We start from the raw sequence: 144,179 nt of genomic DNA, 5'->3' as shown, positions 1-144,179 counted from the left end.
AACATTGAAAGCTTTTTTGTTGTTGCCATGCAGAGAATATTTACATAACTAGATAACGTATAAGCCTTAGGTATTAAAATGCATATGACAAGCATTTGTAATAAAGGGCAGTATTGCAGTATTTTCAGAAGCTCGTTACATTTGTTGGAGACTTGGAATCATCTTTGCAGGCTTTACCTGTAAACTAAACAGAATGCCAATCTATCGTGTGGTCTATAACATGTGCAATAATCCTTTAAGCAATTTATCTTGAGCTTGTTTCTTGTTTGCTGTTCATTTTTTACTTTGATTATGTTTTCCCCATGAAACAAGTAGATAGTTGTCAGGCAGCAGGTATTTTTTGGATAAGAAACATTTTTACAAGTGGGGGTATCACAGAGATTGCTACTTTCAGCATGTTACTTGGTACTTTTATAAAGCTGAATATAAATTATAATTAGAACTGCAGTGCAAGGAGAAGTGGTTTGAGTTGAGTGCTGCTTGTTTTTTTTTATATACTTGATTTTGACTGGCATTCCAGTAATGTATTTAAAAAGTATTTTTTTTTCATGCCGCACAACCTTTTTGTTTCCATCTAGATATTAAGTAAGCTGTCACTGGCCTATAGCCAATGTGCTGAAATTTTTTTTTCTTTTACACTTCATTTTGTCTTGATTGGACTCTCATAATGAGGGATTGGCACCCAGGGCAACGTATTTAATTAAAGTTTCTGTTGTTGTGGTTTTGAACCTAGCCCCACCCCTTTCTAGTTGGTCACCCCCTTCCCATTGGCCCCACCCTTTCAGCTGTCTCCTGCAGCCTCCCTTTGATTTGAAGTCACCAGCCACCACTGCTTTTAACTGCATATTAAAACTTAAAAAGAGACCACAGTTCTGTCTCTTGTGAGTCAGGCAGAAATTTCTTTCCCCACCCGGTTACTGTTGTGTTGTTAAACACCACTGTCTTTCTAGTTGCCTGCCCCTTATGTTAATTTGACCATATATCTAATTTCCTCTCTGCTTTTACTGGCTTGTGTGAGTATGTGCAAAATTATCATTTTGTGAAATCACTCCCCTTCAACTATTTAAATTTATTGGCCATCCTACTGCATTCCATAGTACCAGAATGCAAAAGTGACCACCCCCTTTCAATCTATCCTGCTGTTTTAAAAATAGTGACTCTCCACTAAAACTTAACTTTTTAGATAGGTAAAACTTAAGCTACCTACTTTTACATCTAACTCCTCTAGTGCACACTACAGGGTTAAGGATAAACCATTTTATTCATCTTACATTTAAGCATCCCTGTGACTAGCACTTGCTCTAAAACCTGCTGGAAAGCACTAGGAAGCCTTAAACTGATACAAGCACTCAACTCTCCTTGTTAATAATGAGAAATTAATCTTAGGCACTAAACAGCCTATAATTGCAAAGTACTTTGCTAAGGTAAGGGAAAACAGCTCTTGTACTTTACAAAAAAAAGCACCAAAGCAGGCATGTCCAAGGGTCAGCTTCTGGTGATTTCTCCTGTCCACCTGGTGAATCTGGGCATACTGGGGCAATGCAGCAAATGCCTCATGTACACAGACAACCCTCTCCTCCTACCACCCAACACTACAACCTGCGAGAGATGCACTTACATAGCTAAACTAGAAGCAAAGTTCTCTCCACCCAAGATTGTGCTAGACAGTCAAGAGGAGAAGGTTAACACCTGCACTACACCTCAAGCAACACATAGCCCTTCTAAACCCACACCACCAACACCCTCACATAGCAACACTAAACCCTCATATGCAGAGGCCCTTAACAGTAACCTGCCCAAGCAACAAGGACTTCCGAAGCTGAAATACAAACACCAAATACAACCAAAGTGTCACATAGCTCACAACACCAGTGTGACACCCAACAACAGCCCCTAAGGCAATACAACATACCCAACACTTTAGTCATAGGTAACTCTATAGACAGGCACACTGATGTCCCACTCACCAGGCTGAACAAGGAGAAAATTACAGTCAGCTGCTTATCAGGTGCCAGGATCTGCCACATAAAGCATGCACTCAAGTCACTACACAACAAGTACAAATATGACTCTGTCATTGCCCATGTTGGAGTGAATGACATGAGACATACCTCCCTGGACTACATGAAAAGAGACATGGAAGAGTTCTTGGATCATGTGGCCCAGCCTCCAATATCCTAGACCTGGTTATTACCAACATGGACAATCGATGCTCCGCACCTGTGGTCACCCCCTCATTGGTCAGGTCTGACTATAAGCTAATCACCCTTGACATCTACATCCCTCCCCCACCCCCATAAGGAAACCTCTGTAAAAAACTTCTCCAAAGCCAACTTCATGGTACTCAAGTCAGAAGTGACAAACTTCATGACACCCATGCAGACGGGAACTGAAAGTTCGACAGCTGAATCCTACACTAAGGCACTGTATGAGCACATCCACTCGTGCATGAATCATGCCATCCCAAATAGAACCAAGATGCTCTCTTCCAAAAAAAGAAAGCCAATCTGGTGGTCCCCTGCCATAAACAAACTTTACAAGAAAAGGAAGAAACTGTTGCAGAAAAGAGGAAAATCCCAGGATGCAAAAAAAAAACCCTTACCAGCCTCAGTTAGAAGCTGAGCTCCCTCAGAAAATCCTCCAAAGCCAGTTACGAAAATAAAATTTCCAAAGAGTCCAAAGACAACCACAAGGCATTCTATAGCTATGTCAAGAATCTAAATGGCAATGCTCAAATCTGCTCTGAGCTACAACAGAATGGCATTAAATATACTTATCCCAAGGATATTGTCAATATCCTGGCAGATCAATTCAGTGCCAACATTAGCCCCCTCTCACCCCCTAAATGGCCCATCTCAATACCAAAAGATTGCCAAATTCAGGTAATCACGGCTACACAGATAAAAACTGCACTCTCCAAAGCTAAGAATACAGCATCCATCGGACCAGATGACATCCCAGGCTGTGTACTACATGAACTACAAAATGAACTGCCACCTCACCTAAGTGTTATGTTTAATCATAGCCTCACTTCAGGCTTTTTGCCCACTGAGTGGTGCACAGCTACAATTATCCCACTCCACAAGGGAGGATCCACCTTGGATCCTAGGAACTACCGCCCCATCAGTCTGACGAGCCTGATCTGCAAGGCCATGGAATGTAATATCATGGAACTTATAAACAAAGACATTGGCAACCTTCAAACACTGGACCCCACCCAGTTTGGGTTCGTGAAGGGCTGATCTTGTCTCCTGAACCTGATTGACGTCATCAAATTAGTCTCCAGAGCTGTGGACATGGGTAAGGTGGTCCACACAGCCTATCTGGACCTTGCCAAGGCCTTCAACAGCATCCTGCACTCTGGAATCATAGATAATCTTACTAAGCTGGGCATTAATCCCTACATCACTCGATGGGTTGCCAACTGGCTTACTGACAGAGCCCACATTGTAAAAGAAGCTGACTCCAAATCCAGCTGCAGACAAGTGACAAGTGGAGTACCTCAGGGTTCAGTCCTGGGACTGCTCTTGTTTGGCATCTACTTTTCTGAAGTACAGGCCACCACTAAGGGACTCTGGCTAAAAAAGTTTGCAGATGACTGTGGAATAGACTGCCGATACTTGTCAAGCAGAGTGCCTTTTTGGCCCTCTTCAAAAGGAACTTGACGATTGGATGGGAGATAGGACATTCAACCCTGGGATCACATCAGTTGCCCTGCTAGACAGGGGTCCAGGGAAGTAAATATTGTGGGAAGAAATAGCCAGGGGATTGTTATGGCTAGGCTTGTATAAGCCCTAGGGCCAATAGCCTAGTATCAACCTATGAACCTATGAACCTATATTGTAGATTTGAACTCTTTTATTTATGTTCTGTTCATTAATCATGTAGGTAGACTGTGCTGAATACCCTTTCTAGCTGTGACCCAAGTCCATATAAACAGTAAAACATAGAAAAGACAACAAATATATATGCATTTGTATCTCTGTCTATATGTCTATCTATAGACAGAGACATAAAAGATATAGATGCAGATATAGATATAGAAAGATATAGCTATCTATACAACAAAGTGTAAAGACTTCTCACCATCTTTTTGTGGATGATTTAAAACTGTATAGTTCATCAGACGAGGAACTGAAAGCACAACTGCAGGTGACCAAAACTTTTTCAGATGACAAAAGAATGTCATTTGGTCTTGAGAAATGTGCAAAAGCAACCTTTAAAGCAGGAAAACTGCAGCACCAAGAAAACATCAGCCTGGGACAGGAATGAGATATAACAGAACTTAAGCAAGAGGGATTGTATAAATATTTGGGAATTGATGAAGGATCAACAATAAAACATGAACAAATGCAAATAAAACTTAGTAAGGAATACTGTAAAATACTAAAATATACTGAAAACAGCACTGACATCTAGGAATAAAATCCAAGCTATAAAACAATTTGCACTTCCTGTCATAACCAAGTTTTTGAGTGACTAACTGACCCCAAAAGGTGTTGGATTGGTTGAGCAGGAAAACAAGAAGGATGCTTCATGCTTATCAAATGATTTTAAAAAATCAGTTTGTATACCAACACTATATATTCCCCATTCTGAAGGAGGTATGGATTTCCTCAAAATTGATTACATGTATAGATCTGCAGTCATAGGAATGCATAGATATCTGCTGACCTCACAAGACCAAAATGTACTGAAAGTTTTAAAACATGAGGAGAATAAGTCTAAGTTGATTTCCTTGCTTAGTTCAGCAGAAGTATATAGGTGGGAATGGAGGCCAAGCCAGAAGCAGATAAAAATCAGGTAGCAACTGAATGTGCCAAAAATCAAAAGAAAGAACATAAGATGAAGGATCAGATGAGAAGGCAAGAAATGTGGAAAATGCATAAATATAGTTGCAAGCATAGAAAACTCTGGGAACAACCTCATGTTGATCAGGATCAAATGCAGGAATGGTTAAAGACAGGTGAATTTAAACCAAAAGAGAAAAGGTTAATACTGGCAGCCCAAGGTAGTGGACTATGTACACATTGGTTTACAAACTCTGTTGAACATGTAGGAGAAACAGACACATGTAGGCTTTGTAAAACAGAATTGAAAACAGTCACACATCTTGCTGCTGGTTGTGATATACTAATGGCAGAAGGACTGCAAACTGAAAAGCATAATAATGTGGCAAGACTGTTGCTTTGGGATTGTGCAAACATTATAATACTTGGGTAGCTGAAAAACACCGGAAATATGAGCCAAAAAGCATCATAGAAAATGATGAAGTTTATATCACATGGGATCATCCATTACCAACTGTTCAAACAAAACATGGCTTGTGGCTCAAGGACAGAACCCACATGGTTAGAATTGCTGGAGCCATGTCAGACTCCAAACCAGTTACAAGTGGTGTCCCACAAGGCTCAGTCCTGGGACCTCTCTTGGTCGGTATATATTTCTCGGAGGTACAGGCCAACAAGGAAGGACTGTGGCTGACCAAGTTTGCAGATGACTGCAAACTGGGCGCCATAATCGACTCTCCAGCTGACACAAGCATCCTCCAAAAGGGCCTCATAGAAACAGATAACTGGTGCCAGAGCAATGGCCTCAAGCTAAATGCCAAAAAGTGTATAGTCATCCCCTTTGGCAAAAACAAAGTGCCCACAAATTACCACATAGGTGGTAATCCATTAAGTACAGAAGAAGTAATTAGGGACCTGGGAACCCAAGTTGATAGCAATCTCTCATTTGACAACCACGTGGCCAAAGTGGTTAGAAAAACATTTTATATAGCCCACCTAATCATGAAGGGATTCACATCTAGATCAGGGGAGGTCATCGTGCCTCTTTACTCATCCCTCATCAGGCCCATAATTGAGTACAATGCCCCTTTTGGGATGTACCTTACCAGACACCTGCAGCAACTGGAAAGACCCCAAAGGTACCTCACCAAGAGGATCAAAGGGCTCAAACAGATGCCATATGCTGCCCGGTTAAAGAAACTCCAGCTCTACTCAGTGGCATACCACCTGTTCAGAGGCGATCTGTGTCTGACATATAAAGCCATGTCCAACCCAGAATTAATGGACATGCTGCACCTCAGAAAATCCAAATCCCATCGAGCTACGTGCTCGAGAGACTTGAACCTCAGCACTGAAATAAATAGGACATGCTGGAGCGACAGATTCATAACCCAGAGGCTCCCTTCACTCTGGAATAAAATCTCAGTTCAGGTTAGGCAGAGTCCCTCGTTGACTCTCTTCAAGAGGAATCCTGATGAGTGGATGGGAGATCGTAGGTTTACCCTGGGTATCACTTCTGTGTCACTGTTAGACAGAGGCACAGTATACTATCCTCGAAAAAGGGCATAGCAAAATAAATTTAAAATGGGTGGCGGAAGCCAAACACATTCTGGCTAGGCTTATAAATACCCTAGGTCAGATAGCCTAGTATGAACCTATGAACCTATGAACATGTGACAAAACCGGATATACTAGTCCATGAAAAGAAAGCAAATGTAGCACTGATCATTGAAATTGGTACACCCGATGACTACAGTGTCTTACATACAGAGAGACACAAAGTTATAAAATATCAGGACTTGCAGGCAGAAGCAAGGGCAGTGTGGAAGAAGGACACCCAGATAGTTTCAATAGTAGTAGGAGCAACTGGTTTATAAAAAAGAATTTACAATCGTACTTAGAGATATTACCGATAAATGTAACTCTGTACAAATTGCAGAAGGAGTCATTACTGGGCACATTGTAGGTTCTGCAAAGAGCACTTCTGGCTAACATCAAACAATACTAATTTCATGACCTTTTATCATACTTTGAATTAGGAATGGGGTCTATCCCCGTCATGGTATTAGAAACCCAAGACTTGTAGAAATTAAAAAGTAAACAATATGCAGACAGTGTAGGTGTTAAACATAGTAAGACTTTACCTCAAGCAGTTAGACCAATTACCTGTTGCACTGCTGTATGCACACAATAATAAATGCAAGCAACAGAGGGAGTAAAATAGAAGAATTTCTAACCATTATCTATAAAGCATTTACATGTGGAATTGCTGTGTAGTTGTTCAGCATGAGGTTTGTTTTGAAGTCTGAGTGAGTTTCTTTGACTATCAAATCAGGTACAATATTGTTCTATAAGGGTTCACCGTGGATAATATTCTTTCACTTAGTGTCGTTTAAAAATGAAGTCTATGAGGGGAAATGCAGTCAAGCTAAGAATTTCTAAGGGTGTAGTTAGTTTCTTTGACAGGCAGTAGTCTTTTAAGTGGTGTGCAGTATCCTTCTTTTAAGATCTTAAATATTAGGGTGCTAAGTAGGTAGGGAGGTCTTTCAGTTACTGGGAGTCAGGTAACCTTCTGTAGAAGAATGCAGTGATGAGTGTAGTTGATCTACAAATTTTATTTACAATAGTCTTAATTTGTTTTTTAATGTGAAAAAAATGGAAGATCAGCAAATGAAGGCTATATTCTAGTTTTGGGAGGAGAATATTTTTGGCTATGGCCAGTCTTTCAACAGGACTATGATGGTATGGAATTCTATAATAAAACTTTAGTTGAGAGATGACTTCTGCACTTTATTATCTGTGTTGGTGTTAAACATATGGGAGCAATCAATGGTGAGACTTGGGTATTTATATACAGTAACTTTGGGAATGTAATTATTTTGTAAGTTTGTTATTGAGAATGTGGGTATTTCAGTGAGTTTGTACGGTGAGGAGAAGAGTATTATATTGTTTTTCTTTGGGGCTTATAGAAAGTTTATTGGTTGTAGCTCATTGTTAGATTTTGATAAAAGATTGCTATGACTGAGTTTGCAAGGTATGACAACATTTATTAGTTTGAAGTAAGAAAATTTCATCTGCATAGGGTATGATAGTCAAAGTGGGAGGGTCGTAAGGCACTCTGGTACTGAGAGTGCCAACTGTGGGCAACTGATTATTGGAGTAAACCTGAAATGTTTTATTTTCTAAGTACAGACTGGGAAAACGGCACACAAAACGAACAAAGTCAAAATTCAGAAGAAGGCAGTAAAAGTGTCCAGAAGCAGTAAACAGACTGCAACAAACCCAAACGCTTGAACGCGAATTTATTGTTGAGATAAAAAGTGTTTTCGCTGTTACATTAAAAATGCAGCTTCTTCAGAAAGAAACAGTAACAGTAAAAAAGCGCGAACAACTCATTTAAAATAACAAAACGGAAGTGTGTCAACAGACATCACTTCCTAATATCGCGCTATAAATATACTAGTCAAACAGTCAAATACAAGCCAAAATAAGATAATCTACATAAAAAACTACATAATAAACATATTTAAAACAATTATGTATAAAAATCACTGTATAAATCATGTACCCTAAAAATTCTATTATAGAAATAAGTGCAATATTACTAATCTAACTATTTCATATACCTTCTCATTTTTAAAATCATTGTCCCTATCAGAATATTACTAAGGACCAGAGAAGAGCCTTACATGACCTTAAATCACTACCCATTAGGATTGTAAAACCTGATAAGGGAGGTGGACTTGTTATGTTGGAAAATACTAGTTATAATGAGAAAATGCTAGCAGTTTTGGATTCTGCGGCTTATAGTCCATCCTCTCTTAATGAAATGAAAGTGATGTCCAAAAAAATTAGAGATTATCTTAGTGATATGTTCCTTGCAGGAAAAATTGACCATGATTTGTATAACTTTTTGGATATTTCTTTCCCTAAAGTTCCAGTGATGTTTGGGATTCCCAAGATCCACAAGGATCTTGTGAACCCACCTATGAGGGCACTTGTAGACGGTAGATTTTCTATGACTTATTCTTGTGCAAAACTAATTGATTTTATTTTAGTTAAATATATCAAGAATATTCCTACTATCTGCAAGGACTCTTGGACCTTTCTAAACAATATGAACAATGTCACATACGATGACAATAATAACTTCCTTACCATCGATGTGGTGGATTTATATACATCCATCCCACACCAGGAAGCAATTGAGTGGATTGAGTTGAAATTACGTGAACTTGAAGTAATCAATAATGAAATTGACATAGTAACAGAACTACTTGATATAGTTTTAACATCTAATTTTTTCATTTTTGATAAGAAAATATATCTACAAAAACAGGGAGTAGCAATGGGCTCCCCGTGTGGGGCGAGCGTAGCCAATATGTTTATGGCTTTTTGGGAAAACAAATTCATCTTACAAAACCCAATGTTTAAGGAACAACTTTGCTTGTACACACGTTATTTGGATGATATTTTCATCTTATTACATGGCGGTGTAGCCGAAGCAGAATCTTTAGTTTGTTTCATGAATCAGACTACAAGCTTTCTCAAGTTCACCTACCACTTTTCCACCGAAGAGATCGACTACTTAGATGTTAAACTGAAAAAGGAAAGTATAGCTAGATTGTATACATCTTGTGTTTTTCGGAAACCAACTTATTGTAATTCACTACTCCATTTTACTAGCTCGCATCCTTTTAAACAAAAATGAGCGATAGTAAAAGGACTATTAGTTAGAGCTGTCCGTATGTGTAGCTCAGTACATTCATTTAATCTAGAATGTACTTTTTTGAGAAGTCAATTTACCAATAGAGGCTACCCGGACACCCTTCTAGACGAAATCATTACTGAAATTGAATTCAAACATTCTACTGGTTTCTATCAACCTTTATTAAAAGAATTTAATAATTTAGGAACTATCAATCAAGGTATAAATGAGAGTCCTGAACATGACCTGATTCAGGATACACCAGTAATCAATTTGCCTTCATTAGGACATCATGAAGACACTAAAAGAAAATTTCCTACTAGTTTTATTACGACCTGTAACAATGATTCTAGAGAAATATGTAATATCATTTCTAAGAATTGGTTTTTTATCAGTAATGATACCTTCCTATCTGATAAACTAGGATTCCACCCAAGAGTGGTTTTTAGGAAAGGTAAGAATTTGAAAGAAATATTACAAAGTAAATCTACCACCAACCAATTCTATAGATGTAAAGGGTCAATAATATGTGGGGCCTGCAACTGGTGTAAACTCATCAAGTGTGGTCTGTCTTTTCATGTTAGAGACAAAAAATATGGGATTAACCACACAATCAATTGTGAGTCAAAATAGTTAAATGAAGGTAAGAGGTTTGTCAGTATAGTTTACAGCTTTGCTAAGAAATATGGGATAAATATTGGATTGTTCCAGGTAGTTTGTTTAAGACTAAGGATTAATTTCTTGATTTATTTTACTGTGGTTTGCCTAAAGTGGAAGGTAGCTGCAAATTAAACAAGAGAGTCTCGGGGAGACTGCTCAGGGTTGGCAGTTATTAGTTGGTCCAAATGAGCTGACAATCTCCTCTGTGGAAAACTGAAGAAAAGATTTAAATTCATTAAGCTTTGCATTGCTGATGCTACCATTGTTATAAGGATGGGGTTGAGCTTTGCTATGTATATGGCCAAAATTGCATTTTATTTCTTTCCAGAACTGATAAGAATTAAAGACAGCTGAGACTTGTTTCTTACACAGCTAGTTAGATTTTGCAATGTCAGTGGCTATTCTAGTTTGTTTTCTAAGATTAAGGTAGTTTTGGTGTAGATTATCATAATTTAAGATTTTGTTTCTGGGAAATTCAGGCAACAGCTGTTTGTTTCATAAGTTACTTAATTTCTTGAGTTAACCAGGTACATATATGCACCCTAAGATTCCTGTGTTCACATGGGAAAAGAATGTCTTCAATGGAGGAGAAAGTGCTTGTGAAAAATGAAAGAGCTTTATCAGGGTTATTGATATGGTATAGTGGAGTGCAGTCAGTAAGGTGTGAGTTTGATGTTCAGAGACTGGACACCCAATAACTGTGTGGTGGAGGTTTTAGAGTTTTGAAGGACAAATAAGAGAGAACTGGACTGTGGTCAGTCATAGAGTTTAATGTTCGATTTCTCTAACAGTCCTAGGCTGAATCCTATCAGACCCGCATTACCTTCATTTAGATTTTGAAATTCTTCTAAGCTCTTTTAGGATCTGTTTCTTCTTTTATTATTATGAAAGGATTTGAATCAGTCCCTTTTGCTGGGTATATCTATTAGCTATAGCTGGCATATTCTAGTTCTTTCATTTTATGAATGCTAAGAAGTGCTGAATTAGCCAATATATTCTTTACCGTCTTTCAATACTAACACCCATCCATCTTATTTTGCTTTGTTTTCCCTCCCATTGTCATTTCTTCTTCACCTTACACATCTTTAAAATATTTTATCCCCCTTCTCATCTGAATTTGGTATCTTTTCAAATATAAGATATTATTTATGGACTGCTTCATGCTTGCTTTATCTTTAGTCAATACCTTTGTCTCCATGGGATTCAGAAACATTAATCATACTGTGGTAGGCAATTTTCCACAATAAGCAAACATGTGTAGAATGTGTATGTGATTCAGAGACCTATGTTGCATGCTTTTTGAATATTGAGTAGCAGAACTGCCCATGGCATATTCTTAAGACCCTCTGGAGCTTTTCATGTTTGTTTATACGTCTAGTGAAATATGTTTCAAATGACATGTTATACTCTACAATGGGTCTAATCAGTGCTTAATAAACAGGGACCATTACCTTATGGATCTGGATAAAATGCATTTGGCTATTAGTTGTGCTATGTAGCTAGAGTTAAGTGCGCAGGTCCCTGACTGCCTTTTTGTTCTATACTGTATGTTGTAGGTGAGTAATTTCTGTTTTCTGAAAGAGATAGTACTATATATCTTAGCATTCAATTTAATTCCATTTTGTATGCATCATATATTAACTAGAGTAAGCTCTTCCTAAACTGCGCAGATATCCGGGGTGAGGTTGACAATCCATTCAGTCTACAGTCATCTGCAAATCTTGTTAACCAGATGTCCTAGTTAGTTAGCTTTTGTGAAGTCTCTAAACATAGAGGTATTTGCAGAGCATATATTACCAATATTAAAGTAAAATGACATTGATTTATTGTTTGATTTATTACGGAAGGATGATATATAGAGAGTTGTACAAGGAGTAGCTATATTTGTGATGACAAGATCAAGGGTATTTGGAATTCAAGTAGGATGGTTAACCATTTGTACAAGAGAGTTAGAATTTGTAATGTTGAAGAAACATTAGACATGTCCATCATTGGTGGTATAAGTCAGCCAATTTTTTGATGGATATTTGAGGTCCCCATTTAGAAAGATGTTGGGATTAATGAAGATTTCAGCTAGGGTGATAAGATAGCTATTATGCTCCGAAGGGGACATAATTCCAAGTGCAGTAACATTAATACAGTAACAAAAAAGCAACCAGAAAAACTAGCAAAAGGATCTCAAACATTGTAATCTAGCACTGACTGGATTACCACTGTAGAGCAGTAACTTTAAATGTCATAGCAGTACAGCTATCAGCAACTAGCAGAAATGCAACAACACCACTGGTCAAAACTGAAATCTTTTACTTAGATAATAAGATAATAAATTTAATTTTTATTTTTATCTACCTATTTTTAAGTAATTGCCAAATGTGCAAAACTACCTTAAACAGTACTAGCAATGATGCAATATTACCTAAGCTATTACCTGTAAAAAAACAAGAATACAACAGCAACAAGGTACAACAGTTAAACTTAACAACATTGCAGCCAGCAGAACAATGGTATAAATTTCAAAAATGCAAAGAAATGAAGTGTAGTCATTAGGGTTTTTAAGTTAATACATTTGAAAGGATACAATGATTTCACTTCAAGTAATAAGACAGTGGTGAAATCAGTCTCAGTAGTTCAAATAAGCTGAGACACAGAAGGTACAGAAATTTATATGATCTACAACATAGATATATAAGTTGTCTTATCAGTTGTGTTTTCGGCTGTTGTTCTGGTTACCTAATAGGATTAAAACTGCCTTACCAGTTGTGGATTAGGGTGCTGTACTGGTTACCTAAGAGAATTAAAACTGCATTCAGCAGCATGTCAAACTAAGTAAACCATCATCTATTTAAAGACTGTAAGGCTCTGCTCCTATAGATGTTGACTAGTCAAAATCCAGCCAACTATCCCACTGATGCTGGCCAATGAAAAAACAGGTTCTCAGATCCTTCGCTAGAACTCAAGCTCAGGTCACTGTCAAATGCAAACCTCTACTCTCACTAAAGGCTGGAATGCTGCAGACATGGTTATAGGAAGCCAATGAAGTCCTTGTAGTGCATCAAATCAGTAGGAACCCAGACAAAACATTTTTTTCTGTATTATCCTTCTTCTTTGTAGTTTCAAATTGTTTTTGTATTGTGCTTTTCAACACTGTCAACAGCTGAGCACTGAAGAGCACAACTTACATATTTCAGAAGGCTCTGCTTGTAAGTAAAATAAGTAGGATATGGACCAAAGGTATGTTTCTGGCTGCACTTTTGGATGATATTTGAATATGCTGACATGGTCTCTCATTAAAGAGCACGTGTGTGCTAGAGTCAGGATAAAAGGAGGAGAAGTGAACAGGGTTTCCCTCTTAATGCTATTTCATTTGCATGTATGACATAATAGGGCAAACTAAACAAAATGTTTCTAATTTCAGAGATTTCCCATAACTGATTTCTTATGCTAATAATTTGATCATGTTGAGGAGGTTCCTCATTCCTTTTCAATGATGTCTGTATTACAGATGCATATCTCTAAAAATAAAAGGCTATGATTTAATTGATGTCGATAAGGCATAGAACTTCCAGTTGTTAAATTGTCTGTGTTAAATATTAATCTTTTTTTACAAGAAACATCTATATTGAATTATCACTTATGACACAGGTAGTCATATATTTATATAAATGAAAACAAACCCTAATAGCATATTTTCAGTTAGAAAAATTATACATCACATATAATCTTCTATAAAGTCATTGTTAATCAAATATTACACAGCTCTTACAATTCCTTTCTTCTTTTAAACCTCGCTCCATCTCTAAAACATTATTCTACATATATTGTTCCCTCAAGTAGGGCAGTACAGTGGTGCAGCGGTTAATGTTGTCGCCTCACAGCAAGAGGCTCTCCGGTTCGATTCTCGGCTGGGGTACCTTCTGTGTGGAGTTTGCATGTTCTCCCTGTGTTCGCATGGGTTTCCTCCAGGTACTCCTGTTTCCTCCCACATTCCAAAGGCATGCATCTGGAGCATTTCTCCCCAGGCCTCTGCTGAAAACAGGCTCTGTGGAACCTAGTCGGACTTTCCCGGTCAACAAATGATAAATAAAAGTAATTTATTCCTAGCCTTTTCTAAAGATCGCACTCCCAGTTCTTTTATCTCTGTTACTATATCCACTGCTTCTTCTATGGTTGGCTTTGACTTTGAGTTCCATTTTCTAATAATTGCTTTTTAGCAGCCATTATAATTAAACTCAGCAAGGCCCAACTGTGTCTAGGCAATTCTAATTCTGTATCTCAGTTCAAGAAAAATTATTCCCCTAGTTACACCAATTTGCTCACCCAGTATTTCTGCAGAGTAGTCTGCAGGGAATTTTTAAAGTACGCTTACTCACTACACTTCCCTAAAATATACTCCCAATTACCCCTTTCTTCCCCATCACACCTCCAACATTTGCAATCTACCTGAGGAAACATTCTCTGGAGTCTACTTGGGGTATAAAAATAGCTATGCAAACACTTCCAAGCAAAAATAGTAAATATTCTAGACTTTGGTACATATTTGGAAGCCATAAATGTATCCCAATTGTTTCTTTGTGAATTGCTTATCCAGTCTCTATTCCCAATCCTTTATAACCTCTTGTGATTGATTCCTGAAGTTATCCTGCACTATTTTGTATGCCCTACTAATTCTCCCTTTTTAACAACAGCTTCTGTTCTAGATTCCACTAAAAACTATACCAGTGCTGGTCTTTCAGTTAAGATCTCTCTATTCCTTTCTCTTTGCCTGTACTCTGATATCAATCCTTGATAGAAAAGGCAATTTCTAGCCTGTAGTCCAATTGTATTCTTGGCCTCTTCCCATTGTATTGCTTTTCTATCTCTAAGTATTTGCTCCTAATATGTTGGTTCCTTTGCCAGTTTTCTTCAGTAAATTTCATCCCCCTCTTGCCTATTCTCTGTACCCCTAATTGCTGTAGTCCCTAGTGGCAGAATCTCCTTTCTCCATTCCTGTGTTGGCTTAGTTCATAGAATACATTCTGTTATTTTTTTGAATATAATATTCTGTATGGTTATTGTTATTTTCCTTAGGTATCTGCATATCCTTATTTCTTGAGCTCCCCCCGTTACATCATCATTATCATCCATTTCCACTTTGAAGTATAGCTTACTGCTTGCACTATGTATAGGAGCCTTAACTGTGTGACTCTGAAATATTCATTCAAATCAGGTAATCCAAAATCACCTTGTTGTATTGAAGGATCAGCTTATCTCACTTGACTCATGTCCACTTCCCCCCAGATAAGATCCTTCATCTTTTTATTAATTGCTATCCTCAACTTCTCAGGTTGATAAAACTATGTCTGACATGTGTATACAACTAAAGGGGCTAAAACATTTTCACTGCTTGTATCTTGCTAGCCATATCAATAAAACAGAGTTTCCAGTTTCTCAGTTTTTGTATTATTTGTTGTTCAGTCTCTTCCCACATATCCTTAATTGCCATAACATAATCATTTTAGCCCATAGCCCTAAGTTCTTCAGTTTATCTTGGCCCCGTAAATATGGGAATTGCTGAACCAATTCATGGGTGGGTACATGGTTTACAGCTCTGACCTTTGTTTTATCTTTATTCATTTTGTATATCCCCAAAAAAACCGAAACCATCTTGGAAGGTTCCACAACACTGAAATGTCCTTTTCTGGTTTTAATTCTAGGTATTACTTTTGCTGTTAATAATCAGATAGAGGTGCAATGGCAAAATGCAATCCAGTTTAAGTCTGTTATCAAATCAGTGAAATTGTTTAAATGTGTTAAGAAAAGAAAGTTTTTTTTATTCAAAACATTTATTTTTGGTTTGAGAATTTATATTACTGGAGTTTATGTTCCAACAGAGAAAAAAGAAACAGAAATGATAGCAGTATTTTTATCAGGCTCTGAAGAAACAAGCTTGACCCTATTAAAATGGGGAGCTATATCTGAAAAAATATAAGGGGCCTACAGATAATCTAGACAGTATAATTTTATGTCTCTGTTCTGGCTCAATTAAAGACTGTGTTCAAATCAGTTTTATAGGGAAGGTATTTCAGTTGTCACCTACAGAACCCACTTGTTAATCTAAAATGCACCAAACATAAATTTTCAATAATCACTGCAAAAACCTGTGATGCCATACTAGAACAAATAAAATCCACACATGAATTGTTACATGAAGTTGAAAAGTTACCTCTTCAAGAAAACCTAGTGTAAATGACTCCAAAGGTTCTCAATCATTTGTATAACACCCTGTATAAATTCATAACACCTTTCCATTTCAGTCACTAGTATCCATATTACATTCTTCTTCTCCTTTTAATTCCAAAGCTAACTCCTTTAGACAACTATTCATCCCTTACTCCAGCCCCTCCTCTCCTATTTTCTTACTGCCATACTTTTTGCTTCACATAAGCCCAAATAGGCAGCCATTCCAGGTAGTTCACTGAACACCACCACCATCTAACTACTACCTGACTTTATGTCTGAGAAACATAAATCGAATCACCAAGTGCATACTGTGCATATTTCAATAACATGCATATAGGTATGGCATATAGTTTGAAATGTTTTATTTCATATATTTGAAATATTCTATCATGCTTCTTGACTCCTGCCTTTAACCCAAGTCTCTTCCTGTTGACCACTTCAGTCATTTTCTGTATTACCAATTTTTAATACCTTGAAATAGGATTGTAAAATTGAAATGTTTTGTTTAGTTTGTGATCTTCTGTTTGCAAACCCTTGCCTGAGCCTAACAATTATCCAGTTGCATTAGAGCTGTATCCTTTTAAATGTCAAACAAACAAACAAACAAACAGGAAAACAAATAAATATGTCAATGTTTTTTCCTAAAAGGATGACTTTTGTTAAAAAATGTTGGGAGTTGTTGTTATAGAGCTTACACAATATAACTTGTCAACAAAGTGGACATTAGCATCAGAATTTGTGGAATCGGAATAAGAGAAATGGTTTCACTGAGCTCTGCAAAATTATTATAATGAACCTGCCTGGAAACTTTTAGATGATTCTCAGACAGACTGAATTAAATGTATGATGTTGATTGCATAAAATATCATTTTCTTTCAGATTTACTTGGTGGCTGGATCACCAAATTTTATCCATGAAGTGGCAGATCTTATATAGATTTTTGCATGACATACTACATTGTGAGAAGATGGAAATTGTGATTTTACTGATTGTCCCATTGGTTCAACTATTCAAGAAGTAGTTATCTTTATATAAATCACAGAAAATTGGGAAACATTAAATTCCAAAATTAAGTTTAAATTTCATGGTTATGAAGTTTTAAATGAAGGGTTTTATTCTACTAATATGTGACTTTATTGCTGTGTATATGTTGCCAAGTGAGATTCCCAGTGTGGTTTTGTCATAAAAGGGATTTTGTGATACTTCTAAGTATTTTCTCATTTTGTGATAAAGAATTTATGACCATATCAGATTAATCATTTTTATGTTTCAGTTTTTGTATTCTTGCATTTTTGATTAATTAAATAAAATAAACCATAAATTGTCCCTGGCTTCTGCAGGAGTATCAGAGAGCTTATGCAAGGGACAATGTTTCAGTTGAATAGTTTGTTTATTCTGGGAAGGATGATATAGGAAAGTTCTATATAATACTATCTGGGTTGACAGTGCTATGTTATCCTGGACAACGGTGTTGTAAATTAAAAAGTGATTGTATAGTTATATGTTATTTCATAAGACTGCCTGATATTGTTAGCTGCCCTTTTCAATAAGTGATATATTTTATACACACTTGATTTGCCATCCGATCAGGTAGATGGAACCTTGGTTTAATACGTCATCCAAAAAACAGCACCTCAGGAATATAACATCCCAGACCCTTTGTGTTCCACATTACAGTGTCAGCATTGGAAAAGGAATTCAGAAAGATGGAACCCACAGTCTTCTGGTTTTCCCAGCATGAAATGTGAATATGCTAACATGTCTTTAGCAATGAAAGTCAAATAATAATTATTAAAGGAAAAAATAGGATCTTGAAGTTAGTAGGGCACACATTTTACAGTAGCAAAATTTTCTATGAAGATCATGTCAACCAAAGTTAGAAGGATTATTTGACTAAATGATCTAAATAATGGAAAAATATGTTGTTTATTTATCTATTTATACATTTGTTATGCATTGATTAAATGCAGGGGTCAAAAGACCCTTTTCAGGCACAATCCAGATCAATTGACAGTACAGAAGAGAGCATTGTGCACAAAGAATAAGAATCAGTTAAACATCATATTTACAATTGTTACTGCATTGTGGAGAGCATTGTCAATAGATAATTTCAATGAAACCAGTTTTTAAACACAGTAGTAGTTAACTAATATATTTTGTTTACTTCCTTTGAATCTGTGTAATAAATAGACCTATGAAAGTTGCTTGACATAATAATATACAAATGATTAAAAATACATAATAAATCAACAAGTAACAGGAAGCTAGTTTATGAAACTAACTGCACCACTGACTCAAGTATAAGGTGCCAATCTATATCATTAATGGCATATGCCCAAATAGCATCTCAGACACTATAAGGCCAGATTGGGAGGTGAGGAAAAAAAGTCTTTGACCTATAAATCGTACAAACAGGATGATCATTTCCAAGGCTAATATGCAAGTGCCATTTGAACAAAGGCAATATTTCAAACTTGCATTCATATAGTAAATTTAACATATGCTTGCCATAGTTATGATAATTCTTATGCCCCACATAGGACTGCTAATGCTTCCTGCTCTACCAGCTTTAAAAAAAAAAACACGTCAAAGACTACTGCACTTTAAATTATTGGTCTCTCCAAGAAGGGATAAATGAGTTAAGTGTTCTCAAATGCTACCTAGTAATATTCTTTACTGGAGACCTCAGACCCTTAGAAGAGTAACTGACATTATGGTGGCAGGGCTTCTTGGTGGTAGTGCTGGTGGTAGGGTAAGTAATTCACAATGGCATGCTCACAATGTGGCCCTTGCAGGATGACCCATTGTAGTGCTGCTGGCTGTACAGACAGGGAATGATAAGTCCACACAAAATATCCATATCTTGGTAGATCCCTAAAAGTCATAATTTCACTCACAATAAGAGAGATCAGCTGGATGCATGGAGAAGGAAAAGAGGGACAGAAGATGCTAGATAAATGTGAACAAAAAGGACATAGTAACTTTTTTGTTATTTAAGAATTAAGGCATAGTCTTAATGGTGAACTGCATGGGTCACTAATGTTTCCTACCCTTTTATAATGTATAAATATGAATCAAACAAAACACACCCACAATCACTGACACTCCCCCAAGATTGCACCTTTAATTGGGTAGCACTTTCATTCATACACTTGTGAAAAACATTAACAGATAAAAATGTGATCAAAACTAGCCAATTTCATGTAAGTTTATTATAATGTTTCTTCAGGATGGCTGCTACGGAAATGTAGTTATTTAAACCTACTGCTGTATGACTATTCAGCAATACTTAGCCCCCCCCCCCAATCATTTGCCAATTTTTCTAAAACAAAAAAAAAACCTATTTAAAAATTTCACAAACCATGGAATGCTTGGAAAGGGCATTTCTTATATCTTTTGTTCTTATATTATAGCATTGTTTTTGTATCCTCTAAGATAATACCCACTTGGTTTTGCCTAGATAAAATACCAGGGCAGGGGTTGCTTATTGCTAAATAAACAACATTACAACAACTGCAATTCACTTTATCAGGACACTGAAATATCCTAGGAAAATTTTCAACCATAACATTAGGTCCTTCATGAATGTAATAACAAGATTGAGAAGAGCCACACTTAATCATGGCCCTGTTAGTCCATTTCACCAATGGTTTATGGTCTAATTGTGAGCCAAAATTGTTTCCAGACTTAAACGCAAAATTAAGATATTTCCTTCTTAGCTAACACAGCTTAAATTCCAGAAGTAAATTTCAGTTCCTGCCCATGATATGCTGCAAATCATAGGATTCATGGGAAGAGTGTAATGCCATCACCTCGGAGATAGAAGAGTACGCCCTTATGGTCAAAACATTCCTGGTAAAATCACAAAACCAAGCAAGCAAGTCCAACTCCCACAAAAGAATCCGAAATCCACGTATAAAAAAAACGCTGCCTCCCACAAGGTAAGAGCTCATCAGACAATGAATAAAAAAAAAAACGCCACAAAAATTTTTAAAAACACATTCATGATGTCATTTCCTTGACGACAATACCATAACAAAGTATACAAGTATACCTTATACACCAATTGGCACACAATACACAAAAATACATTCAACAGGTTCTATAATTCAACACCACACCAAGCAAAAGCAAAGCCAAAAACAAGTTTTTTACTTAAACAACTAATACTATACTAAAAAATAAATTTAATTTAATAATAATATATGCATATAATAATAAATATAATAATTAATTCAAATGTATATTATAACATAGGAGTATATAATCACCATAAGTTAGTCCTCCTACTAGCATGTTACACCCTCTATTTAACCAAGCTAGAGTAATTTTATCTAAAAAGACCTAACAAATATGCTGACTCATTTTTACTAAAAAAACAAAATTTTTTAAACCATATAGATTTCAGGACCGTATTGCAAAAAGATAGATATTTTCAAAGTATTTTAAATAGTTTCATATCCTATTTTACATTAATTTTTTTATTATAAAATAATATTAAAAAAACTAATATATTTATATCTGTGGGGAAATACTGTTTAATAAATTTTCAAAGATTTTAATTGCCATCTAAAATTCTTTAACTTTAAAAAGAGCGTGCTGTGGACCGCCAAGTGTCTATTCCACAGTGTCTATAACTACAAAGAGAAAGAAACTGTGTCCAATTCCTCTAATGCATTTTTGATAGAGCATTGTTTATTTTATTTTTTTGTTGGTAAATGGTATCTTTGAGGTGGTTGGTCCTTCTTCGGTCCGTTTAAAAACGGACAAACCCGGACAAAATTACAAAAAGTGATGTAGACTATTGATTTGAAGATACAGAAGATCTTATGTCTATTATGGTATTTTAATTTTATGAATTTATGAATTTTAAAAGTAAAAGTAGCAAGCAGTTGCAAAAGTTGTTAGCATTTAAGTTCATCTAGTTAGCAAAATGCATGCATCTTTTGTTTGTAAAAATTCTTTTAAATTTAGGTCCCTAAACACAAACAACAGGTCTGTACCTAAAATAAAATTTAAGTTAGTTGCAATTTGTCAAAATTTTAATTTTTTACTCACCATACTGTTTACATACATGTTTGATGTCGTTTGTTGTAGGTCAAAACTTTGAGAGTTTTTGATCAAGGAGATGGTTAGAGATCAATGTTTGAAATTCTTTGAAATTCCCAATTGGTGTTTTGGTTTTAGATGTTGGTGCATTTAAATTTAATATCATACATGTGGGTGTTTTAATGTTTTTACCAACCCCATGAAGGTCTTGAAGCAAATTAGCTCTAATTTCTTCAATTCTTTCAAGTCTGAGGTTAGATTTTCAAACATGTTTTCATGTTTACACATTCTTCTCATAATCAGTTACAAATCAAGTTTAACATACAGTATAATGAAAGTAGCACCTGACTAGTTGAACTTCTTTGTAAGTGAAGGATGATTGCTAGTAAAATGAAGGAATCGTTACAATGATTGAATTTATAATAATCTGTTTTTTTTCTTGAATCTTTTGTTTTAAAACATGTTTTTTACATCTTCAATCTCAAGTTTTTCTAGATAATCAATAACAGTCTCACTAAAAGAAGCGTCAAAACATTCCTAGATGTTCTCAAAATAAGGGCAAACTTGTCATCCTATTACTTGTAACATATGTTTCTTGTAATGTCCTACAGCAATGCATTAGGATAGCCCCTGTTAAGAAATATACCCATAAGAATCTAACACTCATTCATAGGTTCATAGGTGTTTACTAGGCTAAAGATCACAAGGGCCTTTTTAAGCCTTGCCATGCATCCCAATTCTCTGACAACTTCTGATACCCTTGCTAAGTGTAAGTAGAGGTTTGGGAGATGAAATATTTACAGGTCACCTGTGTCCATTAGAGACATAGATGCCAAACCAGGAATGAATTTCCATTTTCCCATCCAGTTGTCCAAGTTGCACTTGAATTGGGTTAGGGAGGACCTTGGCTTAACATGAATGGGCAGCCTGTTCCATTGACGGGCTAAGCTCTGGGATACATACCTATCTCTCCAGCAGGACTTATATATATCACAGGCAAGGTTTAAGTCTTTAGAATGGGAAATTCTGGTGCTGTTTGTTTTGTGAATATGCAGGAGGTCCATCAGAGTGGGGTCTGACCATGCCCTGTATGCCAGGCATAGATCTTCCCTCAAGAAAGTAGGTGACATAATACAGGGATAGGGCCTTGAGGCGGTCTGCATAGGGCATTTTACTTAGGCCCTGTATTCTTTTAGTGGGGAACCACTGTGGATGTTCCAATTGTTGGATATGCCTGATTAAATACATACCAAAGGGGGCATTCTACTCAATGATAAGTCTGATGAATGCCTAATACAGTGGAACAATGACTTCCTTGGACTTAGATGCCATATGTTTGTTTATAAGTTGCACAATATAGAATGATTTCCTCACCACTGTAGACACATGATGGTCAAAGGTTAGATTACTATCTATGTGTGTTCCTAAGTCCCTGATACTGGGTCAACTCTTAGGGGTGTGTTGTCAATATGATAGTTACTAGGGATGCTGACATCCCAAAGGATGCTATTATGCATTTCTTGGCATTTAGTTTTAGTCCATGGCTCTGACACCAGTTGTTTGTCTTTGTCAGCCCCTCCTGGAGAACATTTGTGTCAGTGTGAGATTCAATGACACCTCCTAATTTGCAATCGTCTGCAAATTTAGTCAGCCAGAGATCACTGGCATTGCCTTATTTATTTATTTAATTGTTTATTTACATTTGTTGACCGGGAAAGTCCGACTGGACACAGGTCCATGTTCAGTGGACGCCCGGGGAAAAAAGCTCCACATTAAGTATTACTTACATTATGCAGTTAAAAAACATAGCATTTAAAATATAGACATTAGTCCAGCTGAGGACGTAAGACAAGAATAAAACATAGATGTAAAACAGCTATAGAACATAGTACAATTTAAGCTATGGTGACATATACTAAACATGGTTACAAATGTAGTTGAGATTCATCAGTGAACAATTGATACAATCTGTTTTTGAGGTACATAACAGCCATTAGCAGTTGTTGCTACAAGAAGTTAGTACTATGTGGTAGGTAGCTGGGAACATGAGTAGCCAAGCATGCTAAGAGTAGGTTGTTGATAGGGGGTAGTGATTGGGTGGAGTGGATGGTATTAGAGGGGGGTTGCAAGGGTATATCTGGCAAGTATTTAAGTGTGATTTTAGTAAAGATTTGAAGTGGGTGCAAGAAGTTACAGAGGTAATTCAGGATTGTGGATATGAAAAGTAAATGCCAAAAAGGTGCGGTCCAAGGACTGATCCCTAAGAGACTCCACTTGTGATTGGCCTTTTATAAAAATGATCTCATTGGGTGTTAATTTGGAAACCTGTATAACATTTCCTTTCAAAATGTTACATTTCTGTCCACAACTGTGTGTGATCTTGAAAGCATAAACTGGTTGGAATATGTTGGTTCCTATAAATTCTAGAAGACATTCTGTCAATGCCCTTGGTCAATTCCACATCCAGAAATATGACGGAATGATGGTCACATTTAAAACAGAATTCCAAGAAAGTAGTAGTGTCCTTTAAATATGATAAAAATTGTTCTAACAACTCATAAGGTTCATTCCAAATAAAAGAGCACATCATCCAAAAGCCTATGATAACTCCTTAAAAACTATAATATTCACTGTTTTACACAAAACTGTGCTCCCAATAGCACAGAACTAGATTGGTAAACATTGGAGCACAGACTGCCCCCATGTCAACCCCACTCAATTATTTAAATACAAAGTAGTTATTCTGTAAAACCAGTTCCTTAAATAAACAAATATTATTGATTTATTGTATTGAAAATTGCATTTGAGTGACCACAGACACTCTGAACCAATCCAACCCCAGTTCCTGTGGTATCACATTAAACAAGTTGTTTGTATCACCTGTTACAAACATATCACTGGATTACACAAAAACATTACTCAGTGTGTGTAAAAATTTTCCAAAAATATTTTATTACTCTGGGAAGTTTAACCATAAATGCTTTTAATGTCTGTTTAATAAAACATTGCTAAAGGTTACGTGAGGGATCCTTTTGCAGAAATAATAGGTCACATGGGAGAAATCAATGATATTTTGATGTATTTTAGGAATCCCAAAAATCATTGAGATTTATGTTTTTTTCCACTGTTAGTAAAAGCTGAATTCTTCAAAAGAAATGTTTCTGTCTTGTAATAGGTCTAATAGCTGCAAGATGATCACCTTATATGACTGAAGGACCTTGTTCAGAGAAACAAAACTAAACTTTATCATTCATGATGAGGAAAGCATATCAGAGGCATAATCCAAACTGTTCATAATTACAGTGTCCCATTGCTTTGTCTGGTTTCATCACACAGATATCCGTCATGGTAGTTCATTCCTTCAGGGTCTCTCTCACTTTTTTCAAATTCTAGGCATATAAACCATATTCTTCAAAGATCAAACAACCTATATCTTTTGTACAAATGCTTTCAAAGCTTGCTAAATTTCAATGTAAAGGGGGATTCCACAATGATTTCCTGCATAGCTGGCAACTTTGTGATGTTTCACCAGTATCTGGCCTTACCGTCAGACCAAACTGATTTTTTCATAAAAACAATTTTAATTTGATTATGGTGTCCACACAGATGAACGTCCTTAGTGTAATGAAAGAAAACCTTTTCCAAAAAAAAAAACATTCTCATGAGCAATATTTATTACAAAGTCACTACAGCTTTGTATATGAAACATGTTGCCATTCCAATATTGAGGCCCTGACTATGATTTATGCCTGGCTTTGGCATCTGATCCTCCTACTTCTGTTGTTTCTGTACCTCTTCCTAGTAACAAAGCTGTTGTAATTTTTGTTGTATTGACCTCTGTTTGTAGCCTGATTGGATCTGATCATCTCCATAGGGGTGGTTCTAATAAAAAAAAAATCTTCATTTTCAAGGTTGTTTGCATTGCCCTGTTCTGTCTTCTGATGCTAAACCTGGCCCATGATATACTTTTAGGGTTGCCACCTTTCTACTGTGCCATTTCCTGACAAACAAGCCCCGCCCCATGCACAATCAAGCCACACCCATTCCCTTTAATAGCCACACCCCTTTACTCTAGCACCCTTCAGCATAAGTCTTTAATATCACATACAGTTACCAATAAGTAGAAAAATGTGCAACGAGTCAAAAGTAAATTAAAAAAACTTTATTTAGCAATACTTCAAAGGTTCACTACATACAACAGTACATCACACACAAGCATGGGAAAACTAAGCCCAAGTCTCATATCACAGGTAGTACTAAAATGGAAATACAATTAGATATTAAAAACACCAGTTCATTCAAAGCAGTACATTAAGGGTTCACCACACACAATAGTAAAAGAAAAGCAACTGTTTAAAGTATCTTCAGTTTTGCTAGAAATCATTGCTTATACTGGAAGCTATAGTTGGCATTTGATCTAGCAGCCTCAAGTAATGGCTGGTTATTTCTCACAAATGAATAAAATTGCGAACAACTCATGTTAAAGTTTAGCTTGACCTGCAACTCTGCCTTCACAAGTGACACAAGCATTCTATTTCTTACATCAGTCCACGCATTCCCCATAAGTGAAAAAACCCTTTCCACAAAGCTATTGCTGGAGGGGGGGGGGGGTTGAAAGAGCAAACTGCACCAGTCTGTAAAGTGGCTTGCAGTCTGGAGCTTTACTAAAAAAAAGTCACCCAGCGATCACTTACAGATGCCTCTGTCATCTGTAACAGGGCTGGCAATGCAGCAGTTAAAGTACAGTAGTCTGAGTAAAGTGCTTCAATGTCCACATCCAATTTGAAGAGGTCTGCAACTGTACACAGTTCTGGCCAAGGTACAGGATGTTGGAGGCTGAGGACCTGCATAGCTTTAAAGGGACTATTATCATAGTCAAACCACTTCTGTAGGTAACAAAGTGCTTTACTGTAAAAATCACAGAAGGACCTACAGACCTGCTGTGCGACAGCTGGAGTAAAGTGCTGTAAGGCAGATGAAACTTTAGTACCAAAGAACTGGTCATCTAGCCTTCTCTGCAACTCATCTTTTAGACTTTTCATCATGGTGTACAACTCTGGAGCAGAGAGTGTTACTTTCAAGTTTTGCTATAGACTTGTGGAATACCTGCAGGATGTAGTGCATGAAATGTATGTAGCACTCTGCCTCAGACACATCCCCACTGATGCCATCCTCATCGGCCTCCACAAATTTCCAGATAAGGGGGTGACAGTCCTCAGGCCCTTGACTAATAAAATAACTATTAATAGCAGGCCAACATTCTACCAGCCTTGCCACAGCTGGGAACAAAGACAGCCACCTTGTTACAACATGTTGCATTATTTCCTTAAAGTCCTGGTCTAGGAAAGAATAGAAGCCTTGCAACAGTGCCATTTTTTAGCAGATGCTGAAAACTCACTATGTACTTTCAAAACCAGATTTTCCACATCAAACTTTGCAAGGGCCTTGCTTGCATGCTTGGCACAGTTATGTATTACATGGCATAAACAGTTTGCTTCAATGATGTGAGGCACCTCAGATTTCAAACTTTTAAAAACAGACCTGTGCTTTCCATAATTGACTGAGGCATTGTCTGCAGCATAGCTAGCAATGTTTTGTACTTTGAGTCCTTTATGCACAAAGATGTCCTTTATTCTAGTAAAGATACATTCAGAACTTTCGTTATGATCCTCATAGAAATCAAGGAGTTTCTGTTGTGTGCCATGGGTGTGAGTAAAGTATTGAATAACTAAAGGGAACATTTTTCTGTTCCCTTTATTGGTTGCATCTGATCCCACTGAGAAATAGGAATTGCCAAGTTCCTGCAGAAGGAGCTCCTCTGAATGAGGTGCAAGAACATTCATGACAATACTCTCAGATTTTGTCTTCCCACAGGTGAATTTTGAAGCCAAAGTAGAATCAGGGAAGACTGTCGGTGCCAGCTTACCTCCACAATCTATGGATACATATGAGTGACCATGTTTCACTCCATGATAGACTGCTGTCACTTCAGCTGCAGTGACTTTGGAAGCTTCACTGGTTACACTACATGGCTGAATAAACTTGGTCATTACGAGGTTCTGCCTCTGGAGCTGAAGGCTTTGATGATGTTTGTCTGACTTCTGATGGCTTTTCAATGCCTTTTCCCCATCCCATTTTACAGTGAAAGTTGTTCCACAGGATGTGCACTTTGCCATGGCATCTGCATTTGGAACAGGTCGCACCCATGAGTAGCTTTGCTCCCACACCTTATTATAACTGCAGAAAAACCTCTTAGGAGACACGCTTTCAGCCTCTTCTTGATGATCCATTGACCTTTTCCTGAACATGATTCGTGTAGGATCCTTGCTCAACACTACAATAAACCAAAACAGCTATTAATAGAAAATCAAAACATATTTAAGTAGTCTCAAAACTTAAATATCTACACAACAAAATGTTAGAAAATATCCCGTGTATATTCACTGTAACAAGCTCAAAACCACATGAGATATTTCACATTGACAGTCCCAAAGAAAAGCAACTACATTAAGCCTTGCTATATACCCAAGACACCTAGGAAGAAAAACAGGTCAAGGTAAACATCACGGTGATGATAGACTAGAAAAGACAGTTCTACAGTCCAAGCATCCTATACAAATCATGTAGTCATATATTCACTGTAACATCAAATGAACTAAGCTTTGGTATAGACGGTATACCCTAGAAAACACAGATAAAAGGTAAACAGTTGTGATGACAAACTAGACAAAAAGCTACATTTAAGCCTCACTATAATACGAAGACTGTACACCCTAGAAAGACACCCTAGGAAGAAAAACAGGTCAAGGTAAACATCACGGAGATGATAGACTAGAAAAGACAGTTCTACAGTCCAAGCATCCTATACAAATCATGTAGTCATATATTCACTGTAACATCAAACGAACTAAGCCTTGGTATATAGATAGTATACCCTAGAAAACACAGATAAAAAGGTAAACAGTTCTGATGACAAACTAGACAAAAAGCTACATTTAAGCCTCACTATAATATGATGACTGTACGACATAGACACCCTAGGAAGAAACACAGGTCAAGGTAAACATCACGGTGATGACAGACTAGAAAAGACAGATCTACAGTCCAAGCATCTTATACAAATCATGAAGTCATTATATATTCACTGTAACCAGGTCCAAAACCAGATTAGAAACTGTTCTAGTTAATAATCACCACATGTTGAACATCTAGATACAGTTACACACATCTTGTCACCATCAATGAATGAGATAGTGCCAGCACAGCTAGTGAATTAATATAAATTTAATATTTAAAAAATTCACTAGTAGCTGTGCTGGCAATATTTCATTCCCCTTGTCACACTAATCTTTGAAAATCTACCTTAATTCCAAAGAATTCATCCATTAAAAAAAGTCCACTTACTTCCAGAAAAATCAGCAGCAGGGCTACTTAAACAAGCTCTCAGTATACTTATTAACACAGTCATTGTTGGCACTAATTCTTTTCCTTCCAGGACTGCATGTGTATATCCTGGTATCGTATGGTAATGTAGATATGCAATCATGTAGTAGTACTGTAGTATTAAGCACTGTTACCCACACTGTGCACCATAAATTGAATGTGTAGGGATGCCTGAATATGACAGGCGTAATCCCCAGAGGCAATTTAGCACAACTGAGAGACACAAAGTAAACAGGGAAAATGCAGACAACAGAAACTGAATAGCACAAGCAACTGGGCTGTGAACTGTTTTTTTTTTTTAGCACACACAGCCACGGTTCGAATCTGGCCAATGATAGTAGTCTACATACAGAATGATTCCCCACAACTGTACAGATTTGCCCAGAATGTCTATTAAAGTGACTCATGTATGTTGTCTATCAACCTGTCCCCCTGGAAAATCTGTGGGATGATCCTAGACGTATAGGCAGCAAACAGGAAATACAACTGATTGATACACAGCTATGAGAACAAAGCTGGCACACTAGCAACTCCCCAATACCTTATGTGACTAAGAAGCCACATATTTCCCATTAATACCCCAACTTGTCAAGCTGTGGTCAAAGTGTGTACAGTAACAGAGTGAGATGTATGTGCATAATAGTAATGTGGAATCTGGTACTGTGTGTGGGAACATTCAGGTTGTGCTAATAAACATTCCTCCCACAAGTCTGTCAGATACCAACACTGTGCCCAGAAATACAAGAATGATATGCAGCTGCTTTGAATAATGAGGTATTACACATCACTGTTACCCACACTGTCCTACAACATAAAACTGTCTAGGAAATCTGTATGAGTGTTGTAATACAAGGTCAGAATGCAAAAGCACAGGGGATTAATAAGACAGAAAGCAGGTATGACATATACATCAATATCTATATAGCAGACACAGTTGTGATGGACAGTGTTTAAGTTGTGGCAGACACAGCCATGGTCTGAATCCTGGGAGTGGAATTAGGCTGCATACAGATTCATGCCCCACAACTGTACAGATGAGGCCAGAATGTCTAGTATATGTGCCCATATCTGCTGCCTGTCCCCCTGTCCCCCTGGTAAGTCTGTGGGATGATCCCAGATGTTTAGCCAGCAAACAGGGAATACAAGTGATTGACAAACATCTATGAGAACACACCTGTCACTGCAGCAACCCCCGAAACTGTTAGGAGAGTAATATGTCAAGTATGTCTTATCTACTCTCCCATGTCATCAAGCTGTGACCAGAGTGTGCACACTAACAGAGTGAGATGCATGTGTATAATACTAATGTGTAATCTGGAAGTTTGTGTGGCAAAGGTCAGGTAATGCTAACAAACATTGCTCCCACAGGTACATTGGATACGAACACTGTGCTGTGAAATACAGACCATTATAACCTGTGCTGGTACGGTTCACTCTGATATTGTAGGGAATTGTGAGTGTTGCAGTTTCTCTGAATAATAGTCACACTGGTCACTGTCACCCACACTGTGTTACATAATATAATTGTATAGGAAAGCATGTATATGTGTGTGTCAGGTCACTAAGGTGGAAGAGGGCAATATTCTAGATATGTCCAGGCACACCAGCATGTGATCAACACATGGTCAGAGTCTGTGCAGAAAGAGTTGGATAGCATAGTGCAAAACATCAACCCAGAATCTGGGAGTATGTGCACAAACAGTTAGTTAGTGTTAACAAACATTCCCTCCACAGATATACCAGGTAAGAGGTGTATACTGCAGGTAATACTGGTTCATTTATAATGATGACGACAGCCATATCACTGTCCAAATTAAGGCTATAAGGTAGTGTAGTAAGATTTGTAAGGTACAGATAACAGCACTGACTTGGAAAGTAATGTGGACTACAGGAATATACTAGTTGCTAACTGACATCTTTCTCTCCACCCCACCATATCTCCAACAATAATCAACATACCCACCCCAACTGGTATGTAATGACACCTATGTTCTGATAATGTCCAATTGTTTGATGAAATGTTAATGGTTCCCATGCATGTGCTATATTGAATTATTCCAACATTCATGGCATGGTGCCATCAATGTACCTGCATGCTGTTCTTATTACCACTGTGGTCCCATATATGCATGTGTTCTGTTTGCTATGCAACTGTTCCGTATCTGGTGTCTGGGTTAATGGGAATATCTATGCATGTTGTTATACTTAACCCTGGAATGTGTTGACTATTACTAACCCACAAATAATGATGAAATGTAAACACTATAGCACACTTGGGAAGGCCGGTCCCAGCGGACCCACCTGTCCCATCTCAGTTGGCTGTGGCACCGGGCACCAGCATGTCTGGTGCCCAACCTGGGACCTCCCTGTCCACTGATCCTGCACCACCTTTGGGTGGAATTGCCTCAGGGGATGGGGCTCGCCCCCCCAGGAGTGGGCATGGACAGGCACCTGTCACCCATGGCCAGGTCAGGGTCATGGTGCGTAGAGTGATCAACGAGCAATTTGGTGATCTTCTATGCCAGCTTGAGGACCGCGTGATGCGATTAGAGAGTCAGCCTGGCTCTGTGACTCAGCCCCCAACACAGCCACCTTCGGGACTGTGAAGGTACAGTGGTAACTGCCCATGGGTGGGGACCTCAGTCCCACTGCTACCACTAAAAGGCTTGTGGGCTTCTGATATCCCAACACCCCTCCCCATCAAGGTGTTTACCCCCCACATGTGTCATATACCTCCCCTGTATGCGTCTTGTTTGTGTTGTCTGTTAACCTACACAGCCTACCTCCCCAAATATACCTACTACCTCTCCCCAACATCCCACTCTCACCTGAAAAAAAAGGGCAATCTGTTCCCACAAAAAAATCTCGCCCCATACATAGCTGTCCATTTCGCACACATGTCCACTGGACACATGTAACCCGGTCTAATTGGCATCTCAACTTATTATTGTTGTCCTCACCCCTCTCCCAGGGGTTTGAGTGTCCAAACCTACCTCCAAATTCAGTGTATATACACAGCTGTTTCTGTAGAAGACATGGGCAACTATGGACCTTCCCTACACCCATCCTGCACATCCCTAGCTATTTTCCCTACTGTCTTTCCCTCTTTGTGCCCCTTTTTCACCATTTTCCTATCAACCCTTTTTTCTTTTCTTTTAAAGAAATTAGCAAGGGGGTAAGTGGGAGTAAGCACTTTTAAGCATCAGTAAGTGAGTTTAAGCCTGTTTGTGTGGGGGTAAGCAATGCCTACACAGGTTAAGCGATACAGAAGCTAACTGAGTATAAGAAACTGTAACCGGAAGTTAGCAGTGCTTACCTCCACGCAAGCCCACTTACAACTGCTTTAAAGGGCCTTAATCACTCTGTATCCAATGGCTCATGTTCTGCCCAGCAACAAAATAAACACCCTCTGCAAGGCTCGAACCCAGGACCCTGCATACCCTAGACAAAGGGATTTACCAGCCATGCCAGATATACATAACCCTGATGTTTTCACAAACATATCATCCAGCCCAGACATTAAACAGTACAGAGAAAGTATTCGACCATGTAGATATATGTGTGTGTGTAAATATATTAATATCTAAACAGATACAACATATCTATATGTGCGTGTGTGTGTGTGTGTGTGTGTGTGTGTGTATATATATATATATATATATATATATATATATATATATATATGGGTCTAGGTTACAACGTCGACAGATGAGAAGACCGACAGCGAAATCACCGACGCCAGAAGATCGGATGATGAAAACCGCGGAGGGAGAACACCGAGATATGGGGAAAGGATGTAAGCATCTTGTGCAGTGGACGTTAGGGTGCGAGTAAGGTAAGTGTGCGATGTTGTGGTCTGTAGGGGTAGGGGTGGGTTAAGTGAGTTAGGGTTAGGCGGGTTAGGTAAGGGTGCAGTAGTGAATGTTTTGGGTTAGGGGGTTAAGTGAGTTAGGGTTTGGTAAGGGTGCAGTAGTGAATTTTTTGGGTTAGGGGCGGTTAAGTGAGTTAGGGTTAGAAGGTTAGTGTGTGATAGTGACGGACCTTAGAGTTAGGGTTTCGGTTAGGGTTGTGGATAGTTGTGTATGTAAGGTTTAATGTTTGTTTGTTAGGATTTAGGTGTGCTTGTGTTGTGTGTGTGGTTTTTGGTCAGGGAATTTGTTTTATTTATTGGTTGTTGTGATGATGTGTTGAGTGTGTGCGGTGTTGTATTTGTGTACTGTCGATGATGTGGTGTCGGTGATGTCGTTGTCGATGTTGTGTGCTGTCGGTGTTATAACCTAGAACCATATATATATATATATATATATATATATATATATATATATATATATATATATATATATAAACATATATTCATGCAAAAGGCTACATCAACACATATATATATATATATATATATATATATATATATATATATGTCTACACCTATATGTCAACATATATACAGCAAGATACACATATGTAAGCAGATATATATCTATGTATGTATATATGGGCATTGCTCTCTCTCTCTCTCTCTCTCTCTATATATATATATATATATATATATATATATATATATGTATATATGTATATACACACACACACACACACACACACATATATATATATATATATATATATATATGTAAGCAGATATATAGGTCCATAGATTAGTACTAGGCTAATTGCCCTTGTGGACTATTTTAAGCCTAGACAATTACCTCATGTGAGAATCAAATCCTGAACCTTGTGTCTGTAAGATAAATACTTTAACTAGTATGCCAACCTCCCATATATCTATATAGGTATATATGGACATACATGTGTAGATATCAATGGGAGATTAATTAAAACATATATGTGCACATGCACCATTAATGGGGTTGAGAGGCTCCAAACAATATATATCTTGTATGAATAGGTATACCCACCCTCCCACAGCCAAACATGTCCACTCTATAGCTATACACTACCAAGTGTTTCATATCCCATAACCAGGACCTGACACGACATGGGCGCAAGATGTTAACAGTACTACATCCCACCTGTATGATGTCAGGCTAGTATTGGTAACATATCATGCAGTACAGTCTGGCTCCCATAGGAAATGTAAATAGTGGAAGCTATCAACATCCCCAGGATAGATACAATGCAGATACAGATATGCATGCATATATATATATATATATATATATATATATATATATATATATATATATATATGTACAGTAAGATACTTATGTCGTAGGTGCACAAAATATGGAACAGCCACTATGCCTACAGTTAACACCTTAACAACTGGACACTGGATGAGCCACCCATACAAATGACAGTCGTTGCCTGCAACATATACCCTCAGAGAGGTCATAGGATAAAATATCACACACAGGTCTGCAGAAATGGAAAACCACTATTTGTGTATTATTACAGATTTATATGCCATGTCATATAGCTGTTCAGACACTGACATCCATATAGACAGAGTAATTCAACCGTGAAACAGTTATACTAATACAGTAGTCTGGAAAGGTTCATAACTATTGCTGTCCAGGCCAAGCCCTTCAAATAGTACAATAGTAAAGACAGACTGCACCACAGGATACCAAACAATCAACAGTAAGTAATGCAGGTGTATAGCTCGTCAGCCTTTATCTACACTCTGTACACAATTGCTAGGTGGTAAAGACTTCAGTTGACCAAATGGGGTGTAACTGTTACATAACAAGGCATAACACCATCACAGGCCCACTGGCAAACAGAACTGTCTGTATGGCAGGAGGCAATAGGCCTGCAGTAACCCACTTTATATAAGTAATGTCAAGACAGGTGAAATGTATGGCACTGTACATTCAGATACCTTAAGGCAGCTTACACCTGATACCCCCACATATTGTAACAGCCTAGGTTATTTATAGTGCATCCCCCCTAGACTCAATAATACAAGCCCATATACCAGTGTTAAATACATTGGCCTCTGGAGTGCATATAGACATACATGTATGGTGTAGGTGAAGCCCACACATATATGGCCCCAGCCCCACCGTATGTGTGAGGGATACAACAGCAGTGGACTGCTGGCAGGAATGGCAGTGTGATATACGTATATGTGCATATGTATCACTATCTATAGTAGTGCAAGGGGATGTCAGGTATATCAGTAGACTATTGCTACTGTAATAGTAATTGTCTTCACAGACATGGTGTGTGTGGGAGGTCAGATCTACTTTTCACATGTGTGCCATTGGCTACTGACATCGTAGTACAGTACCACTGTTAGCATGTAATACTACTGTGGACTACAGCAGAGATATTGACCAATATATGTGGACATTCTGACACACTCTGCATAGTCCAAAGGTATAAACAGAACCCCTTAGTGTAAAACATGTGGACCAAGCCAGACAATGTGGATGTTAACAGCCATGTAGATGGGTATAACATGTAATGACTGGTATACATATACTTCCATAGGTTATGCATTCACACACCCCTGTCTGTCCTGACACATACTAACCACTGGTACAGAGGTGCCATGGCCGCATACTACCCACTAGATATTGACATACATCTGTCAGCATCCCACTGCTCTGTCTGGCATACATGACTGTTAAGGGAGGCCCAGCATCAGTACATCTGGCAAGTATCTGGACATGACATCTCACTGGGTAAGTACACTAAGCTGCTAGGTATGTAACAAAGCACTGCATAGGCTACAAGCAGACTGGCTCAACACTGGCCTACATTTCCTATGGGGAATGCACATGTACCTGCATATATAGCAGGCTCTACAGGCATGTCACAGCATAGAGAAAGATACATCTTTGTGACAGTGCAACACAGCCACAGCCACATATGGAATGCTAGCATATTATTACAGTATATGCACTATCTGTTAAACACCATCCTCATATGTGCCACTCACACACAAACCCTACATATACTGGGCCGCTACACAGTGTTGTCCGATGCCTGTCTGTGGTATGGGACATGTGTGTGTATGGCCCTACAAACATGTAAGCCGATATGGTAACATACAGTGGAGCAGCATGTAACATCAGATAGGATGGGACCAAAAACAATGACATCTACCACAGTCTGTACACAGGCCAAGGTACATATTAACATTACACACACTGTCAACATTCACCATATGTACACAGACCTCAGTACTGTACACACAACCACAGAATGTCCAGGTTATGTCATCAAATATAACCCCTACTGTACATAACATGTGTAGCAGTCTGATATCTCACTGGCTTATTATCAGATATGATGTCACTAATTATGGGGTACAGCACATATGCACATTTTAATGCTTGAAATATGTACAAAGGTTGACAGAGGTGTGGCTGGAAGCACATACACAGGGCCAATATTGACATGTTGCTTTGAAAACCTCATGCATTTACTGTTGTAACAGGCTTTGTTGCAACATATGTCCTATGAGGGATATGAAGTCAGTAACTGTCACGGTTCCACCATCTACAGACTGCAATCCTCACACTACCTTCTGCAGTTCACAGATAGGCACTCTGTGGATAACACATGAAACCAAAGGCACCACACACTGCCCAGTCTGCAGATGACCCTACAGATGTGGATTCCTCATACAAAAAGCACTGACATGACAAGTATTGTAACATGTAGGACAGCCATATCCACACACACACCCTGTTAAACCAACATTACTCCAAATGCAGTATAGCAGCACTTACAGTCTGTAGTCAGGTCAGACACATCCCCTCCTGTGTTTTTCCCTGTTTCCACAGTGTATGTTGTTAGACATAAATCCCCAATCCATCTGAGATGCTGTTTGCCAAACAACAGATCGAGTTCCTGCTCACAGGGAATGGAAAGGCTCAACACCAACATGATGTTCCTAGATACTGAAGTGTGTTTCCAAGCAATTGGCTATGGGAATGTTACCACAGCTGTTCCATATGCAATCATCTAGGGAAGGGCTACAATTCATGCAGAGGCCATCAGCTGATCATGAGCATCAATTAAAATACACATGCTGCTGCCTAAACAAAGCAGGTGTAGGTCTCCACATCTACCAGAGAGGGAGTGAGAGAGGCAGACAGAGTCAAAGACAAGTCAGGGAGGGGTGGGAGAGTAAAACCTAAGCATGTTTGTGTCACATACTTACCAGCACAGGGTATCAAACCCCTAATGACTATGTAGTGCTATCACATTTCCATGCAGTTATTGGATGTGCCACATAGGTTATATGGTGAAGAGCCTTCAGAACGCACTGGTGATGGTGAGTGACATCTGCAACAGGGATATAGTAGCTATACAATAGGTGTAGTACACGTGCCTATCTGCATGTACAGGTGCCAGCGACAACACAGCCACACTCTCACAGGCACACACATTGACACACTTGGCAGGGCCAGGAATACAACTCATCACTAGTGAGATTGCCACAACACATTACTGTGCAGGTATCACATGCACCGCAGGGGTCATACAGAGGTTATATGGGCAAAGGGTATGGGAAGGTGTCTGACATAAGACAGAATGCCTCATTATGCCAGTGGGGGTTGTAGTGAGTGTGACTGTGATCATATGCATCATACAACACACACATGTATGAGACATGGGTTGAGAGTGTTTTCTGGGTAATACTAGGGTTGCTAACTTTGTTTGTCTGGCTTCTCGGCTATTTCACATCTGTTATCCCTGTACGGTGGACATTGTGATATATACTAGGGCCATCATATAAGAAAACTGCAAAACCCGCTCCACATTGGGCCCAGATGTTACATCCTCATAACCACCTACACACAGGATACGAGTTTACAAAAACAGACACACACACACACACACACACACACATTTCCTTTCTGGGATTAGAACTCCTACCTAACTAGTTTATTACACTACAGCACTATGCAGTTATAGTATGCACCATGGAGATTACTGGAGTACTCTTTCCCCAAAGGTGTATTTCACAATGGATGACATAAGCAGGATTGCCAAAGTAGGGCATTTGAATTGTAGTGACTGTGGCTAGGCTAGAATGCATTGCTCCCTACACAGACATTGAAACACACACATAACATCCGCAACCGACATGTGTGGGTGTAGAACCCCTAGCAGAGGTGTATATCACACTACAGAATGAAGCTGTTATAGGATGCACTATGGGGATTACTGCAGAACTCTTTCCCCATAGGTGTATTTCACATTGGATGACATCAGCAGGATTGCCAAAGTAGGGCATTTAAAATGTACTGAGTGTGACTAGCCTAAAATGCATTGCTCCATACACAGACACTGAAACACACACAAAACTTCCAGAACTGACATTGGGTGGGAAAAGAACCCTACCAGAGTTCTATATCACACCTCAGTAGTATGCAGTTATGGCATGCGCTATGGAAATTACTGGGCTACATCCTTCCCAGAGGTGTATCTCTAGGTGGATGACATCAGCAGCCTTACCAAAGTAGAGCATTTGAACTGTATGGAGTTTAACTACTCTAAAAAGCATTGCTCTCTACAAAGACAGAGTCAGACAGACACGCAGACAAACACACACACACTGGCACACACACACTTGCCAGGTCTGGCATTAGAACTCCTACATAACTAATTTATCATACTACAGCAGTACACAGTTATAGGACGTGCTACGGAGATTACTGGGCTGCAACCTTCCCAGAGGTGTCTTTTTGGAGGATGACATCAGCAGCCATGCCAAAGTAGAGCATTTGAATTGTAGGGAGTGTGACTACCCTAAAAAGCACTACTCTCTACACAGAGAGAGTCAGACAGACACACAGACACTTGCCAAGTCTAGGATTAGAACTCCTACTTAACTAATTTATCACATTACAGCAGTACGCAGTTATAGGACATGCTATGGAGATTACTGGGCTAAAATCTTCCCAGAGGTGTATTTCTAGGTGGATGACATAGCAGCCTTGCCAAAGTGGAGCATTTGAATTGTAGGTATTTTGACTACCCTAAAAAGCATTGCTGTCTACACAGACAGAAACACACACACACACACACACACACACACACACACACACACACACACACACACACACACACACACACACTTGTCAAGTCTGGGATTAGAACTCCTACCTAACTATTTTATCACACTACAGCAGTACACAGTTATAGGATGTGCTACAGAGATTATTACTGGGCTACAACCTTCCCAGAGGTATATTTCTAGGTGGATGACATCAGCAGCCTTGCCAAAGTAGAGCATTTGAATTGTAGGGAGTGTGACTGTCCTAAAAAGCATTGCTCTCTACACAGACAGAGTCAGACAGACACACACACAAACACACAGTTGCCGTGTTTGGGACCGGAACTCCTACCTAACTAGTTTATCACACTACAGCAGTACACAGTTATGGGATGCGCCACAGAGATTACTGGGCTACAACTCTCCCAAAGGTGTATTTCACAGTGGGCTACAACTCTACCAAAGGTGTATTTCACAGTGGATGACCTCAACATGCTTGTCATAGTAGGGCTATGGGAAGGGCAGTGCGTGTGCATGGGCCATAACCCATTCATATAGAGGTTGACATGCCACATGTGGGCACAAACAGGGTCATATTACACAGGTGCGTGTATACAGCTGCTAGATGACTACTTCCTTGTACAGTCATGTGGCATAGCCAGCACATGCACCACATAGTCTGTACTGCTGACAGATACCATTGACTAGTATCTGCTGTGAGTGACATCTGAACCTCATGTGGTTGTGGCCCTTTGGCTGTGTGCTGGATGGCTCCTTGTCACAGTCACAGTCTTCCACACATATATGTACATCTACCTTTGACTTATTATAGTGTGTTATCATTACATATATGTCTGTATTCCTATCCACTGTGTGTGCAAAGCATGAGTGGTGCATACTGAGGAGTGTCTGCACTAACATCTGCAACTGCCAGATATATCTGGTCCCCTGGTGTTTGCAGACATGGCCTTCATGTGTTTAAGTATGTGAGCATGCCCAGTATGACCTTTCAGTATGTTGTTGACTGACAGTCCCTTCATTTCTCTAACAGGGTGAGCATGCCCAGTATGCCCATCTGTATTGAATGTGTGGATTGAGTCCAGGTAGTTTGTACTGCAGTGCTGACCTTTGTGCTGTACACCTACAGGTAGCATGCTGTTTCTGCAGGGTATCTATTGATCATGTGCCATTGACTGTTACTACATTTCTGCACAGGATTGGGGGGCACACTTGACTGTTCTTACATTACTATGTAGGATGGGGGGCACACCTATTTCTACATTTCTACACAGGATTGGGGGGCACACCTAACTGTTATTACATTACTACCTAGTATTTGGGGGCACACCTGACACTTGTACACATTTGCTAGGACTGTACTGGTATAGCAGGTACTCCATTTCACTCTGTATTCTTACTATTATGCTGACTAGAGGCATACCAGTGTACTACAGATCATAGCTTTGTTTGCCCTACATATTAGTGTCTGACTTCCTACCCTTCAGAAGTAGCATCTCACTGCCTGACCTGCTGTAGTCTGTGTAGGCCTGGGGGGGGGGGGTTACCCAAAGGCATCATTTAGAGGACATGGCACAGGCTCTGTTTGGGTTTGTCTACACCTGTCCTGCTGGCTGGGACTGTTGTTGGATATGTGAACCTCCTTGACTAGCATGTGTGAGTCATATGGACACACCTGTCTCGCAGAACATTTCCTGCAGTGGATTTTGTCACCCTGTGTAGTACTGGCTACAGTGGTGACTCCAGTATGTGTTACAGATGCCATGGTGCCACTATGGGTGTCTACTTTCTGCTGCCATAACATTCAACCACCCAATTCCCTTGCATGCTCACATCCATAACATAGATACAGGTAACAACACATTCTACTCCATTTGGCAATTTGTAGGTTGAATGACTTACCTTGTGGCTGTGCCAGGATTATGGATGGTGCTGGAGGGCTGCCTATGTCAGATGCACATAGTACACTCCCTATACATGGTTAAGCACAGATAGTGTCATGTTTGGCATCCCTTTTACTGTATGTGCAAGTCAGAGAGAGATGTCATTCCCTGGGTCCCTGCTGTGTCAGTGTATGTGCTATGCATTGTCTCTTTGCCATGGCCTCAGCATACTGGGCATGCCTCCATCTGCCTACTGGGGCAGGCTCAGGTTGCTCCTCCTCTGAGTCACTCTGTGCATGTGCAGGCCTTGACATTGGTAGGGGGCTGTGTGGTCCTGCCCCATGCTGTTCTTGCTGCAGCTGTTTCCACAGGATCATATTGTGTAGCATGGCACATACCACAACAATTTGTGTACATTTAGCTGGTGAGTACTGCAAGGCTCCAACGGATGTATCCAGACACTGGAACCGTGACCTGAACATCCCAAACACATGCTCAATTATAAGTCTGGTCTGTGCGTGTGCCTCTTTATGGCATTCTTGTTCAGGTGTGTGCACATTTCTGATGGGTGTCATCAGCCACGGCTCCAGTGTGTAGTCAGCATCCCCCACTAGGTGACCGTAGGGGATGCCCCTATTGGCAGATGGTACAGCTGCTTCAGATGCCAAATGTGGGAATCGTGATAGCTTCTAAGGCAGCCAGCACACACTTTCAATATAATGCCCTGGACATCACACACAACCTGGCAGTTGATGGAGGGGATGCCCCTGCGGTTGATGTAGGCCCTACCCTGATCACTGGGTGGTGCTTTGATGCATATGTGTGTGCAGTCTATAACACCCACTACCTCAGGTTATTCTGCTATTTGGTGGAAGAGACGCATAATGCTGGCCAACACCTCACGGGTGTTGGGGAAATATACATGCTCACTGGCATGTGCTGACATGGCATCCAGGAACTGGTGGAATACTCTGGATGCTGATGCCTGTGAGAACCCCATGATATCCCCAGTTGAGCTTTGGGAGGTACATGTGGCTAGTATTCCTAGGCCTACACATACCTTGGTATCCACTGGGATGGGTTCCCCTCGGTCAGTTTGGCTCAACTATTTGCTGTGGGAGGTCCCTGTCCAACCTATAGTGCTCCACTATCTCCAGCTCATGTAGCCCCTGGTAGGTTACATTGGGTATGTACACTCTTCTCCGTCTCCTCACGATGGATTGCTTGGCAGCATTCACATCCTCACCACCCTCAACCTCTTGCACATGTTGTTCTATGTTGCCTGCTGCAGCCCCTCTCATTTTGTAGGTTTGTTTGTTAAAATTTCCCCACTTGCATACACCGGTGGTGTAGAGTATGGGAAAAAACAAAGGACAAGGTGTTTTTATAGTTTATAGTAGTGTTTTGGGCTGGGCTGGACTGCTGCCTGTGTAATTGGCTGATTCTGATACATTTCACCTGCCAGCTATGCTAGTTCTCCTTGATTACATTCCTACGGCTGTTTTTCCTTCTCATTGCCTTCCTGTTTATGCCCAGGGGCGCGCCGCACAAACAGAGTGCTCAAATGTGCACAGTGCTGCTGTTTCCTGATTTAACCTTTTTTTTCTTCCTGTAAAACCCGGTGCACAACACGCACACCCACTTAGGTAATGTAAAAAGTGCTAGGCAGATTCAAACACACCCCCTAGCTTAGCTGTGCTAAGTTAGGAGCAAACCTGAGCCACAGGGCTCCAATCTGCTTACAGTATGCCTGACACCCCCCCATGATGTCATCTAACTCCTAGGCTTGCACCAAGCTATTCCTACTCTTACACTGTTGGGACCTGACTAGCATGCTGGGGAAAACTGGGATTAACTATCATTCCCCTCATTTGCATAGGATTGCCTACTAATACATAGTTACATGTCTCACACTGAGCCTCCCCTTTAGCAACCACTACTCACTGGCCATGTTGTCTTCTGCCTGACATTGACTTGCATGGCAGAATAGTGATTTTAGTTAGAATGGTTAATTTAAGTTCATTTTGTTACCCCCCCCCCCCGATCCCCTTTGCGCGCCGCTGCCCTATGCTTGAACAGCCGAGATCAGCTAAAAAAAAAATAAAAGTTTTTTTTTTTTCACTGTTTGCAATGCCAGTGGCCTTATACTTGGTGATTGGCATGCTTCCTAAGTGATATGCAGCCTTTATTTGGAGCTGTCACAGCTCCATTTTGGATTTTGCAGAAATGTACTCGGTTACTAACCGAGTACATTTCTGCAGATTGCACTAGTACTGCATGGCCGGTTGCAAGCTTCCTGGATCACAAAATCACTTCATTTGCATGGATTTCTCCTGCAAATGGGGTGATTTGCATACAGGGGCTTAGTCCATGCAGGACTAATGCAGGAGCACTGGTGCACACCCCTGCAGGCTGTTCCTGGATTGCAGAGCAGACATATTGCCTTCTAGAGCTCCTGCACTGATCTTGCATACCGTGTAAAGCATAGAAAATCCAGGGGATAAAGTGTTTTTTTGGAGGCAGAAATAGGTTAATAGTGCATGCAAATTAATGACAGAGTAAAATGGTAGATAACATACACTACATAGATATAATCCGGTGTATATCATATGTCCGAACGCTCATAAGTCTGAACACTGAAACATCGAACTGGGAAGTTCGAAGTCTAAAAATAACAAAACTGTGGAACATCGAATTTTTTTCCCAGGGAAAGAATTTGGTGGGCCAGTTCCGCGGCTTTGCTATTTCCCCCACTGTGGTGCGATCTCAGAGTCGGTATATTTAAGTGGAGGGATGTGGGGGGGGTGAATCCTCCCAAATGAGAAACAGTAGTTAGTGTTCATGTTTTTCCGCGTTTTGTACTGGAACGGCGATTTTTTTCCCTGGGAAAACAAATCGCTGTTCTGAGTGTTCGGAGTATTCAGTTTTTGAACTTTTGGGTTCGATATTTACATAGTTGACGTTTTGAGACTTCGACTATGTGATATAGACCCGATATAATCTACTATCATATTCTGTTTTGTATGCTTCTCTAAGCAACAAAGATGCTAATGTCAGAAAGAGATTATCCAGCAGAAAGAAGTAAACACTTCCTCTGCAGCCCTTCGTGCAGCAGCACGTCAACATATTAGGCAACTTGGTAAGTTGTCTAAGCATTTGTCCAAGGTAATGACTGCTGAATCCAGAGGTCACAGTTCTGAGTTTAGTATAATTTATCTATAATTTATTTACTTGGTAATTCGGCGAGTGAACTGATCCAAGTGGACAATTTTCAATCAGCCCATGCCAAAGAGAGATCACAAAATGTTCAAACGTTGTACAGCTTCTGAGTAACCCTGATGGCACAGGGCCAAGACGTCCATCTGTATCACTGGATACTATAGGTTAGGAACAGACCTGGGAGTGGGATGAAGCAACTGATGGAGAGTTCTCATATCTCAAGGAGAAGGTGAGGGACAAGTTATGGCCTGTGCAATTTTTGTTGGAAACCAGGTACTTCACAGGCTACAAAACATTGAAATTGGAGTCACAGACATCCAGCACATGAAGTCAAGGTGCATTCATCTCAAGGACGTCAACAAGTGTACTCTAGGTACACCATAGCGTACATACAGACAGCCAGGGCAGTAGCAAACACAGTAAAAAAAAATCTCAAACACTATAAAAAATTACCTTAAAAAAAAAAAAAAGCTTTGTCATGTTATCTTCTTATCTTCACACAGGAATACCAGCCTGTCTAGCTCCTTTAACCATCAGAAGTTCTAAATTGCAAAATAAGCACCAGCCCATAACCTAGATCAGTAATTAAGACATTTAGTCAAATAAAAATACTAAGACAGGTAGTAATCTAGTTAACATATTTATGTGTAGTCAAAGTTTGTTCCTTGGGGATCAGGGGGATGTGCAGAAACATTGCCAGTGAACTTCCTTTTTTGAGTAATGGGGATCGCAGCTGCTAAAAAAGTCTATTGACCTCATAGAAAAATGTGGACACAGATACCCTGCTTGATAGGGGTGGGGTAAGATTTGGAAGTCTGGAATGGTACATCTTTATCAGATACTTCTGTTCTAGTGGTATGTTTTGACCTTGATTTACAGCTCAGTTCCATTGCATTGTTTAGGTTACTGATTGCTACTCCTGTGGAACTGTTAGGCCAGTTAGATTTAACTGTATTATACTTACAATTTTTTTACCTGACCCCTTCAGACCTCGTTTGCTGGCTTGAGTTGGGGGTTGCTCACCACTCATCTAAGTGCTGCGGCTGAAGCATGGATCATTTTTCTTTCTTTTTAACTTCCTGTGGAGATCTGAACTAATGAGGAATAAGCAAAGTAAATTAATTGTTAACTGCATATGTCTCACAGAGAAGTGAATATTTTATGAGCATTTTTTTTTGTTACACTCTAGTTGGTTCCTTCATAGGTTCATAGACATGTTCTAGGTTATTTGCGATTTACCAAGCAAATTAAAAATTTTACAAGGCATAGGGCAAAAAAAATATATGAGGCAAAATCAGGGACAGTGACAGGTCTACATTACTCCTGACCACTGTTAAACAATAGTCACTGATCTAGTTTGGCAGTACTAGTGTCACACAATGTACTGCAGGTTCCTGAAATCCATGCAAGACCAGTTCTGTGTGTGTGTGTGTGTGTGTGTGTGTAAAAATAACACTTATTTTTTACTTGTGTACATGCACAATAATATCAGGCATATGCATAACCCTTCTGGGTCAACTGGTAAACAAGTAATTATCTTCCAAAAATAAGGCAGAAAATATAGAAAATTCAGAGGTCGGATGGCCCCCTCATCCCAGACTGTATAAGCAGATTTTGACATGGACTTAGTGGTGTTGTCTGCCCTCAGCCTCTCCCATTCCAAAACCAGCCCTGCTTATAGGTATACAGAGGATTATTGTAGCTTGTGTTGGGGGCTTGGAATGGTGTTGTCATTGTTTTTTTTTACTTTTATCACAGAGCTCAGAGCTGTGCAAAGAAGGTTTTGCTAGTATGTAGGGGCAGTGTAGATGCAACAAAATGTTACATATTATTATGTAGGGGCAGTGTAGATGCAACAAAATGTTACATATTATTATGATCATTTTTTTCATTTAACTCTTAATCACACATCAGATACATATACAGATGGTGCCTTTTGGGGGTAGGGGTGAAGAGCTAAGAGTTATGCTATGTATATATACTATAGCAGTATCTTGAAATATATGACTGTGGCCATTTTATTTTATGATTTCATCCTAATCTAATACCAAACAGATACACAGACAATGAATGTCATAGGTTCATAGATTTGTACTAGGCTAACTGCTCTTGTGAGCCATTTTAAGCCTAGCTGATTATCTCTTGTGAGACTCAAACCCTAAACCTTATGCTTGTAAGGCAAACACCTTAACCATTAGGCCACCCTCCAAACCTCATTTTTTTTTTTTTTTGGGGGGGGGTGGTAGACAGTCAGCATGTTCAGATAATATTTATTATAGTCTCTCAGGCATTTATCTTCTTAGTTTATTATGAGCTTCTATTTTCTCAGTTTGAGCATTAAGCCTTGGGCATGACTTGTCCTTCCTGAAGAAATAAAAATAAGACTGAATTTGTTTTCACTCATGATGTTTGTTCAGGCCATGACTGGATCAAAAGGTTGGGAAAGTGCTCTAAATGTACCTCAGGGCATCTATATCCCTATGGCTTCTGGGGTGTTGACTTAATGTATCATCACTGCAACTAAATGCCAGTTACTGTGAATGAATCTTTATGAAATGAATGAACACAGTGTGGTACACTGGCCTGTCATACTGTAAGAGCATTACAGCTACAGTTCTGCAGCATGAACTAAAAGGTTGTTTAGGAGGAGTGATAGTAAGAGGATTATACTTTGACTGGAAGTGTCCTGGGGCCTCCAAAATGGCAACACTGATCCTGCTGATACTTTGCCTTGAACTGACCTTTGTAGGACTGATAACCTTGATGTGGTACACAGGTTTGTCACAGTGTATTGCTATGATTAAATGCCAATTAAAAATGTGTGTGGACATCTGTGGGCCTATATCATTTTGTGGCAAGGCAGCATAGGTGACCTGAGGCTGGATAGCATGGCTGATCTGGGGAGCAGGGCAACATTCGTGACCTGGGGGCTAGCAGTACTAGACTTTAGAGTACAAATTGAGAAATCCCCGCTACTTTCCTGGTGCAGCTCATGGACTGATGTCAGTGTACATTGCTTCTCAGGTTAGCATATAACTGTTGACTGATCCTCTGTAGTATCATATATCCCTGGAGCCAAGCCATCGCTCCTGATTTGAATCCAAACTGTAGGGTCTTATTAGTTGATTGAAACTAACAAAAAGAATAATGAAGATGACAATAGAGAGAGATGCACTACCATTTGATACTCTCTTTTTGTTGGCATAACTTCACTTTCATTCTGACAGGAAACCAAATGCAAAGCATTATCAGTCAATATCAATGCACATCAAGCTGAAGAAAGCATTAATAATAGATCACAGATCAGGCCTGCATATTACTATTACTAGTATTGAACTCCATCTCTCTAATATAAGGTGTATTTAATTTTATATATAAATGTATCTATATATATATATATATATATATGTGTGTGTGTATGTATGTATATATATATATATATATATATATATATATATATATATATATGGATCTAGGACTGTTGCATGAAATCACGTTTCCTTGAAATAGAAACGGATGAACAGACTTTCCCGAAAGTGCATTTTTACTGGAAATGCACTTTTGCGAAAGACAAATGAAAAAATATAAAAATCTACAAAAAAAACAGTAATCACATCTATGCAGGGGGGCAATCCCCCTGCAAACCCCATGTGGGGGCAGTGACCCCACACCCCCCCCCCACTTTTATAATCTCACTCTGAGAACACATTGCAGTCGGGAAAAGGGAATATTCCATTATCCCCACTGTACTGCAATCTAAGCAACAGCCCCCATCACTTAATTGCATTTTTTAATGTTTTTTTTATTTCTCTTTCGTGAAAGTGCATTTTCAGTAAAAATGCACTTTCGTGAAAGTGTGCTTGCCTGTCTCCATTTTGAGGAAATGTGATTTTGTGCAACAGTTCTAGATCCATAGATATATATATATATATATATATATATATATATATATATGTATATATATACACACACATATATGTATATATATATATATATATATATATATATAAAATATAATCCACCCTGTTAGATGTACCCAAACAAACAAACAAACAAATAAAAAGGGTAAAAAAATAACGCAGAAAAAACATTTAGTAAGCAGTGCAACAAAGATCCAGCCAAGTTCGAGAATTCACTGTGTAAAACCTTAAACCTCCTGTAGAGGAGGCCTATGGGATAAATGCAAACAATCCCTTCAAGGGCAAAAAAAAAAAAAAAAAAGTAACTAAGCATTCTCAGCTAGTCTCTGTGGAGGCTTTTGAATGCATGCTGCCTAATGCTTCACCTCACCACACACCTTTTCTCGACAAGAGATGAAGACAGCAATGCACATGAATTCTGCGCATCATTTTTGTCTCAGCAATGATAATGACACAGGCTGAAGGGCAACATCCAAAGCAGGTTGCTCCTCAGAGCTGCTCATTCTTATATTTCTTAACTGATCAATAGGGCATTGCCAGCTGACAACAGGTGTCATATTATGGCTGCCTTCTGGCATCCCTCAACTAATGGTTGTGTAAAAAAATAAATAAATAAACATTTAGAACCATGACAAAATGCAAGCCTACCCACCAGTAAAAGTTGTCAAGGTTCTTGTTTGCATGCCAAAATGCTGCTCTTGCTACAAAGGAACATCTGTAAATCAATTGCTGTAAATGTGGGCCACTATTACTTACTAGTTGATGTAGAGCTCTGCTTCTGGCAAAAATGCCTGTTAGTATATCACGTGTGTGACCAGACGCAGTAGAGCTCCTAATAAAGGTCTCTGGCAGTTTAAAACATGCATCATCTCTCTTATCCGCATAAATGATCAAGCAAAATCAGCACGTATTGCTGCCAGAGTGGTGTAGACCATTCCAACAGATGAAGCAGTACATGATCTGACTCATTCTGGACCATATGACAGCCAGTAAACTCTCCTACTAACTGTTTTATCTCTTTATCAGTCCTTGGCCCCCACACAAGTGTCCTTGGCCCCCACACAAGTCTTAGCAAGTGCCTTCAATTTGACTACTCCAAGATGACCCTGATGAAGTTCTTCTAACAGCCTTGGTCATAAAGCAGTGAGCATGATAGCCATTAAGTTCCACATAATGCAGCCAGCATTTAAGGGAAGGTTTTTCTTGGATCCATTTCTAACAGTATTGATTTTGTGTCTGGCTGTCTAGTCATTTCATTTCGCAATATGCACTTCTGATAGCATTTTGTCATATCTAGTTTCTATTTTTGCCATGTCTGTTGTAACTGGCAGGTGTCAGTTTGACTGACAGAGAACATATACAGTGAGCTTCCTGTTCATGTTCATTGCTTGCAGTCTCAAGCATACCTCTCAGCTATACAGATTTTCACAGAATGTCCAGACTTTTGCCTCATATTTTTGGTCTGTTTCTCATAAAAATGTATTTTTTTGGCAAATCATTGAGGGTTGACGTCAGAAAATAATGGCAGACATTTGAGTTTTAGTCTTCATACCCTTCAGAAAATTCATGCTAATGTAAATCCTGTTATTCTATCAACTTTCTAAGTTTGTAAGAGCAATATTTAAAAAGTGTCCCTATTTTTTGGGCCTTTGCCCCCCCCCCTGCAATATTTATGGCTTTGTCCAGATTTCTTGTTCTAAGAGGTTGAGAGGTATGCTCAAATGGTAAGACAAATCATTGGCATTTGTATGACATGATGCAGCATATTTATACTAAAATTTGCACCGATGAATCAAAAACAAGGACTATCACTAAATTCAGACAGATGCTATGGAAGGAATCCTTTTTCTGGGCTAAAAAGAACAGATTTGCTTTTATATGTATACTGGTTATACCTTTTGATATCCAACACAAGACTTAATGTCTGGCTATCAGTTTGTTCATAGTTTGTCTTAGCTGCAGATGAGCATCATGAAGCAAATGTTGCCTCTTACTGCCATCTTCCATAACATGCAACATCCGGGCCCTACTAATACATGGACAATCCTCAGAGGCCAGCATCACTGGAAAGGGTAGGTTGTAATGAAGACAGGCTTCATTAAAGTGGATCTGTGTTACTGCCTCATAAAATTATTTTGTTCATTTCCATGGTCTACCAGGGTCTAGTAACTCATTTACAGGATGTAACACAATTGTTAGATTTGGCAATAACTAGCAATAATAGTTCACAGACCCTAACAAAGACCTTAATTGTGAAATATCTTTTAGTCATGGAACCTTTCACATGGTCTGAGTTTTGTTTGTATACTAAGCAATCCGTGGACATCTATAAACTGTCCACAATATGTAACAATGGGCTTCGTGAACTCATTTATCTCTTAGCCCATAACCTTCTAACATTTTCATGACACTTTTAAGGTTTTCTAAGAGCTCCTGATTTGAACTCCAGTGAAGATGATAACATCAAAGTACCACTGCAGGATGGACAAATCATCTGGGGATTCAATGATTGCTCCTAGTTTGCAGTCATCTCCAAACTTAGTCAGCCAGAGCCCTTTGCTATTAGCTTTTACTTCAGAAATGTAGATGCCAAACAGGAGAGGTTCCAGCACAGAACCCCGGAGGACTCCACTGGTGACTGGTCTCTTTGTGGAAGTAACGTCCCTTATTTTAAATATCTGCACTGTATGTGTGAGCCAGTTCGCAAGCCAGTGATTCCCAGTTTATTTAGATTTTCTACTATGCTTGAGTGGGGAATTGTGTCAAATGCTTTGGTCAGATTGAGATATGCAGTTTGTACCATTTTGCCTTCATCTGTTGCTTTTGTGACTTTTTAAAAAAATCCACTAGGTTGAATAAGCATGACCTGCCGTTGATAAATCCAAATTGAGACAGGTACAGTGTTCAGAGGCTTCCTATGACATAATTGATTCATTACATGATAAGTCTTTCCATGGTTTTGCGAATTAAGCTGATCAGACTTATGGGTCTGTAATTCATACATTTAAAGTAAAAAATAAACAAAAAAAACTAGTTTGTAGTCATTCTGAGAAATTGTAGAAACTACTGAACCTATGTTCACCTCTGTCTTGACCACAGGCCCATCTGTTTGCTGTGAGCTGAATTTCTTGTTTTTCTGTACCAGTACATCCTCACTATCATTTTTTATTTTCACTGTAAAACCTTCTAGCTTTTACCTTACCATTACAACACATACTAAGTATTTGGTCTGTCATATGGCACTGTGTGTAGTCTTCACTACTAAGTATTTGGTCTGTCATATGGCACTGTGTGTAGTCTTCACTACTAAGTATTTGGTCTGTCATATGGCACTGTGTGTAGTCTTCACTACTAAGTATTTGGTCTGTCATATGGCACTGTGTGTAGTCTTCACTACTAAGTATTTGGTCTGTCATATGGCACTGTGTGTAGTCTTCACTACTAAGTATCTGGTCTGTCATATGGCACTGTGTGTAGTCTTCACTACTAAGTATCTGGTCTGTCATATGGCACTGTGTGTAGTCTTCACTACTAAGTATCTGGTCTGTCATATGGCACTGTGTGTAGTCTTCACTACTAAGTATCTGGTCTGTCATATGGCACTGTGTGTAGTCTTCACTACTAAGTATCTGGTCTGTCATATGGCACTGTGTGTAGTCTTCACTACTAAGTATCTGGTCTGTCATATGGCACTGTGTGTAGTCTTCACTACTAAGTATCTGGTCTGTCATATGGCACTGAGTGTAGTCTTCACTACTAAGTATCTGGTCTGTCATATGGCACTGTGTGTAGTCTTCACTACTAAGTATCTGGTCTGTCATATGGCACTGTGTGTCATCTTCACTACTAAGTATTTGGTCTGTCATATGGCACTGTGTGTAGTGTTCACTACTAAGTATCTGGTCTGTCATATGGCACTGTGTGTAGTGTTCACTACTAAGTATCTGGTCTGTCATATGGCACTGTGTGTAGTCTTCACTACTAAGTATCTGGTCTGTCATATGGCACTGTGTGTAGTCTTCACTACTAAGTATCTGGTCTGTCATATGGCACTGTGTGTAGTCTTCACTACTAAGTATCTGGTCTGTCATATGGCACTGTGTGTAGTCTTCACTACTAAGTATTTGGTCTGTCATATGGCACTGTGTGTAGTCTTCACTACTAAGTATTTGGTCTGTCATATGGCACTGTGTGTAGTCTTCACTACTAAGTATTTGGTCTGTCATATGGCACTGTGTGTAGTCTTCACTACTAAGTATCTGGTCTGTCATATGGCACTGTGTGTAGTCTTCACTACTAAGTATCTGGTCTGTCATATGGCACTGTGTGTAGTCTTCACTACTAAGTATCTGGTCTGTCATATGGCACTGTGTGTAGTCTTCACTACTAAGTATTTGGTCTGTCATATGGCACTGTGTGTAGTCTTCACTACTAAGTATTTGGTCTGTCATATGGCACTGTGTGTAGTCTTCACTACTAAGTATTTGGTCTGTCATATGGCACTGTGTGTAGTCTTCACTACTAAGTATCTGGCCTGTCATATGGCACTGTGTGTAGTCTCCACTACTAAGTATTTGGTCTGTCATATGGCACTGTGTGTAGTCTTCACTACTAAGTATCTGGTCTGTCATATGGCACTGTGTGTAGCCTTCACTACTAAGTATCTGGTCTGTCATATGGCACTGTGTGTAGTCTTCACTACTAAGTATCTGGTCTGTCATATGGCACTGTGTGTAGTCTTCACTACTAAGTATCTGGTCTCTCATATGGCACTGTGTGTAGTCTTCACTACTAAGTATCTGGTCTGTCATATGGCACTGTGTGTAGTCTTCACTACTAAGTATTTGGTCTGTCATATGGCACTGTGTGTAGTCTTCACTACTAAGTATATGGTCTGTCATATGGCACTGTGTGTAGTCTTCACTATTAAGTATTTGGTCTGTCATATGGCACTGTGTGTAGTCTTCACTACTAAGTATTTGGTCTGTCATATTTCACTGTGTGTAGTCTTCACTACTAAGTATTTGGTCTGTCATATGGCACTGTGTGTAGTCTTCACTACTTAGTATTTGGTCTGTCATATGGCACTGTGTGTAGTCTTCACTACTAAGTATTTGGTCTGTCATATGGCACTGTGTGTAGTCTTCACTACTAAGTATCTGGTCTGTCATATGGCACTGTGTTTAGTCTTCACTACTAAGTATTTGGTCTGTCATATGGCACTGTTTGTAGTCTTCTCTACTAAGTATTTGGTCTGTCATATGGCACTGTGTGTAGTCTTCACTACTAAGTATTTGGTCTGTCATATGGCACTGTGTGTAGTCTTCACTACTAAGTATCTGGTCTGTCATATGGCACTGTGTGTAGTCTTCACTACTAAGTATCTGGTCTGTCATATGGCACTGTGTGTAGTCTTCACTACTAAGTATCTGGTCTGTCATATGGCACTGTGTGTAGCCTTCACTACTAAGTATCTGGTCTCTCATATGGCACTGTGTGTAGTCTTCACTACTAAGTATCTGGTCTGTCATATGGCACTGTGTGTAGTCTTCACTACTAAGTATCTGGTCTGTCATATGGCACTGTGTGTAGTCTTCACTACTAAGTATCTGGTCTGTCATATGGCACTGTGTGTAGTCTTCACTACTAAGTATCTGGTCTGTCATATGGCACTGTGTGTAGTCTTCACTACTAAGTATCTGGTCTGTCATATGGCACTGTGTGTAGTCTTCACTACTAAGTATCTGGTCTGTCATATGGCACTGTGTGTAGTCTTCACTACTAAGTATCTGGTCTGTCATATGGCACTGTGTGTAGTCTTCACTACTAAGTATTTGGTCTGTCATATGGCACTGTGTGTAGTCTTCACTACTAAGTATCTAGTCTGTCATATGGCACTGTGTGTAGTCTTCACTACTAAGTATCTGGTCTGTCATATGGCACTGTGTGTAGTGTTCACTACTAAGTATCTGGTCTGTCATATGGCACTGTGTGTAGTCTTCACTACTAAGTATCTGGTCTGTCATATGGCACTGTGTGTAGTCTTCACTACTAAGTATTTGGTCTGTCATATGGCACTGTGTGTAGTCTTCACTACTAAGTATTTGGTCTGTCATATGGCACTGTGTGTAGTCTTCACTACTAAGTATCTGGTCTGTCATATGGCACTGTGTGTAGTCTTCACTACTAAGTATCTGGTCTGTCATATGGCACTGTGTGTAGTCTTCACTACTAAGTATCTGGTCTGTCATATGGCACTGTGTGTAGTCTTCACTACTAAGTATCTGGTCTGTCATATGGCACTGTGTGTAGTCTTCACTACTAAGTATCTGGTCTGTCATATGGCACTGTGTGTAGTCTTCACTACTAAGTATTTGGTCTGTCATATGGCACTGTGTGTAGTCTTCACTACTAAGTATTTGGTCTGTCATATGGCACTGTGTGTAGTCTTCACTACTAAGTATTTGGTCTGTCATATGGCACTGTGTGTAGTCTTCACTACTAAGTATTTGGTCTGTCATATGGCACTGTGTGTAGTCTTCACTACTAAGTATTTGGTCTGTCATATGGCACTGTGTGTAGTCTTCACTACTAAGTATTTGGTCTGTCATATGGCACTGTGTGTAGTCTTCACTACTAAGTATTTGGTCTGTCATATGGCACTGTGTGTAGTCTTCACTACTAAGTATTTGGTCTGTCATATGGCACTGTGTGTAGTCTTCACTACTAAGTATTTGGTCTGTCATATGGCACTGTGTGTAGTCTTCACTACTAAGTATTTGGTCTGTCATATGGCACTGTGTGTAGTCTTCACTACTAAGTATTTGGTCTGTCATATGGCACTGTGTGTAGTCTTCACTACTAAGTATCTGGTCTGTCATATGGCACTGTGTGTAGTCTTCACTACTAAGTATCTGGTCTGTCATATGGCACTGTGTGTAGTCTTCACTACTAAGTATCTGGTCTGTCATATGGCACTGTGTGTAGTCTTCACTACTAAGTATCTGGTCTGTCATATGGCACTGTGTGTAGTCTTCACTACTAAGTATCTGGTCTGTCATATGGCACTGTGTGTAGTCTTCACTACTAAGTATCTGGTCTGTCATATGGCACTGTGTGTAGTCTTCACTACTAAGTATTTGGTCTGTCATATGGCACTGTGTGTAGTCTTCACTACTAAGTATTTGGTCTGTCATATGGCACTGTGTGTAGTCTTCACTACTAAGTATTTGGTCTGTCATATGGCACTGTGTGTAGTCTTCACTACTAAGTATTTGGTCTGTCATATGGCACTGTGTGTAGTCTTCACTACTAAGTATTTGGTCTGTCATATGGCACTGTGTGTAGTCTTCACTACTAAGTATTTGGTCTGTCATATGGCACTGTGTGTAGTCTTCACTACTAAGTATTTGGTCTGTCATATGGCACTGTGTGTAGTCTTCACTACTAAGTATTTGGTCTGTCATATGGCACTGTGTGTAGTCTTCACTACTAAGTATCTGGTCTGTCATATGGCACTGTGTGTAGTCTTCACTACTAAGTATCTGGTCTGTCATATGGCACTGTGTGTAGTCTTCACTACTAAGTATCTGGTCTGTCATATGGCACTGTGTGTAGCCTTCACTACTAAGTATCTGGTCTCTCATATGGCACTGTGTGTAGTCTTCACTACTAAGTATCTGGTCTGTCATATGGCACTGTGTGTAGTCTTCACTACTAAGTATCTGGTCTGTCATATGGCACTGTGTGTAGTCTTCACTACTAAGTATCTGGTCTCTCATATGGCACTGTGTGTAGTCTTCACTACTAAGTATTTGGTCTGTCATATGGCACTGTGTGTAGTCTTCACTACTAAGTATTTGGTCTGTCATATGGCACTGTGTGTAGTCTTCACTACTAAGTATTTGGTCTGTCATATGGCACTGTGTGTAGTCTTCACTACTAAGAATTTGGTCTGTCATATGGCACTGTGTGTAGTCTTCACTACTAAGTATTTGGTCTGTCATATGGCACTGTGTGTAGTCTTCACTACTAAGTATTTGGTCTGTCATTTGGCACTGTGTGTAGTCTTCACTACTAAGTATTTGGTCTGTCATATGGCACTGTGTGTAGTCTTCACTACTAAGTATTTGGTCTGTCATATGGCACTGTGTGTAGTCTTCACTACTAAGTATCTGGTCTGTCATATGGCACTGTGTGTAGTCTTCACTACTAAGTATTTGGTCTGTCATATTGCACTGTGTGTAGTCTTCACTACTAAGTATTTGGTCTGTCATATGGCACTGTGTGTAGTCTTCACTACTAAGTATTTGGTCTGTCATATGGCACTGTGTGTAGTCTTTACTTTTGTGAAGGAAAATGGGACTTGCACCCACAATACTAGCATGTCTTCTGACTTTTACCTCTATCACTTTCTAAAGAACAACAAAAAAGGAGCTGAAGACTTTGGAGCTTAAGTCCATAAAATCACTTTACTAAGTGCTTTTGTCGTTGGTGCAACATGACTTCTTCAGAACAACTCTTCACAGCAACTACTCACATTTATATAGTAATCAGTTAATAAACTAATCCCATTCCCCCAATCAGTCACCATGCGGACAGTTTAAGCTAGTACCACACACCACCAAAAACCTTAAAAACAGACGTTACAACAAATTATTAAATATAAATAACCATTTACTATATCAGTCTGAATATGCATCGTGAACCTGAAAGAAACAGTGGTGGTATGCAAATAATTATAAAATTCCCATAACTTACTCTTTCCTTCGGTCCATAGAAAAATCATGTCATCCAAAAATCATCCATAAAGCACCCAGCTATCCTTGAATTTGGAATTAATGACAAATTGGGTCTCCTTTATGACATTAAGAAAAAGGATGGAAGGAATGCACTATACAATCGTATATAAAAAAAATATTTCATAGATTCAAATTTTTAGTTATTGATCAGGTAGACCTAGGGCAGAGAGGTGGACCAGTGGATGATTTTCTGGAATATCAGGAGCTTAGATGGCAGCTAATAACTTATGCTACTGTATACCCTGGTCTGAATGAAACCACCTCTTTGTCTAGTATTTTAAAACTGTGATCTGATTTTTATTTAAAATAAAAAATAAAATAAAACAAAATTAAAAAAGCTGTTTTAATAGCAAGTACTTTTTTATGTGTCACTGGTCATGGTTTATTTAGTTAGGAATGTATTTTATGTATGCAGTGGTTATTTATATTTAATAATTTGTTCTAACATCTGTTTTTAAAGTTTTAGGTCATGTGTGGTACTAGCTTAAACTGTCTCCATGGTGCTTAATTGGGGGATGGGATTAGTTAATTAACTGATTACTATATAAAAGTGAGTAGTTGTTGTGAAGAGTTGTCCTGAAGAAGTCCTGTTGTACTAAGGACGAAAGCGCTTAATAAAGTGATTTTGTGGACTTTATCTCCAAAGTCTTCACCTCCTTTTTTGTTGTTCTTTAGTTTGTGGTGTTTTTATTTAACCTCTATCACTTTGTTTGGCTTCTGACTTTTACTTAATGTATACCAATTTTAATTCTACTCTGTGACTCCTGTGCATTTCTAGCTGCAGTTTCCATTGAAACTGCAGTCTCCACTTAGTTTAAAGACTCTTTTTGAATTCCTTCTTATAGAATTGCATACACCAAATGTTTATGTTCAGCAGCATGTAAGCTTACCAAGTTTGCTTCCGTTCTGCTGCACAAGCTGCATTTTTGTCCTTTTCATTTTCATTGTACTTGTAAAACTTGAAATATTCTGAAATTAAGAATGGCTTTATGGACAAATTAATCTGTATTACTCACACTAAGTCATCAAAATCTTTATCAGCAGGCCTGTCTGGTGTGGCCAGTCTAAGCAGAAGGCTATATGCTTTTGCCACCATGACCCTCAAAGCCTAAGAGCATGTTTATGATTAGGAATGCCATTTGCAGTGAAGTACTGTTGCAACCTTTCAAAACAGATGCTCCAATTTCCTGCAGAATTATCAAATATCTCATGTTATGTATTACATGTCATGTCTGTAGTCTTGAGTTACTTGTGTTGCTCTGGCACCTCATGCGCTCTCCTTTTTGTGATTAGCCAGCATCTTGCTATTTTAAATCCATTAGTGTAATGCCTATTAATTGAGAGACACTAACAAAAACACTAAGCATGAAGAATGCAGACAAGAGATACAGTACTGCTTCCCAGTTCTCTTTACTGCATAGCTTCACTTTCATTCTCAGAGGAAGTCAAATGCAGGGCATTAGCAATCAATATCACTGCACGTCAGTCTGACATAGACATTAATAACAGATCACAGATCAGGCATGCATCTTGCTATCACCTGTGTACGATACTAACTCCATAGACCTTTACGAAATAAAGAGCCATAGACGCTCTGCCCTCAATGTATCAAGAGGCCTGCTGACTGAAATGCTATAGCTGAGATTATCTGATAAAGAGCTGCAGCGGTATTCCAAGCAGGTCAGAGACTAGATGTCAGCAGAGGTGAGACAGGGAACTGATAAAACAATTACAAAAAATCTGTAAAAAGAGTTGTACAGATACCATTATAAAGCAATAAGCACAGCTGTGTAAAAGATAAAAAATATATATATATTATGCAATGTCTGTTTCAAATGGCATGTGATTTGCTTTTACTAACAGTTTTTACTTGTATAAGAATGTAATTGTATAACCATACAAGCAGTTAAGCAATTAATGTTTCTCACCGGTACACTTCTGTCTTCATGCACCCTCTCTTATTCTGCTTCATACAAACACCTACTCCATAATAAAAATAATGCAATTCATTCCATTCTTTATTAATTATTATTTTAATAGCTGCAGAATATCCTAGATGCCACAGATTTTGAGACTTACTCCATTTTTTTTCTTTGTACCCTGATTATTCTCAGTACAAGAAACCTATTTCCACCCATTCAACTGTGCAAACTCAAAAAAAAAAAAAAAAAGACCTAATCATTTATTTGTTATCAGATATTAAACACAGTGAAGTCTGAAAGAAGTTATCCTAAACTCAAGTCAAATGAGCATGTTTATGATTAGGAATTAGAAGGTTTTTTATACTGTACTGAATTTCCCCAATTTATTGTTTCATGGTAAATCAAATCTGATGCCCTATTAAAGTTTCTTTTGTTTTGTTTTTTCTTTTCTTACTTTTTTGTTTTCAGAAAACTTTTGCATAGTTAATGAGTGTTAACACATTGTCACACAGTATTTAAACACTTTAAATCCAGCATGGGAAGTATTAATGATACTATTATAAAGGCAAAAGGCACATCATAGGCAAGAGCCATAGCTTCTTAAATGCTGAACATACAGCTGAATTCATCATAATCAAAGCAGACTGATAGATCATAGGTGTTACATACAATAACGCCCCTCACCAAGCTATGGATCAATGTTGGCACACTTAAATGTCTGCAGCAGTATAAACAATAGTATAATTTGAAGTTGTTATTACAAACTGCATCAAGGGTTTCCCCAGCAAAATTAACAAGCAGACATGACAGTGTATGTGTGTGTGTGTGTGTGTGTGTGTGTGTGTGTGTGTGTGTGTGTGTGTGTGTGTGTGTGTGTGTGTGTATTTGTGTGTGTGTGTGTGTGTGTGTGTGTGTGTGTGTGTGTGTGTGTGTGTGTGTGTGTGTGTGTGTGTGTGTGCGCACGGGCATGTGAAAATGCTACAGAAGTGATTACAGAAAAGTAATAATGACTGAAATAATGTCGGAAGTTTGAAAAATTTAAAAAAGTATAAAATAATCAAACAATCCCTTCCTATGCTTTAATAGCTTGGTTTGTATATTTTTCTCTCAGAAGTAATTATTGCCCTTCCATATCAGTGTGCTGGTCAAGTAGTGCTATCCATTTACAGAAAATCGGATGGATGAGAAGAAGTTTTGTTTTAGTATCCTGAGCAGTTTGATTTTTCATTGTTATCCACACAATGTCGGATATGTCTCTGAACTGGTGTTTATACTGACCACAGTGCTATGGCCATTCAATTTTTGTGAGATTTTTATTTTTTTTTAACTCTAACACTTGAATTTTATGAGGTTTTTGTAGAATTTGCAATAATTATTAAATACAGGAATGTTTAATAAATTAGCAAACTAAAACAGGACAAAGAAATAAAGCAGCAGTAAAGTTTCATACTCTTAAATGTGTCATTCTCTGCTGTGTAGGCAAGCTGGTTCATTTTATGAACGTCTTTGGCAAGTGCATTTCAACAGCTGGGAAACAGCCTAATATAGCCCTTTTAAAGAAAACTATCTAAAAGTACTCTCAGCAACCCAAATAAGTTTAAACACATGAATTCTAAATTTTTATTCTGTGGCAATGTTGATTGTATGCCTGTGCGATTTACCTTAGTACACCACCATCAAAACAATGTGCAGCTATATTTCTATAAGTAACATTCAAGTGTGGACTAAAGAGAAGACTTGAAGCAACTATTAACATTAAATAGGTGCAGAGGTAAATACTAGACTATTACAAGCCTAGCTAACAACCAGAAGTATGGATTAAATCCTGTATCTTGTATTTGTAAATTAAAGACCTTGACCATGTGAGCATTATCACATCATGCCACAGAGGAATATTACTCTAATGCATTTAAATAAGTTACTAGAACAACAGGTTTTCCATCAACGTGCATTTTTGAGCATTAAGTATAAAATACAAATGTCTTACATTACTACCCATCTGCAATGCTCCGTAGTTTATTAGAAAATCAAAAAAAATATTTTACAGACAATAGAAATACAAAAAATCAGGGCCATTCTGTGTAATTCTGGTTAGCTGAGAAGCATCATTATTGCAGTATTTTTAAGCACAGCATCTTCCTCATCATGGATCACACATTTAATCCATCACATCAGTGGCAACAGTGGTGAAAATAGACTAAGATGTGAACTTGATCCTTGTATTCACTATTTTTTTTTCATTTGCCTTTTGGTTTAATATATGAGTTATTATGTTAATAATGGATAAAAAAACTTGTAGAGAAACTGAATATGGTGTCCGCTGTCACTTCTTATATAATATTAATGCCCTAAACTTAATGAATTAAGAGCACCTCTGCAATGACTTAAAAATATCCTTTGGCACATTTGTTTATTAAATAAAAAATGATTTGACTGAATATTTTGCAGATTATCATGTTCCAAAAACAGAATGCATTGTACTGTAGCTGCACAACTGCACTTTTCCTGATTACAATACAATTTTACTAGATTAAACATTTGAGCATTGATGATGCTTTACATTTCAGTGCATTGCTACTTCGGAAAGATATTTACCATATGTGTCCCTTTGAGGCCAGGAGATGTGAATTGTCATGAGGCCTTGGAACTTCCTGTTAAGGTGACTATGACATTCACAGTTGCCTACTGTGGTTATTAAATGTATAAGAAGGGTTTTTACTCTGTTGAAGACCACTTCACTGCAATGAAAGTTCAGCTTCTCAGGCAACAGTATAAGAAGAAAAGTGAAAGGTCTGCAGAGCTCCTTGCCTGAATGCAACTGTTCTGTCAATGCAAATATATTCTGATACTGAATAATATAGCTGTCTCTAATTTGTATTGTACAGAAAAGGTGCAGGAGACCAGTAGACTCCCTGTTTGAAAGTCACTATGCAATTACCACATTAGTCTGCAACAGGTCTGTGTAGCTGTATGAAACAATTTTCCACAGTTAAATATTACTTTTTTAACTTGTGTGCATGAATTTCCTGACTAAAGGTGATTATTTTGAAATGATGCCTCCTGCTTGCAAGAGCTTCAGTTTTGGCAGAAGTCATAAGCTAGATGTTTACTGTGTTGGTTCTAAATATGATGAGAACTGATTGATATCAAGCCATGCTTTGCACGTATGCTTGTAAACCTGCAAAGGCTTCCCAGCTGCCTAGACTGATATCCTATACTAAAGGTTGCTTTCTAATCCCCTTCTACAAGGAGATTTGAGGCATCTGAGGACACCTTGTTTGTGCGGTTTTCTTTTATCAGATTACATCACGACAAGGACAGTGTGGGAAAGTTTTGAGCAGTTTAACTTAATTTTCAAACTTGAACTGCAAGGAACAAGTGTCTTAAAGAGCTATTTATTTTAAAGCCATTTCTTTTTCACATATACAGCTGCAAAAGGACAGTATGGCTATACTGACACTTCAGACTTCAATCCTTCTTCTTTCAGTCACGTTATGTCATTGCATGAAACTCCTGACTGAAGACTGATCCCCATTAGATCGAGTGATACAAGTTTTTTTTTTTTTTTTGGAAGAACTACAAATTCTATAACGAGTGGGTTTATTGGAGGAGCATGTCATGATTTCAAAGTCAAGACTGTCATATTCATTTCCACTGAAATTTTCAGATTGAAATGCATAGGAAACTGCTTCTGTAATAAAGTACAGATTTGATATTTAGCTCAAATGTGAACTGCACTGTCAGAAAATAACACAGTTTACAGACATTCCAGCTCCCTCACAGTTGGAATTATATGTTTAAGTTAGGGAAAATGGGGGTTCAGGGGACATAGACCCTTCACAAAAATTTAAATGACATTATTACATTGAGATATGGCTCACAGTCTACCACAAAGTTAAATGATATCCTGATTGCACTAAATGCAAGTTATTTGTAGTTAAATGGCATTCTGAATGCAGTAAATGCATGTTATTTCTGATCTTGAAGTTACTAGTTTTTAAGAGTTGAATGATTACCTGATTGCATGGAATACTCTACCACTTCTTAGACATGCTACCATCAAAGCCAGCTTTAGGCCAGTTGAATCTATATGGCCTAATAGCACAACCTCCAATGGAAGGGGATACTCTGGGCTATGACAGGGTCATTATGCATCATGCAGCTCACAGGACATTCTTGAGAAACACAACAAAGTGTAGGCAAGCATTGCTTCTTCAGTAACTAAGATCCTTATTGGTAAAAGGGACTATATTTCATCTCAAGCATTGTACCAGTGACTAGTCTAAATGCCATTAATACTGCAGTTTCATACTACTTATATAACTCGTACGTACTGTTTGCTCAAGCTTCCGTAACTGGGTTACTGCTGCTGAGTGCTCAACAGAGTTTATAACCCAAAGGTTGAGGTCAGATCAACCATCTGATTTTGTGTATGACTGCGGTTAGCGTCCTAGAATGTAATACAAACAGGTTTAATTTGAATTGGCATTGTGTTTGTTTTGCTTCTCTTGCTAATGTGAGGTGGATATTTGGTTGTTAATGAAAGCAATTATAAAAAAATAACTGTGGAATAATCAGTCAAGTTTGAAACCAAACACTAATAAGCGTGTGCGTATATATACACACACACACACACACACACACACACACACACACACACACACACACACACACACACACACACGTATACAAAATATGAAGGATACTGTTGTATGAGATACCATCTGATCATCAATACTTCTGATAGAATGCTAATGGTATGGTAGAGAAACATAGGAGTTAAATAATCCAAGAGAAGAACAAAGATGAGTTTATTGAGTAAAGGGAGGCAGGGGTGGATAGAAAAATGATTCCACTTGGCTAAAAAGGGGGAAAAACTGTAGCAAAACTATTTTGAGTTATGAAAGTATTTCAAGGATACCATAGTTTAAGAGTCACATATAAAATCTGAGAGGGGGGGGACAAGTAGAAACTTAAGGACAGAAAATATTGGACTATTTTAGACAGGTGAGGAATTTGGGAGTGGGGTACATATTGTAAAACACAGAACAAAGACAACAAAGATATTCAGTCCTTCCTATATCTATATGTATGATCTGCTTTCATCTTTTTACAAGATATGATCAGTTTTTTTCATTTTTACTGCTTTTAAAATGATCTTCTTCAGCTGTTATCCGTTGGATTCATTCAGTTCTTTTTTATTCTTTTAAAGAGATATTAGAAATGTTCAGGCCCTTCTTGCCCGTCATTGGATTTATTTTCTTCCTTGTATGGCTTTTTTGATGTTATTTCCTTCTTTGTAGTATAAGGAGAACCATGATTATGCTCTGCAATCAGGAAAATGAAAAACTTGTTAAGCACTTCCCTAGCATGGGTCCCAGTCTTCACAGTGCTCAGGGATCCTTAACAAAAATCTTGTTAAGTACACCAAAGCACTGTTAATATCAGGTGTCATACTAGAGACAAGCAGTAGTGGGCAGTGCTGGCCAGCAAAGAACAGTGGCAGAAAGTAAAACAGCTTTAAAAAGTTTGATTCTTTTCTCTGCTATACTTGAAAACTAAAACGTATGGCAGAACAAGGCATCTAACAGCTTTAAAAGCTGTCTGCTCTGCAGAGGAGTACTTCATTTCTGCTTGCTGTCCATGCTTCTCAACCATCCCTTATTTTGCCTCATAGTTTGTCCTGTCCCTCATAAAATACTTCTTTTTCTGGTAAATCACTAAAGATTACACCCAGTCAGTTATGCCAAACATTAGAGTGTTTATTCTTATAGATGTGGAAAATCATAATACTGAATGCAAAATTCTGAAATGTCACAATGATGAAACTTTACAATGTGGAACTCAAAATACCAAGTAAGAGCATAAATGTGCTACACATGTGCACCATACCAGTGCACAGCCAGTCAACAAACAATATCATTCCCTTATTAGTGAAACATGGAACCAAGCACTAACATGGGTCATGTGGAGGGATGCAGATCTGTCTCTCTATGAAAGTAGGTATCGTGATTTCAGCATTTTAACATTTCAACATTGTTCATTCAGTATTATGGCTTTCAGTATATTGCTTTTCAGTAAGTTGACATGGACCCATATATTGTGTAAATACATACTTGTCATTTTGACGTAAAATAGTTTGTCTCCACAAGGGCATAGACATTTGTCAACATTAAATGTGACTTTTAAAAGCTGACATTTTATTATTTATTTCTTATGAATTAATCTGTATAAAATGTGATTTAATGTAAGGATATACATAGGTTCATAGGTTCATAGGTAGATACTAGGCTATCTGCCCTAGGTCATTTATAAGCCTAGCCAGAGTGTATTGGCTTCCGCCTCCCTATTAGATTAGCCTACTGTGCCTCTGTAAAGTAGGTCACAGAAGGTACCCTTTTAAGATTAGTTTACTGTGCCTCTGTCTAGCAGGGACACAGAAGAGATCTCAGGGGTGAATTTGCGATTTCCCATCCACGCGTCCAGATTTCGCTTGAACAGGATCAGCGAGGGGCTATGTCTAACATGAATTGGGATTCTATTCCAGAGTGAGGGGAGCCTCTGGGAAATGAATCTGTCCCTCCAGCATGTCCTATTTATTTTTGTGCTGAGGTTTAGGTCCCTGGAGCATGTAGCTCTAAGGGACTTGGATTTTTTGAGGTGGAGCATGTCCATTAATTCTGGGTTTGACATGGCTTTGTACGTCAGGCATAGATCGCCTCTGAGTAGGTGGTAAGCAACTGAGTAGAGCTGGAGTTTCTTTAGTCGAGCTGCATAGGGCATCTGTTTGTAGCCCATGATCCTCTTGGTGAGGTACATTTGGGGTCTCTCCAGTTGCTGTAGGTGTCGGGTAAGGTACATCCCAAAAGGGGCATTGTATTCAATTATGGGCCTGATGAGTGACGAGTAGAAGGGCACAATGACCTCTCTTGATCTAGATGCAAACCATTTCGTGATAAGGTGGGCTATATAGAAGGTCTTTCTAACCATTTTGGCAATGTGATTATCAAAGGAGAGATTACTACATGTGTTTTTCTTTGACTTTTTTCAAGTGTATGAAAATATTGCAAATTATGATTTTGAAGTACTCAAATAATGTAGTACAACTAGACAGTGTGTCTTTCTGTCTCTAGAAAATAAGAAAATAGCAATAAATATTTTTAGTAGCAACTATTAAAGAGAGGTACTTTGACCAGTTTAGGTAAAAAAATAAATGATATAAAAAGAAATGTTTTTTAAACATGTATGATTGTATAGGAATGGGGGAAAGCTGTTGAATTTGAGAGAGAGAGAGAGAGAGAGAGAGAGAAAGAGAGAAGTAGAGAAAGCTGCCAGTCATAGGGATGGGTGAGGCCACTCTAACGCCAGACGGGATAGGTTAATTCAAGCACCAAAAGGGAAATTGGCTAAGCTGAAAATGGCCTGTTTCAGCTATCCTAATACTTTTCTATAAATTTATAGCATTTCCTGTATCTAGTTTGTTGATAGGATGTTAATTAAAGATATGGTAGTACAGCTGGTACAATTTAGTGATACCAAGAAATGCAGTAGATTTAAGTAATTTATACATACATACATATATACATACATAAAAACATACATACACGTATTTCAAGCATGGACGTTAATACCCTTCTAAAAACCACCAAACAAAAAAGAAATATACCAATAACAAATGGCAACAGTCCAAAGGATTTGTTAGGTAAACTTTAGGGCCTCAGCCAAACAGCCTTCAATAATTAACAAGCATCTTAAAATATCCCCTTTTAAATACATGCCAATAAATCAATAAAACAATTAATAAAATTAAATATTTCCAATTAATTTCACAGTTTAAACCACTAGAGTATTATATTTGAATATAAAAACAGATTCTTTAAACAAGAGTTTATATTTTAACATAGCAGCATCCCCCAATTTAACAAATACTTTTTCCAAAATAGTTCCTTGTAATAATGTGAAGTCACTGTTGTGATGTTTTTTAAAATGAATACAACAGGACTTTCTGTTTTTTGTCTCTTTATATCCCTGATATGATCCTGCAGCTGGGTTCTAAACATTCTTTTACTTTCACCAATATAAACCAGGTTGCAGGGGCATTTACTGGAAAGGCTCACCCAGATTCTGCTACAGTTTGCTATGAGGGAAAGGTTAGTTTGCTTTTTATTTGTTGTGTTTTGTATTACTTTATTGCCTTTTTCTATTTTGTATACTGTGATTTGTTTTCTTTACACTGTGTTTTACTTGTATTCTGCTTTTAACTGCATACTAAAACTTGAAAAAGAGAGCACAGCTCTGTCTCTTGTGAGTCAGACGGAAATTAGAAGAGGTCATTTAAAAAGTCACACATAAGTTACAACAGGTCAGCTAAGCACAGCTCTCAACCTTCCATCTCTAAAATGAGGGGCACTAGTCCTCATAATGTGGAACAAATGGGCAAAATGTGGAACACGTGCTAACGGCTTACTAATAACTTCAACTAGGAAGGTCATATGATGGTTAAATATGCTAGTTTTACTTATAAAGAAGATCTTTCAATGAATTAATATGATTTATTTCTCTTTACCATAGATTTCAGTTAAAAAATTTCCTAACACTGAATGTGGTACAGACCCCTTCAATGTGGACCTTAGAGGAACATGAACTTTTAAGACCCCAAATGAGGTACGCTCCTTGTAATGAGGTACACCTGAGAGGTATGCAGCTAAGGTTAATCATCTGTGAACTGAGGGGGGTGGAGCTAGGAACTAAACCTTCTATTTAAGGGGTAAAATAAAACATTTCAGAGCTTTACTTGAAAGGCTCACCCAGATTCTGCTACAGTTTGCTATGAGGGAAAGGTTAGTTTGCTTTTCATTTGTTGTTTTGTATTACTTTATTGCCTTTTCTATTTTGTATACTGTGATTTGTTTTCTTTACACTGTATTTTACTTTACTATTCTGCTTTTACCTGCATACAAAAACTTGAAAAGAGACCATAGCTCTGTCTCTTCGCCCGGTTACTGTTGTGTTCTTAAACACCACTGTCTTTCTAGTTGCCTTCAACTTATGTTAATTTGACCATATATCTCATTTCCTCTGCTTTAACTGGCTGGTGTGAGTAAGCACAAAATTATCATTTTGTGAAATCACTCCCCTTCAGCCACTTAAATTTATTGGCCATCCTACTGTATTCCATAGTACCAGCATACAAAAGTGACGACTCCCTTTCAAACTATCTTGCTGTTTTAAAAATAGTGACTCTCCACTAAAACTTAACTTTTAGATAGGCAAAACTTAAGTTACCTACTTTCACATCTAACTCTTCTAGTGCACACTGCAGTGTTTAGGATAAACCATGTTTCATCTTACCTTTAAGCATATATTGCAAGACCACCAGTTATTATAGAGCCCACATTCTGCACCTCAGTAGTTATCTTGGGATTAGTGCTTCTGTTTTCTCCTGGTGAGAGAAGGAGTGCAGTTACATTATTTCCTGGAGACTGCTGATCACCAGAAAGCTTAAAAACTGCTTTATAGGTGACAGCTTAGAATTTGTGCTTATATTCTGATCCTGGTGAGAGTAGGAGCAGAGTGCATTGATTCCTGACTTTTTATGGTTGGAGAGTGAGTGTCTGTGTTTAACATACCTGATTGGTCTGGTTGCTATTCGAGACATCTACCAGAAAAAGGCTACAAGCCTGCAGACCCTTGCATCATCTGGGACAAGACTGTGGATCACCAAACAGGCTGTGGCCTGCTTCTCTTCTTGGGATTGCTGCTAAAACTAACTAGTTTTAGCTAGAACTAGCCAGTTTTTTAGTTTTCAGCATTCAAAACTGTTTCCTTGTGCTCAGCACTTGCTCAGAACTCATTGCAAGCACTAAATAAACTACAAATTACTACAGCACTTGACTTTCCTCACTTGTCAAGAGGAAAACAGTTCTTAGTAAATTAATAAGCACCTATCCAGGTATGTCCATGGGTCAGCTTCCTGTGTTTTCTCCTGTCCACCTGATGAATATGGGCATCTTGGGGTAATGTAGCAATTGCCTCATGTACACTGACAACCGTCTCCTCCTAACACGCAACACTACAACCTGTGAGAAATGCACTTATATAGCCAAACTGGAAGTCAAGCTCTCTCCAGCCAAGACTGGCCTAGACAGTCAAGAGCAGAAGGTTAACACCTGCACCACACCACACCACACTCAACACATAGTCATTAAAAACCCACACTACCAAAACCCACACATAGAAACACAAAGCACACACCCACATTCATGGAGGCTCTCAATAAAAATCTGCCCAAGCAACAGAGACCTCCCAAGCTGAAAAGGAGACAACCACCACCCTTCAACACTACCCAAATGACACATAGCCCACAAAATCAGTGTGCCACTCAACCTCAGCCCATAAGGCAAAACAACATACCCAACATACTAGTCATAGGTGACTCAGTAGTCAGGCACACTGATGTCTCACTCACCAGGCTAAACAAGGAGAAAGTTACTGTCAGGTGCCTGTCGGGTGCCAGGATCCACCACATAATGCACGCACTCAGGTCACTCCACAACAAGTGCAAATACAACTCTGTCATTGACCACATTGGTGGGAATGACCTGAGATGTACCTCTCTGGACTACATGAAAAGAGACATGGAGGAGCTCTCAGATCTTGTAGCCCAGGCAGATATGACCCTGAGTAGCATCCTGCCATTGCCCAGAAAGATACCACAGTACAAGGACAAGATGATTGGCTTCAACAATTGGCTAAGCTTCTGGTGTCATTCTAAGGAAATCCAGTATCTGTCTGCCTGGGACAACATTGTCGACAGACCATGATGCTTTTCCGGAGATGGCCTGCACCTGTCACCCCTGGGATTCTGGATACTGGTTAAGGTTCTTGCCACCCCTATAGTGCCTTTTTTAGGCAAGGTTCAAATGCTAAATTCACCACCATAACAGGTACAAGCAAGCAAACTCTGAGGGTAATGCTACTCAATGCTAGCAGTCTAAACCTCAAAATGCACTCACTTGAGGCACTCCTTAAAATGGAGAACATCGACATCTGTGTAGTGACAGAGATCTGGTTCAAGGCTTCAGACAGCACCCCTGCATTACCAGGCTATAATTCATACCACACTTTTCGGCCACCTAACGTGGATCGAAACACTAATGGCAGAGACGTGTCCATATTCATTAAGGATATCCACACCTCCAGGCTAGTTGCTCAACATAATGCATCTGAAATTATCCAAGTGCAACTAACACTGGACAAGACTGCAATCCAGGTTGTAGCTTGTTACAGATCCCCCACCATGCCCCAGGATTCTAACTCTTCATTTCTTAAGATACTGGAAAATATTAAGGTACAACCCAATACCTTAATTATGGGTGATTTCAACTACCCACCATCAAATGGGAAAACTACTCATGTGCCAAGTAATTCACTCAATGATTTCTGGAATTCATAAATTCCAGTGCCTTGGGTCAGCTTGTCCACACCCCCACCAGGGACAGCAATATCCTGGACCTGGTCATTACCAATATGGGTAACTGATGTTCCACACCAGAGGTCAACTCCTCGCTGGTCAGATCCGACCACAAGCTAATCACCCTAGACATCCATATCCCATCCCCACCCCCATTAAGGAAACCACCATCAAAAACTACTCCAAAGCCAACTTCATGCTTCTTAAGACAGAAGTTGCAAACTTCACGACACCCACGCAGATGGAAAATAGAGGTATGACTGCTCTATTTTACACTAATGCACTGTATAAGCACATACACGACTGCATGGATTGTGCCATCCCCAACAGAACCAAGATGCTATCCTCCAAAAAAAGGAAGCCAGTCTGGTGGTCCCCTGCCATAAACAAACTCTAAAACAGAAGGAAGAAGCTGTTGCAAAAAAGAGTAAAATCCCATGATAGGAGGAACTCCCTGGTCAGCCTCAGCAAGAAGCTGAGATCCCTCATAAAATCCTCCAAAGCCAGTTATGAAAATAAAATCACCAGTGATTCCAAAGACAACCACAAAGCATTCTACAGCTATGTCAAGAATCTCCATGGCAACACTCATATCTGCTCTGAGCTACAGCACAATGGCACTAAATATACAGAACCAACGATATTGCCAACATCCTGGCAGATAGGTTCAGTGCTAACTTTAACCCCCTCTCACCCTCCAAAGGGCCCATCTTAATACCAGAAGAATGCAAAGCCCCTGTAATCATGGATGCACAAGTAAAGACCGCACTCTCCAAAGCCAAGAACACAGCATCCATGGGACCAGACAACATCCCAGGCTGCGTAATGCACAAACTACAGAACGAACTGGCACCCCACCTAAGTACCATGTGCAGTTATAGCCTCACCTCAGGCTATGTGCCTACTGAATGGTGCACAGTGACAGCTATCCCACTCCACAAAGTGGGTGCCACCATGGACCCCAGAAACTACCGCCCCATTAGCCTGACAAGCCTGGTCTGCAAAATCATGGAACATATCATCTTGGAGCTTATTAACAAAGACATAGGTAACCTCCAAACCCTGGAGCCTACTCAGTTTGGGTTTGTAAAAGGTGGATCATGTCTACTGAACCTGATTGACTTATTTGAAGCAGTCACTAGTGCTGTAGATGAGGGCAAGGTAGTGCACACAGCCTACCTTGACCTCGACAAGGCTTTCAATACCATCCCCCACTCTGGAATTATAGATAAACTCACTAAACTGGGCATAAATCTCTATGTCACAAGATGGATGGCCAACTGGCTCACTGACAGAACCCACATAGTAAAAGTAGCCAACTCCAAGCCCAACTTCAGACCAGTGATGAGTGGAGTACCACAGGGTTCGGTCTTGGGTCCTCTCCTGTTTGGCATCTAGTTCTCTGAAGTGCAGGCCAACACAGAAGGTCTCTGGCTAACAAAGTTTGCAGATGACTGCAAACTGGGAGCCATAATAGAATCACCTAATGATGTAGACATTTTTCAAAAGGGCCACACAGAGACAGATGCTTGGTGTCAAAGTCATGGCCTCAAGCTCAATGCCAAGAAGTGCAGTGTCATCCCCTTTGGGAAAAACTCAGTACCCATGAACTACCACATAGGCGGTAGCTCACTAAACACTGAAAGTGTGATAAGAGACCTCAGGACACAGGTGGACAGTAGTCTGTCCTTTGATAACCACATCGCCACAGTAGTCAGGAAATCCTTCTACATGGCACACCTCATCACAAAAGGGTTCTCCTCTAGAAAAAAGGAGGTCATTTTTCCTCTCTACTCATCCCTCATCAGACGCATTATGGAGTACAATGCCCTGTTGGCATTTATCTTACAAGACACCTACAACAATTGGAAAGGCCACAGAAATACCTCACTAAGAGAATTATCAGCCTCAAACAGATGCCTTACACAGACCATTTCAAAAAACTCCAGCTCTACTCCATCGCATGTCGCCTACTCAGAGGCAATCTCTGCCTAACATACAAAGCTATGTCAAACCCAGAGCTGTTGGACATGCTACACTTAAAGAAATTCCAATCTCTCTGAACCAAATGCTCCAGGGACCTAAACCTTGTCACCACAATAAACAGAACATGTTGGAGGGATAGATTCCTGTCCCAGAGACTTCCCATACTCTGGAACAAACTACCCATTCATGTCAAGCAAAGCTCCTCATTGGTCCTCTTTAAGAAAAACCTTGATGACTGGATGGGAAATAGAAAATTCACCCCGCGGATCATTTCTGTGGCACTGCTTGACAGGGGCACAGGAAAATAATTTTCTTGGGTGGCGAAAGTCAGGGAACATTTTTGTAGGCTTATGTAGGCCCCAGGGCCGATAGCCTAGTGCCTACCTATGAACCTATGAACCTATATACAATTCCCTCAGTTTCACAGGAAAATGCACCAGTAAGATCAAATCTTATATTGCCAATCATTTTAAAATTAGATAATACAAATTGACATACATTACAATTCCTGCAGTCATGACACATAATAGGCCTTCACTAACCTATCTCTTAAGTTTGCCCTGCCTATATGAAATAAATGGTTTATTATATCAAATTTTCAATAACTTATTATCATTCATGAGAAATTTCCAATAATATTTTACTATTTCCCATATTTTTTTCACTTAAAGCATTATAAGTCATTATAAAATGATAAAATGAATGCCCTTCTAGCCTGCCAATATACCAAAACAGTTGTTCCCAAAACAAGTGTCCAGGCTGTTCTAAACTAGTGCTTGGTTTAATGTAATTTGATAGAGCAGCTGATACATAGAATAGACTATCAGAGAACAAATTAGTACACTTCTCATTCCTATAGAATCTTCTACAAAGGTTGTCTGATGATTCTCTACTACTTTTGATAACCCCAAACATTCCCAGAAAAAGTTGCCTATAAATGCTCTACATACCTGAATTAGTTCTCTTAAATATCTATATGAGACACTGTACAAATTCAGATATTTTAGTATTTCATAATAACTTAAATTTTCACATCCATGGATGCCCTTGGTTTATTTCTCAGACACATCTCTTTCCAGTTTACCCATGCTTGTTTTCTTAGGTTTCCATATTGTTATTCCATATTCAGATTTGGGTCTATTGTAACTAACAAACAAACAATGACTTCATCAGTTCTGATTTCCTAGATTTTATGAATATTTTTATACAACCTGTAGTTCTTGCAGAAGCATTCTCAGGTCATAATTATTAATTCTGTCTCCAATTCGCATAGTTCTTTTTCAATATAATGTAATCTGATTTCAGAATCTGAGGTTACCTAGGTGTCATTAGGATAATGTATCACTCGCTTTGTGGAGTCAAACTGTTTTGCATAAGATTTTGTAAATATATCTATAATCTGTTGTGTCTGAGAATAAATAATTCTGTATGTCTACTAATTCCATTTCTTATGTAGCAATAAAATGGTTTCCTGTTATGCTCAATATCTTTACATAAATTTTCTTCAAAATGTTCTTCATCTTGCCTCACACTATATGTAATTTGTTTGTTTACCTTGTTTATTTCAGTTTTCAAAACTGTAGTTCAATCCCTTTTCCATTACTTATATTTTTCATCGTTCACCTTAATCAAGTATTTTGTTCTTATGGAAATATATCCTCCTGATGTATGCCTAGGTCCTGATGTTTCCATATTCTTTCTGCAGTTTTTCCACTGAATACATCACTCCAATTACTTTTAAATGGTAACTCCTTTGTTTTCATATAATGTTATTAATCTTTTGTACATTGGTTTAAATTTCAGTTTGAAAGAATTATCTAGCAACAAATTAAACTTAATAATTCCATGATCACTGCATATCACCAGTGGTAAAACTTGACTTGAAGTAACAATAATTTCTTTAGGAGGACAAACAATATCTACTATGTTCTGTTCCCTGGTAGGTATTTTTGCAGTCTGAAGCAATGGCTCTTCCTGAACATCGATTGTGAATAATTTCCTTACTAATGTTGTTGAAGTAATATTATTCCAGTCTGTTTCTGGTAAATTTAAGTCCCCGACTAATATTATTCTTCCCTGTTATGTTTCATGCTAGAAATTTATGAATTCCTCTAGGTCATCTGCACTTGACTTTGGTGGTCTGTACACTCCAACAATTGTTATATGTTTCAGGGTTATGTTTATTGTTACTGTTACACAATCTTTAGTACTCATGTTATCATTGAACATGTAATAATCACAAATCTCATAGCTATCTTTAATCCCTATCATAACACCTCCACCTGATTTCTGTTAGAACGTCTGTTACAGTAAAAACGTTTATACCCTGACAGAACTGGTTTCCAGTCATTGTTCTTTAGCCATGTTTCACAAACAATAGCAACATCAATCTTGTGGGAATGGGGCAAATTTTCCAGTAAAAAAATGTATTATTAATGCTCCTAGCATTAACAACCATGTTACCGAGGTGGTGGTGCTGCGGTAGCATTGTCGCCTCACAGTATGACGTTGTCCTGTTCGATTCTCAGCTAGAGCGTCTTCTGTGTGGAGACAAGCGTGAATGGGCATACCTTCGTTGAAGGTTGTGCGTCAGAGCTGGCAACTCGACATGTAAAAATCTACTGCCAATCATTAGCGGACCGGAGTTCCGCTGTGGCGACCCCTAACCGGGAAAAGCCGAAAGACACAACAAGAGATACATCAAATGTTGCTATCTGTGAACTGTTGAATTTTTAACCTGACAAAAAATCCTGCCTTGTGTTTTCAAATATTGCAAAATATATGCTGCAAAAATTTTCCTCCCTGATCTTGACAAGTGCACATCATCCTGTCCCCAAAATTAGGCATGAATGCTGTACAACTTTCCATTTTTTTAAAACAGGACATTTTTTTCATGTAGGTATTAATAAAAAAAAAATGGTACTTACATATTATTGCAACCAGATTTTGAACAGTAATAGTGGTTGGTTAACGATCCTGAAATTTGGTCATTACTGTTTTAGAAATGTGCTGTAAAGCATGTCCTTGAATGATTAATGTGGAAATGAGTGATGCTGGGAGTGGGGCTGATATTAATTACTTGTACTAAGTAGGTATAACCCTTTTGTTTATTTCTTCTTTCTGAATGGTTCTTCTATTTTCCAAAGGATCTTGTCAAATCTGCCCTGTGTGCTTTTATGTAATTTTCATGTAAACACATTTCATCATCTAGTCCTTTTACATGAATAATTTACTTTCCTTACTAGACTGATGAACATATCACTAGAGCTGTATTTAACATCAATTGCTTGTGTGAAGGAGTTTCTACCCCCGACAGTGGTTAATGGTAGCAGTCAGGCTTAACTCGTTTGCAGGCTGTCTCTGTGAATGGTTTTATTTCCCACAGGATCTTGCCAAGTCTGCCCAGGAGCACTCAACTAACTGAACTGTCTTCTGGGGTAACACCTGATGACCAAGTTAGGTTCCTTAATCTTGGCATTTCAAATAATGGAATGAGTAACTACGCTGTTTGCACAGACTGCTCCCCTGGTCGCTACAATCCAAATGGTAGTACGATAGCAGCCATGAAAACTGTAGCATGCATGTGTACTGCATGGAAAACAGGAACACACTCTTCCTACTCCTAAAAACAATGTAAAGTTTTTTGTCAGTAGTAAACAATTACAAAAACAATTTCAATTGTTTCAGGCACTCCTGTCTGTCGTGGCATGCACATTTCACAACTGCGAAAATCTGGTTGCGATAATACATAAGTATCAAAAAAAAAATCTTTTCATTCACAGTAACATGATTCTCCTTTATATATGTGATGTGTGAAAAATATGTCCTAATACTTGTACAAGCTATGCTATCTCAGAGAGCTGTAAGTTCTCTAACAGTCAGAAAATCCTTGCGGATAAGATCATTTGTACCGACATGAATAAAACAAATCCATTCTTCCATACATTAAGGCGTTCTAAGGCCTGCCTCACATACTCTAATTTTGCTCCTGGCAAGAATTATACTATTTAATGTTCATTATCTTCTTTATAAATGTTAGTATCAGTTCCTCTAATAACTGAATCTCCAATTACAAGAATATCTTTATTGGCCAGACCTGAAGAATTTTCAACTTCTTTTTTGAATGTAATATTCATTCCTGTTGATGTTCTTTTTTGGACACTGTTGTAATCTTCAACTACTAATTAAGTAATATTTGCTCTATCAATTCCCTCTAATCTGTGTGTTGCATGACAAAGCAGTGTCCCTTTTAGTATGTATTCTCTTTGCTTTACATTTATCAGTTTCTTTTTCTTCTTTGTCATTTGTTGTAAACTGCTTTCTTCCTATCTTTCTTTCTTTCTTTTTTATTTCCTTCTCTATGTTCAGAATCCTCAGATTGCTGTATACTTGTATCCAGAATCTCAAAGTTGTCAGTCGCATTATCTTGTTTCATAGGAGTTGAGTGATCTTTATAGACAATAAACAGTTTCTTTCCTAAAGGAGTTCTATTTGCTCTTTGCCTAACATTATTTATTTATTTATCTCAGAAGTCCAGTTATTAATGCAACAACAGTTCTTGAAGCCGTGCTAACTGCAGAAGTGGAATCATCATCAGTAAGTCTAGATTTACACTAAAAATGGTAAACAAATCATCCAACTTTTGACATGAGTAACACAGCTCACCAGTGTTATCGAGTGTTGCCTTTAAATATGCATAGTATTTATTATACTGTACATGATATTTGTGCTTTAGCAAATCATTAATGGCATACTCATTTAATTAATCCATATTATAGGTTCATAGGTTCATAGGTTGGTACTAGGCTATCGGCCCTAAAGCCTACACAAGCCTAGCCATAACAATTCCCTGGATATTTCTTCCCACAATATTTACTTCACTGGACCCCTGTCTAGCAGGGTGACTGACGTGATCCCCGGGGTATATTTCCTATCTCCCATCCAATTGTCAAGGTTCCTTTTGAAGAGGGCCAAAGAGGCACTCTGCTTGACATGTATGGGCAGTTTATTCCAAAGTCTGGGGAGTCTCTGGGTCAGGAGCCTATCCCTCCAGCATGTTTTGTTCATTGTGATGACAAGGTTTAGATGCCTGGAGTGTGTGACTCTGAGTGATTGGGATTTCTTTAAGTGTAGCATGTCCAACAGCTCTGGGTTTGACATGGCCTTGTATGCTAAGCAGTAATCGCCTCTGAGAAGATGATATGTGATAGAGTATAGCTGGTGTTTTTTTAGATGGTCAACATAGAGCGCTTTAGGTCAGCTGCAAATGTATAAAAATTGTAAAAGAATAATAAAAAACAATTATCACAGAATTCAATGAGAAATCAAATCAACTTCTGAGAGAAAATTAAATATTAAATTAAGTACAGTAAAGTTGTTGATCTGACCATACAAGTTGTGGAGGTTACACAAATGCTGGAATTCCTTTATATCACACATGACTGTGCACAATAGCTTCCGCCTGCTATCGCTCACAGTCACACTTATTTTTAACAGTAAAGATCAATAAAGCACAAACCAAGACAAGATTGTTTAGATAACCTTTCATGGAAATGAATTTCCTTTTTTGAACTCTACACAGAAGCTTGTGTTTGCAATTGTGATTGTGAGTTATGTTCAACTGACATTACTTATACGATATTAATAATACACAATTATTTTTATGATCTTTCTGAAGCTTGCTTTCTCTAAGGAAGTATGTGCAGTCTGGTTTAATGAAAATAATGATTACCTAGTAATAAGAATGGTGGCACCAGAAGAAAATTTAATATTCGTAGACAAATTTTATGTTATGAATAGGTAGTCCTGTTTTTGTCCTTCTCTTTAAACATTAATTCACCTTTTTGGAACATTGATTATAGCATTTTTTTGTTTGTTTTTTTTTTGTGTGTGTTTTTGCTTGTTTTAATTTTAAAAAACAATTTTCAAAAGCAGTTTTATTTGGAGTAAGACCCCACCCTATACTACTGAGCTTGTACTTTGCAGAATTTTCAAGTTGTAGTATATTGTCTCAGAAGCAGTTACAGGCCTGCTGTAGTAGAAAGAAAACTAAATAAATTTGCTTTCTGATTCTGATTAATATATTCTTTAAGAGTGACCATGTTATTTAGGAATTTGCCACCTTCACTTCAGTAGGAAAAGGGATTATTTTCTTCAGTATTCTGTTTTTTTTTTTGCTTATTCTTACTAGTTGTTGATTATTCTAGCCATTTAAAGCACATTTTATTGTCTGTTGAATACTTTTTACTGTATTTTATTGCTGTAAGAAAGTCTGCATGGTTGTACTGAAATTGTCTGCCTTACAGGGCCTGATAAATAAGGTTTTTACTGTCACACTGTTTGGTGGCTTTGCAGTTGCCCACCCCTACTGTAAATTTGATTTGGGACACTCCTCCCAGTCTAGTGTTATTAGCTCATACTAGCTAATACAGAGAGAACATTTGAGAAGGCCAACCCACTTAGTTTTTTAACCTTGAATTATCTTCTGTTTCTCCTTTCTCCCTTTCCACTTTATAAAACAAACAAAAAAAAAAACACTTTGCTGGAATCTACCATTGCTAGAATCTCCTTGTGTTCTGACTGAGTGTGCTTCTCAAACAATCTGGAAATAAAGAGCTGATAAGTATATTTTTGTCACTTTTTAACTGTTCAGAGTTCTGCAATGTCTTAAGTTTTTCTAGACTGAGTTATTTATATATTTGCTGGCACTGTTTTCTGATACTCTGATCCATTTTGATTTTTTTCCTAATTTACTGCTTTCTGCACTTGTTTTTAATACCTTTTTAATTTAATTCATTTATTTAAACTGCATTTGCTTTAATATTGCTACACACTCAAGTGCGCTAACTTGCACTGCATTTGAATTGTTTTTACTGCTGTTTTAGTGCTTTTCTGTAAAGAAAAGTACTAAGCTTCTTTCCCACCTTTTCTGTAACTATTCTAGTCCAGATACAGATTGGCCATATCCAGGACTGTTTGCAAGCTTTTGAAACTCCCCCAAGCCTTTCTGTGTTGGAGAGAAGCCTTCTAGCTTATCAGTGGGAGTAGTAAGTACTAGGTAGCCCATCTACCACAAGAGGAGTGGTTTCTGGCCCAGAAAGTGTAGTTTATTGGCCATTTGGGTAGTTTTTTCATCCCTTTCAACTTTCTGGTTTAAAAGTCCACATTTGCATGGGTTTGCACTTGTTTAAGCTCCGCTCAGCAGCGCCGAGCTTAGGTAAACTATTACTGGTGCCAGAAAGTCTGCTCTTCAGTTTTCCCCTTAGATCTTGCTAGTTCTTTCTCTCTTGCACTTCATATAGCCTAATTGCTTTGCATTTCAGCAGGTTTTTCTAGCAATTATTATAGCACACTTAAGTGTCATCAGCACTAGTTTCCTTCACGAAAATAGCTCCAGTATTTAGTAGTTATGACCACCCCTCCTGGCATGATTAAATGGCAGTTCCCTGTGCTTTCTCCTATTAACCAGGTACACTTGGGCATTCTGAGGCAGTGTAGCAACTTCCTCATGTGCACAGACAACCCTCTCCTCTTACCTCCCAACACAGACTTGTGAGAGATGCACTTATATCATCAAACTGGAAGCTATGCACTCTCCAGCTAAGACCGGACTAGCTAGTCAAGAGGAGAAGGTCAACACCTGCACCACACCACATGGAACTCATAGCCCTCCAGAACACCCACTACCACAGCTCTCACATAAAATCACAAACCACACATCTACCTTTGTGAAGGCTCTCAACAGAAATTTACCCAAACAGCAGAGACCTCCAAGACAGAAATGCACTCAACCACCACAACACAGCACAAACCACAGGACACATAGCTCACCTCCATAATGTGCCCCTCAACCTAAGCCCCTAAGGTTAAACACCTTGCCCAATACACTAATCATAGGTGACTCAATAGTGAGGCACACAGATGTCCCACTCACTAGGTTGAATAAGGAGAAGGTAACAGTCAGCTGTCTATCTGGTGCCAGAATCCAACACATAGCACGCACTCAGGTCACTCTACAAGTACAATTATGGCTCTGTCTTTGTCCATGTGGCTGTGAATGACCTGAGATGCACCTCCTTGGACTACATGACAAGAGACATGCTGGAGCTCTCAGATTATGTGGCCCAGGCAGGTATGATACTAGCCTTGAGCAGTATCCTACCATCACCCAGAATGATACCGCAGTACAAACAAAAAATGATTGACTTCAACAATTGGCTAAGTTTCTGGTGTCATTCTAAGGGGATACAGTAGCTGTCTGCTTGGGATGACATGACTGACAGACCTCGATGCTTTGCCAGATATGGCCTGCATCTGTCACCCCTGGGTTTCCGGATACTAGCTAAGGCTCTTGCCACTCCTATAGTGCCTCTTTTAGGTGGTGTTCCAAAGACTAAATTACCACTGTAACAGCTATAAATAAATGCAATCTGAGGGTCATGCTGTTCAATGCTAGAAGTCAAAATCTCAAGATGCACTTGCTCAAAGCACTCCTCAAAATGGAGAACATTGACATTTGTGCTGTAATGGAGACCTGGTTTAAAGTAGCAGAAAACATCCCTGTGCTACCAGGCTATAATTCATTCCACACCTTTCAGCCCTAAAACATAGACCGAAGCTCCAAAGGTGGTGGTGTCTCCATATTCATAAAGGATATGCACACCTCCAGACTAGTATCCCAGCATAACACATCTGAGATACTTCAGGTACAACTAACATTGGATAAGACAGTGATCCAGGTCATAGCCTGCTATAGGTCCCCAGCCATGTCCCTTGACTCTCACTCTACATTTCTAAGCACCCTGGAATCTATCAAGATCCAACCCAACACTCTCATACTAGGAGACTTCAACTACCCCTCCATCAACTGGGAAAACTACTCAAGCACCAATACACTGGCCCAACGCTTTCTGAAATTCATCAATTCCACTGCTCTGGACCAGCTCTTTCTGACCCCCACTAGAGGAAGCAACATCCTTGACCTTCCACTGCCATCCTTGACCTGGTTATTACTAACATTGGTGACCATTGCTATACAACAATAGTCAGTCCCTCCATTGTCAGATCCGACCATAAACTAATCGCCATGGCAATCCACATCTCACCCACATCCCCCACAAAGGTAACCAACTTCTCCAAAGCTGACTTTGGACTCCTAAAAACAGATGTGCCTAATTTCATGGCACCCATGCCAATGGAAAATAGATGCATGACTGCTGAATCATGCACCAATGCACTGTATGAACATGTACATAAATGCATGGAACTAGCCATACCCAAAAGAACCAAGATGTTCTCCTCCAAAAAAAGGAAGTCAATTTGGTGGTCCCCAGCCATTAATAAAATCTATAACAGAAGGAAGAAACTGTTGCATAAAAAGGTGAAGTCCCAAGACTGGAAAAACTCCCTTATTAGCCTCAACAAAAAGTTGAGATCGCTCATCAAATCCTCTAAAGCCAGCTATGAAGGCAGAGTCGTGGAAGACACTAAAAACAATCACAAAGCCTTCTATAGTTATATCAATAACCTCCATGGCAATACCCAGATTTGCTCTTTGTTACTGCACAATGGTACCTCCTATACTGAGCCAACAGATATTGCCATCATACTTGCCAACAGATTCAGTGCCAACGTTACCCCTCTCTCCCCCCAAAGGACCAATCACAATACCAGAAGAATGCCAGGCACCCAGCATTACTGCAGCACAGGTTAAAGCTGCATTGTCAAAGGCCAAGAATACAGCTTCCATGGGACCTGATAATATCCCTGGCTGCGTTCATGTTCTACATGAACTACAAAGTGAACTTGCACCACATCTGTGTGCCCTTTTCAGTCACACTTCACCTCAGGCTTTGTCCCTATCGAATGGTGCACTGCTGCAGTCATCCCTCTCCATAAAGAGGGAGTGACTACAGACCCTGGGAATTATCACCCCATTAGCCTGGCAAGTCTGATATATAAAGCTATGGAGTGCATCATCATAGACCTGATTAACAAAGATATAGGAAATCTCCAAACTCTGGACCCTACTCAGTTTAGCTTTGTGAAAGGGATATCATGCCTGCTCAACCTGGTGGACTTCTTTAAGTGAGTCAGCAGGGCTGTGGATGAAGGTAAGGCAGTGCATACAGCCTACCTTGATCTGGCCAAGGCCTTTGATAACATTCCTCACTCAGGAATTATTGATAAACTCCCCAAACTAGGCATCAACCCCTATATCACTAGGTGGGTTGCAAATTGGCTCACGATAGTACACATTGTGAAAGTAGCAAGCTCCAAGTCAGAATGCCGACCAGTCATGAGTGGAGTCCCACAGGGATCGATCTTGGGTCCTCTCCTGTTCGTCATCTACTTTTCAGAAGTCCGGGCCAACACAAAGGGACTCTGGCTGACCAAGTTAGCAGACCACTGCAATCTGGGAGCCATTATTAACTCCCCAAGTGATGCAGGCATCCTACAGAAAGGCCTCACTGAGACCAATGACTGGTATCAAAACCATGGCCTTAAGCTTAATGCCAAAAAATGCGTCATCATCCCCTTTGGTAAAAATTCATTTCCCACTATTTACCACATCAATAGGAGCCCACTGAACATGGAAGGCATTATAAGAGGTCTGGGGACACAGGTTGACAGCAACCTCTCCTTCGACCACCACATTGCCACTGTGATCAAAAAGTCCTCCTATGTGGCACATCTCATTACCAAGGGTTTTGCATCCAGGAAGAAAGTGGTCTCTTTACTCTTCCCTCATTAGACCAACCATCAAGTATAATGCCCCATTTGGCATGTACCTCACTAGACACCTGCAACAGCTGGAGAGGCCACAGAAGTACCTCGTGAAGGGGATCCTAGGCATTAAACACATGTCCCACATGGACAGACTCAAAAGACTCCAGCTATTCCCTGTCTCATATCGCCTACTTAGAGGTGATCTCTGCTTGACTTACAAAGCCATGTCTGACCCAGCTCTGTTAGAAATGCTACATCTAAGAAATCCCAGTCTCTCCACACCACACGCTCCAGAGACCTCAACCTCATTACCACAATCAATAAAACATGCTGGAGGGCCAGGTTCCTTATCCACAGACTGCCCATGTTCTGGAATAGACTTCCCATACATGTCAAGCAGAGCACCTTGCTGTCCCTCTTCAAGAGAAATCTTGATGAGTGGATGGGTAATAGAAAGTTCTCGCCGGGGATCATTCCACTAGCTCTACTTGATAGAGGCACTGGGAACTAACGTCGGGTGGCACAATGCCAGGGCACTTCTATGGGCTAGGCTTGTATAGGCTCCAGGGCCATTAGCCTAGTACAGACCTATGAACGTATGAGCCTATAATATTCTTTAGTTCAACTTTAGGAGGAACCCTGTGGTCTGAGCTCACATAGCAGCAATAGTTTTAATGTGTGACTGAGGCATAGAAAATAATAAGATAAGGCCTAGATAGTCAAAATAAGAATTAATGGAATAGTTATTTCATCAGGTGATGTGCAGGTTTGGCAAAAGGCAAAACGAAGTATAGCAGCTAGTGCCTGACCATATTATTTATCTTAAATTGTCATGAAACAGTTAATCTTGAGACCTGTGTAAAAGGTAGAACCACAGATCTAATAAGCACTGCAATAACACACAGCATGACAGCACTATGGGCCTCCAAAATATACACTGCATGATAATGCCTCTAATTTGTTTAGCCTGAAACTATAACTGAGCAGGTAACTAAATATTATAACAAGTTATTAGAATGAAACACCTCTGCATAACAGGAAATGTTTAGAATGTAAGGCTCAAACTAAAGTTGTTAAATAGTGTACACTGAAAACTGCTGCAGTAGGATAACTACCAAGCATGGTTGCGCAGTGTTGCAAGAAAGACTGGTAGTTAGTGCAGAGAATTAAAGCTCTGACTTCTCAATCAGCTGCTTTCTGTGCCAGGGGTTGGAATGTTTCCACCTTCATTTGCCTGCTGTGTCACTTCAAGCAAGTGACTTAATGAGACAGTGCTTTGGGTAAATGGGAATTTGGGCAATGTTCCTTAATGGTGTCCTGGACTGTATGCCTTGTAATTACCTATGAAGCTATCAATTATTTATGCAAAACTATAGCTATACACAGGGCTGACCCTGCCCTGACATAGGCCAAGCTCACTTATTTTGGCCCCTCCTGTTTGGCTGCTGCATGCAGACCCACATTTCTTTGAATTCACCAGCTGCACCTGCCTTTTAATAGATCTTAAACATACTTTCATCACTGGATGTTAGCTGATCTAATGAGACTGCACCTGCCTTTTAATAGATCTTAAACATACTTTCAGTCACTGGATGTTAGCGGATCTAATGAGACTGCACCTGCCTTTTAATAGATCTTAAACATACTTTCATCACTGGATGTTAGCTGATCTAATGAGACTGCACCTGCCTTTTAATAGATCTTAAACATACTTTCAGTCACTGGATGTTAGCTGATCTAATGAGATCTCTAGGTTTTGATAACAGCAGATTAGCACTGTTTCTAAACTTATCTATCTCACAGAAAGAGCTTAGAAAACTAAGCCTATCCATACCAAATTGAGGGGATTATTACTTCTGGGGTCCCCAAGGGCATGTCTGTGGTCCCTTTCTGTTTTTCACTATTTATTAATAATCTTTCCAGTAATCTAAATTATCTCACAACTCTTCTCTACATCAAATGACCTGGTCCTTCTTCAGTCTTGTCAGCTTTCTAATGTCATGAAAAAGTTTTATTTATTTATTTATTTATTTATTATTTGTTTACTGGGATGGTCCAACTGGACAAGAATGTCCATTTTCAGAGGAGGCCCGAGGAGAAAAGCTCCATCAAAGTACATTTTTATAATACATGTCTAGTACAACAAAGAAAAAGTTTACTATACAGCTTAAATGTATCTAATTACAATCTAGCAGGGATCAGTAAAGCAATTTATACACATAGGAGATTAATCAACAAAAATATATACATGAGAGATAAGATTAACACATAAATAAAGTACAAATACAGTACATCATGTCTTAGAGATATAGATATTCAAATATTCTAAGAATGGTTCTGTCAGCCTATGGGATTTGGCTCCCCTGACAAGTAATTAAATATAAACACTGCAAAAACACTAGTTATTTTATTAATTTATTTTTATTTGACATTTCTTTAATGGGAAATTCAGACTGGGCCAGAAAGTGCCCATTTTTAGTGGAGACCTGGGGAGAAAAACTCCACAATCTTTCAAAATCAAGTACAAACATTTTAAATCACAAAGTATCATGTTACACTACAAAACATCAAGTAGAGATATTTTGCTACAAATCATAAGAATGAAAAAAAAAAACAGAATGAGAATAAAACATTAAAAGTGTTTCATAATAAAGTACAATGAAAACAACGAGTCAGAGAAAATATGTGAGGAAAAAAATAGTTAAATTATTTGCTACATCGAGTAGCATCTGATAACTGAGACCTAAGACAATTCTAAGATAGTTTAAAAAGATATAAAATATTATATGATTAGAGACAGCGAGGGGAAATTGAGTGATGTCTTAGTATGAGAGATAGTGTTCAGATTATGGTTACAGAAGGAAGAAGGGTGGAGAGAAGGAGCGTATAAGAAGAGTGTAGCTTAGGTGAGTAGGGAGGAAAGAGAACGAGGTAGATGAAAGGCCTGCAGAGATGAAGTGGATAAGGTAAGGTAGTGGGGAAAACAAAAGAAAGGAGTGGAGCAGGAGACAGGGAGGGCTGTGAAGTGGGATTTAGGTTGTAGAAGGTGAGAGAAGTATAGTGAGAAATTTCAGCCAGGATTGGTACAGGAACAGGTCCAAGATTTTGTAAAGTATTCTTATAGGGAGCATTTAAAGGTGGGTAGGTTAAAAAAAGTTCTGGTATTCAGAAGTAAGGAGTTCCATTTTTTGCTACTAAGTATGAGTATAGGCTTTGCCCAGTGGATTTATTCGGTTTATTTATGGTGTGAAGTTGTTTGTCTTCTGATCTAAGAGTTCTTTTAGGGAAATACATGTCAGTTGAAGGGGGTAAGAGGTGAGCAAGCTAATGGTTACATTTTGAGGGACTTGACAGCATATCAGAAAAATTATGCCATTGACTGTTTGGCATCCTTTTGGACAGATTGTTACCAAAATAAACCTAGAGAATATAAGGACGTTAATCAACTTCAGTCTTAACAGTATGTGTTCATAGCAAGGCAAATGTTTGCATTTATGCACTGATTGTAAGGTCTCTTAACTGCATTGTCCTGATTTTTGAATGTCCATGAAACCTCAGCTCAATTATACAATGACCCCCCATTAATATTCCAAAATGTGCACGCTGATTGGTCAGCGTGCACGTCATAAATCAAAGACTTATACTAATGGAAAAAGGTCCAGTCACCCGGACTTTTTCCATTAGTATGTCTTTTTTTTTGGACAGCAACAGAGAATGGAAGAGCTCCCTTGCTGTTATCTCGCTATGTTAAATGAGTTTAACATAGCGAGATATCTTAAAAAAAACAACGAAGATCTTCCTTTCTCTGTTGCTTTTTCTAAAGCTGTCTCACTATGTTAAACTCGTTTAACATAGCAAAACAGCTTTAAAAAAGCAGCGTAGAAAGGAAAATCTCCGTTGCTTTTTTTAAAGCTATCTTGCTATAGACTCTTAACATAGCGAGACAAGTTTTTAAAAGCAACAGAGATCTTCCTTTCTTCATTGCTTCCACACACACAGTTCTGATGTACTGCGTAACCATACGCATGCGCAGTACATCAGAACTGCTGCAGAATACTGGACAGCTGCGGAAGGGCAGCAAGGAGGCATTATACAATGCCATTATTTAAGAAAAGTAAGTATTTTTTTTCTTAAATAATGTCATTGTATAATAGCAATAACCCACTTCTGGGTGTGGGTAATGCTGGATGACCAAACCACACCAACCGTGGGTAAATCCAGCATTACCCACATCCAGGCGTGGGTTATTGCTTAAATATTCCATTCCTGTAGTCTCTCTTTCTTTAGGAGTGCCAAAACAATTTCTCAGATTATTACAGACTGACTGTTGCTTTATTGCCCTCCCTACCCATGTCTGTATCATTGTGTCACACTGGATAAGGCACCTCTGTGTTGAACACAGGCTACATATCTGTACAATCTTGTAAATCACAATGTAATGTTTGCCACTTTTGCTTCCTAAACGCACACAAACACACACACACACACACACACACACACACACACACACACACACACGTACACACGTGTGAGTAAAAGCACAAATGGTAAAACAAATAGAGTGTCTCAGCAAATAAGTCCATATGACAAAACACCTCAAACCCAAATGTTCATGTCATAGCTGACTCCATAGTGATACAGACAGACTTCTCCCTCATCAGGCTGGACAAGGAGAAGGTCACAGTCAGCTGCTTGCCAGGTGCCAGGATCTGTCAGTCATGTACACACTCAAGTCACTCAACAACAATTAGTGTTATGACTTTGCCATAGTACATGTTGGGATGAATGACTTGAGATGTACCTCTCTGGACTATATGAAGAGAGACATGACCAAACTCTCAGATTGTGTGCCCAGGCAGGTCTGTCCCTAGCACTAAGCAGCATGCTACCTTCACCCAGGATGGTGCCACAATATAGACAAAAAATGATTGACTTCACCAATTGGTTTAGCTTTTGGTGTCAATCCAAGGGGATCCAGTATCTGTCAGCCTGTAAAGGCATGTTTGACAGACCACTCTACTTTGCCAGAGATGGTCTTCACCTGTCTCCTATAGGCTTTTGGATACTGGCAAAGGCACTTGCCTCCCCCATAGTGCCCTTTTTAGGCAATCTCAAAACAATAACATTTCAGAGGTAAAAAATTCCACTTGAGACAAACTCAAGGTACTGCTGCTTACTGCTAGGAGCCTAAACAGGAAACTGCACTCTCTGGAAGCACTCCTCAACTTGGAAGATGCTGATGTTTGTACAATCACTGAGACATGGTCCAAGGCCACAGAGAGCACCACAGCCATGCAAGGCTACAATGCCTTCTACATGTTCAGACCCCAGAACAAGTCTGAAAGAACCAAAGATGGAGGTGTATCCACCTTCATTAAAGCCAAATACACCTCGGGACTGTTTAGACAGTATGACTCTTTTTAACTACTCCAGTTCCAACTAACTATAGGTAAAACACCCTACCACATCATTGCTAGCTACAGGTCCCCACCATGAACCAAGAGAAGCACACAGCCTACCTGGACTTACTAGAATCACTCACTATACAGCCAAATACTTTGATCATGGGAGATTTCAACTATCCTTCCATCGAATGGGTGACATACATGAGCACAAACATGCTCACCAAGAAATTTCTGGAATTTGTTAATACAAATCCCCTGGCACAGCTAGTCTGCACTCCCATAAGGGGCTCAAATGTCCTAGACTTAGTACTTCCCAACATGGGGGAGGTCACTGCACTACCCCTTGTGTGTTCTCCTCCCTGGTAAGGTCAAACCATACATCTGTCTTATTCACAGAAACAGTCAGACTTGACACACCCACAGAAGCAAATAAAAACTGAAAAAATTCTCCAAAGTAAACTACAACCTACTAGGTGATGGTACAAAAAGTTTCAGGCCCCTGCTAACACAGCCAATAAGACTTCTATGCAGATGAGTACAAAAATACCCTGTATAACCACCTAAACAACTGTATAGACTCGGCATACCTGACATCATCAAAACCATGTCCTCCTGGAAAAACAGGCCACCCTGGTGGACCTCCAGTATAAATAGGTTATATAGTAAAAGGAAGAAATTGATGTCTAAGAACAAGAGGGAACTTACTCAGCAGAAATAGAGGAATACCCTCCACAGCTTGAACAAGCAAACCAGATATCTTGTAAAGTCCTCTAAAGCTAGTTACAAAGCTATATTAGCATCCCTAGCTAAAGATAATTATAACGCATTCTTTAGCTATGCATGAAATATGAACAGTAATGTCCAACTATGTGCTGAACTTATAGGGGATGGTGCCTCTCATACTGAACCTGAGGAAATTGCCAACCTGCTTCCTGACAGATTTGGTGCAAAGTTTACCCCAGTGTCCCCACCAGCCATATCCAAAGCATACCTGACACCAGTCCTCTACTTAGTATCTCCAAAGAGCACATTATATCCGCACTCTCCAAGGTCAAAAACACAGCCTCTATGAGACCAGATAACATTTATTTTATTTAATTATTCAACATTTCTTTACCAGGATAGTCCGACTTGGAACAAGGAAATTTTCAGAGGAGGCCCGGGGAGAAACACTCCAGACACATCTTTGTAACATGGGAGGAAACCGGAGCACCTGGAATAAACTCGGACAAATTCAGGGAGGACACACAGACTCTGCACAGAAGGTACTCCAGCCAAGAATCGAACCAGAGAACCTCTTGCTGTGAGGAGACAATGCAAACTGCTGCACCACTGCGCCGATGCTGCTTACTAAACAATGTAAAACAAGACCTAGCTGAACACTTGGCACTCTCTTTAACCTCAGCCTGAGTATTGACTTTGTTCCAGCAGAGTGGAGAACAGCAACAGTAATCCCCCTTGAACAAAAGGGGTTCATCAACCAACCCTGGGAACTATAGACCCATAAGCCTAACCAGCCTTATCTGCAAGGCCATGGAAAGAATCATCATGGACCTTATCAACAAAGACATAGGTGACCTTCAGACTCTTGACTCAACCCAGTTTGGTCTCATTAAGGATAGATCATGCTCACTGAACCTGGTGGATTTCTTCAAGAATGTCACCAAAACCCTGGATGAAGGCAAAACTGTACATACTGCCTATCTTGACTTACCTAAGGCTTTAGACACAATCCCTCACTCAGGTATCATTGAAAAACTCTCCCAGCTAGGGATTAACCCATACATCACTACATGAGTAGCCAACTGGCTCACCGACAGAACACATACTGTCAAAATTGGGGATTCCACCTCTACCAGCAGACCAGTTACCAGTGGTGTACCATAAGGATCTATGCTGGGCCCTCTACTGTTTGGAATCTATTTCTCATAAGTCCAGACCGAAGTAGATGGCCTGTGGCTTACCAGGTTCACTGATGATTGCAAACTGGTCACAATCATCATGTCCCTAAACAATGTTAACATATTACAAAAGGTGCTAACATAGACAAATGATTGGCGCCAGAGTCTCAGACTAAAACTAAATGCAAAAAAGTGCATTATTATCCCCTTTGGCAAAGAGGAAGTCCTTGCAAATTTCAATATTGACAGCACCTCCCTAAGCTCAAAACCAATGGTGCGAGATTTGGGAACACACGTTGATAGCAATCTTTGATCACCATGTGTCCACATTAGTAAGGATCTTCTATGTTGGGCATCTCATAAGTAAGGGCATCCCATCCAAGACTAAGGGTGTTATAACTACTCTGTACTCGACCCTCATCAGACTACTAATAGAGTTTAATGCTCCCTTTTGCATGTGCCTCACTAGACACCTGCAACAGCTGGGGAGACCACAGAGGTTTCTCACCAAGAAAATTATGAGCCTTCAAAACATGACCTACATGGAAAGACTGAAAGCCCTGTCCTATTACAGTTCTCTGTATCCTACAGGCTGCTGAGAGGTGACTTGTGCCTGGCCTACAGAGCAGTCTCTGACCCTGCCCTAATGGAAATGCTGCACATCTGCAAATTAAATGGGATAAGACTCACTTGCTCCAGGAATCTCAACCTGGCCGGTAACATTAACAGAACATGCTGCAGAGACAGATATATCTTCCAGAGATTGCCGCTCCTCTGGAATAAACTCCCAATTCACATGAAGCAGTGCTCCTCAATGACCCTATTCAAATGCAACCTGGAAAAATGGATGGGAGACTGTAAATTCAACCAGGGGGTGGCACCTATGTCCCTCATGGACAGGAGCAGTCAGTGCTGATCATAGATTTGATCTGTGAATAACAACCATCTAACTAAGGTCAATTAGGGAACACTGGTATAACATGGCTATGCTTGTAAAGACCCTAGGGCCTTGCCTAGAAACCTCCTATGAACCTATAAGAAGTGGATAAAAAGTGCATTCTTTATGGTGATGCATGTCACAGCTTCACACATCAAGACTATTAAATGCTTAGCACATTGCCTGAAAAAACTGCACATCATTATCAACTTTCAAGCTTCTATTCATATCTTGGCTAGACCCCAAAATCACATGTTCTACAGGGGGATGGCGTATGATTCATTGAGTGTCAACTGCTCAAGGCAGAACATATTGAAAAGCAGAAACCCAGTAAGTGTTTCCCATAGGAAATCAGTCAGTGAGATTTCTGTATGCCAGTGGCAATGCACTTTTTTAGGATATTTCTCCTTTGTTTGAGTTGGTGTGACTGTGAAGTTGGTGTATATAAGTCTGGGGGGTAGATGGCTTTACCCCTACATCAGGCGGGTGCAAGGTGGCTTGATACCTGAAAAAAAAACATAATCTTTTGGGATTTGGGAGTTTTTTTTTTCTTTTGAGCATTGGGTTTCAGCAAAGCAGATTTCAAGGTTTTGGTGTTCTACAACCCATTGTGGAACCCCCAAAATCTAAATGAACTCTCTAATAATCTGATTTAACAATCAGGTTTACAAATGTATAGCTGTACCAAATAACATCAATGTTGTTATCATTCACATTAATTATGCCATAATATAATTTAATATCATTCCTTATCCCACACACCTAATTTACTCCCTAAGCAATCTACGCATAAATGCAATTTTTGTTTTCCCTTCATTGCTGTTAGTTATTATCATTTTCCCCATTGTAGCTTCACCATAACTGACAAATGTCTTCTCCTTCATCTTTTATCTAACTATACAAGTTACTTCCTTTTCTATTTCAATGTTTCTTTCCACACTCTTTATACTTTTACACACCAGTTTTTTTTTTTTTTGCTTTTTCCATCTATTTTCTTTCATAGTTTTCTGTAATTCTACCTACAGTCTCTGTGGTGAAAGTTTAAGTTCTCTGCTACCTTATGTTTGATTTCTATAACTATTTTTTTTTGTACACTCACAATCTTCTGCTGGTTAAGGTTTTTGCTGCTTTATTCTTTATTTAGTAATATCTCACCACTGCCTACCATGTTACTTTCCTTTTTCCTTAACTTATTCCTGTATGTTTATCTCCCCCAGTTTCCTTTCTGTACTATATCAAATCTATCACACTCTTGTTTTCCTCTTATTTTTTCCATTTTATCCTTTCTCCCTTGCTTTCATCCCATGACAGCAATATGGACCCTGAAATAAACACTCGTTTCATATTTGCTCCACTTTACTTTCATTCCTTTTCACTTCACTTTATTTATTTTGCTGAATTAGTTACTTGTATAGTACATTGCTGTTTATGATCTGGTCATTCTGTTACACTGTAATACGGATATTAGTGATTTTTTTTAGTTAATCTCATTATATTTTGTTTTGCTGTCTAGATTATTCCATTTTGTTTTTGATTTATTATTTTTATATATGTTTAAGCATGGATTGTTTTTATGTATATTGCTACATATTTCCAAAAGAGTTCCAATATGGATGGGTTCTTCCTCTTCAGATGTTTCTAGTACCACAATGAATGCTCATTTACTTATGATTTTATTTGCAGTGGCTGTTTTAGTTTATTCAGGGTCATAAGAGAGCAGGAGCCAATTCCAGCAAAGGAATAGGTATAAGGCAGAACACCAGACTCCTGGACCATCTCAGCAAAAATGCCATATACACACACACATACACACGCACACGTAAGCATGCACATACACACACACGTACGCACACACACATGCATGCGCGCACACACGCACACACATGCACACAGATTCCCTACAGATCATCAAGTTCACATGGCAAAGCACCAAGTGTCTGACTCACAAGACGGAAAGGAACAAAATGCTGATGACTGTTTTTCATACAAAATGGCAGCCAGTGTGGTTTCTACATATCTGCCAGAAGAGGTTCCCCTTTCCAGGAGATTTCTTCCTTCTTCATGTTTGTGCAACAATGGAATGGTATATATACAAGTTCAGGGGGTGCAGAAGCACAGGGACACTTGTCCCTCACAATGTACTGACAGTGAATGATTTAATCATTTTGTTGCTTCAGACATTTATGATCACCAATGTGGTTCATCTGTATCTTTGTTTCTTGGAGTTTCATAGGGGAACTCTTGCGCCAGACCTATGTCTTTATAAACAGTTTAGAGGCTTGCCAATTCACTCATCAGCAGGTGTTTGGGATGTGGTAGGAAGGCAGAAATATCCATTTAAAATCTACATGGAAAAAGGAAATTCTAACTCCACACAGAAGGAATCCTGGCTGAGAAATAAACCAGAAAATCAAACATGTGAGACAGCAATGCTGAATGCTATACTACTCAGTCACTCAAAAAAAAAAACAAATAAATTCAATTAAATAATACATAAGCAATTACATCATAACTGAAATGTACTGATAGATCTGGATTCCTGTAGTGTAATGTTGTGAGGCATTTGCAGTTTCTTATTAAATTTGTTTGGAAAAGCATTGGCTGTTAGGGCTTAGTTACGCTTTTTGATTATCGAAAACAATTCAACAAATATAATATAAATTGTTTAACTTTTCTTGTATCTTTATGAATATTTCTACTATTTATTCTCTGAGCTTTTGTCACTCTGTGGTCTTCTAGGCTTTTCTAACTTCTGTTATTTAACACTTTTACTGTAATATAACAGAGTATATTTATTCTTGTTTTCTTTGGCTCTATAATGTACCTCTTTACACCATTTTGAAGTATTGCTGCCATTTGACAGAATTACTGCTGCAGTGTGTATTGCAAAAGTATCTCATCCAACTCCCCGCTTGACCCTACTTGTGTTCCTTTGTATCACAGATTGCACATTTATCTTCATAATCAGCCTTTCTCTCTATCTATCCCACCTTCCATCCCTACTGCCACAACCATGAGCTCTTATACGGTAATAACCCTTGGTCTCTGTCTGCCTGATTGTACATGAATGTTTTTAATTTCTTTGGCATAGCCCGTTTTCTATGGCATTCTATAGTTTCTGGTTTTTGCTCAAATTTTAATTCTATAATGTGTGTATGCCTTATTCCATCCAGGTTAGTAAGTACAGTTGTGGATGTCTCTCATCTCAAAGGAGACACATCCACAGAACAGAACAGAATGGTTCCCTGTGTTCAACCATCTATATAAGTGAAAAATCCACACAGAATTTGTTTAGCCAGATCAATCATTCGGTATAGCATTAATGGCTTTGTTAAGTAGTTTTTTCAACCCTAGGTAGTGAAGTAAGTATTTTTCAAGCAAATAGACCCTGCTGCTGTTGAATATAAGCTGGGAACTTTTATTAACAAACCGGTCAGCAAAACACTGCTGGCTGTATTGTCATATGGTTTACACAGACGATAAGAACTGCTTGTATCTCAAAGCAGAGAGCATAATTAATGAAAACACTGGAACACAGATTAGTACAGACTGTTATTGTGTCAAGTAATTCTGCCACAAGAGACTCATTGCTAACATTTGTGAGTAAACAGCTGTTAATTGTATCAAGCCATGTAATTTAAGATGCAAAAACAGGAGTCTTTTGTTAATAAAATGATCTGAACAGTAGTACAGACTTCATGGGGTCAAGTAGTTTAAATAACAAAAACATGTGAGGCATTCCAAAACGAGACAGCATGACCAGCAGCATAGTTTGCTGTGATGGCAATAAAGAACAAGGTGATTTATTTACATATGGGTACGTAAACACCTGCTGGTTGCCTGACATCAGGTATCGAGACTGGTGAAATACAAATCTCAGAGATGTTTAATCTATAACTGGTCCCTGGAGCACTGGTATTTATGTTGCTCTAAGATTAACAAGCATATTTAAATTTAAGAAACTCAGTGAATAAATATAGCTATGAATGTTTATCTAAGTGCCATGATGGCTTACTGATTTATTCCCAAATATGTTTGACAATATAGTACAGGTATTATACAGGTGAGCCGGCATTATTATATGTATAGATTAATTTGCAAAGTTTTCACCTAAAAATCATTCTTGGGTTTGAAACTTTTACTTCAAAGTTAGATGTACATTGTATTCTACAAAATACCATGCTGATTGTTGTAATGAGAAGATGTTCCAAGGTATCTAAGAGGCATATAACTCTTAAACTCTTAGCACAAGAATTCTTGTCACATATAAAGTGGGGGAGGAACAAAAGCCCCAAATCAGGGATAGGTTTTAAATATTACGCTTATAAACTTATAACTTGCTAGAATAACAAGTGTTGCATTAGCATGCATTTCCTGAAGGATATGAAGTCTTGAGAACTCTAGTTGTTGCCTGCAGTTACTAAGACTTGTAATCTTGAGAACTCTAGTTGTTGCCTGCAGTTACTAAGACTTGTAGTCTTGAGAACTCTAGTTGTTGCCTGCAGTTACTAAGACTTGTAGTCTTGAAAACTCTAGTTGTTGCCTGCAGTTACTAAGACTTGTAGTCTTGAGAACTCTAGTTGTTGTCTACAGTTACTAAGACTTGTTCTTGCCACACTCCTTCTTCTCTTTGGATTAAGGTTGGAAACTTTGAATCTGATTTTTTAATATGAAGGACACAAAGTCAGAAATTAGGTCCATCCATCCCCTTTTCCCTTTTTTGCACGTGGAGTTAGGGTGTCACAATAACAGTGTCAATCATCCAGAGCCAGTGCTCACACCACCTATTGACCCCTGCTGCAGTTGTTCTTACCCACACACACTCACACCTGTGGCCAGTTTAGAGTGCCCAATCCACCTACTGCAAGTCTTTGGAATGTGGGAGGAAACTAGAACACCAGGAGAAAACCCATGGTAACATAGGGAGATTATACAGGCTCCACAAAAAAAGGAACCCCAACCAAGTGTCGAACTGAAGAACCTCTTACTGTGAGGTGACAAAACTATGCCTGACTTCATTTAGTGACTGTATTCCTCAGTGATTTGCTTGAAAACCACACATTTTATAAAGAACAGACCAAAAATATGAGGCAAAAATCTAGATAGAATCTTTAAAATTCAGGACACTTGAGAGATATGCATAGATATTTTATTGTTTTATATGATTTACTAGTTTATTGATAAGACCTGCTTAGTTTCAATATACAGAACATTTCAGAATCAGTTTATGGATAACTGACTTGCTGAGAATGAAAAAAAAATGAGAAGCATATCTATCTTCTTATAACTTTGTCTCTAAAGATGGCATGAAGCCTTTTCCAAATACACCTTGCTATATTCCTTGCCTTATTTCTCATTTTGCATAGACATATTTAATTAATTAATTGATTAATTAAATATTGTTTCTTATTGCAACCTACTAGTTAGTTCTCATTCCTACTACATATGGCAAAGGTTTACTTTAAAGGTCATGACATTAACATGACAAGCAATGAGACACAATCTATACATATGTTGAAAAATGAGCACTTGCATGATTTCAGGGAGTCCCTTTAATACAGTATAGTGATGTCATTAACATACATCAACGTTAGCATTATGATGGCTAATATTCAATTATCATTATATCCCAAGGTTCCTGTCAAGTCATCAACTGTAGTTTCAGAGAAGCAAATAAATCAATATCTGCTTGCCAAAACTACTTTCACCTGCAGTAGAGTTTTAAACTTTTTTTTACTGTTGTGTGACCTTGGAGTTGGTATATATAAGTTTAGGGGATTTCTTTCATTTGCGGAGGGCAGGGGATATTGCCCCCCTACAAAAAAGTATGCAACCGAGTTTCAGTGGAAGTAGCTTCAGCAAATGAATTCGCATTTACCAAAGCTGTTCTCGATGAGATGACATGTACCAATATTATAATTAGATTTATGAGGAAATTTTCAGTGCTTGAATTTTGCACTAATTTAAAGTTACGAGAACAATAAATAAGACTGCTTTGGCTTTAGTCATTGTTGGTAAAAGATAGTTTAAATAATTTCTGTTTAAATCCATGACATTATTTAACCACTATACTAATAAGGATATACTAATATGTTGAACTATCCAAATTAAAATATGTTTCATACAAGAAACAGAAAAATGTTCACTAATGTTTGTGAATCACCACATCTGTAATCAGGAGCTATGACCAAACAATGCAGGCAGGTAACACTGCATGTGTTCGTAGTTTAATCACTTAGTCACATATTGTCATTCTATGCATTTTTTCCCAAATAGGTCAAAGAATGCGATTTCACTCAAGCACTTCCAAACATTTACTTGGCTTTAAAAAATTATCTTTGAGCACTTTGTCCCAATTTTGCTTGGAAATGTCTTCAAAATTCACACACATACATGAGTGTGGTGTGCATGCGTACATATGTGTGTGTATAGATATATATATATATATGGGTCTACTTCTAATGACCGAAACGCCGATTCGCCGACAGTGAAATCACCGACGCCAGAAACCCGACAACACACAAACCCGACAACGCGAAACACCGAACACCATAACACCGACACACTACACGTAAACAACACAGTACACTACAACACATATCCACTAGCCCTAACCCAAACCCTAACCCTAAGGTCCGACACTACCGCACACTCTCCCTACCTGCACCCTAACCCTAACTCACTTACACACCCCGAACCCCAAGCTCCGACACTACTGCACACTCTCCCTACCTGCACCCTAACCCTAACTCACTTACACACCCCGAACCCCAAACTCCGACACTACCGCACACTCACCTATCACACACCCTAACCCTACATCCCTGAGTATTGCACACTTACCTGTCCGCTCCCTACTCCTAAATCCCTCACTATCGCATACTTACCAGGTCGCGCTTACACATTCCCCTTGTCGGTCTTCCGTCTGTCGGGATTCGAGCGTGTCGGTCAACTGCGTTGTCGGTCGTTTCGTGTCGGTGATTTCACTGTCGGCGAATCGGCGTTTCGGTCATTAGAAGGAGACCCATATATATATATATATATATATATACATATCAGTGTAGGGCAGCTGGTTGAATGAATGACTGCAACATCAATAACTATATGGTTAACACTATTTTAACACTATTTGTTCAAATGAAACAGATGTGCCAGATATTTTCATTCCCCATGAACTGTATGATCTCAAGTTAGCATTTATATAATATATGGATTTACTTCAAATCATTGAAACCCCTGATTATCAAAGACCATACTGTTGAGGCGAAAATAATGAAAACCAATTTCAGAGGAAGGCCAGAGCAATGAACAACTTCCCATGGTAAGTAATCACTAAATTCGCACCATCCCTAACCGACCCAGGTGTGGGGGCTGCTCCCCCTCACGCACCCTAACTAAATATACCAACTCCAAGATTGTACTATAGTTGGGAAAAGGGCAAAGTTCCTCTTGTCGGCCAACATGTTACTTACTGTGGGAAGATCTTCATTGTTTCGGTCTTTCACTGAAATGGGTTTTCAGTATGACGTGGTCTTCAATGATCTGGGGTTTCGATGATCTGAATGGGACCCATATATATATATATATATATATATATATATATATATATATATATATTCATATATATATATATATATATATCTATATATATGTATATATATATATGTATATCTATATATATATATATATATATATATATATATTCATATATACATATATACATATATTTATATATATATTCATATATACATATATATATATATGGGTCTTCTTCTAATGACCGAAACGCCGATTCGCCGACAGTGAAATCACCGACGAAGCGACCGACAACGCAGTTGACCGACCTTTCGAATCCCGACAGACGGAAGACCGACAAGGGAATGTGTAAGCGCGACCTGGTAAGTATGCGATAGTGAGGGATTTAGGAGTAGGGAGCGGACAGGTAAGTGTGCAATACTCAGGGATGTAGGGTTAGGGTGTGTGATAGGTGAGTGTCTAGTGTCGGAGTTTGGGGTTCGGTGTGTAAGTGAGTTAGGTTAGTGCAGGTAGGGAGTGTGTGTGTAAGTGAGTTAGGTTAGGGTGCAGGTAGGGAGGTGTAGTGTCGGACCTTAGGGTTAGGGTTTGGGTTAGGGCTAGTGGATATGTGTTGTAGTGTACTGTGTTGTTTACGTGTAGTGTGTCGGTGTTATGGTGTTCGGTGTTTCGTTGTCGGGTTTGTGTGTTGTCGGGTTTCTGGCGTCGTGATTTCACTGTCGGCGAATCGGCTGTCATTAGAAGTAGACCCATATATATATATATATATATATATATATACACACACACACACACACACACACACACATACACACACACACGCACACACAGATATATATATATATATATAGATATATATTCATATATACATATATATATATATATATATATATATATATATATATACACACACACACACACACACACACACACATATATATATGGGTCTACTTTCATACACCGAACGAACGAATCGCCGACACACATCCCGACCCCAAACAACCGACAACACACCACACCGACACCGCAACATACCGAACACCAAAACACCGACACAAAAAACGCCAAATACACATAGCACACAACAACATATTCACTAACCTAAACCTAAACCCTAACCCTAACGTCCGACACTATCGCACACTTCACCTACCTGCACCCTAACCCTAACTCACTTACACACCCTAACCCAAGCACCGACACCATCACACTTCACCTACCTGCACCCTAAGCCTAACTCACTTACACCCCTAACCCAAGCACCGACACCATCGCACACTTCACCTACCTGCACCCTAACCCTAACTCACTTACACACCCCTAACCCAAGCACCGACACCATCGCACACTTCACCTACCTGCACCCTAACCCTAACTCACTTCACCCGTCCCAAGACTACAGTCCCTCACTATCACACACTTACCTGACCCGAACCCTACCTCCGACACAAACACACACTCACCTGTCCCACAATCTAACCCGACATAACACAATTTCGCACACTTACCTGACCGCTCCAAACTCCGTAACTGTCGCACACTTACCAGGTCACGATCGCACATTTCCCTTGTCGGTCTTTCCGCTGTCGGCGAATCTCCCTGTCGGTAAACTTACCTGTCGGTCGTTTAGTCTCCCTTCCAGCGTGTCGTGAATCGTCGGTTCGGTCTCCCGAAGTAGACCCATATATATATATATATATATATATATATATATATATATGTATATGTATATGAGTTTGTATAGACAACATAACCTAGTCCAAGGAAATGGAGTCTTCCAGACTTAAGGGTAGTTCATAGGTTCGTAGGTGTGTGCTAGGCTAATGGCTCTGGAGCCTTTACAAGCCTAGCCCAAATAAATTGCCAAGGCACTGTGCCACCCGATGTTAGTTCACAATGCCCCTATCTGGTAGAGCAACTGGTGTGATCCCTTGGGAGAACTTTCTGTTACCCATCCACTCGTCAAGATTTCTCTTGAAGATGGCCAGTGAGGTCCTCTGCTTTACATGAATGGAAAGCTAATTCCAGGGTATGGGCAGTCTTTGGGAGATGAACCTTTCCCTCCAGCATGTTCTGTTAATTGTGGTAATGAGGTTGTGATCTCTGGAGCGTGTGGCGCAGGGGATTGGGATTTGTTTAGGTTTAGCATTTCAAGTAGGGCTGGGTCAGACATGGCTTTGTAGGTCAAGCAGAGATCACCTCTAAGTAGACGATAAGAGACTGAGAACAGCTGAAGTTTCTTGAGTCTGTCATTGTAGGATATGTGTTTAAGGCCTAGGATCCTTTTTGTGAGGTACTTTTGTGGCCTCTCCAACTGTTGTAAGTGTCTGGTCAGGTACATGCCAAACGAGGCGTTATATTTGATGATTGGTCTAATGAGGGATGAATAGAGAGGGATGATGACCTCTTTCTTCCTGGATGAGAAACCTTTGGTTATAAGATCTGCCACTTAATAGGACTTTCTGACTACAGTGGCAATGTGGTGGTTGAAGGTGATGTGGCTGTCGACCTGGGTGCCCAGATTTCTTATGGCCCCTTCAGTGTTCAGTGGGCTCTCATCAACATGGTAATTTGTGGGAATTGATTTTTTTCCAAAGGGGATGATAATGCATTTTTTGGCATTACTCTTCAGGCCATGGTTCTGACACCAGTCAATGTCTCAGAGAGGCCCTTTTGTAGGATATCTGCATCACTTGGGGAGTTGATAATGACTCCTAGCCTGCAGTCATCAGTGAACTGCATCAGTCAGAGTCCTTCTGTATTGGTCTGGACTTCTGAGAAGTAGACCCCAAACATGAGAGGGCCCAGGACCGAGCCCTGTGGGATTCCACTTATGACTGGTCTTTAAGGAAGAACAAAGCAAAAAATGGAAAACTAGTTGTACAGGAATAATATTGGCATACAGATTAGTAAAATAGACTGTTGTCATAACTTCTTATACAAGATCCATGTCAAAGAGCAGTTTGCATTATTATTAAAATTAACAAGCTTCAAACTGGTTGATTAAACCATTTTATTAAGTTAAAACAAGAGATGAACACTTTTGCGCTTATCATGGTTTCATCAGATCTAAGTTATACATAGCAGTAACAAGTAGTATATACTTTTCTATTTTTCATATAAAAGCCATGTAACTTGCAAGGAAGGTTTTAATCCAAAAGCACTCAAACAGATCACATTCAGTGGCAGTGACTGGAACAGTGTTACATACACAGTTTGCATCTTTATTGTCTTTGGTGCTCTTTACTCCTTATCTGAGCACAAAGTCACTATGTATCTGGCTGTCAAATAACAATGTAAGCATCCAGTCCTGAATTTTATGTTACATTACACAATAATATATAATAAAACAGATGGCAGTGAGACTAAACTCTGCTTGAAATGCTGTGATGGAAGAGTGGAGAAGCATGGTGGTTATCCAAATTCAAAAAAGAACTCTGCTGCTAAGGGTAGATGTGTAATTGAGATTTAGCAATGGTATGCAGGTCTAAGTCTTTGAGAAAAGAGACAAAAGAGCATATTTTCCTCAGGCCAAGTAATAAGACAAGTTAAAAGAAAAGAAAATGTGTGAAGATGTGTGTGTAGAAAATGTATGTATGTGTTTCCCTATTATTAGTAAGGGGAGATATAAATCATCATTTATATTCAATGGTACAATATGGTAGAACAGAGGGATAGGAATTTGTTTATTGAGGAAACTAGAAAATTATATATCTAAATTTCACTAGACATGACATCTAATTGTCTTTTTTTTCATGATTTGATATGTTAAAAGTTTTTGGAATGTTATAGTTCAGGTTGATCAGAAAAGTAGCTGAATATGTTCTGATCAGTATGATGACTTGCCTTTAGCAGACTAGCATTTAGTAGTAAGGAATGTTCGTACTGTGTGTAATGGAGAGCTTTTACTTTGCTCAGGAAATTGAGTTATTAGCCAAAGATGTACAGCTGGTACTGGTGAATGGTGTGATGTCACAGATAGATAAATAAGGGATGGAAGTAGTGAAGAAGGGATAGAATCACATATAAGTAAATAAAAGATGAAAGTATTGAAGAAGGGATCCATAGTGTGAAATTAGACATATGGGTGCAGAGGTGTATGAACTATTTAGATAGGGTTAATGCAGGGCAAAGCATGGAAGTGACGGGGATACCTTATGGGATGCATTTAATGCAGTTATAAGCAAGCTTTTTAGAAAATTAATGAGCTCACTACAGGTGAGTATTAATGACCTTTTTTGGAGCATCTAAATGTTCACAGGACCTAGATCAGAGGGAAAGGCAAGGATATGGAGACTATGGATAGAAGAGCTCAGGTAGAGAGGCAAGATAACAGAGAAGAGGAAGCGTGGAGTAGACGACAGTAATCACATGGAATGAAGAGAGATTAATCACCCAACAAAGAGGCTTAGAGGGCTGGGGGATCACATAAGGAGATTGCAAGTGCTACTATAAGTGATCAAGCTTAAACTAATAGAGACATGGAGCTTGAAGGAATGCAAGTTCTGTAAGAAGGGCAGCATATTTTAATTGGAGGTAAAAAGCAAGGAACAGCTTTGTTCCAACACAGGAAGTGTGAAGCCTGTGTGATTGGGATGAAGGTAGGTGGATATTATTGAAATGAAGGAACAAGGTTGGATGAATGGCATTGGTGCTGGGTTCATTTTATGACTGTAAGGGGAGGGGTGATGGGTGTAGCTTTAAGGAATTCTTCCAGGAACTAGAACACTTAGGAGGTGAGTATATGAGTGATTTGAACCAGCCAGTGAGAGAGAGACATGAAAAGATGATACCTGCTCACCTCTCCTGGGGACAGCCTGAGGGACATCTCACAGGGTGCCTTTCCTTCTAATGTGTTCCTGACAGACAATGGAGACCTAAAAGGTGCCATCTGCTCAGAGATGTGGAGTTGTCTTTGAGGTTATATCACTTCTGGAAGTAAATATTTCAGTTCTGCACTTGTATGCCCAACAATGGACCATTTATATGGCATGCAGGGTTCTGGTTAGGGAGTAATCCTCTGATACCTGTCAATGTGATGCCTACAATGCAATCAGCTGTCTCCCACCTAGGGGAAAAAATGTCTTGAGTAATGTCAATTGGCCAGTTGGTCAGCAGGTGTGACAGACAGAAACAAATACAGGGGTGTGATAGTTTATAAATGATCTTACATATAAACTGCTGCAAAATGGCTATTACTCCTCAGACTGGTAGCTAGGATGGAACAAAGGGGGCAATTGCTCCAGGAAAAAGCCAGTGAGGGCACAGTCAGGAATGCAGCTCATGTGAAAGTGCACTACCAGCATTCATTGCTAGTGTTCATTCATTTAAACAGCTGAGACTGTTCAGACGTATTAACTGAGTACATGCATTTGCATTTGCAGTAAGGAGACAGCTAATACTCTTTGCTCAAGTTCAGGGGAGTGGAGGACCTCCATTGTCTTTTCTTCAGTCTGAGAGGACCGTTTTGGTCATTAACTTTGGGTTGAGTTGGTACCATCCTTGGGGACTGCTCTAGGCACCAGTTCTGCTACCTACTGCTCTGTGACTCCCACCAAAAAAGAAAAGAAAAACAGTTTAAAAGACAGCATACTCATTAATTAAGAAGCTCTAATGACCTGACTCTGCTTAAGCCAACTTTCAAACTATCTGGGTAATAAAAAGCATTCTGAAAGATAACACCTACTCATTAGACTGACATTCCTGAAACAATCAAAAATGCAAACATTCTCAGTTCTTTTAAGAAAAGGTTATAAGCTCATCTTGTAAAACAAAGCAATTGTTATTGTGACACAGAAGTAGGATAAGCCCGTACTTGTGACTAGGAGCACAGATTACTGTTATTTATAACATAACTGTATTGTGAGGCTCTATCATGTAATATACACAGGAGTACTAAAGATTTCATTCACATTTTTCTATCTGCTTTCCTTTTCTGATACTTTATTTCTTATTTTAATATCAATACACTACTTTTATGTGTATGTACTCATTTGTTTTATAGAAATTAGAAAATTGATTCATTAACTCAATGAATAGAGTTAAGCACTGAAAATTATTCCTTACTGTGAAACGTCTGAGAAGTCTTCAAAATGGCATAGCCTAAATCCGCTATAACTGTGTATGTGTCTCTGGGCAAAAAAAAAAATGATATTGCAGATATGAAAGTTGTTTCACAGCACAAATTGCAGTTTACTTTGATATATGTTTACAACGATTTTCATTTTTTGTCTATGAAACTGAACATAGTTTGTAAGGTCTAACTAGCAGAAGAAGCAAATCTGCCTCAATTGCACAGCTTTCTCATTCTGACTGATTAGCTTAAAATTAAAATAAGTTATTTTTGGCAAAGTGTGCCTTCCTGCTAAAAATTCTTAATTACAAAAGGTAAGTGAAGCACACTAGTAGAAGACATGTGGCCACGAACGCTCTTCTTGCTGAGTGAAGTTGCAGTGTTGTGGCTGGAATACTATACAAATAGAAACTGAATGTATATATACTGATCAAACTGCTGACTTCAGTGGGTGTCACCAACAGCATGACTCATAGCAGGAACATATAGTAAATAAGTAATGATCTAAAAGAACAGCAAAATACCAGTTAAAGCTGTATCGGCTCTGGGCTCTGAAGGGCTCTGAGATGGCAAATGCTGCAAGTGACTTAAATGAAATTAAACATAAACTTATTTCATACTGGAAGTACCATCAAACCATAGAAAAAGAGTATTTTTCACAGAATGTAACAGTGAAGTACTATGTGCTGCATGTACAGTATTTGCTAGCAAAAAAACCCCCTCTGAGATGCCCATATACCATTGTTTAATCCATGCAAGATGCAAATATGTTATAACATTGTTTAATGTGTGCAATCATATATCTAACTGTGGTATTTACTTTAGCTCAAGCTGTGATTCTTAAAGAGTACGGAATCTCCTGTTAAAAATCTGATCTGGAAATGCCATATCACTTAGCAAATGAAGTAGAAGGAACTTCATCGTTATCTAGACTGGAAGTGATAGGCCGAGACTAGGACTAAGACAACCCAACTGGAAAACAACAGAAGTTAGTGGTAAATGTGGTGCTCAACTAGTAACAGGTTTGTTCCTTAACTTGAATGTTGAAGTTTCTAACCACAGGTAGAAACTATGTCCACACCTGACACACTGTCATTTGAATGCAATATTAGATGCAGAAGAGTTGCTACACAAGGCATAGTGTGTTGACTTTTAGAAGAGATATTAATCTAAGATATATTCTTCCAAACCTGGTGCTGTTCTGATTGGTGCCTGGTTCAAAGTAACAGAATCCAAGGCATTTTATGGAAAAAACAGAAGGTGAATGGTGCCCCAAGAAAATTATTATAAAGTTGGTGCATGCAGTTTCCAGGCAATGTAGTATGCACAAGAGACTGTACAGGTGCATTCAGTTATTCTATAACCAAAGTGTGTGTGTGTGTGTGTGTGTGTGTGTGTGTGTGTGTGTGTGTGTGTGTGTGTGTGTGTGTGTGTGTGTGTGTGTAAACTGCTTTTGTACAAGAAAAAATATAAAATGATTGTTTGGAATATTTGAATTTCATTTTTTTTCTATGAAACTGAACATAGTTTATAAGGTCTAACTAGCAGAAGAAGCAAATCTGCCTCAATTGCACAGCTTTCTCATTCTGACTGATAAGCTTAAAATGATTTATTTTTGACAAGGTGTGCCTTCCTGCTAAAAATTCTTAATTACAAAAGGTAAGTGAAGCACACTAGTAGAAGACGTGGCCAAAAACGCTCTTCTTGCTGAGTGAAGTTGCAGTGTTGTGGCTGGAATACTATACAAATAGAAACTGAATGTATATATACTGATCAAACTGCTGACTTCAGTGGGTGTCACCAACAGCATGACTCATAGCAGGAACATATAGTAAATAAGTAATGATCTAAAAGAACAGCAAAATACCAGTTAAAGCTGTATCGGCTCTGGGCTCTGAAGGGCTCTGAGATGGCAAATGCTGCAAGTGACTTAAATGAAATTAAACATAAACTTATTTCATACTGGAAGTACCATCAAACCATAGAAAAAGGGTATTTTTCACAGACTATAACAGTGAAGTACTATGTGCTGCATGTACAGTATTTGCTAGCAAAAAACCCTCTGAGATGCCCATATACCATTGTTTAATCCATGCAAGATGCAAATATGTTATAACATTGTTTAATGTGTGCAATCATATATCTAACTGTGGTATTTACTTTAGCTCAAGCTGTGATTCTTAAAGAGTACGGAATCTCCTGTTAAAAATCTGATCTGGAAATGCCATATCACTTAGCAAATGAAGTAGAAGGAACTTCATCGTTATCTAGACTGGAAGTGATAGGCCGAGACTAGGACTAAGACAACCCAACTGGAAAACAACAGAAGTTAGTGGTAAATGTGGTGCTCAACTAGTAACAGGTTTGTTCCTTAACTTGAATGTTGAAGTTTCTAACCACAGGTAGAAACTATGTCCACACCTGACACACTGTCATTTGAATGCAATATTAGATGCAGAAGAGTTGCTACACAAGGCATAGTGTGTTGACATTTAGAAGAAATATTAATCTAAGGTATATTGAGCAGCCACGGTGGTGCAGTGGTTAGCATTGCCACCTCAGAGCAAGAGGCTCTCCAGTTCGATCCTTGGCTGGGGTGCCTTCTGTGCGGTCTACATGTCCTCCCTGTTGTTGTGTGGGTTTCCTCCCAAAGACATGCTGTAGGTGGATTGGACACTCTAAATTGGCCCTAGGTGAGAGTGTGTTCCTTTTTTGGAAGGTTGGGTGCCAGGCTGGCAACTTGACACTGTAAAACTCCACTGCCAATCATGAGTGGACTGGTGATCTGCTGTGGCGACCCCTAACCAGGAAAAGCCGAAGGAAGAATTAATCTAAGGTATATTCTTCCAATTCTGGTGCTGTTCTGATTGGTGCCTGGTTCAAAGTAACAGAATCCAAGGCATTTTATGGAAAAAACAGAAGGTGAATGGTGCCCCAAGAAAATTATAAATTTGGTGCATGCAGTTTCCAGGCAATGTAGTGTGCACAAGAGATTATACAGGTGCATTCAAGTTATTCTATAACCAGTGTGTGTGTGTGTGTGTGTGTGTGTGTGTGTGTGTGTGTGTGTGTACTGATTTTGTACAAGAAAAAATATAAAATGATTGTTTGGAATATTTGGTTACAATAACAAACTTTATTTTACACACAGACTTATTTTATTTACCCTTTAGTGTATGTTCTGTTTTAACCATCTGTAAGGAGTGGATAGCCCATATACCACCAGACTTTAGCCACCACCCACCCCACCCACACCCCACCCACAGTTTTAATATCATGAATTCTGGTTGAATACGAGCTTGTTTTGAATCCGAAAATCACTGCATTCAGTGTCTAGAACAATCTGGCTTAATATATGTCTAATTAAAATATACTGGCTTAGAAAATTAGGTGAACAATTAAGTTTAAATCATGTAATTTTACAATTTCATACTATGAGACCTGAGAAAATTATTTGATTTTGTGTGTGTCTGGGGAGCTGCTGCAAAACGGATTTGTGTCATCAGTGAAGCTATCATTATATATATGAGCTAACTTAAGTTTTAGTATATGTTTTAGTATATGGTTTAGTATATGTTTAGTATATGGTTTAGTATGCACTTAGTTTCTAGCAAATGAACTTCTTCAAGTATGTTCCAGTTGCACAATTAAACTTGTAGTTGCACAACTGTTAGGTACATTCTCAAAATACAGGAAGAAGTTAGGCTGTTGATTTTCAAAAGTACAGAAATGACTCAAGATGCAAACATCAGTGAAGCATGACACAGCTGCATTACCAAGATACAGTTTGCATGTCTTAAGTTTCATAGCCAGCAATGTTTGTACCAGATGCATTTAAAAACTCACTTGCTAATCACAAGCATTTTATACAAAGGCTTCATTGCTTAGCAATGTTTTTTACAACTGAGGGATTTTTGTAATATGTCTTTACTCTTAATCCTCTAGACACATCAAGCCCCCCTCCCCAAATACACACAATCAAATCTCTCTGACTTGGGTGCCAGAATACATGTAGCTTAAGTGGAGCCATGCAGGGGTTATCATTGTCATTTGCTGGAGAATTAGAGATGTTTATTATGCTCCTGTTCCCTCATACTGCTGAACTGTAAATTCAGGACAATGCCCAGATGACAAGCTAGGTGAAGGAATGAATTTCAGTACACCATCATCTATCTTATACACAGGCACTCACTGGTGGGCTTTGTCTCCCATGTCCTACTGCTGCTCATGCATAATTTTAAGTTTCCCCTTAGATGGTACTAACTTGTGAGATCAGACAAAACCCTCTTTCCCCTGGAAAGTTCTAGCTGGTATCATTTTCTTCCTTAGAGCTCAAACTCCTGCTCAAATCTCAGTCATTTGGGGCACAGTCAGAGCTGCATTTGTCGGTTCACAGGCCTGGAATTACAGTTGCAGGTTTCCTAGCCTCCTCCTCTGCACTAAAGGTGAAGTTCATTAACCATGGGCAGCCTTTTTCACTGGTGCTGTTCTCAGCCCCATGACGACTGACTTCTTAGTAGGGTCCTTCCTCTGATCTACCACCACAGTGCAAGAACTCTTTAATATTCATGTCCAGAATCATTGCTAATCAAGTTTGTTTTGCAAATGGAAAAGACTGCATTAGGAATGAACAGGTGCAAAATATTTAACATGGTAGTAGTGAGTTAGAGAGAGCTTTGGTTTAGCATCATAACTTGCAAGTTTAAAGCATGCCTTGATTGAACTTACATGCCAAGATGAAAGCAGGATCAAAGCAGACAAAGCAGGCAAAGTATAAGGGCAATCAATGCCTCCAACTATACTGTATGCATTATCCCCATAGTATATGCAGTATAGCAGCCTGTGAATGAGACAGCTTGTACGTTATCCTCACAGTATATGCAGTACAGTACCCCGTGAATAAGACAAACTATACATTATCCTCACAGTGTATGCAATGTATTACCTTGTGAATGAGACAGATTGTACATTATCCTCACAGTATATGCAGTACAGTAGCCTGTGAATGAAACAAGAGTGTACGTTATCCTCACAGCATATGCAATATTGTACCCTGTGAATGAGACAGACTGTGCGTTATCCTCAAAGTATATGCAGTATTGTACCCTGTGAATGAGACAGATTGTATGTTATCCTCACAGTATATGCAGTACAGTACCCTGTGAATGAGACAGATCATACTGTAGGATGAGTAACTTTTACAACTAACCCACATGAGTTTGACTTTATTGTCCTACCTTTGAGTAAATCCTGCTTTATTAATGGCCCTCATAAGCAATATTAATAAAAATCCAGACAGTTGTTAAGAAAGTACAAAAGATTCATCCATCCATCCATCCATCCATCCATCCATCCATCCATCCACAACCTTTTTGTTTGTTTTTGAACAAGGGGTTTGGGTTTCACTAGTCAATCAATTGTCTGAAAAATCATGGCACAGATTGTATTCTGCTTACTATACCTTGTATGTGTAAGTGAGAGACTCTTTTACCAAAACCACCAGACTGCTGGATTTATTCATCATCTTTCAGCTGTCTAACATGATCTCTCAAATTTCATCTGTATTTAATGGTAAAAGTATCTCTCATCAAATTTGCCTCTGTATCAGTTTTATACTGGTATGTCATGTCAAAGTTCAGACTGCCATTCCTTTGCCATTTACTAATACTTTTCCTGTGTATAAGCAATTTTATATACTCTTTTTATAGTGTTACTCTATCATTGAGTTTGTACCATCCACAAGATGTTAATCTGCATGTCATCTGTAATACAAATTATAAATGTGCAACATGAATATTGCCTTAGTGTGGGATCCAGTGGTTTTCTGAAGGGCCTTTTTTACCATGAGTATGGGTGCTACTTTTTCCAAAACTTTTGAACAGCAAGACAGAAATCAGTACTTATTTAAATATTGTCTCCATGTAAAATGCCAATAAATAACTTCTAATTATGCTTCATTGTCATATTTTATTATGGGACCTATTTACACAGAGCATAGTTAAGAAAACCATCTCATTCTATTCACTTTCTTGATTACCAAAAGGGAAACATGACATGCATTTGTTTTACAAATATTACATATACACCTGCGCTTTCACCATACAATGTTGTATAGTTTTCGTGACCTGCTGGAGTCCATTTCAGGCTGTTTCATATTCTTGGTGTCACTGAGCTACTGCAAGTGGACAACTAAGAGCACCTCTTTGCCTGAGTGTCTACACCCAGTAAGCCACCTCAATGTCTACAAGTCCTTTCAATACTTCCTTCTCTGAATGGATTTATATCTAGATCACCCTTCACTTTGCTGCTACTAATTGTGTGTGGTCCTTTTACAATCACTGGTACCCTATTTTACCGAAAATCATCTCTGTAGCCTTCACCTCCTGTCTTCATAGTCCTCCTCTGCCCAATCCGTTCATTCCAGTATCTGATATGTATGGTGCTCCTCTTTGTTATTTCCTTTGCTGTCCTTACCAGAGTACAGTCTAGTTACTTCATTTCCTGTCGGTCTTTCTCTGCTGCTGAACACATACTTATTCTTTCACATTTGCATCTCTTTGCATCTCTTTCACACTCCTGATGGTTATTCTTGTCATAAAATTGACAGCTGTAGGTGTTTAAAATTTTAAAAAAATGTCAGAGAAAAGCACAGATGTTTGCTTGTTTTTTTTTTCATTGCTAGTTTCCAGTGTGTCCCTCCAAGAAGCATGGTGGTTTATGCAGCGCCCCATATCCTGAACTATGGTTGCACCACTTAGGCCATGTCTTCTTTGTTATTCCATCTCCAAAGCTTTCAGTTTGAATGCTATAATGTGTAACTTATCCATCTGTCACTTCATGCTTGTCTAACACAACTTTCTTAAACTCATAATTTATTAAACAACATTAATCCAAAATCATTAACATCATATCACAGCCATGTACTCAGTGAGCTTAAGTATTCACTTTTTTATATTTTGTTAACATTTCAAAATATAAACATTTTCCAGATCATAAACATATAGTCTTATTCTATGCCATTTTTAATTCTCCCCAGCATGCCTTCATTCCCCATCATTTTGGTACCTATTGTGAAGGTAATGGTATGACACATACCATTTAAGGGTATGCATCTTGTTCTTTCCCCTGTATAACAAGCTCCCCTCCAGCTACTTTATTTCCTTTACAATACCTAGCACATCTGTCAAGAATGGTTTAACCCTTGATTTCCATTTTCTGATTATTGCTTTTTGACTGCTAATGTAATTAAAGTTAATAAAGCATTCTTATGTCCTGAAATTCAGTTCTCCTACTCCAATTTAGCATCATCATCTCTTTAGTAACTTCCTGTTATTCACCCAGCATGTGCCCTAGGACATTTTCAAGTGCATGTTTAAACTTTATGAACTCTGCACACTCCCAAAAAAACATATCCCCAGTTTCCAGTCTCACTCCTCATACACCTCGTAAAGTTACTCTGAATCTGAGGAAAGATCCTTTGCAATTCCCTCAGTGTATAGAAAATCGAAGCAGGCAACTTAATGCAAATAAAAAAACACCAGGACAGTGGAATGAAAATCAAGCTTTAATAATACACTCTCGTGCCTTTACCACATTTGCCTTCTGACTCCTTGAAGGCTATTGTGGCCGAGGCACTAGAGTGCATTACTAAAGCTTCATTTTCATTTCACTGTCCTAGCATTTTTTTATTTATAGGTTCATAGGTAGGTACCAGGCTATCGGCCCTAGGGCCTATATAAGCCTAGTCAAATTGTACCCTGGCTTTTGCCACCCAAGAAAATTATTTTCCTGTGACCCTGTCAAGCAGAGCTACAGAAGTGATACCTGGGGTGAATTTTCTATCTCCCATCCAATCAACAAGATTTTTCTTGAAGAGTGCTAATGAGGAGCTTTGTTTGATATAGATAGGTAGTTTGTTCCAGAGTATGGGAAGTCTCTGGAACAGGAATCTATCACTCCACCATGTTCTGTTTATTGTGGTGACAAGCTTTAGGGCCCTAGAGTGTGATTTTATTTACCTTAAGGCAAATATCCTGAACTTTCTTCATTTACTAACATATTATGAAGCTCTGCAGACGTCCCCATTGACCTTTTGTAATTTGTCCATGCAGCCTTTTCTCTGTCCTACTTGAGATATTCTTATTGATTTTTATAATTATCGTGTGTAATTCTGTATACCTACTAATTATTCCCCTCTTTATTGCTCTATCTGCCCTCTGTTCCACTAAATATTCCACCAAGTGAGGCCACTCACTTATCCCTTCTCTAGCTGTATCTCTCTCCATCTGCCTACATTCTGACATCATTCACAAATATGGAAGCCTATCTTTAACATGTAATCCAAACATTCTTTTGCTCCCTCCAATACCCTTAGAAGACCTCATGAATATTTTTTCTAGTACCTGCATCTGTTCTTTTCCTCTTACCTCCTCTTTTCTACAAACCTCTCATGGCTTCACAAATAATACCTGCTTTTCAAGACTAACTAAATGCTACCCCGCTTCTTTTTATAAACCATTTAATTTCCCAAAGCTTGCTTAAGGTATACAAATACAATTGTATTAACCAATCATAATTGTTCTTATTCTAGTTTCATTATTTTTGCACTGTCTCTTCCAATATATAGGGTCTGTTCTACTCCACCTACAGCATGTATAACTTACTCATACCTTTTGTACACACTATGTATATAATTAATATAAATATTATTTTCTTGTGTGTATATGTATATGTGTGTGTGTCTCTCTCTCTCTCTCTATATATATATATATATAGATCTATATCTATATAAATATATATATATATATATATATATATATATATATATATATATATGTATCGATAGATATATATTAATCAGGGAGGATCAACAGGTGTGCGAGATCGACAATCCCCGAGTAGTGGAACATTTTCTTTCCCCAAGGATTGTGCGTTTTTGGAGTTATTTTATATAATTAGCAAGGCGATGTGGGGAACACAGCCACCCACATGGGAGTTGTAACTTGCAGGGGTGGATTTCAAAAATACTTGTTGGTTTACTCCACTTTGGATCATGTGTAGAATGTGTCAATATTGGCACAACTGGTGTTCGAACATAGATCTGCTAGGTGTCAGGACACTGTACATACGATACAGCATCCTACACACACACACACACATATCCACACACACACACCTACACACACACACACACACACACACACACACACACACACACACACACACACACACACACACACATATATATATATATATATATATATATATATATATATATATATATATTATTATTTTTTTTTAATCTGTCTATAAAATTGATTTAACTGTGAAGCATTTAACCTTGGGCTTCTGCTAAAAAATAGTTATTGCGCAAGGGGCCTACACAAGAAACAAACGTCATATAAATAAAATTAAATAAATAAATAAGTACTACACCCTCCATCCTCCATCATGAATAACATCATATATTTCATTAAGACTGTTTTTTATTGCACAACCTTCCCTGCAATTACAGTCCCATCTTATTCAGTAAATGAGATTTTATTACTAAACAAAAAATGCTGAAACCTTTTTGATGGATGTAATGTTGCACAAAATTTTTCTGAGATATATGTTGCACATCATAATGCCTTTCCTAATATTATGTTACTTTTCCAACTTTTCAAACAAGTATAAATGCAAATAACTATATACATTTGTTTTATGGAAAAAATACATCATTCCCTCATTATGGCAAATGCTCCTGTTAGTTCTCCTAAAGGATATTAAATAACCAAACCTTGGGTTCATGCTGTTAATTCACTTACTTTGCCAGATTTTGTACTAGCGAAAGCAAAATTGCTATGTAAAACCTATTCACCCTTTATCCACTTCAGCAAGGAAACAAGCCACGCATTCTTCATTTACTTAATGATGCTTTCCACCCAGCACTTTATTTTCGGCTCCTTCATCACCATTCATATCATTCTGCTCTCTGTTTGTTTTAGTATTTTCTTATTTATTTACACATCACAGAAGTACAGCTGCACTGAATACTTATTACTGACTTTCCTGCAATGTATTGCAGCATTTCTTTAAGGCTCATCTTTTGTGTCCCCCTCGCTGAGGTCACTGAGACGGCAGTCTGGTTGATGAATATTTTTTATTTATTTATTTATTTATTTAACATTTGTTGACCGGGAAAGTCCTACTAGGTTCCGCAGATCCTGTTTTCAGTGGAGGCCCGGGGAGAAATGCTCCAGAATTCTTTTTGCTGTTTCCTGGTTGTCTGTTAATTAAGAATGAAGTGTAATTGGTAGACATTTTCAGGCAACTTCTAAATCCTGTTTTATTTAGCATAAAACTCAGTACATTAATTCTTTAATTCTTCATGTTTAATTAAATTAACAAATTTATTTCTAGCTATACTGATGAACATTAATGTACACCTGTCTTCTTTTTCTAGCCCACTGTAATCCAAAGTAATAAAAATATAATTATATCACCGTCATCATCTCCAGTCAAACTGTAGTTGTGCTTGCAGTTACATTCAATTTAGTTTATAAATTCATAGATTCAAAGATGTCCCAAGCCCACTGACTCTTATGACAATTTACACTTTGCCAGTGCTCTCAATCAGGCTGCACCTTCTTTGTCCAAGAGGGGCTTATCATTCAATCCTGGAGGAAATTGTAAAAACCAATTCAATCATCTAGATTATGTTTAACGGAAGATCGTGAATTACTATGCTTAACATGCTGGAGAATTTTATTCCAAAGGCATTTGGCTATAAACCTGTCCCTCCACCATGTTTTATTTATCTATTGGTGAAAATTTAGGTTCTCAGTATTAGTGTTGGTGAAGAAGATAGGTGCAATGGAGATGCAGAAGGTCTGTGATAACTGAATCCTTAAAGATACAGTGAGACAGAGATCACCCCCCTCCCCAAAAACTCTACAAGACACTGAGTAAAAAAGACAGAATTTGCAGCAAAGACTTTAGGCCTGTGATCTTTTTGGTTAGGAATTGTTGGGGCCTTTTTAACTGTTTGATATATTCAGTGAGATGCATCCTGAAGGAGACATCTTACTTGATAATTTGCCTGATCATTGCTGAGTATAAGGAAGTAACTCCCCCAGAGTCTGCATGCCTTGCACGGTGTGCAGGATTAGTACAGGAGCTCTAGCAGGCAATATGTCTGACATGCGATCCAGGAACAGGCTGCAGGGGCGTGCACGAGTGCTCCTGCACTAATCCTGCACAGACTAATCCCCTGTATGCAAATCACTCCATTTGCAGGAGAAATCCATGCAAATGAGCTGAATGCGTGATCCAGGAAGCTTAAAACCGGCCGTGCATGACTGGTGCAGTCTGCAGAAATGTACTCAGTAACCGAGTACATTTCTGCAAAATCCAAAAACAGAGCTGTGACAGTTCCAAATAAAGGCTGCATATCAGTCAGGAAGCATGCCAGTGACCAAGTATAAGGCCATTGGCATTGCAAACAGCCTATAAAATTTAAAAAAATTAACTTTTATTTTTTTTTTTTCCGATCTAGGCTGTTTAAGCGTAGGGCAGTGGCGCGCAAATGGGATTGGAGGAAAATAAGAAAATAAACCTAAAATAAGCATTCCAACTAAAATCACTATTCTACCATAAAAGTCAATGGCAAGCAGAAGACAACATGGCCAGTGAGTAGTGGTTGCTAAGGGGGGAGGCTCAGTGTGAGACATATAACTATGCATTAGCAGGCAATCCTATTCCTATAAGGGGAATGATAGTGAATCCCAGTTTTCCCCAGCATGCTAGTCAGGTCCCAACAGTGTAAGAGTAGGAATAGCTTGGTGCAAGCCTAGGAGTTAGCTGTCATCATGGGGGGGTGTCAGGTATACTGTAAGTGGATTAGAGCCCTTTGGCTCAGGTGTGCTCCTAGCTAAGCACGGCTAAGCAAGGAGGTGTGTCTGAGTCTGCCTAGCACTCTTTACATTGCCTAAGCAGGTGTGCGTGCCATGCACTGGGTTTTAAAGATTTTAAAAAAAAGTTAAACCAGGAAATAGTAGTTGTGTGCACATTTGAGCATTGTGTTTGCGTGGCACACCCCTGGGCTTAAACAGGAAGGTAATTGGAAGGGAAAACAGCAGTAGGAAGGTAATCTAGGAGAGCTAGTATAGCTGGCAGGTGAAATGTATCAAAATCAGCCAATTACACAGGCAGCAGACCAGCCCAGCCCAGAACACTACTATAAACTATGCAAACACCTTCCCCTCTGTTTTTTCCCACACTCTACACTACCGGTGTAAACAAGCGGTGAACTTTTAACAATCAAAACAATAAAATGAGAGGGGCTGCAATAGCTATCATATAACAACTTGTGGAAGAGGCTGAGGGTAGTGAGGATGTGAACGCTGTTGTCCAACCCACAGTGAGGAGATGGAGAAGAGTATACAGACCTAGGGTAACCTGCCAGTGGCTACATGAGCTGGAGATAGTGGAGCACTATAGGGTGGACAGGGACCTCCTACAGCAAATTGTTGAGCTGTGCCGGCAATGCTTGAGACATAGAAATAACAGAGGGGAACCCATTCCAGTGGATACCAAGGTATGTGTAGGCCTAAGAATACTAGCTACAGGTACCTTCCAAAGGCCAATTGGGGATATGATGGGGATCTCACAGGCATCAGCATCCAGGATACTTCACCAGTTCTTGGATGCCATGTCAGCACATGTCGGTAAGCACATATATTTCCTCAACACCCATGAGGCATTGGCCAGCAATATGCAACTGTTCCACCAAATAGCAGAATACCCTGAGGTAGTGGGTGCTATAGACTGCACACACATATGCATCAAAGCACCACCCGGTGAGCGAGGTAGGGTCTACATCAACTGCAAGGGCTTCCCTCCATCAACTGCCAGGTCGTGTGTGATGCCCAGGGCATAATAATGAAAGTGTGTGCTGGCTGCCCTGGAAGCTATCATGATTCCCACATGTGGCATCTGACGCAGCTGTACCAGAGATTCGCCAATGGGGACATCCCTCACGGTCACTTAGTGGGGGATGCTGGATAAGCACTGGAGCCGTGGCTGATGACACCCATCAGAAATGCACACACACCCGAACAAGAACTCCATAATGAGGCACACGCACAGACCAGATAATAGAGCGTGTCATTGGAATGCTCAAGTCATGGTCCCAGTGCCCGGACATATCCGGTGGAGCCTTGCAGTACTCATCTGCTACATGTACCCAAATTGTCATCGTATGTACCATGCTACACAATATGATCCTGCAGAAACAGCTGCAGCAGGAACAGCACAGTGCAGGGCGACACAGCCCCCCACCATTGCCAAGTCCTGCACAGGCACAGAGTGATTCAGAGGAGGAACAAGCTGAGCCTGCCCCAGTAGACAGAAGGAGGCATGCCCAGTATGCCCTGGCCTTGGCAAAGAGGCAATGCATAGTACATGTACTGACACAGGAGGGACCCAGGGAATAACACCTCTCTCTGACTCTCACATACAGTAAAAGGGATGCCAAACATGACACTACCTGTGCTTAACCATGTGTAGGGAGTGTACTATGTGCACCTGACATAATCATCCCTGCAGCACCACACTCAATACTGGGACACTCACAAGGTAAGTGACTCATGCATGTAAGTCAGGGGGGTTCACATACCTAGCAACAGTCACAGCCAGCAGAACAGGTGTAGACAAACACAAACAAAGGCTGTGCTATGGGCTCTGAATGATGCCTATGGGTAACCCCCCCAGGCCTACAAAGACAGACCACAGCAGGTCAGGCAGTGGGACGTTAGTTCTGAAGGGTAGGAAGTCAGAAACTAATATGCAGGTAAATCAAAGCTAAGATCTGTAGTACACTGGTATGCCTCTAGTCAGCATGATAGGTTAGAATACAGAATGAAATGGAGTACCTGACATACCAGTACAGTCATAGCAAATGTGTACAAGTGTCAGGTGTGCCCCCCATTGTACGTACTAATGTAATAACAGTCAGGCGTGCCCCCCCCCAGTCCTGTGTAGAAATGTAGAAATAGTCAGGTGTGCCCCCATCCTACATAGAAATATAGTAACAGTCAGGTGTGCCCTCCAATCCTGTGTAGAAATGTAGAAATAGTCAGGTGTGCCCCCCATCCTGTGTAGAAATGTAGTAACAGCCAGGTGTGCCCCCCCAATCCTGTGTACAAATGTAGAAATAGTCAGGTGTGCCCCCATCCTATGTACAAATGTAGTAACAGTCAATGCCAAATGATCAACGGATACCCTGCAAAAACAGTATGCTACCTGTAGGTGTACAACACAAAAGTCTGCATTGCAGTACAAACTACCTGGACTCGATCCACACAGACAATACAGATGGGCATACTGGGCATGCTCACACACTTAGAGAAATGAAGACAATGTCAGTCAACAACATACTGAAAGGTCAAACTGGGCATGCTCATACACTTAAACAAATGAAGGCCATGTCTGCAATCACCACTGGACCAGACATATCTGGCAGTCGCAGATGTTAGTGTAGATACTCCTCAGTATGCACCACTCATGCTTTGCACACACAGTGGATAGGAATACAGACATATATCTAAGGGCAACATACTATAATAAGCCAAAGGTAGATGTACATAGATGTGTGGAAAAGGGTGACTGTGACAAGGAGCCATCCAGGCCTGTCCCACCAAACACACAGCCAAAGAGCCACAACCACATGAGGTTCAGCTGTCACTCACTGTAGATACTAGCCACCAGTATCTGTCAGCATTACAGACTATGTGGTGCAAGTGCTAGCTGTGCAACATGACTGTACAAGGAAGTAGTCATCTAGCAGCTGTATACACGCACCTGTGAAATATGACCCAGTGTGTGCCCGCATGTGGTGTGCCAACCTCGAGATGAATGGGTTATGGCCCCTGCACACAAACAGCCCTCTCCATAGCCCTACTATGACTCTGCTGAGGTCATCCACTGTGAAATACACCTTTGGGAGAGTTGTAGCCTAGTAATGTCCATGGCGTGTCCTATAACTGTGTACTGCTGTAATGTGATAAAATAGTTAGGTAGGAGTTCTAATCTCAGACATGGCAACTGTGTGTGTGTGTGTGTGTGTGTGTGTGTGTGTGTGTGTGTGTGTGTGTGTGTGTGTGTGTCTGTGTAGAAAGCAATGCTTTTTAGGGTAGTCACACTCCCTATAATTCAAATGCCCTATTTTGTCAAGGCTGCTGATGTCATCCACCTAGAAATACACCTCTGGGAAGGTTGTAGTCCAGTAATCTCCATCGCGTCTGCCATAACCGTGTATTGCTGTAGTGTGATAAAATAGGTAGGAGTTCTAATCCCAGACTTGGCAAGTGTGTGTGTGTGTGTGTGTGTGTGTGTGTGTGTGTGTGTGTGTGTGTGTCTGTCTGTCCCTGTCTGTGCAGAGAGCAATTCCTTTTAGGCTACTCACACTCCCTACAATTTGAATGTCCTACTTTGTCAAGGCTGCTGATGTCATCCACCTAGAAATACACCTCTGGGAAAGTTGTAGCCCCATAATCTCCATAGTGTGTGGCATAACTGCATACTGCTGTAATGTGATAAAACAGTTAGGTAGGAGTTCTAATCCCAGACTTGGCAAGTGTGTGTGTGTGTGTGTGTGTCTGTCTGTCTGTGTAGAGAGCAATTTCTTTTAGGCTATTCACACTCCATACAATTCGAGTGCCCTATCGTGTCAAGGCTGCTGATGTCATCTACCTAGAAATACACCTCTGGGAAGGTTGCAGCCCAGTAATCTCCATAGCGCATGCCATAACTGCGTACCACTCTAGTGTGATAAAATAGTTAGGCAGGAGTTCTAATCCCAGACATGGCAACTGTGTGTGTGTGTGTGTGTGTGTGTGTGTGTGTGTGTGTGTGTGTGTGTGTGTGTGTGTGTGTGTGTGTGTGTGTGTGTGTGTGTGTGTGTGTGTGTGTGTGTGTGTGTGTGTGTGTGTGTGTGTGTGTGTGTGTGTGTGTGTGTGTGTGTGTGTGTGTGTGTGTGTGTGTTGTCTGTCTCTGTCTGTGTAGAGAGCAATGCTTTTTAGGGTAGTCACACTCCCTACAAATCGAATGCCCTACTGTGTCAAAGCTGCTGATGTCATCCACATAGAAATACACCTCTGGGAAAGTTGTAGCCCAGTAATCGCCATAGCGCATGCCATAACTGTGTAGTGCTGTAGTGTGATAAAGTGTAAGCTATGGTGGTGCAGTGGTAGCATTGTCATCTCACAGCAAGAGGTTTTCCTATTTGATTCTCAGCTAGAGTGCCTTCTGTGTGGAGTCTGCATGTTATCCCTGTGGTTGAGTGGCCTTCAAAAGACACGCATGAATGGGCTTGCCTTCATTGAAGGTTGGGCATCGAGATGGCACTTTGGCACCATAAAAATCTACTGCCAATCATTAGTGGACTGGAGTTCCACTGCGGCGACCCCTAACCAGGAAAAGCTGAAAGAAGAACAACAACAACTGTAGTGTGATAAAGTAGTTAGGTAGGAGTTCTAATCCCAGACTTGGCAAGTGTATGTGTGTGTGTGTGTGTGTGTGTGTGTGTGTGTGTGTGTGTGTGTGTGTGTGTGTGTGTGTGTCTGTCCATGTAGAGAGCAATTCCTTTTAGGATACTCACACTCCCTACAGTTCGAATGCCCTACTTTGTCAAGGTTGCTGATGTCATCCACCTAGAAATACACCTCTGGGAAGGTTGTAGCCCAGTAATGTTTGTCGCTCGTGCCATAACTGTGTACTGCTGTAGTGTGATAAAATAGTTAGGTAGGAGTTCTAATCCCAGACTTGGCAAGTGTGTGTGTGTGTGTGTGTGTGTGTGTGTGTGTGTGTGTGTGTGTGTGTGTGTGTGTGTGTGTCTGTGTAGAGAGCAATTCCTTTTAGGCTACTCACACTCCCTACAATTTGAATGCCCTACTTTGGCAAGGCTGCTGATGTCATCCACCTAGAAATGCACCTCAGGGACGGTAGTAGCCCAGTAATCTCTATAGCATGTGCTATAACTGCATACTGCTGTAGTGTGATAAAATAGTTAGGTAGGAGTTCTAATCCCAGACATGTCAACTGTGTGTGTGTGTGTGTGTGTGTGTGTGTGTGTGTGTGTGTGTGTGTGTGTGTGTGTGTGTGTGTGTGTGTGTGTGTTTGTCATTCATATCCTGTGTGGTGGATGTTGTGAGTGTGTAACAGCTAGACTCAATGTGGAGCAGGCTTTGCAAACTTCTTATATGGTGGGCTAAGTATATATCACAATGTCCACCGTGCAGGGATAACAGATGTGAAATAGCCGAGAGGCTGGGGTACAAATCCATACCCCTAAGTGTGGCATCAATGCCAACTGAACAACATTAGCAACTCTTGTATTACTCAGGGAACACTCTCAACCCATGTCTCATACATACACCCACTTGCCTAGGCAAAAGCCACTATGTTGGGAGTACCCTTCATATTGCCTACTGATAGTAACCATGGTGTGATTTCAGTGGGCTACAGAGGGCATGGCACCCTGTCCATCAGTCCAATAGGCATGTACATGCCGACAGTGCATCTCCCCCATGTTCCCCACTGGATACCTGCAACACCTGTGGTGCCATCAGATGTGACCCACAAAGGATATACCATGCCTGGAACACAAGCTCTGTATGGACAGATGCCACTGACACCAGGGAATACCGGTATCATGCTATCAATGTAGGTGCAGGGTCAGTCTGCTGTCCATTAACAGTTCCTGCCACATGAGGCCAGGACTCGCACATCTGATGATAATGATCTGTGTACACAACATGGGCCAGACACCCAAGGTACATTTCCACATGTCACTGTACATGCATGTGGGAGGTGTGCACATCCCAGACACTGTCCATATCATGGACAAAGGAATACATACATGGCAAGCAATGCACAGTGTTGGCCACATGCAACAGTCACCCAGGTGACTGAATGGTAATACAATGCCCACCTTTGTGGGCAACTCCAGACACTACACCCCTGAGCCACAATGCAGATCATTGTCATGTGGCCTGATGCAAAGTTATATCCATCACCTAGCCTTGTATAACTGACTGATACTGTCAACCACAACACACCCATGAAGCAGTGCACACATGCATGTCAGTACTGGCACACATGTCTGTGTGTGTGGTGTATACACACTTTCCTAGGCAATAGCCACTATGTTGGTAGTACCCTGCATAACACAGACACACACACACACACACACACACACACACACACACACACACACACACACACACACTTGCCAAGTCTGGGATTAGAACTCCTACCTAACTATTTTATAACACTACAGCAGTACACAGTAATGGCATGTGCCATGGAGATTACTGGGCTACAACCTTCCCAGAAGTGTATGACCACATTCAGACTCACTACAAACCCCATTGGCATACTGAAGCATGTTGTCTGATGTCAGACACTTCCACATACCCTTTGCACATATAACCTCTGTATGACCCCTGTGATGCATGTGATACCTGCACAGTACTGTGTTGTTGGAATCCCACTAGTGATGAGTTGTTTTCCTGGCCCTGCCAAGTGTGGCAATGTGTATGCGTCCCTGTGAGAGTGTGGCTGTGTTTACGCTGCCACCTGTTCATGCGGACAGGCATGTGTACTACACCTACCACATAGCTACCATATCCTTGTTGCACATGTCACTCACCATCACATATACATTCTGAGGGCTCCCCAATATGCAACCTATGTGGCGCATGCAATAACTGTATGGACATGTGATAACACTACATAGTCATCAGGGGATTGATACCACGTACTGGTAGGTGTGTGGCATAAACATGCTTAAGTTTTGCTCTCCCACCCCTCCCTGTCTTTTCTGTGCCTCTGTCTGGCTCTCTCACTCCCTCTCTGGTGGATGTGGAGACTTACACCTGCTTTGTTTAGGCAGCAGCATGTGTATTTTAAGTGATGCTCAGGATCAGCTGATGGCCTCTGCACTAATTGCAACCCTCCTCTAGCTGATTGCATGTGGAACAGCTGTGGTAAAATTCCCATAGCCAATTGCATGAAAACACACACCAGTATCTAGGAACATCATGTCAGTGTTGGGCATTCCGTTCACTGTGAGCACAAACTCATTCTGTTGTTTGGCAAACAGCATCTCAAATAGATTGGGATTTACCTCTAAGAACATACACTGTGGAAACAGGCCAACACACAAGAGGGGGGTGTGCCTGGCCTGACTACAGACTGTAAGTGCTGCTATACTGCATTTGAAGTAATGTTGGTTTAACAGGGTGTGTGTGGATATTGCTGTCTTAAATGTTTTCATACCTGCCATGTCAGTGCTATGTTTATGAGGGAACACACTTCTGTAGGGCCATCTGCAGACTGACTAGTGTGTGGTGCCTTTTGTTTCAGGTGTTACCCACAGTGCACCTATCTGTGCACTGCAGAAGGTAGTGTGAGGATTGCAGTCTGTATATTATGACAGCCATAAGAGTTACTGACTTCATATCCCTCATAGAACATATGGTGCAACAAACCCTGTTACAACAGTACATGTATGAGGTTATCACAGCAACATGTCAAAATTGGACCTGTGTATGTGCCTCCAGCCACAACCCTATCAACCTTTGTACATATGTCATGCAGTAAGGGGTGCATATGTATTGTACACCATAATTAGTGACATCATATCTGTTTGCTCTGAGAGTGTTGTTGGAGAAATACAGAGAAGGTCAGAAGGAGTTGCACTGTGTCTTTGTGGACTTAGAGAAAGCATATGACAGGGTGCCTAGAGAGGAGTTGTGGTATTGTATGAGGAAGTCGGGAGTGGCAGAGAAGTATTTAAGAGTGGTACAGGATATGTACAAGGGTAGTGTGACATTGGTGAGGACTGCGGTGGGAGTGACAGATACGTTTAAGGTGGAGGTGGGATTACATCAAGGATCAGCTCTGAGCCCTTTCTTATTTGCAGTGGTGATGGACAGGTTGACAGATGAAATTAGACAGGAGGCCCCGTGGACTATGATGTTTGCAGATGAGAAAACTTGCAGAGAAAACCAGTTTAATAAAAAGCAGAGCTTTCGGGCGTAACCCTTCTTCAATACTAATACTAGTATTGAAGAAGGGTTACGCCCGAAAGCTCTGCTTTTTATTAAACTGGTTTTCTCTGCAAGTTTTCTCTTTTGAGTTCGTGTTTTGCAGCTGGTTTTATGTTTGCAGATGACATTGTGATATGTAGTGAGAGTAGGGACCAGGTTGAGGAGACCCTGGAGAGGTAGAGATATGCTTTAGAGAGGAGAGGAATGAAGGTCAGCAGGGCTAAAACAGAATACATGTGTGTAAATAAGAGGGAGGGTAGAGGAATGGTGAGGATGCAGGGAGTAGAGTTGGTAAAGGTGGATGAGTTTAAGTACTTGGGATCAACAGTTCAGAGTAATGGTGAGTGTGGAAGAGAGGTGAAGAAGAGAGTACAGGCAGGGTGGAATGGGTGGAGAAGAGTGTCAGGAGTGATTTGTGACAGATGGGTACCAATAAGAGTGAAAGGGAAGGTCTACAAGAAGGTAGTGAGACCAGCTATGTTATATGGGTTGGAGACAGTAGCATTGTCGAAAAGGCAGGAGTCAGAGCTGGATGTGGCAGAGTTAAAGATGTTAAGATTTGCACTGGGTGTGACTAGGATGGATAGGATTAGGAATCAGTATATTAGAGGGTCAGCTCAGGTTGGACTGTTTGGAGACAAAGCAAGAGAGGCAAGATTGCATTGGTTTGGACATATGCTGAGGAGGGATGCTGGGTATATTGGGAAAAGGATGCTAAGGATGGAGCTGCCAGGTAAGAGGAAAAGAGGAAGGCCTAAGATGAGGTTTTTGATGTGGTGAGAGGGGACATGCAGGCGATTGATGTGAAAGAGCATGATGCAGAGGACAGGAAGAAATGGAAACAGATGATCCACTGTGGTGACCCCTAACGGGAACAGCCGAAAGAAGATGATGATGATATCTGATAACAAGCCAGTGAGATATCAGACTGCTACACATGTTATGTATACTAGGGGTTATATTTGATGATATAACCTGGACATTCTGTGTTTGTGTGTACAGTACTGAGGTCTGTGTACTTATGGTGATTTTCGGCAGTGTGTCTATTGTTAATATTTACCTTGGCCTGTGTACAGACTGTGGTAGATGTCATTGTTCTTGGTCCTGTTCTATATGATGTTACATGCTGCTCCACTGTATACTACCCTATCAGCTTACATGTTGATAGGGCCATACATGCACATGTCCCTTACCACAGACAGACAGTGGGCCACACTGTGTAGCGGCCCAGTATACGTAGGGTTAGTGTGTGAGTGGCACATATGAGGTTGGTGTTGAACAGATAGTCCATATATTGTAATAATATGATAGCATGCCATATGTAGCTGTAGCTGTGTTCACATTGGTTGTGGTTATGCACTGTCACACAGGTGTATGTTACTCTGTGCTGTGGCATGCTTGTAGAGCCTGCTATATATGCAGGTACATGCGCATTCCCCCATAGGAAATGTAGGCCAGTGTTGAGCAGGTCTGCCTGTAGCCTGCACGATGCTTTGTTACATGCCCAGCAGCTTAGTGTACTTACCCAGTGAGATGTAATGTCCAGATACTTGCCAGATGTACTGCTGCTGGGCCACCATAACAGTCATGTATGTCAGACAGAGAAGTTGGATGCTGTACAGATGTATGTCAATATCGAGTGGGTGGAATGTAGCCATGGCACCTCCATACCAGCAGATATTATGTGGCAGGATAGACAGGGGTGTGTGAATGCATAACTTATGGAGGCACATGTATACCAGTAGTTACTTGTTATACCCATCTACATGGCTGTTAACATCCACATTGTCAGGACTGGTCTGTATGTCTTGCACTAAGGGGTTATGTGTATACCTCTCGACTGTCCACAGTGTGTCAGACTGTCCACATATATTGGCTATTATCTCTGCTGTAGTCCACAGGAGTATTACATACTAGCAGTGGTACTGTACTATGATGCCCTTAGGATGTCTGTCAGTAGCCAATGACGCACGTGTTAAAAGCAGATGTGACCTCCCACACACACACCATGTCAGTGAAGACAATCCCTATTACAGTAGCAATACTCTACAAATATACCTGCTACACATACCTGACATCCCCTTGCACTATGAAGTTGGGACTACAGGGGCTGAGGTAGGGCTACACTCCATGTTCAGGACATATGGTGATGATATACGTACATATACTTATCCAGATATCTATACAGTCATACACATATAGATATCAACATACATAGATGGATATGTATATGTACATAGATATTTAAATAAACACCCAGATATATACATATACAGAGGATTATATATCTACACATATACAGATAGAGATACATATGCACATATACGTATGGATATCTACATATATATTGACAGTAGTAGGTATATCAGAATAGATATGTATGCACATATAGTTATTGTTATCTACATATATACCAACATAACTAGGCATATCTGTACACACAGGCTGTGCATACATATATAGTTATATATACATATATCTATATATACATTTATGTATATGGGAGTGCTACAGAATCCTGAAAGCCCAAAGTCCTGAAGACCATCAGGGGTGAGCTGCCTTAAGGTATATGATTATACATTACCATACAATCCACCTTGGTTAAACGCAGACCTACTGCCAACTGTCATACAGACTGTTCTGTTTTTCAGTGTGCTTGTGATGGTGTCAGTTGTGCCTTGTTATGTAACAGTTACATCTCATTGTGTCAGCTGAGGTCTTTACCCCCTAGGGATTGTCTATAGAGTGTAGATAAGGCTGCTGAACTATACATCTGCATTACTTACTGTTGATTGTTTGGTATCCTGTGGCCCAGTCTGTCTTTACTATTGTACTACTTGATGGCCTTGGCCTGGACAGCAACATTTGTTAACTTTTCCAGACTACTGTATTAGTATAACTGTTTCACAACTGCATTACTCAGTTTATATGGAGAAAATCAATATATGTGCAGTAACAGAAACCTGGTTTAAGGCTCCAGTGAGCACCCCAGCACTACCAGGCTACAACTCATACCATACTTTTCAGCCACAAAGCCAGGACCGAAATACAAAAGGCGGGGGAGTGTCCATATTCATCAAAGATACCCACACCTCCAGGTTAGTGGCACTGAGCGATGCTTCAGAAATCATCCACGTGCAACTAACAATGGGCAAAACTGCTATTCAAATTATAGCGTGCTACAGATCACCCACCATGTGCCAGGACCCCCACTCCACATTCCTGGAAACACTGGGAAACATAAAGGTCCTGCCAAAACCCTGATATTGGGTGATTTCAATTACCCAAACATTAACTGCTCAAGTACAAACTCCCTTGCCCAACATTTCCTAGAATTTATAAACTCAAACGCTCTGGATCAAATGGTCAACACCCCTGCCAGAGGTGACAACATATTGGACCTGGTCATCACCAACATGGGCGACCGGTGTTCCACACCAGAGGTCAACCCCTTGCTGGTTAGATCTGACCATAAACTAATCACTATGGATATCCACATTCTGCCACCACCCTGTTCAAAGAAACCACAGTGAAAAACATTTCAAAAGCAAACTTCATGTTACTTAACACAGAGGTGGGAAGTTTCAAAGCCCCCATGCTAAAGGATAATGCTGTCCAAGCTGAAAAATCCTTTACTAATGCAGTCTACAGGCACCTACAAGAATGCATGGATCATGCTATCCCAAACAAAACCAAGACTCACTCCTCCAAGAAAAGGAAACCTCTCTGGTGGACCCCTACCATAAAAAAAACTATACAATAGAAGGAGGAAACTAGTACAGAAAAAAGTAAAATCCCAAGAAGGGAAGACATCCCTGATCGGTATCAGCAAGAAACTACGATCCCTCATAAAATCATCCAAGGCTAGCTTCGAAAGAAAAATTGCCATGGACTCCAAAGATAACCACAAGGCATTCTTTAGCTATGTCAAGAATCTAAGTGGCAATTCTCAGATCTGCTCGGAGTTAGTGCAAAATGGCACAAAATACACTGAACCGACCGATATAGCCAACATCCTGGCAGACAGGTTCAGTGCAAACATCAACCCCCTCTCACCCCCAAAAGGGCCCATAACTATACCAGAAGAATGTAGTGCCCCTGAAATCACAGGCACTCAGGTTAAAACATCCCTCTCCAAAGCCAAAAACACAGCATCAGTGGGACCGGACGGTGTCCCAGGTTGTGTCCTACACGAGCTCAAAGATGAACTAACCCCTCACCTAAATACACTGTTTAAACTCAGCCCCTCCACAGGCTACGTGCCCACAGAGTGGCACACAGCAACGGTTATTCCACTCCACAAAGGTGGAGCCACAAATGACCCTGGGAACTATCGCCCTATAGGCCTGACTAGCTTGGTCTGCATCATCATGGATCTCATTAACAGAGACAATGGAAACCTCCAAACACTGGACCCTACCCAGTTTGGCTTTGTTAAGAGCAGATCATGCCTCCTAAACCTGGTGGACTGCTTTGAGACAGGTACCAAGGCTATAGATGAGGGAAAGGTGGTCCACAAGCCTACCTAGTCCTTGCAAAGGCCTTCGACACCATTCCCCACTCAGGTATTATAGACAAGCTCACCAGCCTGAACATAAACCCCTACGTCATGAGATGGGTTGCCAACTGGGTCACGGACAGAACCCACATGGTAACAGTTGCAGGAGCTAGGTCTGACTCTAAACCAGTTACAAGTGGCATTCCCCAGGGCTCAGTCCTAAGTCCCCTCCTGTTCGGCATATACTTCTCAGAGGTACAGGCAAGCACAAGAGGATTATGGCTGACCAAGTTCGCAGATGACTGCAAACTAGGGGCTATAATTGACTCTCCAGCTGACACAGACATCCTCCAAAAGGGTCTCACTGAGACAGATACCTGGTGTCAAAACCATGGCCTCAAGCTAAATTGCCAAAAAGTGCATTGTCATCCCCTTTGGAAAAAACAAAGTACCCACAAACTACCACATAGGTGGTAGCCCCCTAAATACGGAAGATGTAATAAGGGATCTGGGCACCTAAGTACATAGTAACCTCTCCTTTGATAATCACATTGCCAAAGTGGTTAGAAAATCCTTCTATGTGGCCCACCTAATCACAAAAGTGTTTGCATCCAGATCAAAAGAGGTCATTGAGCCCCTCTATGCATCACTCATCAGACCCATCATAGAGTACAATGCCTCAATTGGGATGTAACTTACAAGACACCTGCAACAACTGGAAAGACCACAGAAGTACCTCACAGAGAGGATCACTGGCCTCAAGCAGATGCTCTATGTAGCTCAACTGAAGAAACTCCAGCTGTACTCAGTTGCATACCGCCTACTCAGAGGTGATCTCTGTCTGACATACAAGGCCATGTCCAACCCAGAATTGATGAACATGCTCCACCTAAAGAAAACCATATCCCCTCGAGCCACATGCTCCAGGGATCTAAACCTCACCACAACAATAAATAGGATGTGCTGGAGAGATAGATCCCTGGAACAAGATTCCAATCTACATTAGGCAGAGCTCCTCGCTAACCCTCTTCAAAAGAAACCTTGACGAGTGGATGGGAAACAGAAAGTTTATCCCAGGGATCATTTCAATGGCTCTGCTGGACAGAGGCACAGGGAACTAATCTAGGTTTATAAATGCCTTTGGCCAGATAGCCTAGTACCTACCTACATATATATATATATATATATATATATATATATATATATATATATATATATATATACATATATAGATATGTTGTATCTGTTTAGATATTAATATATTTACACACACATACATCTACATGTTGGAATACATTCTCTGTACTGTTGAATGACTGGGCTGGATGACATGTTTGTGAATACATCAGAGATATGTATATCTGTCATGGCTTAGTGGTAAATTGCTTTATCTATGGTATATAGGGTCTTTGGTTCGAGCCTTGCAGATGCTGTTTATTTTGTTGCTGGGCAGAACAAGGGCCATTGGATACAGAGTGATTAAAGCACTTTTGAGCAGTTGTAAGCGGGTTTGCGCAGAGCTAAGCACTGCTAACATCCGGTTACATTTTCTTATACTCAGTTAACGTCTAAATTGCTTAACCTGTGTAGGCATTGCTTACTCCCATGCAAACAGGCTTAAACCCATTTACTGCTGCTTAAAGGTGCTTACTCCTGCTTACCCCCATGCTAATTTCTTTAAAAGAAATGAAAAAGGGGTTATAGGAAAGTGGTGAAAAAAGGGGCACAAAGAGAGAAAGACAGTAGGGAAAATAACCAGGGATGTGTAGGAAGGGTGTAGGGAAGATCCATAGCTGCCCATTTCTTCTACAGCAACAGCTGTGCTAACACACTGAATTTGGAGGTATATTTGGACACTCAAACCCCTGGGAGGGGGTGAGTACAACAATAATAAGTTGTGATGCCAATTAGAACGGATTACATGTGCCCAGTGGACACATTTGCAAAAGTGAGGTGGGATTTTTTTGTGGGAACAGATTGACCTTTTTTTTTTTTTTTATCAGGTGAGAGTGGGATATTGGGGAGGGGTAGTAGGTATATTTTTGGAGGTAGGTTGAGTAGGTTAACAGGCAAGACCAACAAGATGCATACAGGGGCAGTATATGACACATATGGTGGGTAAACACTTTGACTGAGAGGGGTGTTGGGAAATCAGAGGCCCATGAGCCCCCTAGTGGAAACAGTGGGACTGAGTCCCCACCTATGGGCAGTCACCACTGCACCTGCACAGCCCCAAAGATGGTTGTGCTGGGGGCTGAGTCGCCGAGCCAGGCTGACCCTCTAGTCATGACAAGCGGCCCTTGAGCTGGCATAGCAGATCACCAAACTGCTGGTTGATCTCTCTACGCACCATGACCCCGACCTGGCAATGGGTGACAGGTGCCTGTCCACACCCACTTCCAAGGGGGGCAAGCCCCATCCCCTGAGGCAGTTCCACCCGAAGGTGATGCAGGACCAATGGACAGGGAGGTCCCAGATTGGGCCCCCAGAAATGCTAGTGCCCGGTGCCATGGCCAGCTGAGGTGGGACAGGTGGGTCTGCTGGGACCGGCCTTCCCAAGCGTGCTATAGTGTTTAGATTTCATCATCATATGTGGGTTAACCATAGTCAACACATTCCAGGGTTAGGTATAACAGCATGCATAGATATTCCCATTAACCCAGACACCAGATATGTAACAGTTGCATAGCAAACAGAACACATGCATATATGGGACCACAGTGGTAATAAGAACACCATGCAGGTACATTGATGGCTCCATGCCACCAATGTTGAAATAATTCAATATAGCACATGCATAGGAACCATTAAAATATTTATCAAACATTTGGACAGTATCAGAACATAGGTGTCATTACATAACAGTTGGGGTGGGTATGTTGATTATTGTTAGAGATATGGTGGGGGGGATGTCAATTAACAACTAGTATATTCCTGTAGTCTACATTGCTTTCCTAGTCAGTGCTGTTATCTGTACCTTACACTTCTTACTACACTACCCTATAGCCTTACTTTGGACAGTGATATGGCTGTCGTCATCATTACACATGAACTGATTTTACTTGCAGTATACACCTCTTACCTGGTATACCTGTGGAGGGAATGTTTGTTAACACTGACTAACTGTACACATACTCCCAGATTCCAGGTTGATGTTGTGCACATAGCTATCCAACTCTTTCTGCGCAGACTTTGGCCATGTGTTGACCACATGCTGGTGTGCCAGGACATATCTAGAATATTGCCCTCTTCCACCTTTAGTGACCTGACACACACATATACATGCCTTCCTACACAGTTATATTATGTACAACAGTGTGGATGACAGTGATCAGTGCTACTTTATTATTCAGAGTAACTGCAAAACTCACAATTCCCTACAATACCAGAGTGAACAGTACCAGTACAGGTTATAATGGTCTTCATTTCTCAGCACAGTATCCGACGTACCTGTGGGAGCAATGTTTGGTAGCACTACCTGACTGTTGCCACACAAACTTCCAGATTACACATTAATATTATGCACATACATCTCACTCTGTTACTGTACACACTCTGGTCACAGCTTGACAACATGGGAATGTAGATAGGACATACTTGTAATATTACTCTCCTAACAGTTTCAGGGGTTGCTACAGAGACAGGTTTGTTCTCATAGATGTTTGACAATCACTTGTATTCCCTGTTTGCTGGCTAAACCTCTGGGATAATCCCACAGACTTCCCAGGGGGACAGGGGGACAGGCAGCAGATATGGGTCCATATACTGGAAATTCTGGCCTCATCTGTACAGTTGTGGGGTATGAATGTATATGCAGCCTAATTCCACTCCCAGGATTCAGACCATGTCTGTGTCTGCTACAACTTAAACACAGTCCATCACAGCTGTGTCTGCTATGACTCAATGACCTCTTTTGATCTGGATGCAAACCCTTTTGTGATTAGGTGGACCACATAGAAGGATTTTCTAACCACTTTGGCAATGTGATTATTCCAGGTTGATAGATATTGCTATATATCTCCTATCTGCTTTCTGTCTAATTAATACCCTGTGCTTTTGCATTCTGACCTTGTATTACAACACTCTTATACAGATTTTGTAGACAGTTATATTTTGTAGGACAGTGTGGGTAACAGTGATGTGTAATACCTCATAATTCAGAGCAACTGCATCAGTTGCACTGCCATACAATACCAGTGTAGACAGTACCAATACTGGGCCTCATTCTTATATTTCTGGGCACAGTGTTGGTATCTGACAGTCCTGTGAGAGGAATGTTTATTAGCACTACCTGAATGTTCCCACACACAGTACCAGATTCCACATTACTATTATGCACATACATCTCACTCTGTTACTGTACACACTCTGACCACAGCTTGACAAATTCATAGGTTCATAGGTTCATAGGTAGGTACTAGGCTATTGGCTCTGGGGCCTATACAAGCCCAGCCAAAAAGGTACCCTGGCTTTTGCCACCCAAGAAAATTATTTTCCTGTGCCACTGTCGAGCAGAGCCACAGAGGTGATCCTCAGGGTGAATTTCCTATTTCCCAGGGTTATTGGGATGTAAATGGGACATATGTGGCCTCTTACTTTCATAAGGTATTGGGGAGTTGCTAGTGTGTCAGCTTTGTTCTCATAGATGTGTGTCAATCAGTTGTACTTCCTGTTTGCTGCCTATACATCTGGGATCATCCCACTGATTTCCCAGGGGGACAGGTTGATAGGCAACAGATATGGGCCACTTTACTGGACATTCTGGACATATCTGAACACTTGTGGGGTATGATTCTGTATGCAGACTACTACCACTGGCAGGATTTGAACCATGGCTGTGTGTGCTAAAAAAGCAACAGTTCACATTTCAGTTGCATGTGCTATTCAGGTTTTGTTGTTTGCATTTTCCCTGTTTTCTGTCTATGTGTCTCTCAGTTGTACTAAATGACCTCTGGGGATTACACCTGTCATATACAGGCATTACTACACATTCAATTTATGGTGCATGGTGTGGGTAACAGTACTTAATACAACAGTACTATTACATGATTGCGAATCTACATTACCATACGATACCAGAGTATTCACATGCAGTCCAGAAGTTAGATGTTTATTGTCAGGCTATCACACTTTTATTTACATACAAACAATATGAGACTCTTTCTGCCATATTCTCTAGTGTATGCAGTATTTGCCTTGAACAATACAGGTTTTATACAGGCAATTAATTTACTACTACTTTTAGTTTTATTTCCTATGACAGTAAATGCATGAGTATTACTGACCTGCCTCACATCGCAACCTCGCCAGGTGACTGACGTGGGCCTCCTGGTTCGCAGCCCGCTCCACTGCAGCTGTGGGGGACATAAGAGGATAATTTAGCCATACCTATCCATGATATACCTGGGCTGGCAATTAGTGCACACATAGTGGGGTGATACTTACACACAACTGGAACATCCCCTGCCGCTCTAGCCTCTTGGACCCACTCCTACAAGAGGTCCCCCTCACACCGCTTCAGGTCGGCATAGTGATGCCTGAGCTGCTCACCAGTTCGGGGTATGCCATGAGATGTATTCCTGCCTCTTGGGTTTAAGTAGGGATGATTTCCCGCACTTTTCCATGATTGGCCAGTGAGTTAGCTGGCCTACACATTACTTACACCTCCTAAGCTGGCCTGTGCAATACTTAGCATTACTTACATTTGACTTTGCATTACAATTCCTTTTTGGCATTGAGTTATTATTCATTACATCTTATATGTATGCCTGGTATACATGATTCATGTATACGTACACTGTATGGGGCCCTTGTGTTTTATTGGGGATTTCAACACTCTATTACAATTACACCTGACTTCTGGCCTTACTGCTGTACTCCGGTTCACATATTTATGTTATGTAGTGGATTAAGGCACATATGTCTGTATACTGATTCTTTTCACAGGTTCAGTTTGGTTCTATTATGGTGAAGACTTGTTTGCTGATACCTTATTCTTCTGTACTTCTGTGATGGCTTGGTGGTTAACTATTGTGACTATGGTATATAGGGTTCTGGGTTTGAGACCTGCAAGGCTGTTTATTTTGTTGATGGCCAGAACATGGGCTGTTGGATACAGACTGATTAAGGCACTTTTTAGTATTTGTAATCAGGTTTGCACAGGGTTGGGTGATGGTAAGCACTGCTAACCTGCCGTTACATCTGCTTACAGAGAATTAGCTTCAGAATTGCTTAACCAGTGTAGGCATTACTTACAGCTACGCAAATGGGCTTAAGCTTGCTTACTAGTGCTTAAATATGCTTACTATTGCTCATTGGTGCTTAAACCTGCTTACTAGTGCTTTATTCATTATGATACTGACATCTCACGTGCATTTACTGAAGTACTCCAGTTCATAAAAATATGTTATTTAGTAGGTTATGCAACATAACTATTAGTCATGACATGCTTTGCCATGGAAAATGGAATGTGCTGCAGTGGAACTCAAACTGGGAATGCCTGCTTGTGCGGTAAATGCTCTGCCCACTACACTATTGCTATCCTGTCTTCCTTATTATTCTCTTCAGCCATTAAAGCTGCTTTAACCATAGCTAAGCAATGGGTACACCCGTGCACCTACAGTTAGCTTTAATTGGATTTTAAAATAAAAAAATTAAAGGGTTTGTTCATTTTATTTGCAATTACTTGCTGTTGCACAAAGGGGGAATGCTGGTGAGGATATGCAGACACCTATGAGTGGTCTCACTCATTTATTGCCTCTTTCTGCTGTTCTTCATTGTGGGGGAGTGTATATTCTGAGAACTCTGCTCTCTGACACGCACCCTGCACTCTTACACACTCCATGTAAGATTAGGAGCTCAGGCAGCGCACCTCATTACTATGCATGGCACACTGCCATCCTGCTCCTAAATGGCCGCCTTCGTGCAGTACTAAGCTAGTCCTGCACAGCAGAATAGTAAATCTGGGGGACTATCTCTTTAGACTTTGAGAATATTCCTTTGGTAATTAACTGTGGTAAATAAAAGGATTTCCTGGCAAGCATCATAACTCTCAGCTATCCAGATATTCATAGTATAGCCAGTATTTTGCCTCATATTTGTAGTCTGTTCCTTGTAAACTTTGCAGTTTTCTGTCAAACCATTGGGGACCGAACTTGTAAAATAATGACAGACATTTGAGTTTCAGACTTCATACCCTTCAGAAAATGCATGCTAACACAAATCTTGTTATGTTTTGACTTTGGATGCCCTCCCTCCTCGTTTGGCTTTGTCCAGATTTCTTCATTAAAAGGTTGTGAGGTATGACAGCCATTATCACGTGATGGTCAAAAGAGAGGGAATTATCAGCCTTGATTAATATGTCACTCCCTACATTTTAATTTTGTATTATTGTGTTGTCCATATTGTTTAGGGGTCTACCAAAGGTTACAATACTACACTTTTATACTGTGGGAAGAAATAGCCAGGGAATTGTTATGGCTAGGCTTGTATAGGTCCTAGGCCAATAGCCTAATACCAACCTATGAACCTTTTTGTCATTTAGTTTAAGCCCATTTTAGTGCACTTAGAACTTACAAGGGAGCATTCACTTTGGAGAGTTTGGGTGTCACAGAGAGGGAGACTAAACAGCCTCCAGTTTATGGTTATCTGTAGGCTTTGTTAGCCTGAGGTCTTGTCTGATTGAAGATCTGAGAAGCAAAGGCTAAAAAGGGGAGATGCAAGCACTGAGTCTTGAGGGGTACCACTGATCACTTTCATATTTTCTCATGAGGTGCCTGCAACTTGCATTGTGTGGGTTGTATCTTTCAGCTAGTCTGCTATCCATCCTACCACTTATTGATACATTTTTAGAGTATTTAGCTTCTGTATGATTTGTAATGGTGTTGAAGGCCTTGGCCAGGTCAAGAGACATCATGTGTACTGCATGGTCACTGTCTCTAGTTTCCATAACCTTTTTGAAAACGTTTACCAGATTCAACAGATAGGCTCTACCCATTACAAAACAAAACTGCAAAGGATCAAGTCTAATGATATTCTTGACATTGTAGTTTATAAGGTCAGTTATAATATATTCCATGGCTTTATACGTGAGTCCCTTAAGAATGATAGGTCCGTAATTACCTGAACTGTTTGTAAGACCATCAGAATGGGGGGGGGGTCATCACTAGGGCATTGTGCCATTCATCAGGGATGAAACTAGCAGCTACATTTTGGTTAAATGGTTTAAGAAGTGAGTTTGCAAAAGCATATTTAATAGCACTAATTAGGCAACCAATTATATTGTCGGGTCCGGTGGAGGAAATATTTTCTGGTCTTGGTTAGCACATTGAATAAATTATCTTTAGTGATAACTAGGAGACTAAGGCATTGAGGTATGTCAGGGTTTAGGAGAGAAGTCTTGTGGATGAAGTTGGCACTGAATTTGATTGCAAGAGTATTCATTATGCCTAGCAGGTGAGAGTAGGAGATGTCATTTTGAATAAGTTCATAACAATGCAGGGTTTCTTAGTTTTCTAGCATAGCTAAAGAATGATTTATAATCATATTTGCCATGGGAAGCCAGCCTAAATTCACAAACTTCTTTAGTGAACCTGATAGTGTTTTGCTATTTTCCTTGAAAAGAGGAGTTTTGCATTTGCTATATAATTTAAGGAGTTTCTTTTGTTGTACGGTTTATTTGTGGTAGTGGACAACCACAGTGGTTTATTTTGAATTTCCATTGACACTTGCTTCTTGTAGGGGTATAGAATTTCTTAGTGAATCTTGCTGTTGTATCGAGATTGGAGTTGTATAGTCATAAGTGAATTTTATTTTAACATAGAGTAAGTTGAGTTTGGTAAATTTGTAGTCTTTACATACAATGGGTTTTGCTGGCTGTAGGGCCATGAGAAAATCAAAAGTTTGTGGTCAGACTTCAATGGGGAAGGAGATACCAGAGGAATAGTGCACAACGTGGCCATATTTGTAAGAATCAGGTCAAGAATGCTTTGTTGTCTATTAGGTTTGTTTACATGTTCTTCAATTACAATAATTGGTTATAATGTAAAAATTCAGCTCTGACATAGGGTAGGTCCCTAATAATTTGATGTAAATTTCTCCAAGATGTTTTTCAGTCTGAAATTTTTTTCTTAAACTTGAGGCAACTTGAATGCATTTAAATAACTGTTTTATATGCAAAGAAAATCTTGTTGTGGAAATCTCTTGCATATTAGTCCACTGAATTTGTTATGCTCTTACTAATTGCCCAAGGTAGGTTTTGCATGTAAAGTCTAGGATTTTTTGGGCCAATCCTACATTGAAGGTGTGGCCCTCCCATTTGATTCAAGAGTAGTTAAAGTCACCCAAAATAAAGGAGTTTATGTTAACAGGTATATCATGTATAACACTGAGTAGTCTTACATTGTCATCAGGGAGCAATGAATATGTTTTGGAGAAAGCTATTAATTGATACCTAATCCTATCCAAAGTGATCTGTAGTTTAGTGAGTAATGTTTGTGGGTCCCTAGGGAGGTAATATGCTCCTTGGCAAATATGAAAATTCCATCACAAGCGCCATTAGGTTGAAGACATGAAAATCAAGGTATAGAGGGCATGCTATGTTTACATTTAAACCAAGTCTCAGTTACTACACAGACATGGATGGTGGTCCAAATGCAGGAGTACTTGAAGATTACGCAATTTCTGTTTTAGACTTCTGGGATTGTGGAGAGCCACTTTAATGTGAGACACTTTTGGACTAATATGTTAGTTACATTGGAATGTCTGCTATCTGGACTCTGCATAAAAAAGGCCCAGGGGTCAGCAAAGGTTTTACCCAGTATGCAGAAGGCTTTAAATGAGAGGGATATGCCATCATTAGTGAATCAGGCCAGACTGTCAGGCATCTCCTGTCTATTTAAAACATACTTGATTCCCTGGAATGACGTTAGCTATTTAACCAATTTTTAAAGCCAATTATCTTTTCTTTATATCTTGGCATTATTCACAATAAAGAAAATATTCTATTCAGAGCCATTGTCTTACCTGCATTTGTAACCTGCATGGAATATTCTGATATGGTTCTCTGCAATTCCAATATCTACAAAGAGGAGTTGATGCATTGCACTTCCTCCACTTAAGTTATAAGTCGACTTCTGCTTTGGTTCTCCTGGGAAAATTCACCTTCATTCTCTACTGGCACCTGCTTCAATCCCGGTACTCTGCAGATTCTCCTGGTAAGCTCTCGTATTGCCATTTGCTTTTCCAACATATTTTCTTGGAAGCAAGGGACGAGTTTTACTGGCATCCTCTCTCTTTTGGGTCATCATCACTTGCAGATGGCTTTGTATCTGGACCACAGTCTCTCTGCATATCCAATTGTTAAACTTCGTAATCCTTTCTAGCACCTGCTCAATGTAAATAAATATTTTGAGACCCCAGATAAAACACTCTGAATATGGCAAGATACAGCAGTTTAAACCTAACTACACCTCATTGTCATTCCCTTACAACTGCAGTAAATGTTTTCTATTTCTGTTTCTGTCAGGTATTTTTAGAGTTAGAGGTAAGTATAACCAGAATAATAATTTTTACAAAAATACCCTAGGATCTTCAACTTTTAAAACCTTTCCCATCTACAACATTTTTGTTAACATCTCCTTTTGTTGGTATGTTTGTATCTTCATCACTATTGGTCTTGGCTGTTTTCTTAAAAGACTTAAACACAGTATGCTGTTTCGATCAGTATGTCCTGTTGAGTAGCACCAGTCCAATTACTTTTATTGGTTTTCAGAAAGCTTAAACTGTCTGTTCCTTTTATCTTCTCAGTGATTGCTGTAAACCTTAAATCCTTTCTCCAAACTGTGTCCTCCAGATCACCAGATTTTGAAGCAGGTATTCTTGAGATGGCTCATTTTTTTGTCAGTGTTTTTTTAATTTCGAATTCCAATTATTGCAGCTTGGCCAAAGCATCAGGATAATTATTCACCCACGGATTCATTGAAGTGCTACCACATCTTATTTATAGCTGCAGTAAAAAGGCCCTGATAATGAGATACAGTATTTTGTGATTCAAAGACACAATAGCTGTAATGAGAATAGGCCTTATTGTGGGCTAATTTGCATGTCTCTGAATCGTGTTAACTACCATGAAGTGCAGATTATCACTTCCCAAGATATCTCTCCACTGTACAGGTTTTCACAGAATGTCCAGATTTCTGCCTCATATTTTCGGTGTGTTCCCCCTAATATCTGTTCCTTTCTGGCAAATAGCTGAGGATTGGAGTTATGAAATAATGACAAACATTTGAGCTTAAGACTCCATATTGTTCGGAAAATTCATGCTAATGCAAAATCTATTATTCTATCAACTTTCTAAGTTTGTAAGAGCAATATTTAAAATCTATCCCTATTTGTCCCCCCACCATTCAAGGCTTTGTCCAGATTTCTTGCTCTAAGAGGTTGAGAGGTATGCTTCCTAATATAGTTCATGGTGTTGGTGGCTGCATAATGAAAGCAAAGGCATCCCCTCAGTCACTCTTGCACACAAAAGAACACAGTAGAACACAAACACATCACCCACACCACATACCACATTACTGCCGCTGTTGTCAGAATGTCCATGATGTCTTATTTTTTGTACTCTTGTAACTCATGGATGATTGCAATTCAGTTCCACACTTCATGTCCTTTAATAAATGCATGCTAGTGGAAAATCTGCTATCCTTGCAAATTTCTATGCTTGTAGGAGGAAGGATTCCAGTCCCCCCATGTTTAAGTCCAGGCATTAATTTTAGCTTTGTTCTGCTGTCTTTCTATATGAGGTTGAGATGTATGTATAACTCCTGTCCCCTCCCTAAGCAACAAACTGTTGCAGACATTGCATAATGCCTGAGATTCTTTCTATGTAAATAAATTAACAACTAAAAACAAAACATAGCTGCCCTAACTTATCACCTAGTACATTGATTAATACTGGGATTTAGAGTGGCAAGGATGCAGAGTTCAAATCCATACAGCTTTGTACACGACATTTTATTTATTTATTTTATTAACACAGCATCTCTGGTGTAGAGTGGTCCCCCCTTCCACATTATATTTATGCACCATTAAGTCACGAGACATAAAATATTTCTCCTTAGTGTCTAATCCTTCCCATGTTGTGTTTAACTGCCTTTCAGTCATGTTATGCAGGGTAATCTTTAGTGTTTAGTGTTTCCCCAACCCCAATCCATTGTCAAAGTGTTATACTTGTTGGCTAGTCGTTCTCCCAACCCCAATGCCTGTTCAAAGAGTTATACCTGGTGTCTAGTGTTTCTCCGAACCACAATGCCTGCTCAAAGAGTTATACCTGGTGTCTAGTGTTTCCCCTACCCTAATCCCTGCTCAAAGAGTTATACCTGGTGTCTAGTGTTTCCCCTACCCTAATCCCTGTTCAAAGAGTTATACCTGGTGTCTAGTGTTTCCCCTACCCTAATCCCTGTTCAAAGAGTTATACCTGATGGCTAGTGTTTCCCCTACCCTAATCCCTGTTCAAAGAGTTATACCTGGTGTCTAGTGTTTCCCCTACCCTAATCCCTGTTCAAAGAGTTATACCTGGTGTCTAGTGTTTCCCCTACCCTAATCCCTGCTCAAAGAGTTATACCTGATGGCTAGTGTTTCCCCTACCCTAATCCCTGTTCAAAGAGTTATACCTGGTGTCTAGTGTTTCCCCTACCCTAATCCCTGTTCAAAGAGTTATACCTGGTGTCTAGTGTTTCCCCTACCCTAATCCCTGTTCAAAGAGTTATACTTGGTGTCTAGTGTTTCCCCTACCCCAATCCCTGTTCAAAGAGTTATACCTGGTGTCTAGTGTTTCCCCTACCCTAATCCCTGTTCAAAGAGTTATACCTGGTGTCTAGTGTTTCCCCTACCCTAATCCCTGTTCAAAGAGTTATACCTGGTGTCTAGTGTTTCCCCTACCCTAATCCCTGTTCAAAGAGTTATACCTGGTGTCTAGTGTTTCCCCTACCCTAATCCCTGTTCAAAGAGTTATACCTGGTGTCTAGTGTTTCCCCTACCCTAATCCCTGTTCAAAGAGTTATACCTGGTGTCTAGTGTTTCCCTACCCTAATCCCTGTTCAAAGAGTTATACCTGGTGTCTAGTGTTTCCCCTACCCTAATCCCTGTTCAAAGAGTTATACCTGGTGTCTAGTGTTCCCCCTACCCTAATCCCTGTTCAAAGAGTTATACCTGGTGTCTAGTGTTTCCCCTACCCTAATCCCTGTTCAAAGAGTTATACCTGATGTCTAGTATTTCCCCTACCCTAATCCCTGTTCAAAGAGTTATACCTGGTGTCTAGTGTTTCCCCTACCCTAATCCCTGTTCAAAGAGTTATACCTGATGTCTAGTGTTTCCCCTACCCTAATCCCTGTTCAAAAGCGTTATACCTGGTGTCTAGTGTTTCCCCTACCCTAATCCCTGTTCAAAGAGTTATACCTGGTGTCTAGTTTTTCCCCTACCCTAATCCCTGTTCAAAGAGTTATACCTGATGTCTAGTGTTTCCCCTACCCTAATTCCTGTTCAAAGAGTTATACCTGGTGTCTAGTGTTTCCCCTACCCTAATCCCTGTTCAAAGAGTTATACCTAGTGTCTAGTGTTTCCCCTACCCTAATCCCTGCTCAAAGAGTTATACCTGGTGTCTAGTGTTCCCCCTACCCTAATCCCTGTTCAAAGAGTTATACCTGATGGCTAGTGTTTCCCCTACCCAAATCCCTGTTCAAAGAGCTATACCTGGTGTCTAGTGTTTCCCCTACCCTAATCCCTGTTCAAAGAGTTATACCTGATGGCTAGTGTTTCCCCTACCCTAATCCCTGTTCAAAGAGTTACACCTGATGGCTAGTGGTTTCCTTCACTCCCCAATCCGTATTCAAAGAGTTAGGCCTGGTGGCTAGTGCCCCCCCCCCACACAATGTTACAGACTGTTTTCTCATTAATCTAGGGGTGTGTGTCAGCATAACACCCACTCAACAAACACACATAAACACACACATATGCCTGTGACACTCACCCATACACTCATGCATGCAGCGCCTCTAATACATCAATGCACCCACACCCTAACACTACCTTATCACTAAAGTCCCCACCATTTTTCTCTCCTGTGATGGATGAACATGGCCTTTTGGTTATTCATTACCATGAGGTGCAAGGAGCAACCTTGCTAATGTATATGAACAAGTGATTCTTTAATCTCTCAGCGTGTAGATGCCTTCCATGAATACATTCTGGAGGAAAGAGCACATTGCTAATTAGCATATGCCTCTCTCCCAGACTTCATCTTTAGCATGTAGCATGCTTTTTTAGAATATATTAATAATTCAGTTTGGTTTCTAAGATTTACCTATGATTTTGATATGAATAATATCACATACTTGGATGTCAGATTAACCTTTGATAAGACATTACAAATGATAAAATCTAACATATATAGAAAATCCACTTTTTCAAATTCATACCTCCAATATAGTAGCTGGCATCCAAGGCACCAAAAAAGAGCCATAGTAAAGGGCCAAATGGTGAGAGCTGCCAGGATGGTCGGCGAGGAGGAGGATTTCATAAAATAATTGAATTTTATGATTACTTTGTTTTTAAACAGAGGATATCCAAAGGAATTATGTTCAGAATTGTTCAAGGAGGTCAAATATAAAAGGGATACTGGTTTTTACATTCCCATTCTTAAAGGTGATGAGTCTAGTATTACATCTGTTAATTTAGGAAATCTAGGAAGACTAGATGAACATCCACTGTATTATATTTTAACTTACAATTTTGATTCTGAATATATAACAGGTATGGTTAACAAGAATTGGGGTATTTTGCAAATGGATAAAAATATAGTAGCAAAAATGGCCTTGGCACCTAAGTTTATATATAGGAAGGATACATCCTTAAAAGAGATTTTTGAAAGATGTTCTCTATCCCCAAG

This window comes from Protopterus annectens, chromosome 6.part0, assembly GCF_019279795.1.
Source record: "Protopterus annectens isolate FY-2018-M chromosome 6.part0, PAN1.0, whole genome shotgun sequence".
NCBI lineage: Eukaryota > Metazoa > Chordata > Ceratodontiformes > Protopteridae > Protopterus > Protopterus annectens.
This window is presented reverse-complemented; position numbering follows the sequence as displayed.